The following is a 144,179-nucleotide window of genomic DNA, read 5'->3' on the forward strand; positions in this document are numbered from 1 at the left end:
ACTAGTACCTTCCGTACCTACGTCCCAAAACCCAGCGCGGAAGAAACCGCCAGTCGGAACACCTGCGGTTGACAGTATGCCCCCTTCCAGTCCGCACCACCCCAGGCTTCCCCGGGTGCAGGTGATGGAACCTGGCGAGCAAGCGAGGAGCATGCACCTGAGAAGCAGGTTCCCAAGAGTCCTTCGACTCCGGATAACCATTCCAAGACAAAAGGTATTCCAACCTTCCTCGGTAGAACCTAGAGTCTCTAATGTTGGAGACCTCAAATTCTGCTTGATTTGGTTTCTGTGAGGGAGTGTGTCTGGGCACTGGTCTGTGATGAGAATCAGAATAGAAAGGTTTAAGGAGAGACGAATGAAATACAGGGTGAATGCGATTTAGAGAAGGAGGCAGCCGAAGACGGTAAGCCACAGGATTGATCTTGAGAAGAATGGGAAAAGGACCCAGAAAGCGAGGGGAGAATTTAGAGGGCTTTGTCCATCTGGGTAAAAACCGAGTGGACAACCACACCTTGTCGCTTGGCTTCCAATCTGGACATTCTTTGTGGTGTTTATCTGCTCCGATCTTCGATCGTCTCCTGCTGTTCTCTAAACTCCGCAATGCCGTGGCATGGGCCTCCTTGATCTGATCCAATACCTCTTCGGCCGCTGGGGAGTTGGTGAAACTGGGAACCTCCGGAAGAATGGACTTAGGGTGGATCCCATAAGTACAAAAGAATGGCGAGAGACCAGTGGCAGCGTGTCTGGTATTGTTATACGAGAATTCTGCAGTGGGCAGTAGAGAAACCCAATTGTCCTGATGCTGAATGACGTAACATCTCAGATATAGTTCGAGAGTAGCGTTCAGATGTTCCGTCATCCCGTTGGATTGGGGATGGAATCCCGAAGAGAGTGCTCTCTCAATCCCCAATCGGTTACACAGGGCTGTCCAGAATCTCGAGGTGTACTGACTACCCATATCAGAGATGATCTTGTCAGGTAAACCGTGAAGTCTGAAGATGTCTCGTGCAAACACCTCAGCCATCCTGGTGGCTGTAGGAACGCCAGAAAGAGGAGAGAAATGTGCCATCCTGGAGAACGCATCTACCGTGACCATGATGCAGGTACAGGATTCGGATTCCGGTAGGTCTATAATGAAATCCGTAGAAACCAACCCCCAGGGGCGAGTAGGCATCTCAACTTGGGTGAGTAACCCCAACGGTTTCCCCGTAGGATATTTAGACCGAGCACAAATGGGACAGGTCTTCACAAAGTCCAGGGTATCTCTTCTCACGGTGGGCCAGGAAAAATTCCTCGAGATGAGCTCCAGGGTGTTGATTCCCCGCGGTGACCTGCAAGGCGAGAAGTGTGACACCAATCCAGAAACTTCTTCCGCAGCATGCCTTCCGGAACATACAGTCGTTTCTTGAAGAACAGCCAGCCGTCCTTCTCCTGGTAATGCGAGTCGAAGTGTAACGGTAATTGGGGAAGTTCCTGAACCACAGCTGTCTTCACCTCTTGTAGGAAAGAGCTAACAAGGGCCAATATCCGGTTGCGATGAAACATGGGTTCAGCAGATAACGAAGCCCTTTCCTTGCTGGAGTCCTTACGGGATAGTGCGTCTGCCAGACGGTTTAGTGACCCAGGAATGTAAGAAATCTGGTAATCATATTGCGAGAAAAGATAGGCCCAACGTGCTTGCCTGGAATTAGAACACTCCATTTCCTGGAGGGCTTGCAGGTTTTTGTGGTCAGTCCTGATAAGGAAGGGATGTCGGGCCCCCATGAGCAGATGGCGCCATTAGTCGCAAGCCAATTTCATTGCCAACAGCTCCTTTTCTAGGACAGAATAATTCAATTGACTGGGAGAGAGTGTCTTGGATAAGTAGGCTACCGGATGTTCCACTCCACCGACAGCCTGAAGTAGTACCGCTCCGATGGCAATTGCAGAGGCATCGGTCTCCAGAATGAAGGGCTGAGTTTGGTCTGGGTGTCGGAGAATCGGAGCTGAGCAGAAGAGATGTTTGAGCAACTTGAAACTGTTCTCGGTATCGGTTGACCAGCGGAACGGAGAGGCCTCCTTCTTGAGAAGGCGAGTGATGGGGTACACCACTTCCGAGAAGTTGGGGATGAACCTTCGGTAATAGTTGGATAGTCCCAGGAACCTCTGCACCTCTCGGACAGAAGTGGGGGCGGGCCATTCGAGAATGGCCTGAACCTTCCTTTGATCCATGTCTATCCCTTCTTCTGATAACTTATAGCCCAGATACAGTACAGAAGGTACCGCAAATTTGCACTTCTCGGCTTTAACCAATAGCTCGTTCTTCTGTAGACGTTCAAGAACTTGAGTGACATGAACGATGTGTTCCTGTAAATTTGAGGAGTAGACCAAGATATCATCCAAATAGATTATGACGGAAGTGGAAAGCATGTCGGAAAACATTCTGTCCATAAATCTTTGAAACGCTGCAGGAGCGTTAACTAGTCCAAATGGCATCACCTTATACTCGTACAGGCAGAATGGGGTGCGGAATGCCGTCTTCCATTCGTCACCCTTGGAGATTCTGAGCAGATGGTATGCGTTTCTGAGGTCGAGTTTGGTAAAAATTCTGGCTCCTTGTACGGCCTCGATGATATCGGAGATCAATGGCATGGGGTAACGATCTCGGATAGTCACCTTATTTAGACCTCTGTAGTCTATACAGGGTCTAAGTTCAGTGGAATCTCTTTTCTTGATGAAAAATAAGGGAGCCCCTGCAGGGGATTTCGAAGGCTGAATCAGCCCATTCGTCATATTGGTGTCTAAATAGTTACGTAACACAAGCTTCTCCGTAAGTGTTAGAGAGAACATTCTGCCAAATGGGACTAGTGCATTGGGTATCAGATCTATGGTACAGTCCTCGGGCCGGTGGGGCAGCAGTTTGGAGTGAAGGCTTTCTTGGAATACTTCGGAGTATTTCGAGCAAAAACTGGGTAGTGCAAAAACCCCCACACAGTTGGAGGTGTGAGCCGTAGTTGATTGAAGGCCCTTCTGACTCTTCGGTGGAAGACAGTGTTCGGTGCAGTATGCAGAACAGAAACTCAGCTGGTTATTTGTCCAATCGATTTGGGGATTGTGTCTGCAAAGCCATGTGATTCCCAAAATTATTGGAAAATGTGCAGCACGGATGATGTCGAACCTTATCACTTCCGAGTGCTGAAAAACTGTTAAGGATAGCTCTTCAGTGGTATGGGTGATGAGTCCGGATGATAGTGGAGAGCCGTCAACTCCTTCTATCTTCTGACCTTCCTTCCGGGGTATCCTGCGTAGACCGACCTTACCGGCCCATAAGGTATCAACAAAGTTTCCTGCTGCTCCGCAGTCCAATAATGCGAGAGTTTCCACCTTCTCGCCTTCTATCATGATGATAGCTGAAACTACCATGAGTCTGGAATCTTCCTTGGAGTCAGAAGAAGAAACTGTTAGAGAAACATAGGGACGAGTAGACAGAACTGGAAACCCCCGGACACTAGTCCCTATTGATGCCGAGGGTGATCGTTTCCCTGCCTCTTGTTAGGCAGTTCTGTGCAGTCTTTTAGAAGGTGTCGATCCGAACCACAGTAAGCGCAAAGTCCCTTTTCTCTTCTTCGCCGTCTTTCGGCAGCAGTCAGAGGTGCTCTTGTGAAGCCAATCTGCATCGGTTCCTCTGAAGCGGCAGCGGGAGAACGACTAGGGGGAGAGTATGCCCGAGAATCCGGGAGGAATCCTGAGCCTCGTTGTTTGCGTCTTTCCATCTTCCTTTCCTGTAGGCGATACTCGATATGTAGTGCAGCAGTAAGCAGGTCCGAGAAAGTAGGTGAGCGAGTAGATCTGGCTAACTCATCCTTAATCTCCTCTTTTAGACCCCTCCTGAATATGGCATACTGTGCCGGTTCTGGCCAGCCAGCGCCAGAAGCTACCGTTTTGAAAGCAGAGATATATGACAGGACGTCCAAAGAACCTTGCTTTACATCCAACAACTCCTCAGAAGCAGTAAATGACAACTCTGGGCGTTCGAATGTCTGTCTCAGAGAATTTTGGAACGCTGCGTAATCTTGAAGAATGTTCACTGTTCTTAGAGAGGCAACAGTTTCACCTCACTGATGATGCCCAACAAGGCTGAAACACGTGTATGGGGTTACTGATGGTACTCTTGTTCAGAGGAGAATTGCCTAGCATTTCGGCGCTGGACTGCCCCTGGGCAGGACAAAGGCTGATATGCAGGGAAATTTCTTCTCTGTGAAAAGGACAGTGAGCTAAAGACTTGGTAGAGTCTCTCCCAGGGGTTATTCACCCAAGAACAGGTCATTGGGCTGTGTTCGTGCTGGTAGAGAGATTCCCAGACCCCCCTTTGTTTGCATACATTAACTTTGGGTTTCACCCTAAGTTAACAGGGCAATCCAGACGTGGACCCCTTGCTCACTGTTCTTAGAGAGGCAACAGTTTCACCTCACTGATGATGCCCAACAAGGCTGAAACACGTGTATGGGGTTACTGATGGTACTCTTGTTCAGAGGAGAATTGCCTAGCATTTCGGCGCTGGACTGCCCCTGGGCAGGACAAAGGCTGATATGCAGGGAAATTTCTTCTCTGTGAAAAGGACAGTGAGCTAAAGACTTGGTAGAGTCTCTCCCAGGGGTTATTCACCCAAGAACAGGTCATTGGGCTGTGTTTGTGCTGGTAGAGAGATTCCCAGACCCCCCTTTGTTTGCATACATTAACTTTGGGTTTCACCCTAAGTTAACAGGGCAATCCAGATGTGGACCCCTTGCTCACTGTTCTTAGAGAGGCAACAGTTTCACCTCACTGATGATGCCCAACAAGGCTGAAACACGTGTATGGGGTTACTGATGGTACTTTTGTTCAGAGGAGAATTGCCTAACATTTCGGCGCTGGACTGCCCCTGGGCAGGACAAAGGCTGATATGCAGGGAAATTTCTTCTCTGTGAAAAGGACAGTGAGCTAAAGACTTGGTAGAGTCTCTCCCAGGGGTTATTCACCCAAGAACAGGTCATTGGGCTGTGTTCGTGCTGGTAGAGAGATTCCCAGACCCCCCTTTGTTTTAATCTTGAAGAATGGCATTGTTGCTTGTGACTAGGGGAGTGGCCCAGGTCAGAGCGTTGCCCGTCATGTTCGAGATTAGGAAGCCGACCTTCGCTTGGTCTGTAGAGAAAGTGCGGTGTCGGAAAGTAAAGTAGACAGTACACGCCTCTAGGAATTCCTTCACTTTCTTGGGGGCACAATCAAATCTTCCCGATGATAGTGTTGTAGGCGGTAGTTCTGGAGGAGGGGGTTCCTGGGCGGATACCATTTGTCTAAGGAGGGCGTTCTCAGCTTTGACTCCCTGAAGTTCCTGAGACATAGCTTGAATAGCCTTCCATAGTTCTTGCACTTGCCCTTCGGCTGACATGGTGTCTTTCTTTGGCGTTGCAATCTGTGACAGTTTAAATGCCTGGTCTCCCTTTTCTCCCCCTTCTGTCGAACTCTCCTCACCTGAACAGCCGGAATTGCTGTCGGGGTCTTGCAGACGCCGTCGAAGTAGATAATCCTTCTCTTTTTCCGATGAGCTTGCTTGTCACGGAGGGAGGCCACCGTGACCGCTGAAGAGAACAGCTGTCCGAGGACCTCCCTTCCGGAATCAAGCCGAAATAGGGGAAAAAACCCCAAATGGGGAAAAAACCCTTGGACTCCTCTGGTCTGTAGCACGGAAGGCGTAGTTCAGCAGAAAGTAGACTTTCAGATGGGTAGATGGTAGGTAATCGACTGGATCCGTATGAGTAACTGAAGGCAATACTGCAGTGGAACAGGAGAGTCCAGTCGTGGGAGCCGGGACACCCACCAGCCAAGGCGGCAAGCGGGGCGAGGACCAGAGAAGAGGTAAGCAAAGGAGAAAAAAGGCGCCAGACAATTAGCGGAGAGAGAAAAGAAAGGCGTAGGGAAAGGGGCAGCGCCTATCCGCGGGGACAGGGCCGCAGAGAAGAGAAACAGAAACCGCCGAGGAGCGGCGGCAGTAGAGAAAACTGGAGGGGAGAGAAAGTAAGGATACTCCCTGGAGGGCGCGAGTGACTGAAGCCTGGCAGAGTGAAGCAGGAGTGAAGAAACCCGGAAGAGCGATAGCTTCCAAAGAATAGTTGCAACGCAGGGACCGCTGGGTCAGGAGAGAAGATATACTCCCAGCGGCCCTGCGCTACAAGGAGGAAAAAGTAACAGACACAAAGGAGGGACTAGTACCTTCCGTACCTACGTCCCAAAACCCAGCGCGGAAGAAACTGCCAGTCGGAACGCCTGCGGTTGACAACATGTCACTGTTACGCTCACCTGGCTCCCACAGGGGCATCGATCTGAACTGGACAGCTGCGGTCTCCACCAATGTGACGCGTAATGCCGCGACGACGGACTGGACTGGCCCCCCTAGCTTCGTTTGCTTGGCCCGTAGGAATATTCTTCTGCAAAGGGAGAAAGGGAATTAACCACCCGTGGAGTTGAGCGTTAACCCCCCGTCACTCCCGCTGTTCTCCCCACTGATCACCTTTGATGTCCCCTCTTATTGTCTCACCTGATGGTTTGGAAAGATGAGCTCTCCATCATGCATTGAGCGCAGGGGCACGTAGATAACCAGTTACTTCACTGGCTCGAAGGAATTGGTGAGTTCCAGAACAATATTGACTCTGAGATTCCCGGCAAGACGCCGTAAGTATGTAGTTCGTAAGAGTTCAAATGTCTGACTTTCACTCTTGTCCGATTCCTTGCAGGTTGCAGCTTGACCCTAGCGAAGAGTTCCTCATGGCAATCAGTAATATTCAGGTAAGGATTTGTATTATCCAACACAGTTCGATAAAATAATGTCAACATGTAACCTGTTGCTTTCTCCCTTATACAGGCGCTGAGAGAAAGTATGAAGTCTCGGGGGAATAATGCCTCCGGCGGTAAAATCATGTAAGTCTATTGTGGTGAGGAGGTTTCCCCTTGTTTGTCCCTTTGTTTCACCTTGCTGTCCTTTTGTTTCCCCTTAGGGGCCGGAGTTCGGCGAAGATGCAGTGGAAGCTGCGCCGACCCGTGAAGAGGAATAGTACCCCCGGTGGTAAAATCAGGTAAGTCTTTGGGGGGGTAACTAATATTGCCTCTGTGTATTCCTTTGGCTCACCTTGCTGTTCTTGTCTTCCCCTTAGGTGCCGAAGTGTGGCGGCAACATGCAGAAGGATGCGGTGGAATGTGAAGATGCTGCGAAGGCCGGTGAGGTCAGCGCGGCGCTGCAGCAGGCGAGGCGACGTGCACAAAATAACTTCTTTCTTCCAGCTCGAAGGCGCGATGGATCGGGAATTCAGGTAAGGATCAAAGGTATTGCTCTTGTTCTAACCTTTTCTCCTTCTTTCTCCCTTTTTCTTGGAGCTCCAGACTCGAGGCGGGCGTGGCAGAAGACTGGATGCAGACTTGCAGGCACGGTGGGCGTTACGCTGCTGGATGCAGAATAACGCGAAGCGTGTGCTGCTCTTTCGGCATGGTTTAAATAGCCTCCAAAGTAGTCCCAGGTAAGTATTCCTCCCCAGCCCCACCCAAGTAAAAAATAGTCCCTAGGTAAAGTAGTCCCTTCCAAGCCTCTTTTGGCTTGGAGCTCTTGCAGCATGGTCTGCATCAGGTAAGTTTGTAGCATGGTCTGCATCAGGTAAGTTTTAATCTATGAGCCTGGCGCCTATGGTGCTAGGACTGACTCTCCATATGAGCCTGGTGCCATAGATGCCAGGACTGCACCCAAATAGCCCCTAGCAGGGGTTGTTGGCCTTGCTTGGGATAACTTGATGCCTGCTTCCGGGGTTTCTGGACTTGGTCTGGGTCACCGGGGGTAGGCATCATAACAGCATTCCCCCCCAAGGCCCCTTCTAAAGTTGTTCTTCCTTGTGGTTTTGGTTTGTCTGGGAAATTTTGGTGGAATTTTTTCACCAATCGGGGTGCATGAACGTGGTGACTAGGTTCCCATGAACTTTCTTGTGGTTTGTAACCTTTCCAGTCGATTAAATAAAAAAGTTTTGACTTCATCAGCTTGGAGTCCAGGATGTTCTTAACTTCAAATTCGGGTTCCCCGTCTACAAGGATGCGGTCTGGTGGCTTGGTTAATCTTATCCCTGGTTGCACTGGCTTCAAAAGTGACACATGAAAGATGGGGTGAATTTGCATGTTAGCGCATAAGTCCAACTTGACAGCCACCGGGTTGATAATGGCCTTAATAGTGTAAGGTCCCAAATATCTGGGGTTAAAGATCCGTGTTCCCTTTAGAGGGATACGTTTTGTGGCTAACCATACTTGGTCCCCTTTCTGGTATTGTGGAGTGTCACTTCTATGTCGATCAGCATCTTTCTTGTATTTTTCTTTCGCCTGTTTTAAATGTGCAGTTGCTTCCTTAAAGGCTTGTGTGATCGTAGCGTGCAGATGGTCCACTGAGGGCATTTCTAAGTGTTGGGGTGAGTCAAGGTCTGAGGTTCTAGGATGGTGCCCATATAAGGTATAAAAGGGACTTTGTCCGGTTCCAGAATGTACTGAATTATTGTATGCATATTCGGCGATCCAAAGAATGTCTTTCCAATTACTCTCAGTCTGATGTAACATACAGCGCAGGTATTGTTCGAGAGTCCGGTTGGTCCTCTCCATTTGACCTTCCGTTTGGGGGTGGTGACTGGTCGATAACCTCACATCAATTTGTGCCAATTGACAAAAAAATTTCCAAAAATGTGAAATGAATTGATTGCCTCGGTCAGAGACCAATACGGACGGAAATCCGTGTATGCGAACAATGTTTTCGAGGAACTCCTTGGCCAGGTTTGAAGCTGAAGGTAATCCCTTTAAAGGAATAAAGTGGGCCATCTTGGAAAAAAGATCCACAATAACTAGAATGGTGTTAAATCCATTGCATGGGGGTAGATCACTAATAAAGTCTAACGAAAAGGTGTGTGATGGTGTAGGCGGAATGTCTAAAGGTTGTAAGAGTCCAGCTGTTTTTTTATTTTGACTTTTGTTTTGGGCGCAAATACCACAAGACATCACAAATGATTTAATATCCTTTCGCCAGGTGGGCCACCAGAATTGTCTCTTAATTTTAGCTTCAGTTTTTGCAATACCTGGGTGCCCCTCCATTAGGGTATCATGATATCGGGAAATGACTACCTCTTGTAGTTCCTTGTGTGGCATAAATAGCCGCCCTTGGTAATAAGGCAGGTCATTGGTGACAGAGTAGTCCAGGCCTTTCTTTACCCAGTCCTGCAGGGCTGTAGGATCAAAGAATTGCTGGATCTTTACCTGAATGTCCTCTAGTGTCTGTAGAGTAGTCATGCCAAGAATCCTTTGTTCGGAAATTATAGGTACTGGTTCTGGGTTCACTTCTGCCTCTCCCATCCCTATTCGGGATAAGGCGTCTGCTTTACCATTCTTACAACCTGGTCGATAGGTTATCACGAAATCGAACTTGGCAAAGAACAATGCCCATCGGAGTTGGCGTGACGATTGGGCCTTGGCTGTCTTTAAATACTGTAAGTTCTGGTGATCGGTGATCACAGTAATGGTATGCCTGGCACCGAGAAGATAGTGCCGCCAAGCTTTGAAGGCGGATTTAATGGCTAATAACTCCTTGTCGGTAACCGCATAGTTTAACTCGGGTGCCGAGAACTTTCTGGACCAAAATGCTACTGGGTGAAGCTGGCCAGTTTCAGGGTCCTTTTGAGACAGGACAGCTCCCATGGCTAGACTAGATGCGTCTGTTTCCACTATGTATAGAAGTTCAGGGCGCGGGTACTTTAATACAGGTGCAGACGTGAGTTTCGCTTTCAGTTCTTGGAAGGCATTTTCAGCTTCTTCAATCCGCATATAGTGATTATTTTTTCGCAAGAGTGCTGTGATGGGACGTACAACATGTGAAAAATCCGGAATGAATCTGCGGTAGAAATTGGCAAAGCCGAGCATGCTTTGTACTCCTTTAACTGAACTTGGTGATGGCCACTTAAGGAGTGCGTCCACCTTTCGTGAGTCCATTCGGACTCCTCTTGGGGTCAGGATAAACCCAAGGAATTCAACTTCTGTGGCATGAAAAATGCATTTTTCCAGTTTTGCATATAGTTTGTGCTGGCGCAATTTCTCAAGGACTGCTCGGATGTGCTTCCATTGGTCAGATTCTGAAGAGGAGTATACTAGAATATCATCGATATATACGACAACACAAACGTCAATGAGTTCACGAAGGACATCGTTCATGAAGTATTGGAAGGCTGCTGGTGCATTGCACAACCCGAAAGGCATCACCTGGTATTCGAATAACCCATACATAGTGCGAAAAGCAGTCTTCCATTCATCGCCTTCTTTTACATGTACCAGATGGTATGCCCCCCAGAGATCTAACTTAGTTTATATGCAAGCATCCTTCACTTGGTCTAGTAGTTCAGGGATAAGAGGCAATGGGTATCGGTTCTTAACAGTTATCTGGTTCAATGCGCGGTAGTCTATGCACGTTCTGAGGTCACCTTCCTTTTTGGGCACGAAGAACAAACCTGAAGATGCAGGGGACTTGGATGGGCGAATGAAGCCATTAGCAAGGTACTGGTCTAAGTATTGTCTAGGTGAAGGTTCTCAGGTTCCGTAAAGGCGTAGATCCTGCTACAAGTGGTTGTGCACCGGGTATGAGATCGATTTGACAATCGTACCATCTGTGAGGTGGTAAGGTGTTTGCCTGTTCTTTTTGGAAGACATCCTGGAATTCTTGGTATTCTGGAGGTAGTTGCATGACTGCTGTGGTTACTGTGGCCAGGCCTGCGTTCAGATTTTTCTTTGGGTAACAGGTTTGTGCAAAATCCGGGAAGGTTATTCTCTTCTCTCGCCAATCAATACAAGGATTATGTGTTTCCAACCAAGGTATCCCCAGTATTATTTGGAACTGTGGGGCTTTGATTAGATCAAACACAATAGTCTCACGATGCCCATCCTGAACCAATAGTGTCATCTCTGCGGTGGAATGAGTTACAGGCCCAGAGGCAATTTCAGTTCCATCGACTGTGGTGATGACATCTGAGGTGGTTTTTCGGCAGAGTGGTAGATTCATCCTGGAAGCCAATTCGTATTCCACATAGTTTCCTATGGCCCCGCTATCAATGTATGCCCTTACTGCGTGCATACGCGATGGCTGCCTTGGATCTACGAGGACCATTGGTGTGATGAAATGCGAGGTCTGCGTATCCTTCTTCAAGCTCGGCAAGCGGACCTCTCGCTTCTCGGGCATGGTCGTTTCCCGAGTCTGACTCCATATGGCTTTTATCAGCAGCTCCTACCACCTTCTTGGGTGGTTTTACAGGGCAATCCCATAGAAAATGCCCAGAAGTTCCACAATATAGACACAATTGCATTTGCCATCTCCTTTCTCTTTCCTTCTGGGTTAAGGGTCCTTTAACCCCTCCGATTTGCATAGGTTCTGAAGCATCTGCTCCTTTGGGGGTAGCGTGGGTTTTGACCAACACCTGATTCTCAAACTTGGCTCGATCAGCCTTTCTGTTCTGAAGTCTGTGATCTAACTTGACCACTAAGTCTATATATTCAGCGCAGTCTTGAGGTGGGTTCTCGACTTGAGCCAAGACATCCTTGAGTTCTCCTCGAAGCCCTAGATGAAATAACGTGATTCGTTTTACCTCAGGCCATCCAGTTTCCACTATCAACCTATTAAAGGTCGCGATGTAGGATAGAAGGTCCTGGTTACCCTGTCGTATGGACAAAAGTTAGTTATCCAGGGCCTGTCCTTGGGAGTGACGGGCAAATAGTCTTTCCATGCTCATTTGAAAGCCCTGAAAATCCCGTAGAATTGGGTCATCCTGAGTAACTAGTGGAATTGACCAATCAGCTGCACTGCCGCTGAGATATGACAATACAAAGGCTACCTTTGCTTGATCGTTTGGGAAGGCTCCAGGTCTGCATAAAAAGTGCAAGCGGCATTTGTTCATAAACACTGCAAACCTTTTGGGATCTCCGGTAAAGCGTTCGGGCGGAGCTAATGGAATATTTCCTGGTAGGTTTATTTGCACAGGGTTATTCGATGACACAGGAGCTGGATTTCCCCCAGGACCTGGTAGGGGTGCTTGTCCAGCCTGGGTTTGCAGTAGTTGCCTAGCAAGGTCATCAGTTTGCTCCTTTGACAAAATCAGTTCTCTCCTAAGAGCATTGGTTTCTTGGCGGGCGGAATGCACTTCAGCCCTCAGTTCCCCTAGTAATTGGGCCAATTGGTCAGTTTCTGAGGTATCCATAACGCCCGTGTGGGAATTTGTGGGTAGGCTTCGCGTTCTGTTGCACTCACCTGGCTCCCACAGGGGCGTCGATCTGAACTGGACAGCTGCGGTCTCCACCAATGTGACGCGTAGTGCCGCGATGACGGACTGGACTGGCCCACCTAGCTTCGTTTGCTTGGCCCGTAGGAATATTCTTCTGCAAATGGAGAAATGAAATTAACCACCCGTGGAGTTGAGCGTTAACCCCCCCCACACTCCCGCTGTTCTTCCCACTGATCTGATCACCTTTGATGTCCCCTCTTATAGTCTCACCTGATGGTTTGGAAAGATGAGCTCTCCATCCTGCGTTGAGCACAGGGGCGCGTAGATAACCAGTTACTTCACTGGCTCGAAGGAATTGGTGAGTTCCAGAACAATATTGACTCTGAGATTCCCGGCAAGACACCGTAAGTATGTAGTTCGTAAGAGTTCAAATGTCTGACTTTCACTCTTGTCCGTTTCCTTGCAGGTTGCAGCTTCACCCTAGCGAAGAGTTCCTCGTGGCAACCGGTAATATTCAGGTAAGGATTTGTATTATCCAACACAGTTCGATAAAATAATGTCAGTATGTAACCTGTTGCTTTCTCCCTTATTCAGGCGCTGAGAGAAAGTATGAAGTCTTGGGGAATAATGCCTCCGGCGGTAAAATCAGGTAAGTCTATTGTGGTGAGGAGGTTTCCCTTTGTTTGTCCCTTTGTTTCACCTTGCTGTCCTTTGGTTTCCCCTTAGGGGCCGGGGTTCTGTGAAGATGCAGTGGAAGCTGCGCCGACCTGTGAAGAGGAATAATACCCCCGGTGGTAAAATCAGGTAAGTCTATGAGGGGGTAACTAATATTGCCTCTGTGTATTCCCTTGGCTCACCTTGCTGTTCTTGTCTTCCCCTTAGGTGCCGGAGTGCGGCAGGAACATGCAGAAGGATGCAGTGGAATGTGAAGATGCTCCAAAGGCCGGTGAGTTCAGCGCGGTGCTGCAGCAGGCGAGGTGACGCGCATAAAATAACTTCTTTCTTCCAGCTTGAAGGCGCGATGGATCGGGAATTCAGGTAAGGATCAAAGGTATTGCTCTTGTTCTAACCTTTTCTCCTTCTTTCTCCCTTTTTCTAGGAGCTCCAGACTCGAGGCGGGCGTGGCAGAAGACTGGATGCAGACTTGCAGGCACGGTGGGCGTTACGCTGCTGGATGCAGAATAACGCGAAGCGTGTGCTGCTCTTCGGGCGTTGTTTAAATAGCACCAAAGTAGTCCCAAGTAAGTATTCCTCCCCAGCCCCACCCGAGTAAAAAATAGTTCCTAGGTAAAGTAGTCCCTTCCAAGCCTCTTTTGGCTTGGAGCTCTTGCAGCCTGGTCTGCATCAGGTACGTTTGCAGCATGGTCTGCATCAGGTAAGTTTTAATCTATGAGCCTGGTGCCTATGGCACCAGGACTGACTCTCCATATGAGCCTGGCGCCATAGACGCCAGGACTGCACCCAAATAGCCCCTAGCGGGGGTTGTTGGGCTTGCTTGGGATAACTTGATGCCTGCTTCCAGGGTTGCTGGACTTGGTCTGGGTCCCCGGGGGTAGGCATCATGACAGTCAATGAGGGTAGAAGATCCCTTAACTGGCTGCCAGTCCATCACCAGATATCACACACAATTGTCCCCCTTACTCATAATTGTCTTGCTGGCAAAGAACCTGTCAATTTATGGAAACGGCTACACAGGGCTCCTGCCAGGAGAATACTTCATTCCAATAGCAATAATAAACTTCTTCCTCCTAAGATCAACCTGGAAAGCTTTGATTACACAGGCTTTGATGCATGAGTGCCAGTTTTGTGGAATTCCTTTCCACCTAATGTACTTGCTGTTTCATCCCTCTCTTGCTTTAAGAAGGCCATACAAACCCACTTCTTCAACTCCAATGATTCATTTTAATCCTCCCCTATATCTTCCTAATTTGGTATCCTAGCCCCACCCACTGGATTGTTTTGTTTTCTGTGTGCGCGCTGAGGCGCATGGGTGTGTTGCGTGTTAAAAGTAATAAAACAATAATAATAATGAGATCAAAGGAACCGCATCTGAAGCCAAACCACGCGCTGGATCCTCAAATCATTGCATCAGATATTCCTGCATTTGCTTGAGGAGTTAGTCATCCAAGAACTTTGTAGTCATTTAGCGTCCACTCAAGCCCCCCAAAGCCAAATACGAGTTGCTTCTTTTATGTGCTCTAGCAAAACCCAAGAGCTGATGGCCCTACAGACCGTCGTTCTTTGCCTGGCAAGCCATTGTAGAAAGGGGAAAGATCATATACATCTCTGGCTTGGTCCCACTCCTAAAGGGGCAGTCCAGCCCGAACTGCTAGGTCACATCCCTGCTGCATGAGACCACAAGTATCCAAAGACATGTTCCAGCCTTGTTGGGCCTCATCAGTGAGGAGTAGCTTGGTTCTCTAGGCCATGCAGGGTCGGGACCCACATCTGAGCCTTCCGGTCCCTATCGGGGTGAATATAGCAAATCAAAAGAGATGATAGCTGGAAGGTTTAGAATTAATCTTAACCTCTGACATTGCTCTGGGAAACCCTCCAGACCATTGTTTTCACCTGTCAAACCATTACAAAAGGGGAACACTATATGCAAATCAGGCTTGGTCCCACCCCAAAAGGGGCAGTCCAGCCCGAACTGCTAGGTCATATCCCTTCTTCACAAGACCACAAGCATCCCCAGACATGTGTCAGCATCATTGGGTGTCATCAGTGAGGACTAGCTTGGGTCTGCTGGCCCAGCAGTGCTTGGGACCCATGTCTGGACATACTGGTCCCACTCATGGTGACCAGCAAAACTAACGAGGTGATGGCTGGAAGGTTTAGATTAATCTTAACCTCTGGCACTGTTCTGGGCAACCCTCCAGACCATTGTTTTTCACCTGCAAGCCATCACAATATTTAAAACACCTCACTCTAGTGTCTGAAAAGCACCACAGTTTAGTATATACCACAGATGTCACCCTACTGTCTAAGTTCTTACTGGTACTTGAAGCGAAGATGTAATGGCAGAACTGCTTCTCCTCCCACTACTCTTGTTGTCCAAATACACCCTACTTCACTCCTTCTATTCCCTATGTGTCTCTTCTCAGTCCCTCTCATGTATCTAAATCATTCAAATACTCGACTTCAACCTCTGATGTTACTACAGTTTCCCTAATGCTACTACACCCTTTCCCACTCTAATACTTCCTCCACCACACTACTACTCCCTCCTCCCCTCTACCACGGGTGTAGGACATGGGGGGGAATCCCCCCACAATGGGTGGATACATGGCATTTATCCCCCCCAGTTTGTTTCCCCCAGTTTGAGTGTCCTGGAGTCTGCTCTGCAGTAGCATGTGTCATGTGCACTGATGCGTGCAAACTTCAGACTGTGAAGTGACTCTGAAGTTTGCATGTAGCAGGCGCGGGGCCGGCCGGGTGGATTACATCCAAATCCGATTCCATTCACAACAACAGTGAGGGAAGGGGGGTGAGGAGAACGACGCAGGACCACGAGCAAGAGTTGTTGACAATAACTCTTGCTTGTGCGTCCCCCTCCTCTCCACCCACGGGGAATACGGCACGTGCCAGCCCAGCCCGGACTGGGAGTGCGCAGTGCACTGCTGCACAGTCTGCCAGTCTCCTCCTCCTCACCTTCCAGAAGCGTGCTGCTAGGCTTCTGAGAGTGTGTGAGCCTGTGGTGAGGCAATTAGACTGCTCCGGACCATACCTCCTGCTGTGACGCCGACGCCCGTCACGCGTCACGACTCACTCGACGTGTCTCGAAGAGTGAACAATTATCACCCCCTGATAACTACCAGCTGCACCTCCACGGTCCTCAGGGGTTTCCTTGCTTTCTGTCCCTGCTCACTAAATCTGGTTGTGTTGCAACCACTTGTTTACCTGATCTCTGGTTTAGACGCTAGTGATCCTGCGCCCTTTACCTTCCTCTCACCTCCCTTCTCTCTTCCTGCTGTCTTCTTCCTTCATGTCATCGCGTTTTGGTAAATAATTCTGGAAGGTTTCTAACAACTCAACAGCCACATTATGCATTTAGTTTCTGTGCTTTTTGGAAACTCGAATCCTGATGTATTTCTAACATTTCCTGTTGTTAGAAACACACAAGGCAGGATCAAAATGTATTGAAACAGAAGGAAAAAACAGGTACAAAACACACCAAAATGCTCAAAATGCATTCAAAAGTCAAAATCCAGCCTGTAAACTAGAAGGAAGGATTACCACCTCTTGATAGGCCAAGAGACGAAAAAATTAGTTCCAAAAGACGCATACGTGCTCAGAATGTATTGAAAAATCCATTATTCAACATACAGCCTGTAAACTACTAGTGCGGAACAAAACGTATTGATGCAACATACAGCCTGTAGACTACTAGTGAGGAACAAAACGTATTGATGCAACATACAGCCTGTAAACTACTAGTGAGGAACAAAACGTATTGATGCAACATACAGCCTGTAAACTACTAGTGCGGAACAAAACGTATTGATGCAACATACAGCCTGTAGACTACTAGTGAGGAACAAAACGTATTGATGCAACATACAGCCTGTAAACTACTAGTGCGGAACAAAACATATTGAAACGTTCCAAAGACCAACAAAAATAGCTTCAATATACACCCTTCCCTAGTGTTTTGGTAAATGCGAATTCTGGTGGATTACCATTTTGTATTGGGTTTCCATGCTTTGTTTCTTCGAATCCTGATATATTTAACAACTCTTCTCCCACACAAGGCAGGATCAACATGTACTGCTGTTCACAGGCTTTTTCGCTGATTAAATCTTCAATGCATTTTAAGCTTTTCTGAGTGTTTTGGACCTTGTATTTACCATCTGTTGATCCATTCAACACGTGTGCATTCTCCCTTATAGTTTTCAGGCTGGATTTTGAATGATGACATTTTCAATGCATTTTGAGTGTCACATGTATGTGTTTTTCAGAGCTAGTTTGTCCCTCTCTCCTCCTATGTGTCTAAAGGCTAGTTTTTCACTGATGACTCTTTGAATGCATTTTGAGCACTAGGTCTTACTCTGGAGCTGTTCTTTCCCCCCACTGAATCTTTCAATACATTTTGATCCTGCCTTGCGTTTAGAGGCTGGGTCTTGAATGATGACATTTTCAAAGCATTTTGAGCATTTATGTTTGTTTAGGAGCTAGGTTTTCCTCGTTGAACCTCTCAACACAAACTGTTTTTTACTTCTGTTGAAACTGAATACATTTTGATCAGTGGTGGGGGCTCGAAGGTGACCATGGGGGGCATGCAATGCCCAAAGGCCAGCAGGTGAAGGACCTGGACCAAAATCCCTGCCACCCCAATTGCTGGGATCTAGGAGGAAAGCAAAGCTGTGGCGACCGCATTGAGAATTGGTGCATGCCAAGTTGAGGGACCAGGCATGCGCCATGACCAAAAGGGGAAAGGAGACACATTTGGAATTGGTGGTCAGAAAGGGTATGTGCTGCAGTATTCGACAAGCATGCATAGCCGGTAAGATAGCTCAGCGGGTTGACCACTCGCTGCTGCGATCTGAGCCTGATCTGCAGGTCGCAGGTTCGAATCCTGGCAAGGCCAACTCAGCCTTTCATCTTTCCGAGGTCAATAAATGAGTCAATATGTGCTCTGTAAAGTTCTTTGGATTAAGGCGCTATATAAATAGCATATCATTATCATTATAACAACCTGGAGATCATTTTGTGAGAGTGGTCAGTATGGAGGTGAAGCTGGCAATGTTGATCCACAGCATGGACTTTTTGTAGCTGGTAATCACTGTGCAGACCCAGGTGCAATGCATCGCCAATTAAATGAGGCCTGGCATGGGTGCAAGAAGTAGAAAGATCTTTGTTGTAGAGAGCAATAAGATGCAGCTACTTTACAGTTCATGTTATAAATTCGACTTCGCACATGGAAAATGGTGGGGAGCTTAATACAGCTGTTTCAGTTGTCCCAGAGGTAAATGTTAAGTTGTGACAGCTGCTCCAATGTTATTTAGCCAGGAAATGACATTAGGCCTCCACGCTTTTGCTTCTTCTTACAGTGGTTATAAGTAGCATGTTTGAATGAGTGTTGATGCCCTTGTTGCATGGGCATGGCTGGCAAACTGGTGCTGGGTCATGGTACAGCACAATATTCTCCACTTTTTGGAAATGATAACTATTAACGGTGTACAATGTGCACTCTCCACAAGCCATTGCCGAGTGATATTTGACACTTGGGCAGTAAGAAATTGTGTGTTTTATCATGTGTATATATAGAATTGCGCTGGTGAGTCACTTTTTCATGACTGGCTAGTACCTTGCAACTTGAATTGTTGCTCCCTAGTTATTAAGCAGTTGTGGGCACTCCCCCCTCCTCCACACAGTGTCATATAGCATGTATGTCTCTATTCTTTTTTTGGGGTGTACAGTGCTGCTGTTTCCCCCGGCGGTGAAATGATTGTTAGCTCTTACACCATTTGGTTCGACAGGGTTACTGGCTCTGGGAGATTGAGGCTTGCAGGTGTGCTTGGTAGATGAGGTATTTGAAGAAGTTCCTGGTGTAAGGCGGTCTATAAATAAATCAATCAATCAATCACCAGGAGGGGCACCATTTTTAGGTGGGTGCTACAGGTGCATAAGATTAACTGGTGGCGACCATGACATCAATAGGTACACCTGCGCCAGTTCTGTGCATTGTATTTATTCTTTCATTGCATTCTGGGAGTTGTCGTTTTGCCTTACTTTGACTTGGAAAGACTAGAGTAAAAGCCAAATCCAGGACAGGATAGTGTGCTTGGTGACATGGGATTGTTTGTTGTGACTAGGCCACGTCACTAAGCAAGCCCAGTGTTAACCTTACTTGCCAGACATGATGGCAACTTGCCACCATTCATGCAGCGTGTACCACACGAGTGTGCGCACACAAACATGTAATGTGCAAATATGATACGTGTGTCATGCCCTCCACCAGTCTATCCAGCGAGCACGGTTGACGATAATTGGGCGAATACAACATGTTTGACAATAATTAAACAGGAAGACTAGAATGTTGTGTGTCCTTGTTAGCAAATGAGGTTGAGGCACCCACACACATACATATATGTAACCATGGTGACAATTTTGTGTGTTTGTACATTTTTAGTTAGCGCAATAACTATTTGTACTCTGACTGAACTGCTTTTCTTCTCTTTAATATTCTTGTTTTCTTTTTCATGTCTCTTGTTTTATACAGTGATGATATATGTGATTGAATACGCACTGCTATTTTAATTTTGTGAAAAGTTGAGTTCTTTGACTAAAAAACAATGCATAAATAAAAAAGAAAAGTCCCAAGGTGTCTCCTGCCTCCCCCCCCAGATTTCATGGGTCTCCTACCCAAGGTGTCCCCTGCCCCCCAGATTTCATGGGTCTCCTGCCCTCTACTACTCCCTCTTCCTCACTATTAGGCTTTCCACCACACTATTACTCCTTCCTCCTCACTATTACTCCCTCCTCCTCACTACTACTCCCTCCTGAACTATAATACTCCCTCCTCCACCCCACTAGTCCCTCTTCCACACTACTCCCTCCTCCTCATACGTACTCCCTCCTCCTCGCTACTACTCCCTGCTCAACTCTACAACTCACTCTTCCACACTACTCCCTCCTCCTCACACGTACTCCCTCCTCCTCGCTACTACTCCCTGCTCAACTCTACAACTCCCTCATCCACCCCACTAGTCCCTCCTCCACACTATGACTACCCCCTCCACACTATTATTCCGTCCTCCTCACTACTATTTCCTCCACCACACTACTACTGCCACCTACACCCCTGCTTCAATCCAAACAGCCTCCTTTCACTCACACAGCACGTCAAATTCATGCCCTACACTACCTCTCCAAAACACACCCGCCACTCTTTCCTGCACACTCGAAATGCAGTACCAATTGCATTCACTAACCAATGCCTCACCGGTCCCAGAAATCACCTCCATATTCCAATCCATCATCTGTCCTCCTGCTGGTCAATTGGTCTGCCTCATCCGCCACCTCTGACCTAACCGGAACAACCCACAACTTCTTGTTTGCTGCAGCCTCTTTTAATCCGCTCCCTATCCGCTGATTGCCTCTGTGACACTGGACAATCAAGTCCTGCCTTCCACTCCCAGGAGGGACCAGCGTTTCAGAACGTTTCACAATGCAGGTTAAGCCCAACCCTTTTCCCCCGGGTAGGACCACCGGAAGAATGGCGGCCCTGCGTTAAAGTGTTCCTGTTCATGTTAGAGTACTGAGGTACAATTCCCCTGAAGGTATGTATGGTCTGTTGCAGCGGATAATGCTCTTCTTCCAGTCCATGGTGGTCTAGTGGGCCCACTCTGCTCTCCTACTCTGGGTCCTGCGGCAGGCATGCGGTGCACAGCTTTGGGGAGTGCCGCGTAAGAGCTTCGTCTTCCACCTCCATTCCTGTGCCCCCTGCGGCACTGATTGCATAGAACTTGTACATGTTTGCTGATGTACAAACCTGGAGTCTCTGGCGGTTTTCCTTCTACACTGGAGCCATCAGGAGTCCCTGTGTGCGGTGCTGTCGCCTGTCTGCCTCAGAGACAACTCTGGCAGCATTCTGTGCGATATGAATGTAGTGATGCAAATGACCAGCCAGGGGACAGGACAGGGGGCCTTCCCAACTCCCTCTGTCCCCCTCTGGGATAGGACTAGCTCTGGACTGCTCCATTATAGGCCTCCCTTACCCGACTGATAGGGGTTCCCATCCCCTCTTGACAGGGCTTGCCACAAAAGGTAACTTAGTTGGACAATAATTTCACTGAATTACTGTGAAATTTCTAGCAAACGCATAATGAGGTCCAAAGTGTCCATTAAAATAATATAACTGTGTAACCACAATAAAATAACAATGCACACAGTACAAAGGTCAAGGGTCAGCACGTTGAGGAGGTTTTCAATGGGCCTCATTATAAGTTTGGTGGTAGCCTTGCTGGTAAAACCGGCAGGTTGCCGCAAAACTTCAGTAAAATTCCAGCATCCTCGAAAGGGCAATTACTGGGTCATTACGGCCCTGCCACACCCAGTAATTGCCCATTCGCGGGCGCCAGAATGGAATGCTCCCCATTCCCATTTGAGGGAATGGGAAAGTCAGATTCACCGGCACCCTTCAGAATAGTGCCGGTACATCCGACATGTTGTGCTCGCGGGTGTCGCTCTGCCCACCACTTCAGACCTGGCGGGCGGGAAGGCACCCACTAGCAGAACTCGTATTCTGCTGCTCCGGCCACGACGGTACCGGCAAACTTACCGGTACTGTAGTTTGCGGACCGGCAGACTTGTAATGAGGCCCATTAATGTCTTTTCAACGACATATGACCAGGGCCCAAGCAATGCAGCGTCAGCAGAGCACATGTGCACCCACGTGTTCTTAACAAAGATGCCCACTGGGCAAACATGCTGCCAGGTGGAGGTGTGGCACCAGAAGACACTCTCCTGGCAAACTGATGTACTGCAGCGCCCATGACTGAAAGGATGCTGCAGGGCTGCTCCCTTGCAAACAAAATATCCATGAATTGTATCCAGAAATTAAAATTACTTTTAGCCCAAAAAATCAACAATGTTTGCCAATGCCAATTACTACTACCGTAATACTATGATGATAGGGGGTTGATGACAGGGTTTGCACTTGTGATGAAAAACTCGTTATTAAGGGAAGGTTTAACATGGATTGAGTCCAAAATCAAAAAAGCAAAGTTGTGTGCTTAAAAAAGCAAACCCTCATGGCTGCTTCGCGGGCTTCACAAACGCTCATTAGCTCCTGCCAGGGCGCCTAGCAGGGATTAATGCCCATATTGTGCTTTCATCACCGGTCTTGTTTATGTTCACTGTCAGGCAGCAGTTTTTGCATTTTAATCATGATTCCGAGAGCTCCCTTTATAGGAAGCAAACAAGCAGCTCTTCCCACAGCCACTTATTTCATCTTGAGTTTGAAAATGCTTTGAAGGGACATGGGAAGGGAGGGTGCCTTCACTGCTGCGGAGGGGGGGGGGGGCTGGGGAGTTTCACATGCTTGATAATACTGAGCTGGGGCTGAAAACTGCCAAAATGCTGAGTTTGCCAAACGTTGAAATTCCTTTTAGGTTCTGTGATCAAACAGAGTTTTACTTCATAAACCGCTCTGCTTGGGTGTGATTTTTAAGTGTGGCGCGGGGTTCCTTAGTCTAACCTGCTCCTTCTTCGGCAGAACTGGGTGGACTCCCCTTAACGAGCACCCTAAAGTACTTTCATTCTTTGGGGCATGCAAGGTGTAACATCACTTGTGTAAGTTCCTTCAGTGGCATCAAGCTTATAACACACATAGTTGTTATAATTTCGAAGCACCCGAATTTCAGATGGTTTGAAAATGTCGAATCAAGATCGAACTATTGAAAAGTTTGAATCAAAGGTTCAAATCCACTGGCTATGTAAGGAGGCATGTAGTTGACATTCAGGCTGTGTTGGGCAGCTTTCAGGGAGGCGGGAGACGTATTGTGGCGGCTGGTTTTGGACAGTGGGTAAAGTAATAATACAGTTGGAGTAGTTGAGTTGTAGGAAAGGAAGGAGTGTTGATGGTGTGAGGGTTTGCAGAACCAGATGTGAAACAGTGTATTAGCATTTTGTGTTGAGTGGCATCGCACATTCAGTGATGTCACGGGCCACTGCACAAGTGTCAACAGTGTAGGGGGTGGGGGGAATCAGTGAGAGTGCGATCATCTTGGGGGCCCACTCCGTGGCAGAGGATGAAGTGACAGACTTTCCGCCAGCAAGACATATGGAGTCTGTGAGTGAATGGATGATACCCGTGCCCTATAGTGACACTGTCGTGCAGGGAGAAACATGGATTCCCCCAGCACACCTTGTGCTATTGTTGACCTGCTTTTGTCACACTTGTGGTGGGATCGAGTTACAGACATTCAGGGTGTTAGGAGTCCCCAAGCAGTGTTTGTCCCTTAATGTGAGTGGACATGATAGAAGGCGACATCATGTCTTGAGGACTTATCTAGATGAAGGAGGTGATGTGCTGCGTGTGCTCCCTCTACACCAGCTGCAGCACTTGCTGTGTGCACTGGTGATGCCAGAATATCTCGAGGCCAATGGAGGAGATCATCCACGCAACATTCCATCCCAACCCTTCCATTAATTCTGAAGAGCACGCAGTACAGGTCAGGCGCATGCACAGGTATTGCACCCCCATGAGTGTGCACCCAGACTTTCAGAGGCGGTTGCACTTTCAATTCCCTCCACTAGTGCGGAGGGCAAGAGCAGGCCTCCTTTGATAAAGAGAAGAAAAGAACAGCACAGGAATCCGTTGCACTTCTGGTCTCTGTCGCCTCAACTCCCATCCACTGCGGAGGACTCAGACAAAAAGGTGGATGTCTTGGATGACGTGGATAAAGATAATGAAAATCCAAAGAAAGATGGTGGCCTGTCAGAGCCTGCAGAGGAGCGTGCATTGCTGCAGGGAGGCAGTGGCACTAGTGCGGAAGGCGATGGTGGTGATCAACGCCGACCTGTGTGCAGTCTGTCCCAAAAACAGGTGCCATGTTGCAGATCAAGGAGTGCCAGCTATGATATGATATGATATTTTATTTTTATCGCGCCCATACGCAAGTGTTTTTCAGAGCGCGACCCGGCAAAGGGAGGGGGAAAAGGGGAGAACAAAACAACAATCTTACTAGGCCCAGTGACATTGAAGAAAGCGCAAGTGCAGGGGGGAGGGAAAGGGGAAAAGTGCATGGGAGGGGAGAGTGGAGATTGCGGAGCACAGGAGAAACACCAATAAATGAAATACATAATAATAAATAAATAATAAAGGCCACACACAGTGGTAGTGGTAGTGCAGCCAGCAAGTGGCAAGTGCTGGGTAAAGGCTATCATCAGGTGGCACCAACACTCCCGCCATCAGCGCCATCAGCACCCTTTCAGAAGAGCCCAGCCTATGTTCTGTTAGCCCATAATGGACAATCCAACATGTAGCAGTCCCTCACATGTCATAGATCTGTGTGCCGAGGAAAGGCAGAGACCCACTTGGATAGCACCACTTTGTGAACCCATTTAACGCGGCACCATGCACAGGAATGAGATGCACTGAAAAGACACGAAAAGTATCCTTGCCCATCCAAATGACAAGCAGCATGCCAGCACCAGTCCACACTATTTCCCTCAAAAATAAAACCGCTGTTTCTACACCTGGGACACCAAGCCTGTCACCAGTGGCCCAGCCATGTGTCCCAGTGGCAGCCTATTGCGTCAGGCCAGTGTTGTGGAACCTTTTCCGTTTGCCCACAAATATCACAGGCCTCGTGACCAACAGCATCTGCTCAATGAGAATCTTACCATACTCCTCTGTTTTTGCGAATCCTGGATTCCAGCAGCTTTTAGCAATGGCCGATCACCACTGGGAAATTTCCAGCCGCCATTTTCCTTCCAAAAGCTGATACTTGAAATGCGCAATGATGTTATGTCCACAGTCGGATGGTACTCCGGCAGTCGGAGTATCCAAAAATCAACCTTACTATGAACACGTGGACCAGAGATCAGGGCAGTAACTACATGGCCATCACTGCACACTGGGCAGCCTTTCCATTCTCTTGCTGTCACAGAGGACCTGGCATGATGCAAGGGGGCAGCACTTGCTTGTTGTACAGCGGGCAGCACATTGTTTTCAAGGATTTCAGGGCAGAAGTCATAGGTGACATGGCATTTGGGAGGAGGTAGAGGAGAGTGAGGCAAATCAGCTATGGCCTCACAACATGCACACGCTTTGTCACATCAGACAATGGATTTAATGTCATTGCTGCCTTAAGAATTGGAAAACCCATGGACATCTGCTGCTTTGCACATGTACTCCACCTGCTTGTCACGTGCTTTATCAACTGTCAGCCTGTGAAGGAAATGGTTGCAGTTGCACAGAGGACCAACGCCCATATCATCACCAAATATTGTCATTCATACAACTCGATGTGAACCGCCATTGTTCCTACAGGTTGATTCTGATTCACGTCGGTTCACCCATCCCTAGTTAGAACTGGGGCACATAAATCTGCCATAGCTAATGATCGCCTCATCTGTTTCACCAATGACTCTTGGCTGAACCCCTGCAAGGACTCTTACTGCTAAAATATACAAACTCAAAAGAGAAATGGGAATTCTAACTGGGAACTAATGCTGTGCACTGAAGGGGGGTGTTGGGTAAAGGAGACTGGGAAACACAAGGCATGCTGGTGAAGTAGCGGGCCTATGCTAATGGCTAGTCACTGTTGGCTGAGTGCACAGCCTGACGCAAGATATGGAGACAGGCGTACCAGTCTGAGAGGACTGGAATCACCCCCACTGTACCAGGTCTCTCAGTTTCCCCATTAATGGCGATAGTTTCCTCAAGACTCAGATGTCTAAGAAGGTACTTACCGACTGGCACCAGGTGGTTCATTTGAGCGACATCAAGTTCTTCACCCTGACTCACATTTTAGGAAAGTCAAGACCCACGTCCTACGCTCACCTGGCCAGCATCCTCACTGACCCCGAAAATCCATACAGCATTCCAAGACCACTCCAAAAAAAAAGAGCAAACACGTGACCACATCTCACCCATCCCCAAAGATTTGCACTGGTTTCTGTCCCAGGCATATCTCCTTGAAATGGCCCGAGTCGCATAAGAAGTAGTGATGGCCAAGGTACTGTGCCGCTTGTCTTATAACTTGCCATCCGCATAAGCCAGAATACCACAAGTCTTAACATCGCGCCATGGTAGAAAACATCAAATGCAAGAAATGAAGTAAGAACAACGGAAAACATAGCCTTGTCCTGCAGCTCCCTAATGGCCTGAAACCATATCCTGACCCGCATCAGGACAGGTCCCTCCCACATGCACTTCAGGAAGGACGTGACATTGTCACTCTTCAAGGACGGTAATATGGGACCCTGGCAAAACCCATTTTTTCTTCTCCCCAATGCAGTATTGTGCACTTGTACAGTTCTTTAGTACAGTGTTCTGTTGTTCTTCAGCTAGGTTTGAGCCATAGTAAACCATACATGTATACATGCATACATATATGTGGGACATGCAGCAAGGCTCTGACTAAAAACATCAGGGCGCCTGAAGGGTTACTGTGGATGCGGGGCAGACTGTGAGTAAGGAAGAGTGCAGTGTGTAGAGTGATCAGTGTACACACTGCACGTGATGCACAGATGTAAAGGCAACCTCTGCAGGCATGTTCTGACCTGGGGAACAGGGCAGTGCCAAAGCTGCAGAGTCCGAAACGATAGAAGCCCACACCGCTCACGTCCATGTGGGTGGAGCCTTCGCATGCTGTATACACATGTGTGAAATGTGTTTACTCGTGGTTTGCCATTTTGATTGATGTTGTGCAGGGGTGTGGCAGACAAATGCCCCCCCCACCACTACGTGCGACAAATGTGACAGCATATTGTCCTGTATCAGAATTTGATGCGTGCAGTGATGTTTTGGATTACTATAGAATCGGCATATGTTTGCACCTGTAAAAAACAGGTGGATTCCATAGGAAACCATGCAACTGACCGCCGGTAAGGCATTGATATTGTGAGTGAAATGTGTTCAGTGTTTCCATAATATGCATAGAAATACAGTATCACCCAAAAACACTTCAAACAATTATTATTGCATGGGCTGTTCTGCTTAAACATATGTCTACATGTGTCTACATATGTCTACATGTACTCAGACATTTCCGTGCAATATCTGAGCTCGACCAAAATTCGCCCAGAATGTTAGTGTGCTCTTGACAGGATTCCTCCCCCAAGCCCAGATACAAATTTAAAAACACAACAGCAAAGGTGTGGACAGTGCAGGTTGCAGCCCTATGGAGAGCAACGTTAAATCCGAGTGATGCTTTCGGAAAACAGTAGACACGTGATCATCAGTGGGGAACAACTATTTCTTAAAAAAGGTTCAGGTTACTACACATAAACATAAGTTAAAATCTATAAATGGTGTGAAGACAACATTAAAGTTAGACATATTATTAAACACTAAACATAACAAATAACAATCCTGAAAGCTTAACTCCCACTTGTGTTTTTGATTATTGATGATGTGTTAATAATATGTTCTGTTATTCTTGTATATTGATGTGCGTGTGCTTGATTGGAATGCAGGAGTGCAATGCTATTTGTTGTTTACGGCGAGTAACTTTATGTTAATTGATATATTGCATTTTAACATTGGCTTTCTCAATACTTGAGAGATTTGACATTTGTTTAGCATTAACTTTTACTTTCATTTTTTAAAATGTTTCTCCATGTTTTGAAATTGTGCCTCTTCATAGTTGGTGCACGACATCTAAGCAAAAACCTTTGGCATCAGAATGAGGATGTCAGAGAGGTGATGGCATTTGAGGGTGGGCGCATAGAATGCAGCTGTTATTTAGTTATGTGCCCATCAATTCTATGCCCAAATTCTTGTTAATTCCAAATCAATGTCTCTCCATTCCTGACATTGCTACCACAATCATCCCCCTGGGTCTTCTTAATTTTCTTTCCGTTCCCATTGTTTGGCAGGCATTCATTCTGCCTCTCTGTAGTAGGACAGGAGAGTGGGTGAGGTCTCCCCCCAAAGGGTCCCAAGCACTGCAATGTTTCATGTGGCTACATGTGATGCCAGCTAGAAAGTGCTTGCAAGTCTGAGCTGCATTCCATGCTGAAATAGCAGCCAACATTCCAACATAGACAAAAGAAAAACAGCCGTCGCTTTTCTCAAAGGAAATGTGCTGTTTCTTAAGTGTCCGCATGCAATGGTAAAACAGTGCTGCTGTTACATTCTAAATATATTGTTTGAGGTTCTACACAAACATTTCATACATTGATTACCTTTGTGCAGTCACCACATATATTGACTAATGTCTGAAGGAGATCACAATCATGTTGCATTTAACAGAAAAAAACAAAACAAAAAAACCTTGAGAACTGCAGAAATCAAACGTGGGGCATCCTCTGAAGAATCATTAGAACAGGACTTCAAAAGATAATACAGATTTTCCTACAGAACAAAGCGATGATGCTATTGAGCCCAGGCACACCACTTTTCTTGCTGAGGCATCAGATAAGTTCTTATTCTTTTTTGGGATCCTTTATGCCAGTCTGGAAAACCTGGGACTAGCATTTTGTACTTTTCTGGTACAGAGGCAGGGTGTAGAACAGGTCTGGTAACAGCCAGGGGATCAGATTTCCTTACTAAAATACACAAACATACGAAATGCAAACAATTGTGATACCATAATTAAGAATGTTAGTAAGGAAGTCAGAAGCGGCCTCATTCTGTACGAGCATTGTTACGAGCACTGTTGGGTTGGTGCATAGTACGGTGGAGGTGCGGCTTGACTTTGTGACTGCGGGAGAGGATCCTTTCCTCAAATCCGTGAGAGACGCGAGAGGCTCGAGAGTCTGAGAGTCCGAGAGCTCGTCTGTGGGCCGACGGGGAGCAGTGCTTGCAGACGAGCAAGCTGTGAGAGGAGGCTACCCAGCAAGAGGGTATATCTTATTCAATGTGACAGATTTTTTTTCGACTTCTGCCTGAGCACAATTGCGGATAGTAAATTCTCATGATTGTTGATTTAGGCTTAATATTTCTGTTTGTGTTGAGTATTACTTACCACCTCACGCTCATAGTGATTATGCCTCCTAAAGCATGAAGTGCAGGAACGAATTATAACTTGAGAAAGGGAAATTCGAATAAAGTGAATATGCTAACAAATAAAAGGACAGAGGGGGACATTTTGAAATCACCTCCCAATGAGAGAGGTACTATTCCAGCATTATTCAATAAAACTGCAGTTGCTGCTCCGAATAAGCATAGTGAAGAGACTACTCCCTCTGTGCATAATGGGAGTCAGCCTTTGAACTCGACAAATTGTGATGACTTTGATAACGATTCATTATCAGACCTCTGCTTATCCATATAGAGATCAATGGCGCCGGCTCCAAGGAACACTACTGATGATGATGATTCAATGGGGTTACGCCAGAAAGCAGTAGCTATTACAATTGAGGCACAGGTTCTACAGCCGGCAAATAGTTACTCAGTTGTTCCTTGCACCAGTCGTTTATCTGAGTCCCCTAATCTCCAGATTGACATTGAGGATACGGAAAACCCGTCAGAAGATCCCATAAATCTCGATCTAACGCCACTGCAATTGCCGATTTACAGGCATCAATATCTTCTTTACAGTTCACACTAAAAAATTTAGAACTTACCTCACTAAGAAACAACGCGGCAAAGAGAGCAGCAATGAAAGATGTACCGGTGGCGGTGGCATCTCCTCTACCTAATACAGCCAAAAAAATCGAGAAAGGCTAAAAAGAGAGCCCTCAAGGCTAGAAAACGGCAGAAAAAGGGCACTGGGACACTAACTAGTTGGATCCTAACTGAAAAAGTTAACGAAATATCCATCGTTAGTAATAACAGCCAAGGTACTGCCTCCTCTGGAAACTCCCCCACTAAAGATAACCAATTTTCTACCCCTCATAAAATACCTCAAGATGCAGTCAAGAGAGTTTTGACTCTGACATAGAAAGGATAGAGGAGTCAAGAGAGGAAAGTAAAGTGGAGAACAAGATCTGTTTAGTGAAGAATCTTAACCAGAAAACAAGTGGCAAGTGGCTACCTCGAGGGCCTATGCTTGCCAAACTGCATTTAATACCACAACTGAGAGTAATTATCACTGAGGATTTTTCTTTTGATGAACCCTTACATTCCTCTAACCCTAATGTGACAGCTTTGCACTGCAAGGTTTTGGCTTCTGCGCAACTGATACAGAAACACAGGAACAGCCTAGCCAATGTGGGGCTGGGGTGGATGTTAATCCTGATGACATTGATCTGCTGATAAAGACGAAGTCCAAGCCCTTTAAGAATAATACAATCGGAAAGCCTATATTAACCACTGGGAATAATGTACAAATGAGTGATATCCAGAACACTCTCAAGTGGTTAGCTGATGCCTTACTCTTGGTGGTGAATAAACCTTGAACTTTTACATTGCTGAACTGGAACACCAGGGGTTTCAAACATTTTATGGTAACGAATGGCTCACTTCCGCTTATTGTAGAACACTCTTTTTTTTGGTTGCAGGAAACCTGGCTACTCACTCCTATTATAATAGATGGATATACGTTATATCACACTCCAGCAAAAAAAGGACAATTTGGAAGACCGTATGGAGGACTAATGATTGGGCTGGAAAAATCAATTGCATCAAGAGAAATACCCACTAAGTATGAGGACAATATTAATGCTGTGGAGGTGGTTATTTCTAGGAAAGATAAATGGGTGAAAATATTGTTGGTCAATCTATACAATCCCCAAGGTGCAGCTGGCAGAGAACGAATGCAAGACGCTCTGCAGGAGTTGCCGTGTGTATGGAGGAGTGAATCGGAAAGTAATTATGTTATACTTGCTGGTGATTTTAATTGTCAAATTAAAGGAGGAGAGGGAACTATGATTAATGAATTGCTATTTCCGTTCTCTCACATGCAACATAATTGTGATGAGGAGGGAGAGAGGTGGCTGTGTTTTCTGAAGAGATGGGATCTTGAAGTCATTAATGGGCGCACTCTTAGTGACCGTCCGGGGAAATTCACCTGGAGGGCGGGTGTGGTGCGCCGAACCCTTGACTATGTTTGCACTAGTGCTGATGTGGCATCCTTAGTAAAAGATATGAAAGTTTTGCAAAACGATTGGAGCGATCATGATGTTCTGAGTTTACATCTGGAAAGAACTATGAGCCCTTCCCTAGTGATACTGACTGGTAATACTCTAGTTAATCATGCAGCCACATGATTAGTGTGGTCAGAAAAGAATATTTTAAGAGCTTGCCAAGACAGTGAAGACTGGGAGACATGGCAGCAGAATGTATTTAATTCCATGACCTTAGAGGACAGGGAGGGGTAGATTTATGCCTTCACGGGCCAAAAAACGACAATGTCCTATTAGGGATGCAGGCTCTATTCCAATCTATGATCGAGTAATCAGAGATGCCAAACACGAACTTAGAAGTGGAATACGTAAAATAAAGACTACCACTAGTTCCATGATTGTGGCTCATAGTAAAATCAGAGAATTAAAGAATCAATATAGGTCATGGTCCAAACAATGGAAAAGAACAAAAAAACTGAAAGGCTGGCAAAAGACAGTGCAAGTTATTTGTTCAAGAAATACCCGTAATATCTTGGCTTTGCTCGGTGAGGTGAGGGGGAGCAGGTTATCTCCCCAAATCAATCCCTTAAATGCTGAAGAATGGGTGAGATTCCTTGAAAAGCGCAATGGGATTATGATGGAGACTACTGAATGGCCATTCATTGATAAGCAGATCCCCCGCCTTTTACAGTAAGCGTGGTTGAACTCCTGGACAAAATCTCGAATCTTAAGGCTTCACGGGCACCGGGACCTAACGATCTTGCAAATATAGTCATGAAAAACAATCCTATCTTCTGGGCAAACTTATTAAAAATCTTAATTGAAAAGGTTCTCATAGAAGGCAGAATTCCTGAAACTTGGCAAACTGCAATATTAGTTCCTGTATTCAAGAAGGAGAACCGATCTGATCCTAACAGCTATAGACTAGTGTCTATGTTGGACTGCTCGGGGAAAATGTTCTCCTCTTTGTTATTACAGAAACTTCAAACTTGAGCTGAAGGAATAGGGGTTTTAGACCACTTCCAAAGCAGTTTTAGGGCCGGATTGTCTACTGCTCATAATCTTTTTATTATGAATAGTTTAAAGGACATAGCCTTACAACCAAATAATCCCCCACTGTACGCCTTATATGTTGATTTTAAGGCAGCCTTCGATGTTGTCAACAGGGAGAAGCTGTGGAGTAAGCTGAGAGGAATGGCTTGTTTGTGGGGTTGCTTTATTACTTACAGCCTCTTCACTTCAATACCTCAGTCCAACTAAGACTGGACGGCAGCGGAACTACTACCAGACCCATAAAACAACTTTGTGGGGTGAAACAGGGATGTGTTACTGCACCTACCCTATACAATCTATTTCTATCTGACATCCCTGAGTTTATTAGAGCTGCTCATAACTGTCCCCCAAAAGTGGGTACCAATCATTGCCTGGTAATGGCGTACACGGATGATTTGGTCATTTTTGAACATACATACAGCGGCCTTTTACGATCAGCGCAGAGCGGCTCTGAGAATATGCAGAACTGAATGAATTAGCAATTAATCAGAACAAGACAGAAGTAATTCTTTATTCACATGGGAAAATCAGCCGCCCACGTATGTATGTTGAAGTCTATGAAATCCATTATACCCTCTGATATAGGTATCTGGGAGTAGAATTTGATTCGAAAAGTAATTATGATTCCTGTTCCCAAAATCGCAAAACAAAAGCTGCCCAATTAACTACCATGATCTACCAGATCACTTGAAACCAGAGCGGGTATTCCATTTGGGCAGCACGCCAATTATATATTCAATGCCTGGTCCCCATGGTAATATATGGATTAGAGGCTTTGGTCAGTACGAACTTAGATTGGCTACAGGTAATAGAGGGAACGTTTTGGCGTAAGCTATTGGGACTACCGCAAGGGATACCAATGGCAGTGCTGAGACTTGAACTCGGGTTGTTCTCACTGAAATCTATGGTTCTTAAAAAAGAGCGGAATTCTTCGTAAAAATCCATGTGAATTCTACCAATCCGTTACTGATATCACTGAGAGAAGATTTCAGTGGGAATAAACAGGTTAAGTTTACGGATGAAATGAATACACTGTTTAGGACCGTAGGGTGGAAGCCTCAGTGGGGCAAAGATTTTGAATATCTGAAATTTCAATTGGGGGAGCGATTGAAGTTATGGGACTGGCACAACAACTTCAAACACTTAGAAAGTCTGAGAAGCTATGCATTGATCACCCATATCCTATATACGTATAAAAAACCTTAAGGTTATTTAGATTTGTGTCCATCAGATAATCTCAGACGTTTCTATTACTATTTCGTATTAATCATCTTCCGGTGTTAATGGTGACTGGCTGTGAACGAGCAATTCCTAAAGCTGAACGTTTCTGTCGGATTTGCAAAAAGAGAACTTTATTTGAAACTGCCAGACATGTTCTTATGTTATGCCCAAAATTGGGCTCATTATATCAAACATTATGGGAGTTACGTTCATGACCTGAATCACATTAAGGAAGATACATTTTGGTGAATGTGCTTAAACACCTTGAATGCCAGTCTCCTTTTAGCATTATATAGAGTTTGGTGTAATGTTGATAAACGACTGAGTTATAACTAACTATGAATACTACAAGGTCTGAATAGTTGCCCAGAACAGAAACTATTTACACCCTTGGGGGGTGAAAGACACCTCTAAGAGGTGAAAATATGAATATATGTATCACATTTTTATGATTTTAATAATTGAGCAATTGGTGGTTATGTACATATTTATTTGTTTATCTGTTTGCCTAAGTAGTTTCTGTCTCCTCTGATACTGCCCCTTTATTATTAGTATTTTAGAGAGCATGATTATTTATATGTAACATGCAAAATGTTTTTTTAAGTGATTATTTGGAGATGATGAATTTGGATTTTAAGGAATGACTTATTGTGTTTATTTATTGAATTATACATGTAAAGTTTTTGTTTATAAAACTATATCACATTAAATTAAATTAAATTAAATAATTAACAATACTTTGTGTTGACTCTCCTTTATTTGACTGTTATTCAAAAGGTGAACATTTTTACATCTTGCCAAACATTGGCAAAAATGCAAAGTGTGCATTTTTTAAGACACAGAAGACCAGATGCTATTTATCAATACTTCCTTTCCAGACTCTGGGAATCTGCGAAAGCCACTATGTAAATATGCTTAAGGCTTAAAGGGTTTTTATTACCAAGGGAATTAATGAATTGTATCTTCGGAGAAACAGGCATAATACGTGTGTGTATGTGTGTTTCTTTATTTATATAGCGCACCGAACCCTGAGGTATCTAGGCGCGTTACATGGTTACAAGAGTTATATACAGAACAGTGATAAAAACAGACAAAAATATTTACAAAGTAATTACAAATAGAACAAATGTTGCATACAGAAATATACAAGGGTTTAGGAAAAGAACAGAATTAAACATCAAGTGACAAGAGCCAGGATTTTGTGTTCTTACTAAAACTAAAGTAGGAAGGTTCTGCTCTAAGGTTGGCAGGTAATGAATTGCACAATGTACATCTAGGTGCATTCAGACAGTGTGAGCGTATAGTTCTCAAAGGGCCTCCTGATGTTTTCTTTGGTAATTTTGTCGATTCAATATTTGGGTGCAGATCTGGCTACACATTTATCCGTGGGGGTAAGGGATTTGAGGTAGATTCTATCGTTGACTGCAAGCCAGTTTGTACTATGTCTGATAGCTGAAATGTGCTGAGATCTGGGAATGTTAAACACTGATCTTAGTGCATTATTCTGTAGGGTCTGAAGATTAGCACTGTTGCAAATTAACATGCAGGAAGCATATTTAAAAATCTAACTCCATAAGAATCAAATATGGGGCAGGGAGTAATGGACTCTGCTGAATGGAAAATAAGGAATGTCCTTGGTTTTTAAAGAAACAACATCACATCCTGGTTTGTATGGTGTTTTGACATTGCTGCTCTTTTGAGACTAATACGTGAGCTGCTCGGTCATTCCATCTCTCTGTTATGTCCTTATTGCATGAATCTGTGACATTTCAGAAGTGTTGTAACTTATGTTTTTCGAAATATTGAAAAATGCCAGAGATTGAAAAATAAAGCTTTGATTTTGCTGTCTTGCCTGAAATATTAAGCAGGCCTTTTCTGAATAATTGCCCACCTCTTGTGTGGAGGGTGTGTGTTCATTCTGTATAGGTGTTACACATGGACTTGCATAGTTTACTGTTTATAGGAAGATATAATGCTGATGGGGCTGTGTGTCATGGGCGGCCCCCCATTTCCCCATGCAGGGTAGAAGGAGAAACTGGTGAGTTACTATGTAATGTCAGAATTCCCCTCAGATGTCTAAGCCAGGGTTGGCTTGACAAGGTCTAGTAGAATGCAGTGCCTTGAAGCAAGTAAGCAAGTGATATGCTATATGATAAAAGGGCAGTCTATACTGCAATATGGCATATTCAGAAATAGCAACGTAGTGCTTCAAACAGCAGGAGCTACTCAAAACACGTCACAGTCCTAGAGACCTATATTAGCATCAGTTTGCAAAGCAGCCACATGGTGACAAATGTGTTTTTATGTGTTACCTTACATTCATTAATTCATGTAATCATTTATTATAGCAAAGCTCTTAGCAGTTTTAAAAAGCTTTTACATTCATACATGCATACATGCACACATGGTTACACAGGTCGTTTTGTGCAAACACCATGTCAGTGCGGTTCCATGTAATAATGTCGCCACAAAAATCTCGCCATGCAAAAACATCGCCGAAAAATGGCCGTTTTTTGTGGCGACATTATTGCATGGAACATGCGGGGGACACCCCCGCAACCCCCAAACATTTTATTTTTTTTATTTTTTTTGCCCCTGTCCCCATATATATGGTCACCCAAATAATATCGCCACAACATTTTCCTGGCGATATTATTTACGGCGACCATATATATATGGGGATATTATTACCTGATATCGTCAGTGCATGATCCCCATTTGCACACCTACTGTACCAGTGAGGCATGAAATCAAATCCACTGTTATTCTCCATATTAAGGGGATCAATGGCTGTCTGCCATACATCCAGGGCACAGACTAGTATGACGTTGAGTCCTTGACTCAGATCCTGCATTGATATTTCGGCAAGACGCTTCAGAGTGACTTGCTAAGAACTGATCAAACTCAAGACACTCCAGAGTGACTTGCTAAGAACAGATCAGACTCAAGACGCTTCAGAGTCACTTGCTAAGAACTGTTCAAGCTCAAGACCCTTCAGAGTGACTTGCTAAGAACAGATCAGACTCAAGACGCTTCAGAGCGACTTGCTAAGAACAGATCAGACTCAAGACGCATCAGAGTGACTTGCTAAGAACAGATCAGACTCAAGACGCGTCAGAGTGACTTGCTAAGAACAGATCAGACTCAAGACGCTTCAGAGTCACTTGCTAAGAACTGTTCAAACTCAAGACGCTTCAGAGTGACTTGCTAAGAACAGATCAGACTCAAGACGCATCAGAGTGACTTGCTAAGAACTGTTCAAACTCAAGACGTTTCAGAGTGACTTGCTAAGAACTGATCAAACTCAAGACGCTCCAGAGTGACTTGCTAAGAACAGATCAGACTCAAGACGCTTCAGAGCGACTTGCTAAGAACTGTTCAAACTCAAGACGCTTCAGAGTGACTTGCTAAGAACAGATCAGACTCAAGACGCGTCAGAGTGACTTGCTAAGAACAGATCAGACTCAAGACGCTTCAGAGTCACTTGCTAAGAACTGTTCAAACTCAAGACACTTCAGAGTGACTTGATAAGAACAGATCAGACTCAAGACGCTTCAGAGCGACTTGCTAAGAACTGATCAAACTCAAGACGCTTCAGAGTGACTTTTCCTAAGGGCTGATTAATTGGCATCCTGCTACAGGAGAAGTGTTTTGGGAAGTATTTACCTACTTCACACATATTGGGGAAGGTGCTAACGTCCCTTCCATCTAATACACGTTAGAAGATGAAGTTCTGCTCACCGGATGACAGCAGGTTTGATGGTAAGTGACTTTCCAATTTAGACCCTATTAATATGCCATGACACCCCCGTTCAGCTGGCTGGCTTGCGGTGACAGTGTTATGCTGAGATCCTGTCAGAGGGTGCTCCACATCTGGTCTATTCTTTTTTGATTGGTGCAGTGAATTGTGCTCCGAATTATATATTGAGATGATATATATTGAAATGCAGTGCTTGCCTTATTGATGGACGCTTTGGTCTAGTTTGATAACCAGATAGTAGGTCTGAATGTCTTTATATAGGGTAGTTCTAAGTGAATTGGGCAGTGAATCTTCACTTTGATATTCCTTAAGCAGAACAAATAAGATGGGATTTGTGTTGTTGTCTAAAAGAAATGTGATTTAAACCCCATTTGAGTTTGGAAAGGGCTTTTTCTGTAATTTAGGCCCATGATTTCAAATTGATGTAGATTGATTTGATTAGAGAGAAGAGACTTCTTATTTACCGATGCTTGTGGTTTGGAGGGTGAATAATAAGCAGTGCCTTTTTCAAGACAATAAATCTCTGGTTGTCATCAGATAATATTACATTAATAAATGTTCACACGTCATGTGATGCATTAGAGTACAGTGAGTATTTCACATGAATTAATTTTCCATATGTCATCATATATAGTTGTCCAATATCATGTACTGACCATATGTGTATCCATTAGAAAGTGTGAGGGAAATAACAAAGGAAGACACAAAGGAGCAACAATTACAATGGGTTCTGCACACATGGTTTTTGTAGAATGGTTGTTGTAGCAGAAAAACAAATAAATTGACTGCTTAACCAAAGAGACTATTTCAATCCTCATGAAGTAAAAATGAACTGCTCTATAGTAATCCCTACGTCTTTGATTGTCTGTTCAATTGCATCTAACAAGGCGCATTTCATATTTTATTATTGTCTCACTCAAATAGCACCTGTTAAAATGTACTTAGCGGTTGTAAAATAAATCATGGATGTTGTACCCATATAGTTTGCGATTATTCATAATATCGTAATCATGTTTTCAAATGATTCCATAGCTGTTGAATTAGAACAAAGTTGTATATATGTCGAAGTGGGGCCATTAAAAAGGATCATCATCTAGTAGTTATTTCATTTGGCTTAAAGAAATAACCACATAATGATGCATTCAATACTGATCTTTCCAGATGCTTCAGTGTTACTCCCGATCTCTCAAGATAGTGACATTCTGCGAATGTTCGCATCCACCGCCATCTTGAAAGCATATAAACATCTATAGCGCTATGACGTCAGGCATTGTTAAGTCGTGCCATCACATTTACAAAAAACAATCCAGTTACATGGAGTGTTTGTGAGCACTCCTTCCTACATGTAAAGTTCTGGGTTTCCATTGTGATTTCATTTTTACTTGTAATCCTTAATAATGGATAGAGGTGATCTTCCAAGAGTGCCTGATTATTTGAATTATTTAACCACATTTTGAAATGATCATTCTTGCTTATCATAAAATATTGTTGATTTCTAATTGGATTTTTGTTGCAAAGGATCACATGAAAAGGTCTCAAACATTCAATGGTATGCACAAGCCTCTTGGCTATGATCAATTTGACTAATGGATTTACCTGTTGGCTTTTACATACATGCATTATGTGTGTCTATAGTGATATGCACTTATCGATTTCACTCATAAATACGGTTGCATTTGGAGGCAACTCCAAATGATCCATTGGACGGATTCACTACACGTATATTAAATCTACACATATTAACCATAACTGCACAATATCAAGAAATAAAAACATGTCTTGATCCCACATGAATCCCTCTCTTGTGGTTCATGTTCTTATACATTCAATGCTGTGCATATATATGTTGACAAGTTGTCAACACGGTTCACTGCCATGCCATGGGTTATACCAGCCTGTTGCAATATGCACATAACTATTATGTGTGTGCATATTCATGTGCGTGTATGTATATTAGTTTTATATCACATTCAATGTCATGAGACACCAGAGATGTTGTAGAATAGTTCACTTAATTTGCATTAAACACTTTTTTAGTAATAAAACCGAGTGTGATGACATGGATGCAATAATCATTAACATATTCAAGGAAGAAAACATGTTTCATGATCACAATTGAGTCCCTCTGTTGTGGTTCTTGTCTTGCAGATCATTTTAGCTTTTTCATGGCACAGAAGGATTTTGCGATCTCTCAACAGCGAATTAATTTGGATGTGCTTGATGCCAAAGAATTTCAGATCCAATGTTTTGTCTATCGAGTGTTCTTTAAACCAATGTTCAGCCACTGGTGCCTTCCGGCCTGCAATTCAGGTACGCTTTGTACATGTGAATCTTACATGCACCCCAAATAAAATAAATAGTACATTTCTTCCTGATTGATTTGAATTGATTAGTTTATTAAAAAAAAAAAAAAAAAACCATGCACATATTTGTTCACATTACAGTCGTTATTTACCAAAAAATTGTGCTTCAATTCTATGTGAGAACAGAGAAAGAATTGGACGGTCTTTTAAGACATCAAATTCGTTGGAACTTTGTGTTATTATAATGAGAATATAATGAGGATTTGTATGTTAATAAATGCTTCTTTTTTATACCAGGTTGGTCATTCGTGACTGATATGTTGGTACAAGGTCATGCTAACTAACGAGAACGTGTGATGTGATGCCTTCTGCCTCCCCAGGTGGAGACTTTCTGTTTTGGCCTCTTTCTATCCTTATACATATATTTATTAGGAGCAACAAGGAACTAACATGGACGAGCAGCAGAACCAGTAAGGGCGGTCTCAGGTGTAAGGGTCGCACACTGACAGAGCTGTGTAGGAGAGCTGGGAAGGGAAATACACTTTGACCCCCACCGCCCTCGCCCCCCGAACTCAGTCATCAAACAGTGTAGCAAGAGCAGACTTTGGCACTGTATATAAGACACAGGGATCTAAAGCAGTGGCTGGTAGCTTCTCTGTCGCATAGCAGAGTGCTAAACCTTACTCTTTGCTAAGTTAGGGGCTCAGGGGACTCCCCGCTTTAAGATCAGAGCTCCGGCTGGCCGGGGTGATCCACAGGGACAGATGGCATGTGATTTTGCCTGCCGTACTTTACCAAGAGTTTTAGAGGTGGCACCTCTCTTTTTTTGTAGTCCCATTCACAAATATCTATTGTTACAAAACTGCTGCTGTCTTTCTGGGAATGCTCCGTCGGAGTGTTGCTGCAAATTAACACAGGGCTGGAGAAAGCAGTGTGCATGCTGGCCCGCTGTCTGCCTTGCCTGCAGTGTGAGTCTGCTATACTCTTGTAGCACAAGCCTCCCAGTAGGTGACAACTGCCTTTAATGTCCTGCTATCTTCTGCGCCCCTTACTCTGTCTTGTGTCTTTGGATTGTAGGTTCAGGATCTGGTTGTGTTTTTTTTGGTGTCCTAAGGAATTAAATTGTCCGTTGACTTCATGAATGATGCAAGCAGCAGAAACGTCTTTTTACAGAACAATATTCACTAAAATATTTTACTGCACATTTTAAAATTCGTTTTTCATGAAAAATGTATATGGTATTTGTGTGAGGCAATATTGGCTGGAGAGTAGGGCAGTACGGGAAGGTGTGGGGGTTTCCCCTTCATTCTGTGGGAAAAATACAGCAGAAAATGAGCTGTAAAAAAAACTATGATGAAAATACTTTGATAAAAGCACGTGTAAGCATTCCACATGTCTTCCAGACTGGTACCTAACAGCGCTGGTAGTGTTGGCCTAGGTGGGCCGCTTCTAGGGCACCTGCACTCCATGATTGCCCAATTACTGAGCTGACTGGCACCGTCGCCTGCAGCGGAGAAGCAGCAGAGGAGGCGCGGGTAAGGTGTCTGGGCACAGAGTGATAATGGCACAAAATGACAAAACAATATGTTTTCACATGTTTTAATGTGGCATGAATTGCGCAAAGAATGAAGCCCTAGTGTCACCAATTCTCATTGTGTGGTAACTAAGCGCTCCTCCAAAGTTACATCGTTTGTTCTTCGGCGGGTTTTCACTTTGTGGGACTACATTTTTCTCCCACTCCCGCTGCATCCAGTCCCAGACCCTCCCTCCCTACACCCACCTGCCCGCCAGTTCTGTTACTGTTGTGCCCTTAGAGATACCACTTGACAGGAAATCCACTACTTTTAATGGTCAGGACGGCTTTGGCCTGGTAGCCAGCAAGGCCAAAGGCCAAGGGCAGCTCCCCAGGACAGCTCCCATCCCTGTTTGCCCTGTTCGCCCGTCAGAGCCCATGCCAATCCTTAAAACGGTCTCATGCAACATTGAGGACACCGCTTTGTGTTGCATCCTTGCCATACCCTGCCTCCTTTATGTAGTGTGCATTTAGCTGAATAGTTTGATGATACTGTGTACTACATCTACATTAACCTATTAAGTATAGCACTGTGTCCTATCTAGTGAGACTGAAAGCTATGAATATACCCTGAGCATTGTGCGTATTCCCTGTACTGTATGTAGCTGACGTTTCCAAGCAAAACCTTTATTACATTTACGTGAACACTCAGAGAGTAGTTGGTATTGCATCCAGCTGAATATTTGAGTAGTCGGTATTGCATCCAGCTGAATATTTGAGAGTAGTCGGTATTGCATCCAGCTGAATATTTGAGTAGTCAGTATTGCATCCAGCTGAATATTTGAGAGTAGTCAGTATTGCATCCAGCTGATATTTGAGAGTAGTCAGTATTGCATCCAGCTGGTATTTGAGAGTAGTCTGTAATGCATCCAGCTGATATTTGAGAGTAGTCTGTATTGCACACAGATGAATATTTGAGAGTAGCTGTATTGCATCCAGATGAATATTTGAGAGTAGTCAGTATTTCATCCAGCTGAATATTTGAGAGTAGTCAGTATTTCATCCAGCTGAACATGTGAGAGTAGTCTGTAGTCGGTATTGCTTCCTGCAGGCTTCTGGGAGCGAGTTCCATATTTCAGCCTTCAGGATCCTGGGATGAGTGGCCCCTTCAATCTGGTTTGGCCACTTGTGGCTGTGCCACCACACGCTCCATTTGCCTCCATTCCCATCAGCCCTGTCCTTCATCCTGCCCCAATCCTGTCCCACACTCCCGTGACTGGTGTTTCTAGCCAGGAAGCAGTCCTCTTAACTGGGATTACCAGGGCAGCCTTGGTCGGAGCAATAGAACGCATTTTTGAATTTTTGAGAGTAGCCAATGCATTGCAACTAGATGAATTTTTGAGGATAACCAAAGTACTGAACTTAGTTTGAACTCTTAGGACAACCAACATATTGCTCTTAGGTGAATATGAGGATTGCCAATGTGCCACATTTATTCAATTTTAGAGTAGACAATGTATTGCATCTTGACAAAGTTTTTGAGGGTAAGTGATGTATTGCATATAGACAAACCTCTGAGGGTATCCAATGTTTTGCATCTAGACAGCGATTTTGAGGGTAACCAATCTATTGCCCATAGATGGATTTTGAAGGCAGTCAATGTATTGCATCTGCTTTCCGGCACTACTCTAAGGAACATTGCACAACACATCTGCCGTAAGAATGCAGCTATCTCCCATGATAAAAATGCAGTCTAGCTGCCACATAATGTCTCCCGCTCTCGCATGCTCCTCGAATCACCTCCAGAAACCATCCACATGCAAGCACGACATGGGTATCTAGCAGGGGCTTGAACAACCCTACCTACTTTTGTATTGGCTAAAATGCACACACAAATTCAAAACTTCTCTGCCGGCTTTCCCACCTACATTTCTACTCAAGCTCTTCGCTCCTCCACCTGCAACTACCTCAGGGTCACTCGCTTCTCCAAGCAACAAGTTGGTGGTAGATCTATTTCTTCAGCTATGGCCTCCCTCTGGAACAGCCTCCCTGCCTCTCTGAAACTTGAGGAGAACCATCTTCGGTTCCGGGAGAACCTCAAAACCATCCTCTTTGCCTCTCCCCTACTGATGCCTAGTCTGATACTGCACTGGTCACCTGGCTACCCTCTGATTTTGGGCCCAGGTCCCTGCCCCCCTAGTTGCACACCTGCACTGCCCTCCGGCAACCCTTGCACCCGCCTGCACTTTTGGACAGCTGCTGTCTGCACGTACCTTTGCACCTGCCACTTGCTGGCCGCACTTGTTATTATTGTTTTGATCCCAGGTACAGCACTGCCCCCTCCCCTTTCCCTGGCACCTCTCCTCTCCCCCTCCCATGCACTTGCGCAATCTCAATGTCATTTGGCCTAGTAAGATTGTTGTCTCTGTCCTCCCTCTGTTCCCCCTTCCTTGCCTCATTGCACCTTGAAACACTTGTGTATAGGCGCGTTACAAATGCCATATCATATCATATCATACCTTGAGTTCTGTCTGAGCGTGTTCAACCTGCAGCGTGTTGGGACCATGCCAATGGTGAAAGGTGCCATACAAATGACAATTGCATTATATTACATATGGATCATATATTGTTCAATTTTCCATTGAGGGCAGCTGCAGGACCCCCCTCTGACAAACAAAAATAGCAACTTTGTGACTAGTAGAGTTCAATGTACCATGTGACTATCATGTGGGGCCTCCTTAGACCTTTTATTTATTCTTTGCATTCTGGGGATTGTAGTTTTGATTATTGTAAGCAACTTCAATTCAACACTACAGCTAAGTCAATGCCTAGTCTGGGATGCTGAGGGAAACCCTTATTGATATACTTTTATGTCAAGTTCATTTACTGTGGATGACAACCCTTATATAACACCCCTCTCTTAGAATCCCCCTGACCCCGCTGAGCCAAGAAGTAGGTTTGTTTTGCAAATTTAAAAGGTTCATTTGAAAATTAAACAATATATATCTATCACACTTTGATAGTAAATTAATATTTGATAGCACACTTGTGAGGAGGATAGTGATCAACAATGGATAATGTTACAGTGGTACACTCTTTTTGATGGCTTAGAAGTGATATAGAGAGGATAAAGTAGCTGAGAATGCTTTTACGGCTTCAAGGGCAATGCAATGATGAATGAAAATGCAGTACAGAAAATAAACTTGATATGACTTCAACAAAAGACAATGTAATCACTTTTCTTTGACAATTCACCCCCCCCCCCCTCTATGCAAGGTAAAGAGATGGGAGGAAAGCATGCAGTTCTCAGGAATGCAATCAAATATAATTCAGTTCCCCCCTAGCAAGCTTAGAGGAAAACAGGTAGGAGTTTTAAACACAGGCAAGATACTTTGATGTGGTTTGCAAAGAAGTGAAAAATATGCAAATAATGCTTTTAATTCATTATAGGAGGTTCAGGGTGAGTGAGAGATACTTTAAATTAATTCAGGATCACTTTAGCAATGCTCTATGAATGATTGTCAGGTTGCACACGAATTTCAGCAACGAAAGCAAGGACAAATATTTTTACACGTGGCTGAAATTAAGCAAAATGTCAAATCGTGGCAAATTTAGTTGCGTGCGTTGAGCGCAATTATGGAGGCAATATAAGGAGTAGGAAGTTGTTGGAAAGCTTAGAATCTAAGCTTTACGATGACAGATAAAACTCGCTCCTAACACAAACGGTTCCAGAGATACGGCCGATTTAGTAAAGGTAGTTTTTCGGATTTGAAATTTTAAAGCTCAGAATGACAGATGACAGTTTTCAGTTTTAAAGATGACAGAATTACACGATTCTAGGAGGCAGTTCTAATAGGCTAAAATAGTTTGGATTAGATTATTTTAAACTAAGAGATTGGTTTTGGCACAGTGCTAGCTGGGTACTCACACTAGATTTTGGACAGGAATGCGACTTTGTCACCGATCGGATCAGGATTGGCTGGACTTCTGCTAGCAGTTCTTCACAGCGATCTGGTCTCTGCTTCCCTCTGGTTCCGGATACAGCACTGCTTTCTGGATACTGCTACAGGTTCTTGCAAAAGTTCTTGGCAAAGAATTCAAACAGCTCGCCCGGCTGTTGAATAGTTTGGTTGGTTTTGAGGCCTGCTGAAGAGGATTCAGCTTGTGGATTCAGGCCTCTCTGCTACAAATTCTCGAGTTAATTTCTGGTCTCTGGAGATTGATGAATTTGAAGTCTGGATCTCTGGATGTGAAGTCTGAAGTCTCCTGGCAAAGCGTCCCGCAAGAAAGTGGAAAGTGAATTTCTCTACCTGGGTTTCAATGTTTCTTTTATGTGTTTTGAAAATGGGTGTTTGCCTGGGTCTAGCTAAGCCTGCCCCTCTCACTTATCATTGGCCAAGCTTTCCTCTCTCCCTTGATTGGGGGAAAGAAATGGAGTGTCAGAGTGATGCTCTAGGTTTTATGGTCAGAGGAACCTCCCCTTGTCAAATTGCACACAAATCTATTTCTGACCCAAATACATATTTATCTATGTACCATTTTTCTAATATTATAGGTCCAGTTAACATATTTTCTGTAGCACCAAACCATCCGATCCCTGTCTTTGTCCACTTATGACAGAATTCTCCCCTTTTCATCCAGATAACGACCTCTAAACCTTTCCAGATTTTACACAAATGTGCACCAGGGATATGGGTTTCAGATGATAAAGTGTCAGATTTTTAACATGCATGCATTTGGAGTAAAAACCTTTTTTTCCGCTACTATCCCAAGAACATACCACAGGGTCCTAACACCTCTTAAAATTTTCACAGGAAAATCACAAAAATTATGATGTTATTTATATAATTTTGACAAGTCTGCACTGTGAATTATCCATCTTTTTAAAATCATGCTTTGGCCCCAAAGGGGTGTGGTTTTCCAAAGCACATGGTGGAATTTCTGGTTTATCCACTTCCCCCAAGCTCAGCTGGCTCTCACAGGCACTGCCCCTCCCAGTTTCTCCCAAGAGGAAGCCATTTTACGACCCCCCCAATATAACATTTGCCTGAGTCCAGGACAGGGCTTTGTTCAACTTCCTGCAGTCCCCAGGTGTTCCTCCCCTTTTCCAATCAGAGAGGTGTCATCTCCTTTTGGCAGGGGCAGCAGGATGCAGCTAGGCCTGGGAAGAGTGGCTGAGCCGGTTTCTCCTGTCGGGGGTAGTTGTCAGGCAGAATTCAGCTAAATGTCACTTTAGTTCCCAGTTTTCTACATTCAAATCCAACGTACATTTTTTGCACATGCAGCTAGAATGCTGATTCTAAGTTCAAAACTATGACATTTAAACAATTGCAACCTATGTGACACTCACAAGTAGGTCACTCATTTATTCTAAACATTTCGATTTTAGTGGCTTTAAACCCAAATTCACTTAAGCTGCTGACATCCCCAGCTATTTTTTATATATACATTCAATAATGACTTCCTTCAAGTCATTTCAGAATATAGTTTTACATTGTATCCACCTCCTAGCAAGTCTTTCCCTGGCCTGGTTTGGGTTCATTTGTTCAGTTTTACACAAAAGTCTGGTGGTTTTAAAACGCCGGCTTTCTGATAGTGGTGAGCACCAGTATTGCATCAATTTTTGACATTAAGAAAATGAATTCCCCACAGTTCTGGGTTGCTTTTGGCAATCAGCATTGCCATTCCCAATGGTTTCAGGCTATTGTGTGTGTAGCCCAATGGTGGTTTTAGACAGTGCCCTCCTGTGCTCACAACATAGGCAAAAATGGGTGGCAGCCTATTCTTCATGTTTTTCCTGTGCACTCTCTGGGAAGTTCTGGCTATGATGATGTTTTCAATGCCAGTAATGCACAGTTTTATGGTAGGGCTTGGATGCATGGGTAAAAACATCCCACATTATTGAATTCTAAATGCAGGACTACTAGCTTAACATTTCAATGACAGAAAAGGAGTGGGTGGGCCACACACTAGTTTAACATTAGAAATGTTGAAAACACTGCACAAGGAATGAATACTGCACTCTGGTAACAACTTGTGAGGACTGCATAAGCACGTGTGTGTGTGTAGCTTAAAATACGCCACATGTTTGGAAGACTAATTGTGAGACAATTTGCATGGATACATAGAGCTCTCAACATTTGTGTACAAGAGCAATACAAATAAAATATCAACATCAATAAAAAAGTTTCCTGGTTCCATGAAGAAAGGGCCAATGGGTTCTTTATCCTTGGGATTCTGGGATATATAGTCCTACATTTCAACCAGACAATGCACAACTACAAATACCAACATTCCAAGAAAACAAGGATTTGATGGCTCTCTCAGGCATTGCACTTGGAAACTCTGAGAGCTCTGAATGTGCATGACTTCCCTACTAGCTGTCACTGGCCCTGCAACCAACTACAACTTGCTGGAAGCAATCACTGTGCTTTTGGCATCTGCATGTAACATAGAGACAGGGAAATCTGCTTCACAGAAAAGGAATTGAGCATAAGGTGTCCCTTTGGGTGAACTTGAGAAATGTGAAATAACAGCCAACATACATCATGGTCGTGAAGGCAACGAATGGAAGTAAGAATAAGCTTCCAAGGGAGGATGCAGGCCCACTTCAAGGCCGCAAACCCGACCTACGCTAGGACTCATGGCCTGGAGTGGAAGCTCAGCAGAGCTGCTTGAGATTACCTGGGTGTATCCATCCTTGGCTCATATGTGGATCTTAATTTCTGCAGATAATAAACACAGTGCCTTTTTAGTTGCCCGTCAGTCCGCTGCACCCTTCCCCCGTGCCACCTTCTTTTTCCTACTTACCCAACTAAACTTGAATGTTCCCCCTGACCATCAAACTTATATATTCAGTAGACACTTTGAAAATGTTACTCAACTCCACGTGCTAGCAACACCCCCAGCCTTCGACCCACACAAACTGCCACCAAAGACACAAAAGCATGCTTTCTGACCAAAACCTTCGCTCCTGCCACAAATTTGGTGAAAATCCGTACAGCCGTTACGGCTGTAGCCGTGCGCAAAGTTTTTCCCCATTCACTCCATGGAAAACAAAATGTGGGACCTCCACTATAACTTTGCCCCCCGCCCCCACGAAACCTCCCCCAACTTGGCGAAAAAATTCAGAGCCATCCATATACTTTTTTTCAAAGTTTGGTGAGGATACTTCCAGGAGGAGCAAAGTTATAAGTCGCCAGAAAAGTGCTCTTCCTATGAGTTGAGCTACTTAACCATAACTACACGGCCGCTAGCGTGGGCCGTGTAATACACAACTCCTCTTTCAAACAGAAATAAACACTTATTTGGATAGTATTTTGCAGGTTTTGTTATTGCCGTTTTGATTTTTCAATTGAATAGTGGTAAACAAGAGTATAAGGTGAAGCGATTAGTGAGATGTATATTTATGTTTCGAAGTCATCCATCTCGAAAATGTGTGCAGTCATGTATTATTTTGTGTGCACTCAAATTATGTTTTATTGCTTTAAAATACAAGATGCGGTTCTGACTTCCAATCTGTCGAACAAAGGAAAAGTAAAAAATGCCTACCTATTAATTCATATTGTGCAATGATTTCTTAAAAAATACCATTCCCCAACAGAAAACATTGCAGAGGAAGCCGGTCACCTGCGTTTTTCATTTATAAAATGCAAGCACACAAATACATCATGTAAACGCTCGAGTGATTAATGAACATTGGGCAGTTTGTCCTAAGGAATGCATGCAGAGATCTTTTTATGGGAGGGCAACAGGGCACTTGTCCTGGGCCCCCACCTTGGAAGGGGCCCCACATGGCTGCCTGAAGCAAGATTCCATTGTTCACCAGACTTAAACAGCACACGTTGGATTATTGTATGGCATGCTGCTGAGGCTCTAAACCTATTGCCTGTCATGTCTGACAAGTACATTCTCCCTTGATCAATTCAGCATGTAATGCTTTCTGTGTTCACTGTGGTATACATAGTTGATGTGTTCCCTTAAGGCACAGCCCTGTAGCATATTGTCCTTACTGTGGGAATTATGTTCATCATGTGCAATAGGCAAAGTTGAAATGCATATTGATAAATTGAGTCTCACAATGGTCCAGCAGTTAGCTCAGTGCGTTAAGCACTCATTGCAGAGAAATGTGTTCATATGCACGATTAGAATAGCACATTCCAGCAAGGCTGGCAGAGCCTTTCCTATGTCTAAAGTGCATAAACCTGCCTGCATATGTACTTGGTTTTGCAGCATAACAGCTGCTATGGTCAGCAATGTACCTGCACCAGATAGGGGTTGCTATAAAAACGAACATGTACTCCTTATGCTGAAGGTCTAGACATTGGTTTGTTCAGATGTGGCGTTGTAAAACCTAGACAATCACCTCCAACAATGAGCATGAACTGTGCAACCAAGGCATTCATGCCGGCATCTTGCCTTTGCCAGCAGACGATACAGTGATCCTGGTCAAATCATCTAATTTCTCTTGCATTACTGTGCTGTCTTCTGTGAGGTGTGCCTTCTCACAGCTGGTGGCATAGTTTAGCCCAGTACGTGATATGTCTTCTTATGTAGGCTATTTGAGTAGAACGGGTGGTAGACAGAAGAGAGTGGATCAGATGTTGCAGGCCTCAGGCAAGCATATTTTAAGGTCTGCTTGTTTGACACCAAAAACTTTTTTTTTTTTTTGTAAAAGTCAAAGGTTTTTATGCACGTTTCTGAATGACAATTTCATAAGCCAGTGTTTTGGAATTATTTAAAGCTTTAAAATACAAAACACAAACCCAGATAAAATCTGTTAAATCACATTGATTGCTATGCTGGTAGTTGTATACTGCCCTTGAGGATGGAGAGAATGAGGCTAGAATCATCCCCGTTTTGCGTAACACCCTTCTATAATATTTTGTTTTTAATAATAATGGTCATGTTTTGTAATGTGATTTGTATACTTTCCAAGTCAGTTTTATAAAATGAGATTATTTTAGTTTATGGTAAGAACTGGAAAAGAAAGTGTTCAAATGCAGAATTTGCAGATTTGGCAAACATCCCAGCTTCCCCCCTTAACCAATGTGTGATCCTGTGTATCTCATTTAATCTTGAATTGCCTAACCTCTCATATTTGCCAGTCCACCCTACAATTGTCAGCACTCCAAACTGATTTCCTTCTCAGAGTACAATCTTTAAAAAAGCCTCACTCATGGTTTCACTGGCTATAGTGTTGCTTCCATTATAATAGTGAGCATTGATACATTGCACACCAAAGTCAATTGTTTCTTTGATCTCTAATGGCAACACTATTTAGAAACAATATCCCACTGTTAATCTCTGTCTGTCTGTCTGGATAAAGACACCTTCCTGGTAGCTTCTAATCTGCATCCACTATCCATGCCACGGTATGTGGAGCTTTCTCCTTCCTTCCAATGGGTTTACTCTATCCATGCTTGAGCACATTTGCATCCTATGAGGCAGCTAATGTGAGTTCTCTGCCTATTCTGGGTTACATGCACCTTTTACATATGGTCCTGCATTAAAACTACAGGCTGTATACCTTTCTGGATGCTATTGAGAAAAAGTATCCTGTATCTACACTAGAACAGAAGTAACCTCTTCGTAGACTGCTAATGTTGGCCTTCAAGCGCTACTTGTTTATCATTCTGATTAGAGCAAGAATGAAGAGGGTAAGGGGACTGAAAGGGAGTAAACATGCTTATTTTGAAAGATGCAAGGCAGCATATCAATTTATACATTGTGATTGGGACGGGGGTGGGGGGCAACCAGATATTCTTGATCACTGAATTCCTTTGGTTGGGTGGAGGGGGTCCCCCAAGGATGTCTGTTCCCAGGGCCCCAAAAGTGCTTAAGGTGGCCCTGAATGCATGCACCTCATTTGTGAATGTATAATTAAAAACGGGGCCCTCATTATTCTGCGGGCAGACCTGGCCTTTGAGAATCCCCCGATTGGCCACACCACTAGCGAGAAAAGGGGGGCCATGAAATGTCACTTCGCCAAAGGGGGCAAGCACTTGCATAAGCAATGAAAAGCACAAGGAAAATGGATGCCTAGGCCATGTTGTTGGTAATCACCTTCAGCAGTCAATGTACAGATTACTTACTTGTAATCTTCATTACATCTTCTCCACCTCATCACAGTACTTTATCTGTGAATTCATTCACCTGCACACGGGAGTTCCTTCCCAACATTCCAGCTTTTTATAATTACTTTTTCACATTTGGGTTATAAGAATACCCACTAAGCATCACCATTCTTGCTTGCTTCCAGGACATAGATGGTCAGAAGTACATATGGGAGTGTCAAGCGTAAGTATTGTGTCAGTGGTACGTGTGGGGAAAATCAAGTAATCGAACCTGACCAACATGTCCCTCTCACAACTCCCAGTACAAAGCTCCCAAAAATGACTCCAACCTGAAAATATCTACCAAGTGAACCCCCTACAGCAGGCCCAAAACCATGACTGTAATACTGCTTTTCCAACACCTCCTAGTCTGCTGCGTGGTGAGCCCACATCGAGAAAGTGGGTGGGGCTAAGCCCCATTTTAAAGCTTTTTCCTGCATGTACACGTACTGGCAGGACAGCAAGAAAAGCAGATTGGTTAGGACTCAATGACCAACCAGCCTAAAAGGAGGGATATTTAAACAAGGGACAAGACATACAACATGCAAACATATTGGTTGAAGTTAAAGATGGTGGTGAGCAGTGACCAGGAGAGCAGACAGAGGATAGAGGGCATGGTGGATTGTGGAGAAGAGTTTTTGATCAGGTTAGGCATTGGGTTAAGAGTCTCGGGAGGATAGCTCAGGGGCAACATGCTCACCTTGGAAGCAAGACGACACGGAGCACATTTGATCCCCCAGGTCCGCGCTTAGAAACCTCTGGCAATTAGGTGTGTTATAAATAACCTACCATATAATTTCATACGTGGTTCTAAATTCTGAGTATGTGTGAGATATCTTTGTAGAGAGGGGAATGTAAGATGTCAGTGTTAGAAGACTGCTACAGAGTGAAATGAGGCTGAGTAGTGGTGTATGAGGATGAATAGTGTCGAAGAAGTAGCAGCAATGTGGGTAAAGGAGTAGTAATGCAGGGAGTAGTAGTGTAGGAGGAGGAGGATGATTTAATAGTTGTGTGAGAGGAGGAGGAGTGAGGGAGGAGGATTAGTAGTAATGCGAGAGAAGGAGTAGTAATAGTAGATATGTTGGAGGAGTGGTAGTAGTATAGGAGGAGTAGGAGTAAAATGATTAACAGTAAAGAGTGGAGGCAGTGGACAGGAAGAGTGAAACATTGGAGGGACAGAAGATTGGTGTGAAGGAGTCAAGGGAGAGGATGTAGGTAGAGTAGAATGGTATGGTGACAGTGGTTGCAAAGGCTGGAGGGGGTATCTGTACTTCAGCCCTCTATATGGTAAGGTAAAGGCATAGAACACTCAATTGCATCCATGGCTCTCAATTTGGTAGCAACAATGGACGAGCAGCCAGGCTTAAGCTTTCAGGGGGTGATGCAAGCAGGTTCTTAAGTAAAGTGTTTCCCCAAAGACCCCACAAAAGATAACACAGCATCATTATATAAAATAAGGGTGGTACCAAAGTATATACATATAAATAAAAACACTTTGTACTTGGAAATGTTTATTCAAATAATGACAGATATATACCGTTTATGTGGTAACACACATTACTTAAATCGATTAAGAGATGCACTAACTGCAGACAGCATGTGAATTCTTAAGTGAGGTGTAACAGCATAGAACAGGGAAGAAAGACAGGTTAGTTATGAACAATGGCAGAATGCTTTCTTTAAACTAGATATACAATTCTGTGTGAAGATCCCCCCACCTGTGCAAACTGGAATAACGTGTCTTTTACAGCCAATTAAGTCCAATAAGGTTCAATAACGTTCTTCTTTCTTTAAATGGTTCTACCTGCCCAAAGTACCTGAGAGGCCACAGGAGAACAGAATCCAAGACTAATCTGGGACCCCTTGATGACTCCTCAGGCAAGAAGATGCTCTTCCTCATCACAGTACCTTTGGTGCCTTGGCAGGCGAAGTGGCAAAGTTTCTCGATTTCACTCGATGATTCCCTCTGAGGATAGACCCCTCTTGGAAGAAGGAGCCACTGGGATGCTGAGTCCAAGATTAAAAATGGAACCAAAGTCTTTCTAAAGTGCAGCGGTTTTGATATTTGCAGTGCTCTCCTTTGGTCAATGATTTCTCTGACTGTAGAAGTCCTGTGAAGGTGAAACTTGCAGTGAGCTCCTTAAAGGCTTGGCAGATGAGATTAAGACCCCTGAAATCCTTTGATGACTTCTGGCAGCGACGGGTCCATAGGTCACTTTTGGTGTTGTGTTTCAGATTTAGGTGGTTGTCTAACTTTCGGTTCTTCTGTGCTGCAGCCACACAAAGACATCTAATCAGCCCCTGGTAACCTGTAATCGACCACTGGAGTGGACCACAGACCAAGTCTGGACCCTCTGTACCTCTTTGTTAACTTCTGGTGGTGGGAAACACACAGATGGACCTTCCTCTACACTCAGTGGCTGTGGACTCTGTCCAGTGGAAAAAAGTGATTAGTGATGATGGCAAGGATGTCCCTTGAAATGTTCTTAGGCAATGTGGAGCTTTTGCAGATCCAGGTGTTCAGCAGCAGTGTGCCAGTGTACCCCCTCTTCTGGGCAGTAGACAACAATGGCTTTCAGCGGTCACAAAATGCACCTTCAGACCCTTTGTGACACCAGTGCACCTCTTATATTCAAGATGTCCATGCAATCCTCTCCTCTGCAGAACTCACAAAGGTCCCTTCTCCGGACAGCAGGCACACAGAACTGGCTTCCGGGGTACTTGAAGAGTAGCAGTTTCCACAATGGTCCCTTGTAGCTCGGGGAGAGGTCTCCTTAACAGGTCCTTTCTGGATAATTCCTTGGAAGAACACGGCAACATTTGGATTACATGAAGAACATGCAGCAGATTACTTTTCCTTCAGCTGGGCTTCAAGGAACAGCGTCTTCTTGCTTCAGCTTCAACTTCATCTTCTGAACAAATTGGTGAGTGAGAGGACCCCTGTTATACGCATTAGTTCCCATTAACGCAGGCTTTGCCAGTCTCAGTCAGTCTACCACGTAAAAGGGCTTTCATGCAAGCAGGAAGCCGATCAGGATCACAGGAATTCAGGCCATTCACTCCACCCAGACAACCATAACAAAGAATGTGGATTGGGGTTACCCAGCCTTTCAGCACACTGCACTGCATTGATGTCAGTTTCAATTAGGGCTTGTGTCACACACATAAACCAGACACCCTCTACTGAGAATGTGATTTCACTTTAGACTCTATTCATACAAATCCCACCCCTCGGGTTTACCCACAACACACAGCCTCTGGGAAGACTCCAGTCAGTCTGACAGAAGGCAGCCCCAGAGCCATATAGGGTATATCCACCCAACAGCCAGTTAGGGGGAAGGAACAGGGGCAGGGTTCCCCAGGAGTTTGGGGAAACAGGATACAATGCAATAGAAACCAAGAGGCCACAGGGGCCATCTTTCCTTCTCATGAATCCATTGATTCCTATGGCAGGGCTTAGGTGTCCCAAAATGGAGGATACTCAGAGACACTACCAAGTCTGGATGTAGCTGCCACCAGCCCATACCCTGCTCTATGTGCAACAGACAGGTGCCCAAAAACACAAATACGGGGTACAAGGTGCACCCCAACCATGGGTGCCATAAGGGTATCCCATGGGTGTTGTTCACCAAAAAAATAAACACTAAGATCTGCACTGCCATAGGTCCAAGCTGGACCTCAGTGGCAGAACACACAGTGGAAAAAACACACAGAGATGTGGTAGGACAAGGACTAGGAGGCCTTCCCCTCTACAAGGCATTTCCAGCATCACGGTGGTCATGCATGAAACCAGAGAAATGCTATGGTGCAATTGCATGCCACCATCCCATTCCCAATTAGAACAGCAAATGTTGCTGAGGGTAGGGGAAGTTAGGAAGTCCTGAGGGAATCAAAGAGCCTACATTTAGAGAATCAATGTAAGTCTAGGCCAGATGTTAGACAGTGGGGGTCAACAATCAATAGCACTAACCAGGTTTACAGATGCCTGGGCTAAGGTGGAGACTTGTGGTAAAACGAGGGAGGAGGGATGGTCTTTAACCCCATAAAGATCTCAACAAAGACCCTTGAACTGTCCTGTGGGACTCAGAGCATATTCTCTGCCAGTGACAACGCCTTCCATCATTGCCCTATAGCCCAAACCTATATTCTAGACAAACCTCAACACAGGCATGTTCCTACAGATATTCTGGGTGCATATTTGCGTATCTGATGCACATTATGAAACACTAGTTAAATGTCTGTCAAGAAATTACTACAACCGGTGACTTTCACACAAGAACGTCTGTCGTCTGCCCAAGTCTGGAAAGTATTAGCCTCAGTGAGTTACAGGAAGAATGTACAAACAGCTACCAACATTTACTGTAACTAAGGGTGGAAGACAAGGTTGTGCCCTTGCCCTGACATTGCTAATATTTCAATATAAATGGCTAAGAGAAGGCATTTAAACAGACCACAAACTTTGTTCCAAATATCAACAGAATACCTGAGACACTGTTATCACTTGGAGATGGCACACTGATAATTCCTAAAACTGATCTGTCTCTGCAGCCTTTCTCATTGGGGATTGAAGATTTCTGTGTGGACCATGGCTTAGCCATCAATTGTGATAAATCAAAGGTCATGATCAAATGTCAATGGACAGACATTGAAAGTAGGTTTCAAATGAAATGCTGAACTTTGGAAATGCAGTAATTTGGGTGTAGCCTCTTCATGTAATGTATCTTGGCTCCCACATATAGCTAGAGCCAAGACAAGGATTCCCCAGGGTACCAGTCACCTCCTGATGTTGGGGGGTTGGGAGCCAGAAAGAGCTGCAATGAAAGTATTTCGTGCCATAGCCACCACATTTTGGGAATGAGGGTTATCAGCTCTCTTAGTACTAATGAAGGAAAAGTGTACATACATCTATTAGGGGTGGGGAAATATGCATGAGCTTGTGGGTCAGCCCTTTTCCCGGTTTGGAAATGAACAATGTGGAGCAGCACAGCAATATCGGTCGGGTAGTTTTTGATGGTGTGTGGTATTGCACGCAACTGAGGATGCATTGTGAGAAACCTGAAAGTGTCTCCCTTGCTAAACCCTGGTGATCTGTCATGCAGATGGCCAGGACACAGCCATCACTATTGGATGCAGTTCCTGAGGGTGGACCAGGGAGGGAGGATCAGCTGGATGAGGGTCCTCGAGGAGTGAAAGTGGAGCACTGACATGTGAGACCCTGTATCATCCTTCTTTCAACACCTTTTCCCCATCCTACAATGTAGGACATTCAAAAACACTGCCCCCGGCCCCTCTTTTTCTGAAATGAACACTTTCGCACGAAACACCAGAGAACAAACTAATACCAGAACCGTTTATCTCACATGTCCCAATACAAGGGTCAGGCAATGTCAGGCAATTAATCACAATCACACACACCTGACGGCTCTTTCCCTTCCCAACAGGGATAAAAAGTGGAGCAAGAGAACACAGGACGAGTATGGCAGACAGTACGACAAGATGGCTAATCAGGCGTGGTAGTTCCAGAAAAGGAGAAAGGTGGCAGGATTCAAGAGGGTGGCAAGGAGAGATTTGACCTTACCCTTTTTTCGTCCCAGACCCGCAAAACCTTCAAGGAAGAAAGCCTACAACCGCAAACAATAGCACAAGTGTCTTGCAGCAGATATCAACAGTACACAGGGCAAGTCTACGCTGATATGCAGGAGCGAGGGAAGCTCCCGTGACTGTGGTACCGTCCTTGATGCCAATGAAAAAGAAAAGCCAAGTGGTTCAACACAACCGGTGAGTCGAAGAGGAAATGATAAGAACTTGGTTGTATTGAGTGGGAATCACAAAGTGGCAAGTTTAACCAAGTTCTGTGAACTGTGAAAGAACTGTAAAAGTGTCAAGGGGAGACCAGATATAGAGGGATATTGGTACCACGTGGGTGCAAACTCAAGAGACTATGGTCAATCCCCATCTAAGTGAATCTACATATTCCAGAAGGCCATAGGAGGGCCATCAAAATAGGTCAAAGTGGTCAGACAGAGGGTCAAGCAAAATCCCAATACAATTGAAAGACTTTGATCTTCAAACGGTGTGAAAGAAAGGGCGGTAAATCTTCCAAGCAATTGTGAATGTGAAGTTAGCAAGAGTGAACCCAACCGAGGGATGCTGATGAGTGTCCATTATGAACTGTTTGAAAAGACATTGGGAAGCTAAGGGAAGTGAAATCCTGCTAAATCAAGAGGGGTCCGAGCCCGACCGAGGGAGACCCAGGGGTGAAGCTCTCACTCAAATAGAGGCAGCAAAGAAGGGTTTGAGCTCGACTGAGAGAATTCCAGGGGTGAATCTTTCATCCAAATTTTATTGAGAAATGAATAATATAAAAATTAAGGAAAATTATACGTGAAGGCTCAGCGCCCAGGAGAGGGGGCCAAGGGGTGAGCGCATCAGCCAAGAAATACATAGAAAATAACTTTATGTTGGTTTGTTGTTTTGTTATGGCAAAAAGCTATCAGGCCCTCGATAAGGACTGTTTAGGGGTCAGCGCCCAAGGGTAAAAAATCCTCACCCTAGGTGAAACCATGAAACAAACTCATTTGTTGAAGAGACTTTTGTTTTTGTTGTTTGAATACGTCAGACCCTCGAAGGCAAGAGACTTTCATGAGAAACGAGACTTGGCCATTGAGGCTCCTGATAAACTGGAACAGAACTGTTGACTCATGCTGGGGAAGCTTGAGTGTTTTCTGTGCTCCAAGATCCCACCCACGTGCTCCAAACGTGGATAAGGAAGATCCAAGCTACCGCATCCTAATGCACTATATATGAGACCAATCCCACACACTTCTGTATGAGTTGTAAGGTGTGGCAATATGTTTCTTAGTATAGGCCTTTTAATTTTAACACAACATTACTAGAACTGCCTTATTTTCATTTGATGGTCGATGCTTGCTCCCATCTTAGATTTAGGTTTAGATTAGGCATTTTTCCAACCTGCATATAGCACTCATTGTTCAATAAACACCCTTGAACTGTGATCACTTGTGTATGTCTTATTGTTGCCACCATGAGTTCCTCACGGAATCTACAAAGCTTACAGGGGGTAGCAGGTCACCAACCCCACGATTGTATTCACAATGGGGCTTGCACAGCAACTCCCATCCTTTAAAGGGGCATGTGTTTGCCATGCATCACATTGCATAAGCAGTAATGTATTGTGAAGAGGAGTTTGGGGTGCAGGCAGCAGTCTGGTGGTTTCACTGATGGCAGATACAGCACCATGCACACTACAAGCAGTATTGAAGGGTTTGCTTCCAGTTTACTACTGGTTCCTCCTTGCACAGGACACACAGTTGGTACTTTATGTTTGACAGGCTTCACTTTACCTCTGGCCAGAACCACTGGTAACATTTTCATGTGAGCTGTAAAGAAGGTGGGCCACTAACTAATTTGTATTAATTTATTTTGTTATGTATTCATAGAAATCACTGGAAAGCAATGCATTTTTGGTACAAACATGCTTACATAATGTGCCATTGATAACAGAGAACATGGGTCTGTGATAATGGGAAGAGAGAACGAGACTTGAAGAGCAGATGTTGCAGTGAAAGATCGAAGCATAAACCAGGCATGAGGACAGGACAGAATAACAATGGATCAGGACCGGAGAGGAAGTGCTATATTAAGGATGGATGGGAGACAGAAAAGTGCTGTAGGGTTATCCATGAGAGTTGGGCGAGAGGGAAGCAGTGTGATGGAGTAGATTTGCGTGTTAGGAAACAGGTTGTTCAGAAAGGAGGAGGGCTTGAGGTTGGATTTGAACAGTGGTAGAGTTGGAGTAGTATGGAGAGGGAGAGGAAGAATATTCCAGAATAGGGGAGCACGGAGAGGGAAAGAGCGGAAATGAGAGGGAGCTTAAGGGGTTTGATTGGTGGCACAGACCTGAGCTGAAGATTATTTTAATGAGTGAGGAGGAGGGTAGGGAGAAATATGAGTAGATAGGTAAGGTGGGGCAGATCCATGGATAGTTTGGAAGATGATGAGAAGTGTATAGATTGTTCTTTCATAGATTGCCAGCCAATATGGCAATGGGCTGAGAAGGTAGCGCTAAAGTTGTTGAAAAGTGTGCGGATCGTGAAGTTGAGGAATTTGTCCAGAGGTGAAAAAACATAGTTAGAAAGGCCATGGAGGCAGATTTTTCTGATATCGACAAGGTTGAGTGGGAGATTCGGAGATGGAGACCGAGACGCTGTGATATCAGTTTACCATGACACCAAGGTTACGAGAAGAAGCAGAGTAAGGAGGGTAGTCAGGAGAGAAGAGAAGGAGGTAGAAAACTTCAGTCCTAACGGAGTTGAGCATACATGAGGGAGACGGCATCCAGAATTTGAGGCAGAGAAACAGTTTGAAATTGTTGTCAACAGGTCATTAGATAAGGAGGGAAAAGAGAAGAAGATCTCAGGGTCACCTGTGAATAATTTTTAGGAAAATCTGTAAGAGTAGATCAGGGCACCAAGTAGAGAAGGATAGGGAGTGAAGAGAAGTGGACCAAGGACAGGTCCTTGAGCAACTCCAAAAGTAAGTGCGGTTAGTGTGGAAGCAGGGGTGTTCCAGAACACCCGAAAGTGTCTGGGGTCATGATATGAAGCCAACCAAGTGTGGACCTTACCTCTGATCACAAAGAGAGATAATATAGAAGACAGCCAGCATGATTGACAGTATTGATGGCAGCAGAAGCTGCGAAGAGCAAGAAAGGTTGAATGGTTCGCCTGACGAGGCTCCCTGTAATGTATTTTGCAACTTACAAGATGTGACAATGAGTGTAATACACAATGGAAATAGAAATCGGCATCCATTGTACTCACCGCACTCTGCATTCATGAAGCCTCCCACTTTTCTTAGCACTTGCTTTGAATATGCAACACTCTTCAGAACATATGTTCCATGTTTTTTTATTTTTTTATTTATTTTTTTTCTGGCTTGTTTACTGCCAATAAAAAAGACATGTCAAAAGAAAATGAAGCACTAAAAGAACATGGGAACAGAGGTCAAAGCATCATTTATTTAATCCTTTAAAGAGTTATTTTAAGTTTGAAATATGTTTTATTAAGTAAACAACTATTGGCTTGAAAAACAGCAGAACCAGTCTAAATAAATGTCCTATTCTCTGCACTCCTGATTAGTTGGACTGGCTTGAAGTAAAAAACACACACTTTGTGTGAACTATGACAAAAAACTTTAATTGTTGGTCTGTGGAAAATCAGATCTAAAACGTTACCTGGAATGCAGAGCGCCTAAAAGCCGTGCATGGCAAATAATGTTGGTTGTCATGCCCGTGGGCGGCTAAGGGGTTAAATCTCTCTGCTTCACAGGGAACCGATCTATCTATTACTCCCCAGGACTAAGCCATCCTCTGCTTAATGTTCTGGGAAATTAATGCACAGGAGCCGGGAAGCGATGACTGCTTAACCCATATTTTCATTAAACAAGAAGACATGTATATTTTTTGTAAAGAAAAAAACAAAAAAATGCCCATATCTGTGCTGGAACCTTCGGATTAATGTTTACTGAATGGACTGCGGATCCCGGCGTAACGCCACACGAGTGCTGTGATAAGTGACACATCCGCGCACTCAATCACAGTGAAATATCAGCGCAGGTCCTCGTCAAGCAAAGGTGGGCAGCGCAGACAGCTCCAGAGCCTGGGCTCACCTGACAGGGATGCTGTGCCAGTGGGTGATGGAATCACACCCGCGCGTGATTAATCTGTGGAACTAGTATCCAGGCTCTCTGCAGAGCACTGCAGCCCACCGCCCCCCCATGCTGTCCATGCTACAGTGTGGTGGAGGCGGCATCGGTGCGCCTCCGCCCTTCTGCACGACCCTTGGCCCTGGTCCAAGACCCATGCTTTCGTCATACCTTCATGGTGTCCGCAAAAGTCTTTTTAGTTTTATTTTTTATTTACCTACCCAAATGAACTCTTTCATTCACAGACCCTGTCTCTCCCTTCACCCGAGACCCTGATCCCCAACATAGGTGTTCCCATAAAATGTCGTACAATTCTAAGGAAGCGTCCCCAAGAGTCCCTCTAGTTCATTGCTTCAAAGGAGCTCATGTTGCTCAAATCATAAATTGGCGACGGGGAGCCCCTGCGTGTAGTCATATACATTGGTAACACCCTGCTACACAATGTTGGTCATTTGCACACTGCAGTGCAAATGTGCAGGAAAAAAATTGTCGTGCCCACATGTATGCCGCCTTTTGCCTTGCATTTTTGCACACTGGCATGCTCGAATGGAAACATTGTTTAGTTGTAATTGTGAACGCTGCTTACAATGTGCGCCAGTGATTCCCAGGAATTCAGCAAATGCTAATAATAGACTATAAAGCCTCACAATTAGGAGCTTTCAAATCAAGGACAACAGTAATTATTTTTCAAGTATATATTCTTTTTCATTTATTCAAGGTTTTTCAGATTAAGAGGAAGGAGATACACTTTGATGCATGAGAAAATATCAAAGCGAAAACTATCATTCATGTAATCAGAAAAAAACTTGAAATCGTACAAATGTAGGCAGGAACAGAGCAAAGAATTGATGTCTCAAAATAGGCACATAAGCACAGACTACCCTAATATGCAATTATTCGCCTTGCCCAATTTGTGCCCGTCTAGTGAGGGCTACATGCATGTTTGACTTCAAGTAAATCCAGGAAACAAAAACAAAGTGCAGAAAGACAACACTTTCATGCATGCACTAAATCAAAGCCACGCCCACCTGGTGCCTTCCTGCTTGCTGCTCTTTTCCCTACTTAAGGAGTCCTCCAGCCTCTTTTCCTTTGCAGCTGGGGAGCAGGTGTAAGTGTGTTACTACTGACTCTGCAATTGCATTCGCTCTCCCCTCTTGCTTCTCCATTCTTTTAGACTGCTTACTCCTCCCCGCCCCTCTCCCTTTTCCTATCTGCTCCCCTCCTCCCCTTATTTTCTTCTATGCACTTACTCTATCAGAATTGTCCCTGGACCTATTATGATAGCAACCTTATCTGTCGCTCCCCCATCACCTTAATGTCCCACCCCCCTTCCCTCCAGCAGTATCTGAAACGTTGTCAGGTCTAGAAAGATAGTCGATTATTTTGTTCCTCCCCTCCCTTTCTGCACCCCTCTCCCTCACCTTTTGTATTTCTCCGGCTCTACCAGAAATGTCATCAGACCTACTACCAGGGGTCAAGTCCTAAAAATTCAAGTGGGGACTCATCAACAAACGCAATGGGATGTGACATTGCCAGAAATTAGCATAGCAAGGTGAAATATGCACATTTCATTAAACTGGCTTTGCATTACCACCGAAATTGAACAGGACTAATGGCATTTGCCTTTCATAAAATCAACACACACACAAAACCAAGAGAGGATATTTTCTTCAATAGTGTTTTTGAAAACGTTACAAGGTGTGCATGTTTTAAACTCCAAGAACCAATACAAATGTTTTCACTGGGACCTGCAGTACCAAAATGGGATATTTCACCTTTAGTTGTTTGTTATTTTTCATCTGGTTTAATAGTGCAGTGGTGAAGTTTTCGGGCTACTAACCTGATGACTGCAGTTTGATCCCCGAGGTCGGCTTTTATTAATAAGAGTACATCCAATGTTTCTCTTTTAGCTGGGGGGGGACTGAGTCCACCCTCTAAATAAAGTGGGTGGACTCCGTCCCCCCACGTGTACCCTCGACTTGAGCCCTGCCTAGTACGGTAGTCGCCTCTCTGTTTCCATTTCCTTCCCACTCTCCCTCTCCATTCCTTATCTATGTCTTAGCTCTTGCACTATTTGGAATGTCGTCAGGCCGAGTATGAAAGTTCATTTCACATCCTTACTGTTCATGGCCTGTAAGAATTTCGTTGTATTGTCCCTTGTCCCCCCCTCCCCTGCCTTTAAGCACTTTGAAACACATTGTGTATAGGCGCTATATAAATAAACTATCATATCATATCAAATGCCGGGAGATCGATCAGCCCCAAGTGACCAAAAGGCAAAGTGCTACCACTCTCACTCTCAATCTGCCCACATCGGGCCACAGTTTATATAGACAAATACCACAGAATTGCGATATTCCCACATCTGAGTAAATGCAGATCCCTATTCTCCTACTGGCTCTTGCCATTTACAAACCTAAAGCTCGCCGTACATTCCCCTTCACTATTGGTTAGTACATTACACGTGACCTCCCAGATCCATCCCCTGAAGGTTACCTAATTGGGGAATTAGCAATAGTGTAATCAGCACCTTGTGCAACAATAATCGACACGCTTATATCCCATGACACTAAACCTTTTGGCGCACACTAGACCATTCACAGACCTTGCAGTGTCCTTACAGAGAAACATATCTTTGCAACAACTACATTGCTATATGTTGCTGTCCCCATTACTCAGCTCGTACAAGGACAGAACCGGTTAGTTTGCAGGATGTTCATCTTGCTTGTGAAAGAGAGATCTGCATGTAAAAACATATAACAGAGGATTTCCATGTGGGAAATTATTTCTTGTATGATTTGTGCAACGGGCCACACCACCACTTACCCGGTGGCCCTAAGACCTTGCTAGAGGGCAGTAGATTCAAAGCCTGATTCAGTGTTTCAGCAGTGCCTCAACTTTATGCCTTGTTCACACCAGAAACACCTTTTGCAACATTTGTATTTTCGTCTGGTTAATGCTAAAGACATAGGGCCTCATCACGAGCATCAGTACCGTAATGGCAGAAATCCTCACGTGTTTGGTATTCTTTCAGTTTCTAGATTACTTTACGTTTAGTGTATTGCATTGGCACATTCCCCCCTCCTGATTATTCATTAATTACACCCCTGCTCTCTTTTATCTTGTCATAAGGAGTTTTTGGTACCCACACTTCACTGACATTGCACAACTCTCCACAGTATTCTTCTGGGGTGCATGGTAAAATAAATTACACTCCCCATCCTCTCTTCAATCCACATAGGTTTCAATGTAATTCTCTGGGTCATTCAGACATTGAAAGTGTGTTCCTGGTGGACCAATTGGAAGTGCTATTCTAACAATGGGAGGCCAATCCTTGCCAGTCAATTGTTCCGTTTGAGTGTGAATGTCTTTCAAAAGGGGAGTGTCTTTGACAGGTTTCAGTGTAAGTGACATCATGGGAATTATCTTAAACATTATTCTCTTGGAGCCTCCCACAATCAATTGGCAGGTACAGAAAAGAACAAGCAGCAAAACAATAACAGGAATCAGCCGTTTGAAAATAGCACTCATCCACGAGGGTACGCACTAAAAATTGACTTAGTCATTTTGCTTCACCCCATCCTCTTCATTTATTTTAGTGTGGAAATTGTGTATTGCATGTATTGCCTGGGTAAATGTTCATTATAAGCGTTGTTTTACGGTATATAAATACAAGATGTACCCAGATTCACACATATGCCACCTTCCATCGCAGTTGGTAAGTCCAAGATATATCGATTCTGAAACTTAGTCAACCTAATCACTCTTAGTTCTTCCTTTATGGCTTTTAGGCCATGTTCTGTTTCATTGGCCATCTGTATCATCTTCCAATGTGTAATCTGAAGCCATTTGACATTGCCCACTGTTTGTACCCCAGGAGCAAAAATGGATGAAAAGTAGGTTTCAGCTTTGTTAAACGACCTGCACTCCTTGTGTAGGTCATTGAGTTTGTCACTGGACTCCTTTGACAGGTCGTTGATACGATGGTGTCATTGCAGGCCCAAAGAGCACCTGACCCGCTGATGCATTAAGTACACAGGCTTCGTTATTGCATGTTTGCATATTGCTGTGAGGATACCGTCTGGGACTACCAACATGGGACCTTTGATCTTGCGTGAAGTTGTTGTCAACTCCCCGCACATTTTTTCCACGGGCTACCTCGATCCCTTGAGGTAACTTTCCTTGGTTTTCTGATCATGTTCAAATTAACTGTGTTATTTCATTTACACATTATTTATTTTGGCATCTTTTCTTTTCCCTACTGTGTGGCTTCATTCACCTTTTCCATTTACCTTGCAACTCATCGAAAATTGGTATGTTATTTTTATATTGTTTTCACGCATGGTTATATTTTGTAACACAATCACGATTTTGTTTATGTTTTTCAAAATTTGATGCTTTTGTATAAATGTTCCACAGTTTGTGTAAATTAGACCTGCCCTGATGAAGGAGCTGTATGCTCCGAAATGCATTGGCACTTTATGTTTATAACAATTATGGGATGAGTTAGCCGCGGCCTCACTAAGATTTTATTAGTGACCAACTTGGAATTTTCTTTTTGATAAACGCATATTACTTTTGGATCCGACTAAGAGATTTATTTGGATGAGTTACATTCTGTAAATACAGTGAACATTTACTAGTTGATTCTAATTTTGCAAATTGCACTGCCCTTGGTAGGGCTTATACAGAGAGCGGCTGTGTGGCCAGGTTTGTTACCTGGTCTTCTGCATATTTTTGTGTTCCACGAGTCAGGGTGTCTCCAGACTCATCGTAGCCAGCTCCTGTGAATTTTTTGAAAGATGATTTATAACCTCAACCTTTTTTGATCTGTTTGAAAGTGAATTTAAACAAGTGGTGCCCACTTACTTACCTTCCTGCTTTTAAACTTGCCACAGAACATGTGCCTCTCCAGGATGACAGTAATTGTGTGTTGGCCATCTTTCCACACATCCAGAACAATTCCATGAACGCTGATTTACCACTTTAGATGTCTGGGAGATCAACAGCCATCTTACACTGCTTGTTAGTGCCCACCTACACACTACAGTTATTCTGAAACACAAAGAGAATCATGTACATTTCATGATATTTGTCGAGGATTTAAATTGCTCTATCCAGGTCCAGCGTTTAAGACATTTTTCCCAGATAGCTGAACAGGGTTAACCTATTTGTAATTCTGCTCTGCACCCAATCAGCCATTCAACCCATTCATTTTTGCAGAAAATAGCAGCTTTTATCTCTAATCAGGGGGTTATTTTCTGAAGTGAATCTGCCCCTCTCCTACTTCATCAGAATATAGGAATGTGGGTGGTACGATGAAAACAGCCCCCTTCTTTTGCTCTCCTCCTTGATAGCTAATTATAACACTGATAAAATGATCATGTTCTGCTTTCTTCTTCATTTATATATCATTCATAAGATGTTGTGTTTATTTATACCCACTCTACTTGAATCTGGTGTCTCTGAATCATCCCTTGCACACTTTATAAGACCACGTACAATAAACACTGTACCACCTCTAGCAGTATTTCTTGGGCTATAAATAATCTTTGTGTGGCTGTTGCATGGGGGATCAATTAACAGACAAGGATTGCTCAATTTCTCTCTTGCCCCTGCCATTAAGTGGCAATATTACATATTATCATCTGCAATCTGATGCTCATTCTGGATCTACAAGAAATAACACTGTATTAAAAAATATCCCTCATAATTCTAGTCATAGGAATACCAACAACACTGATACATTTACAATGTTAATACCATTATTGGACTTACCCCTAGAAAGAAACCACATGAATCTGACCATGAAGAAAGATAAAGACATAATAAAAAGGACAAGAACAATGATAGGCACATACTGCATAATACTGACAGTAGTCCTTGGAGGCTGTTGAGAATCATTCATGTCTGACCACCCAAATTGAGGTATTGCTTTAAAAACAGTTAAAGGAATGTCACTCATCTTATTATTCCCCCCTCTTCTTGCTCCTGCTGTTGGAAAGGGAGAGTGCAGCTCTTCTCTTTCCTGATGTTGCAGGTGTGAATCCATGTGGTTTTGCTGGCAACCTTGACAGCCGTGGGCATGGCATAGATGATGTCATATGCTCCCAGAACATTCAGGTCCTTCGACTTGCGAATGCAGTTCCATATCCAAACACGATCACCTGTGAAGAGCTGTACTGGCTGTTGCTGTGACGATTCTTGCTTTTGCTGTGATGAGTCTGTCATTGGTGAAGCATGCTGTGTTCGGTGGGGCCCAAATATAAATCTGACATATTTTGTTAGTTCCCTAAGGTACCCCCCAGACTCCTCACCTAACATTTCAGCAGAATTGTGTGCATCGGAGGCTGTGCATGTGGGTGTGAATGGGGTATGCAGCCTCCTGCCAGTTACTATCTCATTAGGTGTGAGGTGATGATCAGAACATGGCTGAGGTGAGTGGCAGACAGTGTAGCCAGCTATTGTGCAGAGTATTGCATAACTTGGCAACCTTTTGTTTTAATAAACCATTTGAGTGCTCCACTTATCTGTTGACCTCAGGTGATACTTTGAGCACAATCTGTGCTTTATGCCCAATAAAGATGAAATCTCTTTAAACATTTCATTGAAACATTGTGCTTCCTTGTCTAATCTCAGGATATCACATATTCCCCACCAGGAAACTATGTCAGGAACTATAAATATTGCTGACTATTTTGCATCAGATTAACACAGGGACCTGCTTCAAGCCAATGGGAAAATGGGTACATAACAACAATTAGACAACAAATGTTACTGCACCTGTTAACTATATCCAAACAATCAATATGTTAATGCTGACAAGGCCCAGAGGGGCAAGGCAATGGGCCATTCAGGTCCTCAGTGTGTGACCATTGTGTACATTTCACACATCACACAAAACCATCTCTTTGTTCATAACTCTTTCTCCGGCTGTAGATCTTGTGCTTGTAGGCCAATAAGCTGAGCCGAGGGAAGAGCATTTACGGAGCTGTAGTTTCTACAAGTTGTACTGAGAATTCAGAGTTATTTATGTCATATGGGTCTTTAAAATATGCCCTTTCCTTTGCTGGTAAATCTGCAAAGATGTGCATGTCCTTGAGATCCAATAAATATGCTGCTTCTTTTGCTGCTAAATCTGCTGCATGATTGTTTCATTGAATTGGGCATGTGCTGTGTGTATGGGCTGCACATTTTGCTACTGCTACTACTGTGTGCTGTGGTAGTGTCTCTATTAACCTGGAGAGTAGTGATGCATGCTGTACTGGCATGCAATTTGCTTTTGTGAGCCTGCGACTATGTCATCTTCATAGACCTGAATGTACTGTGGAGGTGACATAGGCTGAATTTGACTAAATGGTAATAGGGCTCCCCTGGGATTGTTCTAACACTGTGATGAGGGCCATGAGATCTGCTTCTTGTGAAGAGTAGTGCAAGGGTAATGGCATTTTACTACAACATGGTATTCTCCTGAGTCAAGTGCTACTATTGCTGCTCCTGTGTGCCTGATCCCAGTGTTCTGATCAATCATCAACAAACCTTTATTGAAGAACACTGCTCCTTCTTCGAGCTCATCCTCTCTAATACATGCGCGTTCATCAGTGGTGTCCTCATATGTAGTGCAGCTATGTACTTGGTAAGTTGGCTGGACTGGTTCTGCAATAAATGTTTCTGGATTGACAATGTGACAACTGGCAAAGTGAATGGAAGAGTTGGCCAAAATTACCTTACATCCTGATGCTCGTTGCGTGGTGAGGGTGGATTTTGATTTTTCTAATATTGCAAAAACTGCATGTTCCACATATAATGTTACTGTATAACGAGGGCAGTGGTTGCTAGAGCTTGTTCACATGGAAAATGGCCATGCATGACTGGGTATAAGAGTGCACGATAATAAGCCAAAGGCTTATGTACCATTGATGTTCATTGAGTGTGGACAACTGTCGTATCTTGGCCATTTGAATGTGAAAACAGTAATAGTTATTTTTTTGTAATCTAATGTTGCTAGAACTGGTGCATCACTGCACACATTTCTAAGTTCCTGAAATGGTTTGATCTTCTCATTTGTCCAAGCAATGTGTCCCTTAACTTTCTGTGCTTCCTTTAACCCTTGCAATAAGTGTCTGGTGTAAGTACATTAGTCAAATATCCATGCTCGACAGTGGTTGCCTAATCCTAAGAACTGTTACATCTTTTTTACTATGGTTGGCTGTGGTGCGTGCTGTACTGCTGCTGCTGATCGTTATGGCATTGCTCTTGTCTCTGCTGATGATATGATCTGTCCTAGGTACCCAACCGCTTACTGGTAGAACTGCTGTTTCTCTTTGTATCCCTTGTAGCCCTTTTCTGCTAATATAGTTGGTAGTTTCAATGAGTCTTTTCTACACTTCTTTTCTCTTGGGCTGCAGCCCAGAAGGTCACCCACATACTTCAGAACTGTGCTCTCTACTTGTAAGTTTCCTAAGTCTTTTCACAATACTCTTTTAAAATACTGGGGGATTCAAAATATCCTTGAGGCAAACAAGTGTGTTGGAATCTCTGATCGCATAAGTAAATGTTGTAAGGGGCTGTGACTCAGGGTCTAATGCGATGGAGAAAAATGTGTTCTTGAGATCTACTACATTGAAAAATGTTGCTTCTCTCTGGAAGTTACAAAGGATGGTGGCAGGGTTAGATAACACTGGAAATTCTGCCTCTGTCATGTTATTCAATGGGCAGAGGTCTTGAACCAACCTCCAAGAGCACTGTTTTATTGTTTTTTGACAGGGTATATAGCCGTGTTGCATGGTGATTTTGATGGTTGTAGTATGCCCTGTTGCTACAATGCTACAATAGTGTCATGGATCCCTTCCTGCACTTCATTTTACATTGGATTTTGCTTTACTCGAGGAAGCACTGCACCTGGTTTCAGTTTGATGAAAACTACCCCTATTCCCTTTAACAACCCCACGTTGTGGGGCAACTGCTCCATAATTCACTGAACACCTTTTCTAAATCTTACTGCATGTGACAGTGGTGTCTTAGCCAGCAGTGTGGGGTATTTCTATGTGCTCTATAAATATTTTGCAAGTCGTGTACTTTTCAAATATAATTTCTCCTCCGTCTTCGGTGTCCTGGAACAGCCGTTCGTCAGACACTTTTCTTAATCGCTGTACAGGGTCAATGCATAAAACTATGCATAAAGCTTTGTTTGTTCTCCCATTAAAACTCTGTCCCACCAATCTTGATCTAAATTAACACAATTCCGTTTCTGGGTTTTTTGCAGATACTTAGTTCGGAGGTGTCTCAGTATAGGGCACTTCATCACCCAGTGTGACAGAGATTCATCCGATTCAGCATCTCCACAGACGTGACATCTTGAGTTATTGAAGGACAGTGACATTGATAAGAGGTCCTGGTGAAACAAGTACACCAGTCAGTTGACATTTGGGGGAATATACCTGCAGAGAATTATACCAGGGGATCTACAGGACCCAAGAGAAGAATTCATGACAGGCGAGTATGCCAGACAATCCTCCAGAGCATAGAAAGCCACAAGACACGGAGCATTTTTTTTTTTTTTATTCAATACAACCTTCATAATTGTGGAAGATATCTGGTAGGAGAGTATACCTGGGGATATCAATATCCCACTAAAATATTCCTGGCAGGATAGTGTACCATGAGGTCCACACAAGTTGTAAAATAGAATTTCAGGAAGCACATGAAGGATATCTTTGTTGATAGAGTCACCAGCCATCTGTAATTGTAAAGTTCAATCAGTGTAAGATACCTGGCTGGGGAGTATACCAGGAAATCTGAAGAGCTCAGAAGAAAAGTTCTAATGAAAAACACATCAGGGAATCCATAAAAGTACAAGAGAAGTTAAATAGGATGTTATATGACATTTCTCATCTTAATAAGAATTCTTGTAAACAAAGAAAAGTAAAGAGGAGCTGCATGTTATGAGACCCTTTTTTTAATCTAGTACAGAGAAACCAAGGACAAGGTGAATATTATATAGTACATTGGTTGCACAGAACCTTTCTGAACTAGTCTAACAAACCAAGGAAATCGTTGTTTGAAAGAGACACTTTTGCCATCCAACATGAACTTTAAGCAACTGTTTATTTATTTTAACATGTATAAAGCACGCCAAACCCGTACGCATCAGGGCACGGGTTAGAAGAGTACAATGACTCAAGGCATTACAAAACGCATTTTTCTAGTAAAGAGGGTGAGGAGAGTCTTAGAAGTGGGGTCCAGCAGATGGAACAACCTGGGTGAACAGCAAAGTCTTAAGGTGTTTCTGAAAAACCCAATACCATAGTTCAGATCTAGATGTGTGGGGAAGAGCCTTCCAGTTCTTTGTGACAATGACTGTGAAGTTCAGAGCCCCAGATCATTTGAGTTTGAATCTTGGGGTAACCAGTCCGTTGATGTAAGTCAACCACGTGGGGCTTGTTGAGCTGCTTTTAGTTTTGGGAGAAATACCTGGGTGCAGTGTTGGCTAGGCAGATATGCATGATAGCTAGCATTTTGAAAATTATCAGTTGTCGAATTGCACATAGAGTTGTTTGAAAGAGACACATTTTCCATCCGACCAGAACATTAAGAAACTGATGTTTGAAAGAGACACTTTGCCATTCTGCCTGAATATCCAGGGGAACCGAATCACCCTCTGGGTCCAAAGATTTGTCTTTGGAAAATACGTTTCTGTTGGATTTATGTATTTGCATTTGATTGTGAACACTTTTTGGCAACCATACACCAGAGACATTTCCTTGCACCCTTATTTCATTTCTAGCGTGAGGGCCAGATTAGAATGTTTTGGACACAAGGACGGTTTATAAGTTTAATGACTTGACACAGACTGATCTTTAGTTTAATTTCCTAGGCAGGACAACTTCCTTTAGGATAGAGATATAGAGGTGTTCATCCAACACATTTCTGTTTAATAAACATGTCTGATAATGAGAAAATTACAACTTTGTGTCCGCCTCTCATTCCTGACCCCTCATATTGTATTGCTGAAGTGCTTTACATGTAAGCTCCAATGGAGTATTTATGATAACACAAGGTTCCAACCTCACTCAAAACAATACAGATACTGAACCAGCTGCATCTTATTTCCAAAGCTCACAGCACATAAATAAACCAATTATTCATTTAATTGTCACAAAACACCAATATCTTGGAACACCTGCACTTTTGCACTTGGTGAACACTTCCAACCCACAAGCACTTCTTAAATGCACCATGTGCCAACAACAGCTCATCATGAATCCCTCTATTTGCACAACTGCTAATAATACCTGTAATAAAAACACATTTCATTACACAATGATGTAGATACGTCCTCTGCCTCCTTACCCCGAGACAAGTGTACTCAATCCTCCTCATGTTCCCTTCACTTCTAGATCTGAGGGATAAACTGCCCTTTCCTCATAAGACTATTGCTTTAAATGCAGCACTGTTTTTCCCCTCTTTAAAAGGAACTGATGATGTCTTTCCCCGGATCAGGGGATATTCACCTCAACATGACATTAATACACATGCATTATTGTACAACGTTGTCTTCCCTCACCTGGAGGAGATTTCCCCTGCTATTACATCTCCTAGACAATAGCAATTCACAAGTATTAATGAAAAATGTCAAGACCACTGTGTTTCACACAAAGTGTCCACTCACTTTTTATGTGTCCTCAGAGTCCCCACGTTGCTGTGCCCCTTTTAACTCCCTACACAGCCATGCACAGTACCCTCAATCCAGAGATCAGACAGACATTTAGAAAACATGCGTGTGCTCAACAACTCCAATTGTGTGCACACAAACTGATCCTAAACGGCAGGTGCATGCGGAAAAGAGCATGAGGCAGGGGGCTCCGGCTCCTTGGGTGACACTGGAGATCACTTCGGCAGGCCACCCGATGTTTACTCCAAATCAATCTAGGAAACTAAAATTAAGTCCACAGATTGCAGAAAGATAGTTTTTAAATGCATGCCATTAACGGGCGGAAGATTGATCAGTCCCAAGTGACCAAACGGCAAAGGACTCTCACTCTCGACCTGCCCACATTGGACCGCAGTTTTATAGACAAATAACACAACATTGAAACATTACTATATTTGAGTGAATGCAAATCTCTATTCTCCTAATGGTTCTCGCCATTTATAAACCTAAAGCTCGCCATACATTCCCCTTCACTATTGGCTAGTACGTTAATCGTGACCTCCCAGATCCATCCCCTGCAGATTACCTAATTGGGCAATTAGCAATAGAGAAACCAGCACCTTATGGCAACAATAATCAACACACTGTTATCCTTTCCCATGACGCTACACCTTTTGACACCCTAGACCATTCACAGACCTTTCAGCTTCCTCACAGAAAAACACATGTTTGCAACTAAAGCATTGCTATATGTTGCTGTCCCTATTACTCAGCTCATACAAGGACAGAACCGGTAAATTTGCAGGATGTTCATCTTGCTCGCGAAAAAGAGATCTTCATGTAAAATCATATAACAGAGGCTTTCCTTGTGAGAAATTATTTCTTGTATTATTCCTGCTACTGGCACCTCTGCCACGTACCCGGCGGTCCTAAGACCTTGCTAGAGGGCACAATGCCTGATTCAATATTTCAGAAGTGCCTCAATCTGATGCCTGCTTCACACCAGAACACATAATTTGCAACTTTCGTATTTCTGTCTGATTAATGCTAAATAGTTAATTTGTTATCACTCCATGTGCTCAACTTCCCCAGAAAAAGCTTCATGAGAAAGAAAATGAAAGGAACCTAATTCTTGAAACAATAACTAATTTGATAACTTTTTCTCACTGCCTACAGTCAGTCATGTACTCAACAACTTTGGACACTTTCTTGGATGCAGCAGACCTGAGGCCTAATTCAAAATGGCAGAGACATTAAAGCACCATGGCATCAGTACCATCATATTAATCACTCCTCACGTTTATGGTATTCTCTTAGTTTGTATTTTCCTTTATGTGTAGGACGTTGCATTTACGTATTTATACTTGTCCCCTGAGGGAAAAAAAGAAATAAAGACACCAACACCAAGGTCCTGAATGTATTTATTTCTGTGTTTCTGTAGTGTGTGTGCATTTATTTTCATGGACCTACCTTGACTTTACCATCCAGTCCACCGTGGGGCTGAGTGGAATGATATGATATGATATGGTATTTTATTTATATTGCGCTCATACACAAGTGTTTCAGAGCGCGTCTAAATAAAGGGAGGTGAAACAAGGTTGAACAAAAACAACAATCTTACTAGACCCAGTGACATTAAGAATATGCAAGTGCAATGAAAAGGGAAAAGGGGGAACATGCGTGGAAGGGGGAGAAGTGGAAAGTGTGGAACAGAAGAGAGAACAGAATAAATAATAACTGCAATAAATAAATAAATAAATAAATAAATAAATAAATAAAGGCAGTGAAAACTGGTAGTGCAGCCAGCAAGTGGCAAGTGCATGATTAGTCAGATAGGGTATATCTGATAAGTGTAGACGTATGGGCACCGATTCAGATCCCAGTGCAAGGGTTGGCCGGGAGGCAGTGCAGGAGGGAGGCAGGCTGAGCAGATACCTGGGCCCAAAGGACAGAGGGTGGCCAGGTGCACGGTGCAGAGAGAGAAAAACAGATCAGCAGGGGAGAAGAAGGGCAAAGGCAGAAGCAAAGAGTAAGGTCTTGAAGTGCTTCCGGAACCAGAGATGGTTCTCCTCAGGTTTCAAGGTGGCGGGTGGCTGTTCCAAAGGGAGGCCCCAGCTGAGGAGAGAGATCTACCCCCAGCTCATTCCATTGAAAATCGACTGGCCCTGAGGGAGTTAGAGGAAGAGGAACGAAGGGCTTAAGAGGTGAGGTATTTACAGAGAGATAGTTAAAGGTATTGTGGACAATGCAGAGGGTTTTAAATGTAATCCTTGCAGCCACTGGGAGCCAGTGCAGAGATTTCATTCCTGGAGAGATACGATCCCAGGGCTTGAGGCCAAGGACACGTCTCACAGCCCTGTTCTGTATTAGTTGTAACGGGTGGAGAGTGGAGGCATAGAAGGAAGACCAAGAGGAAGGAAGGAAGACCAAGAGAACAATGTACAGAGCTCCTTTGGCCAGCGGTGGGCTAAGCATAGGAGAGCCTTTTCTGGAAAGGAGCACTGGAGAAAAAAGAAGACAAAACACTTGGTGAGCAGGAGAAGGAAAAGACGGGTGGGACTCACAGCTACCTGGGTGTCCATGGTCTCGTGCAGCTCCCCGGGGCTAAGAACACATTTATAGCCGAGCTGCGCATGCAAGGTGCAGCCTAGCATCTAGCATGGGCCCGGACTGCATATCAGGAGCAGCACAAGCGCCCATGAGTCTATGTGTGCTGACAACCCACCAGGGTGCCAGACTGGATGGGACGAACCTCATAATCCCCCTGGGCCATGTGTGCATGGCGGGCCGGGGAAGATTAACAAGGCCTCCTAGATCTCGCCCTCTGGGTGGGACAGTCTAAACAATGTGACACCGCTGAACCCTGTGATCGCCTAGGAACAGACAGGGCGGGCCAAGAAGGTTAGCCATCTATGTCTGAGTCTGCCAGAGTGGCCTGGGAGGGGAAGAGAGCTGAAGGAAGACTGGTCTCATCAGTGTGGGGCGGTGAAGGAAAGCCCAGGGCTGCCATGTTCCAGCGGCATGGTTGAAGATTGGTGCTCCGAAAGAACAGCAGCGGTGCAACATGGTGGACTGGACTGCCACGGAAGATCTTGTAGCTGTGGACTAAGCAGCAGTGGATATTGCAGGCACCCCCAATGCATAGGGTCACCTAAGAGCTATAATGTACTGCGGGTGGCCCCGCATTTTGGACAGGACCAACCGGGAGAGATAAAGGAAAAGGTCCCGCGTGATGTGGTGGGATTGTATATATTTCAGAAAAAAAAAATCTTTTCTGGCTGAATTCAACCTTAAGGGTAGCGAAACATGTGGCAGCACTGCCTTTTGTTACTAGGCCGAGAGAGCGGATGCCTTTTTTTAGTACAAGACATCCCGCTTGATGAATGAGCCTGGGGTACCCCAAGCCGAGAACCCTCTGCTTGAACAAATGACATTACCCAGTTGGGATCTATCCAATGGTGTATTCCATGCTTATCATGGGGGCGCTTCATATGGTGTATCCCAGCCTTGAGCATTCATGGGTGAGACGCTTGAGAACCAGCCTGCAGAGCGGTCCACTAATAAGCCGGCATGGAGTGTCCACTCGCGGCGGGGGAGCAGCTTTCTGGACACAAGGGGTAGCAACGGCATGTTCCACTGAAGAGGCGCATAGACGCCAAAGGAAATGCATGACTTGTGGATCATTTTCGAATGGCCGAAGGGACTTTTGTAGTCTTGGAGTAGACCACATGCATACGATTCCCGCAGACCCAGTGCCACGTGTGTGATAACTATGGGAAATCATTGGTACAGTAAAGGAACCCTGGAAGCTCCTTGGGTAACAGAACTAGCCAACGTGTTGGCACCCGATGTCTCTGAACCCTTAGCTTTGGAATCAGCGAGGCTGCATTCAATGGTCTCGAGGTGGCTCTGGGAGAGTCCATTGGGTTCATCTTTACAATGGAGGCGTGTTGCCACAGTCCGGTGCACCAGGCCCGTCCGACCTTCCTAGGTTTGATTCAATCTGTCCTTCTTTTCTGGTCCGGTTGTTGACTTTCCACCTGGAACTGGCCACCTTGATGGTCAGCGAGTACTTGCACTGTTGTTAATGCTGCTTCATGTGAAGGACTTCCTATATTAATGCAACTTTGATGGGTGGCTGGTGTGTGCTTGGTCTGTTCATCGAGCAGTGCTGGAGCCCCTGGGAGTATGCAGGCTTCTGCAGGTCCAGGCCTGGATTATCAATCAGAAGACCCTAGGGACCCTCCGTAGGGCGGCCGAAGGTAGAGTCTGCGTTCTTCTAGTTGGGTCTCGGGCACTTGCTAAGTAGGTGACAGTTCAAAGGGTGGAGCTCCATTCCCTGGGGCTTCAATAGCTTCATGCCCAGGTTTATTTACAGGAAACAAGGATAGATTCCATCTGAAGACATCAGTGATGCATATTCTGGACCATTGGGATCTAGATCTGAACTGTATTGCCCCAAATATCAGTATATTTGATTAACAGCCTCTCAGCATTGGCAGATCATCTCCAAGGAAATGGGCTTCAAGGCTACGCCTCCAATGGTTGCAGCAACAAAGTCTCGCAGTTTGGGTGCAGAAGTGAGCAAGGAGTCTTTGCAATGACGTAGGCAGCAACGTCGTCCAGTTACAGAGAGACGTCAGCCTAATTTAATGCAAACATGTTGGGGCATTGGTGCCTGGAATCATGGTGGCTTATTTTGTGCCCCAGAGATCATCATATTATAGGTGTGCATCAGCCAGGCGCAGCGTTCAGACACAGAGACACGCTTTGTACACCCACATAGGTTCATGTGGAGATGCAGCACCACAGAACCAGCAGACGTAAGCTGAAGAGCGTGCTGGGCGCGTGCTTTGAGTACGGCTGTAAGGACTGTCGGGACAGCCACCTGCGGATCACTGAGCTACTCCTCAGGGTAGGACAGACCTCGCCGGCCCAGGGACTGTGGCCTAATGCACTTGCACACAGGCTCCACTGAGATCAGTATGCGTCATCCTGTCGTGTGCATGTTCAGTGTGGATATCCTGAAGATCAATCAGATGGTTCCTAAAGCTTTTCAATGGGCCAGTGCACTCTGTCGACATTATAGGCTTGAATCACAGAGACCCCATCTCCGATTATTACCCTACACTCCTAGTAGGACGTCCTAGTAGGGCGCGCCTCCATCTTAAATGAAGGGAGAACTTCTGAGTTGGGACCACCAATCGCTCACAACTTGCATCAAGTCATTGCTGAAGTCCAACCTTCCCTAAACTTTCTTTGCTCTGAATAAGCCTACCCTGTGTTCCTAATCCCACCAAGAGGCGGCTGTGGGGTCTGCACTAACCGCCCAGACCATCTTTGCCCCATTTACCCAAAATATCTTCTCTTTGTTTCAAAAACTGCAGACCTCTCAAATTCACATTAAACACAGATGCCTACTGCATAGGATCACCTGCTTAAGTAAACAAATCATAAACATTATTAATGGTCCATTAAAGTCCTTTTTTATTTGCATTTGTGTAAGTGTTTAATAGCATAGATACATGTATTTGCCTCAATAAAGATGAGAATAAGCATAGGTTCACAGACACGCACTTTATCTTATTTGCATCACACAGCTGAAGGGTGCACTGCATTGCAATCCCAGGTTCAATAGGTCATTAGAAGTAATGGGATTGCACTGGAGAACCTTCTGATCTTGGCCAACACCGTTCTGAGGAAGTGTGTTTACTAGCAGTGGCTTTCTTGCCAAATGACATCAGGAAATGATATATGTATTGATGGGACCAGCACATTCATCTGGACTTAAGAGCAACCCAGTTGGAAGCACGCGTTTATCAGTGCATGACAAAACATGCTGTCCCAGACTCTACAGCACTTAAATCCTTTTGGAGATGCAGCAGCACGTCTATTCGCTTCTGCACTGCTCGGCAAGACTTCAGGAGGTCACGGGAGGTCCAAGCCCCCATCACTGGCAGAAGCAGTCCTCAGCAAGGCCATTGGGCGGAGATGAAAGACTCCCTTTGCATGGAAAAGGGTCATCACTTTAGCAAGTGATGGCCCTTTTACTCGGCTTGCCCTGCTCAGGGGTTTCCTGACAAGTTTGCGGCCTTGAGGGTTTTTTTTTTTTTGCGGGTCAAACCAACGTGTCGCCGGTCACTTGACAGCTCTGTACATGTCCTGTAAGACTATTTTATTTAGCATTTTTATGCAGTGCCACTGCATGGGTTTAATGCATTGCTATAATGTGGTACAGCAAGGCATGTGTTGCCACTGTGACATGGATATTTATATGAAGACAGGCTATTCAGTCAAAAACGATTTCTACATCTGAAATGCAAACAATCTTTTTTTACATGTAAAATGCACATATTTTTCTTTTCTCATCTGAAATGCCTCTGTTGCAGGAGACACATTTGAGGATTAATGAACTAACCTTATTAACAATACTAATGATTCTAACTCATTAATAATATAATGTGTTCTCCAGTGCAAAATGACATGGAAAATGACAGGCTCTGAAAGTCATTTTAAATGCGCATCCAGATTTTTTTTTTCTTTGCTTCTTTCTGCGCTCTGTCCACAGTATTTGCAGAAAGCAAAGACTCGAATAAGCAGGAAATCAGTTTGGTTACAGTTGCAACTGTATAAGCCAAGCCATTGTTAATGAGAAGGAGGGTAGGACATGATAGAATTTCATTGGTTGAACTCGTTTGGCAGGCTGTAACAGAGGTTTGCTAATGAATCTCGGGGAAAAAGGAGAGCAGAAGACTTTTTACACAGCTGGGAGAAAGACCTGGCTGGTGGCTGGGTATTTTCCTGATTGAAAAAGCAGATCCCAGAGCACTGCTCCAGAGACAGGGAATTCCAGCCAATAAGCCCCGGTTTGAGTGACGGCAGATGCTCGTCCTTGCTGGGGTGATTTAAGAAGAATTCATTGAACCACTTCCAGAAGGCGACCAGCTGACGAACTTCACATGCTGGACAGGCCTGGTAATTATATTACAGAGTGTGGGGGCAGTGTGTATGTGTGCAAAACTATTCAGTCAGCGTGGAAGAGGGAACTCCAGTGTTTTATCAACAGGTTTAATGTTGCGAATTGAAAATGTTTTTGCCGCTCTCTTTTCATTTTGTTACAGATAAGGTTGTTACTGTGCAATTTCCATTTATTTCTGTAAAAAGAGTACGATCGTGTTGAAATGCAATTTTTTATAATACACAAAAAATATCTGAAAGCAGACGGATAGTGTGTTTTATTTTTCTCTTTTATTTGTGCATCTACCATTACAGTACTGATAATATGGGGAGAGGTTTAGACTCTGCAATTGTCATTTTTAAGCTAGCTAAAAATAAGACTTAGCGGTAGCTGTGTGCAGGATTCCATTCAGTATATAAGTGTATGTTTTCTGAACGGAACATAATTATAATATAATGAAATAGACTACTGCTGGAGGTACATGTGTCAGCAGAAAGAGAGGCCCTGGACATAGTTCACCGATGTAGATAAATTGGTGATAAATACTGCATGCTAGCTCGCTGTCGTAGAAAGACAGCGAGGACAGCCCATGGTGGCACTCCAATTGAAAATGTGGTGTTCCTGAAATGTAGGCCTGAGGCCTCTCTAGTGGTCACACGAACAAACTAAGCAAAAATAAGGGGTTCTGGATATTGGGGCCACATATAAAACAAAGGAATTATGCTCACCAGAAATACCACCAATAACGCATACCAACATAATGTATACCACTAAATGTATCAGTGTGCTGAAATAATGTATGTATACTGTAGTACTATATACCAAATATAATCTGAATGCAAAGAGTGATTATCACTGAATTATTTTCATTTTGGCGGTAAGAATACCCAACATATTTATGGTGCGTTGCAGGCCGGGAAAGTGATCATAGAGCACCTACTGGGTGTGGCAAGTATGTCTCACACTGCCATCTGTACATTAAAGGGAACCCATTTCATAATAACAGTGTGTCACCAAAAACGAATTTCAGAATGTCACAAAGGGAAACCACATTCTCAGACTTAGTGCAATATTTAGAGGCAAAGTTGTTTGCACATGGGACGTGGTCATCGAACAGTACCTCAGAATGGCATGACCGCATTCAGGGTAAGGTGCAGAAAGAAAAACTAGACAATATTTTTGCAGAAGGCAGCATAATTCAGGTCTGCCTTACAAGGTTATTGAATGCAGCCGATAAAAGTGCAGAGAAAGACTGTTTAATACGGCTATGCCCAAAATATGGTTTATTTTGAATAAGTCCCTGCGAATGCAAGAAAATGATACCCAGCTAATTAACAGGTTAAAGACTGACTAAGATGGGGCAAGTAAAAAAGAGGAGATGTTAAGAACAGAATTAGAAGGATGTCAGAAAGACATGCAATTAAAATGCAGAGATTTTGATATTCAGTTGTCCAAAAGCAAGAAACAGTTTGAAGACAGTGAGCAAAAATTGGTACACTTAAAAGCCTTAGTGGATCACATTAGACAGGATAAAGATGAGATTGTTTCAGAAATGCAGATTTTACAAAAAGAACATTTTGAAAAAGAAAGTGATCTCCAAGGTGCAGAGCAAGAAATGGTTAAAATGATTCAAGAAAGAGACAAGAGAAACAAAGAATTCAATGAATGCCAAATGCAAATGTGCGACATGCAGGAGGTAATAAATAAAATGAGTGATGAAAACAATTATCTGCAAAATGAAGCATGCAGGCTCCTTAAAAAGTGCAAAGACTTAGAACAACAAATGTGCATTGCCAGGTCCCAGGAGAGGCAGCAGGGTACCACATTCAATGGAGTGGAGGTGAATTCTAGTTCTGCCCAAAGAGCTAGTGCTCCAGTGACTGGGCCGGTGACTGAACTTGGTTGCAGCGCCCTTGGGGGATTTGATACTCCCATTGGGGGCAGCCACCAATCCCATACACCTGGAACCAGGATTGAGTCACCATGTAGTGCAATTCCATGCATTGCAACAAGTAGCCCCATAAACATAACGAAATCTATTAAAGCTCTGATCAAACCATTTAAAAAAAGAGGGGAATGCTGCATTGAGGATCACTTAGAAGCGGTTCATGACATTTTTAAAGCACTCCAGATAACTAAGGAAGAGTACAGACAATATTTTCATTTAACTTTAGATGCTCCGATGGCCAGCATCATAAGGGGATTAAATGAACAGCAGAATATGACATGGGTGAAGTTTGAAAAAGAAATAAGGCATCATTTTTCTCCTTTCCAGTCATTACAGGAGGCAAAGAAAGTTGCTTACACACTTACTGCTGGTCCTAATACATCCCCTCGCCAGTTTTTACAAGACTTAAAAAGAGCATTTTCTCGCTTTGATGTATCTTTTGACCCCAATTCTAATGAATTTAAAACCGCCTACGTCTATGGGCTACAGAAAGACATCATATCCCAATTGGTTCGTGAATTTGAACGTGACAAGTCCCTTGAGTGGATTGTGCATCAAAGCACAAAACTATATGAGGTACTCTATTGTCAGGGTAGAGAAAGTGATAAAATGAAAGATACTAGACTGAAATCTAAAGAACCCTCAGCAACAGTGATGGAAATCAGGTCAGCCAAAGTGTCCCTTGAGTCTGTTCAAAGTCCAGGTAAAAATAATTCGGCACCTGAACAAAGGGTTAATCAACAAAGGTCATCACATTCTGCACCAATGTTTCAATCACATGATCCTAGTAATAGGGAGAGCTACATCAGTCCTAGGTATTTAGGAGATAGGCCCCGGGCAGGCTATCGGACTGATATGTCAGGTATGAACTATAATCAGAGACAAAATCAAGATCAAAGAAATGATGGTCCCTACCAGACATTGGGGACACAGAGCAAATTTGATCCCAACACCGTGATATATGGTAATCAGGATAGACCCCGATATGTGGATCGATTTGCTAATAATGGGAATCAACAGAGGGGTCAGTACCCACAACATGAGAGACAGGACATGAGACAGAACATGAATTACACTCCACGTCAGTACAATGATTCCCCACCAGGGGACTACAACCAAAGGATGTGTGCACCCCGCTCCCCTCCACAAATGAATCAAGAGTTCAGAAACTATCCCAATAGAAATCACTCACATGAGAGGTATCAAAATTGATCCAATCAGGGAGAAAGCAACCAATATCGATCTTGGCCACAGAGGGAGGATTCTAGAGAGATGGAAAGGTTCCAGTACCTTGGGACCCAAGTGAAAATGTTAGTTGAACAAATAGGGAAGCTTTGTACAGCACAAAAACAGTCATCAAAGGAGGGGGCTGATGGTCATAGCAATGACCGGAGGGCTTCTTTTGAAAAGTGACTAAGTACTCATGATGCCTACAGCGCCAAAAAGACAGATTGCTCTGATGTAATATTGCATAATGACTCTGAGATGTCTAATAATTTAAAACTGAAAATGCCAGTAAATTAACATGTAACAGAAAGTGCAAATACTTCTAAAAGCGAGGTACGGTTTAACCTAGAGCTAAATCCAACATTAGAGATTTGTACAAATGAAATAAGAAAACCTGAAACTCCAAGAGAACAAAGAGACAGATTTAAGAAAAATGACTCATGCATGGGGAATACCAGTAAACAGGGAGTAAGTGGGGATGCGATAGCTCCTTCCCTGGGCAGTCAAAACAACAACCAAACACAGGCAGAAAAAGGAAATACTCCAAAGGAGGGTACATGCCAATCACCTGAAGAATTCTTTGAGCCACATATTTTTGAAGAGGCTGAAAGGGCTGGTACCACACTAAATGATCACAAATGCACAGAATTAAACAATGACAGATTGCTGAATGATGTTGTTACACATGTTCAGTTGGAAGGTTGTAATGTGGTCCCTGATGATACCCAGATGGATGGGCGAACAGTGGCCACACTCCAAAAAACCTCTGAACATGGAGAAATGAATAAAGTCTCTTGCGCAGAAATGGGTAAAAAGGAGGGAACAATGTCTTTCCATTTACCAATGTGCTTAGCCAAAAGTGAAAAAGGCCTGAGAAAGGCGAGTCCTGAAATCAGTAAGAATTCGCACTTCTTATGTGTATTAGAGGAAGTTGAGGACAGGTATTATGCTCCCATCACTGTAGAAGAAAAATGCCAAACATTTGCAATGATTGACACTGGCGCACGGGCCACAATTTTGTACAAGGAGCTGGTAAAGAGTATCAATGAAGGGAGATCCCCACAGAATCAGATCACAGTGGAGGAAAATCAAGGTGCAGTGCATAACTTTAATGGGGAGGAGGTGCCCATCATAGGTGTAACTGAGGCTGACATAAAAATAGGAAAGCACAGAATGAAATAAGAGGTATTGATCACATCTATTTGTGAAATTCCATTTCTGATGGGGACAGATTGCCTTAAAAGATTGTCTCCTCTCATAGATGGGGTGAATGGAGTGCTGTGGTCCTTAACCAAAAAACCATTGAGACCTAAGAAACTAAAATCACAAAACAGCAACATAAATGAATGTCACACCATTGCCAAAACAAATGATGCTGTGGAAATATATCTCCAGAATAGTTGCATACCTAGTGTGTTATATTAATGTGTCAAAATGCAGAGCGACAATGAAAAACTACCTGTACAAATATACTTGGACCCAAGGAAAAATTGGCAGACCGCCATAGATGAGCACACATTACGTTTTCATTTAAAAGAAAACATATGCAAACAAAATATTACTCCTAAAGCAGATTCAGAAAAACACATTACCACTCTTGCTGAAATACACATGGAAAATGAGCAACCATGGGTTCATGTTGGTATAAATGACTGTTTTAAAACAATAAAAGCCACCTTAGCGCTTGAACAGGAGAGGAGCTTCATTAATGAGAAATTGTTGCAAAAAATGATGGAGAGGGAGGAAATCCCGAAATTTAGGATTAAAAACCAATATGTTTCTGGGTTGGACAGTCCAGACTTTGAAAACCGAATTGCAGGCAGGTGCATGCTTAAAATTAGCATTGGGCAGAAAACAATTTACCATAATGTATGGATAGTGAGTGGAGCAAAAAATGAATTTTACATGGGCAATAACATCATGCACAGAATGTTTATGGTGTTAGATTTCCTTAATCAAAAAATATGGTCACGCCTAGGTGGGCCGGCACCTGAATTTGAATACAAAATAAGGGCGTATCATTGTGCACAACTGGTTCCTTATGCAATCGAATTACAAATGAGGAAAGATACTATTATTCCTGCATTTACAAAACAGTTTGCAATAACACTGAAATGCAAAAATGGACAGCAGATGAAAGACTCTGATGCATTTGTGTGCCTGAATGAATCCATAAAATAGCAAGGCCTGGATTATGAATACATTCCATTGGTAGATATTGGTGAAGGGCCTGTAAGAATTATGGTAAATAATAAGGGTTGTCAAGATATTCACTTAGAGGAAAACTCCCCATTAGGAATGGCCATACAAAAATCACATTATACTGCAGATCTAAATAACATGGTGATTGGAAATATCCCTGAAAAGTATGTAGATGCCAAGGGTGAGTTGCCAGAATACCTGGACTCTCAGCCCAAAGTAATATTTAGAATTCATTATGTGTACCCTTATGATTCAAGTGAGACAGTGTGCTGTTATCAAGAGAGTTGTATAACATTTGATTTAAGTGAAAATGAAATGGAAAATCAGCCCATTGAAACGGAAGCTGACATGACAAAACATTTAAAAGTGGCAGCTTTACAAAGAGACACAGCCACACAGTTAGAGGAAAGCGCCGAGATTCCCTTACCAGAACATTTTCCCGGAATTTTCGAAAATGGTAGAAGAGCAGATCTCCTTAGCGGAAGCGTGTGACAACGATGAGGATAGAAACGAATTGAGGGAGATATTTATGGAATTTAAAGATGTATTTGCAAAAGATGCCTATGATTGCGGGTTAACTAAGTTACATGTGGCCACACTTCCGGAAGGGTGTAGCAGAAGTCCAGTATTTGTATGCCAGTATAGACTACCGCTGGCATGTTTAGAATCATTGGCAGAGATTATTAAAAATTTAGAATCGCGAGGAATCATCAGGCCTATCCAAAGCACATCCAACACGCCCATTTTAGGTGTGTTAAAGCCAAATGGCCAATGGCGGCTTTGTGCAGATTTGAGGGAGTTAAATAAAAGAGTACCAGTGTCCAGATGGCCACTGCCATTCATTGATCAGGGCCTAGCTCAGGTACATGGTTCAAAAGTGTTTACCACGTTAGATCTCACCTCTGGATATTGGTGCGTGCCATTGGCAGAGGAGATACAGAATTTATTTTCCTTTACATTTGACAGGACTCAATACGCATGGGTTAGAGCTCCGTTCGGGTACGTTAATAGTGGGAGTGAATTTGGAATATTTTTGAGGAAGGCCATGCCAGATGCAGCGGAAAGAGGAACCATAGTGTATGTGGATGATGTCCTGATAAAAAATGAAAGCTTAAAAAAACATTTTGATGAAATAAGGCATGTGCTTGGCCAATTGCAGAAAGCAGGCGCCAAAGTGTCTTTACAAAAAGCACAATGGTGCAAGAAAAAAGTGAATTTTCTAGGCCATGAAATAACTGAACATGGACTAAATCCACAAAAGAAGAAATTAGAGGCCATACAAAAACTAAAAGACCCTAAAAATATGAATGGGGTGAAAAGTTTATTAGGGATGACAGGCTATAACAGAAAGTTCATTGAAAATTATGCTGAGATCACTCAACCATTGACTAAACTGCTAAAACTAAATACGCCCTGGAAATGGGAGAAAGAGCAGTCTGAGGCAGTAGCCAAATTGAAGGAATGTCTTGTAAAGGCACCATGTTTAGCATATCCCATAAAGGACAGGGATTTCTGTATAGAAATAGGTTTCTCTGAACATTGTATGTCAGCAGTGTTATCACAGAAACATGATGTGAATCACAAAACCATTGCCTATGCAAGTAAAGCATTTTCCCAAGTTGAAATGAAATTCAATAAATGTGAAAAGGCCCTATTAACCACTGTGTGGGTGCTACAACATTTCCACCCTATTGTTCAGGGAGAAAAGGTGATTATTGAAACAAATCATCAACCTTTGCAATTCTTAGAGAGTAAAAGAATTAGGTCAGGTAATCTAGCTCAGTCCAGAATCACTTCATGGACGCTAGCATTACAAGGTTTTCCTGTAGAAGGGAGATATGCCCAAAATAAAAAGAGCCCAATTGCTCAAAGTTTAGCAGATTTACACGACTGTGCAGCTGAACAAGCATCAAACGAAATGGAAATAGAACCTAATTTACAGGAGTTTGAACAATCACCACACAAAGCTTTTGATGAAAAAACATGCAAGGACTTGCCGACTGTATATGTTGATGGTTGTGCTTTTCACATTGAAAATGACAGTGATAAACAATTAGTGTTAGGAATAGGAAATGTCTGGTTGAAATGTGAAGGCGTCCCCAGCATAGGGATGAGAATTGGAGCTAGGAGCAGTCAAGTAGCGTAATTGGCAGCCATTTTTAAAGCCACTGCTACTGCAATTGATAATAAATTCAGTGAAATTGTCCTGGTGACTGATTCTGACTATACACGAAACAGCTTTGTGGAATATTTACCTGGCTGGAAAGCGAGAGGCATGATTACATACAACAAAAAGCCACTTAAACATGGAAAAATGATACAAGCCATAGACAAATTGGTGTCAGAAAATAATTTGACAATATACTGGAGAAAAATGTGTGGGCATTTAAAAACTCCAGGAGAGTATAAAGAGGGGAATGATAAGGCAGATCACCTGGCTAAAATTGGGGCTGTGATGGGAGAATTGCTACCTATTGAACATTTACTGGGTGAAATACAGATTGATGCAGTAACACGTTCTTAAGCACCAAAGGAGACAGAACAATCAGTGGTACAATGGAGTTACAACACCCCAGACCAAGATTTGATTGAGGCACAAAAGAATGATGAAATTTTGGGAATCTATTATAACCATTTGATAGATCCTGGACAAAACCCTTTAACAGAAGATGATTGTGTGGGAAAAGAGGGATTGAGGGTGCTACTAAAGAATAAAAAACTAATTAGACTACAGTATGGACACATGGTTAGAGAGTCCATAACAGGACAGATACAATGGGTGGTACTCCTTTCATTTAGAGGGCTAATGCTACACCATGCACATGATGCCATAACTGCAGGCCACAGAGGTTCACAAAAGACACTGGAAATACTAAAAGATTATGCTTACTGGCCACATATGTCCCAAGATGTGGAATTATATACTAGAGGATGTCTAGTGTGCGCACAATTTAAACCTGCTTCACCAATGCATAGAGCCCCATTCATGAAAAGAGGCCTAACTCTCCCATGGTCAAATTTGCAAATAGACTATATAGGGCCTTTAAAAAGGTCGGGCAGAGGAAACCGTTATATTTTGAGTGTGGTATGTTTGATGTCGAAGTGGATTGAATGTATTCCTGCACCAGATTGTAGTGCGCAAACAGCAGCCACATTGCTGGTGAATCATGTGTTCTCAAGGTTTGGGTTGCCACAAAGAATTGAGTCAGACAGAGGAAGTCATTTCACAAGTGCTCTAATGAGCAAGGTATGGCAAATACTGGGTGTGAAAAGGAAGCTACATATCGCATATCGGGCGGCTTCTTCAGGTGGAGTTGAACGTGGTAATAGGTCTGTTGTGGACATTTTAAAGAAATTTGTAGCTGAAGCAGGTTCCAGCTGGGATTTACGTTTACCGTTGGTTTTGATGGCAATCAGATCAACTCCTGCCAAAGCAACAGGCATTAGCCCACATGAGGTCTTAACAGGTAGGAAAATGGTGTTGCCGCAACACCTGCTATACAGAACACATGAGCAAACACTTGTAAGCGCGTCTACAGTTCATGAATACTTTGATGAGCTGAGGAAGTATTTACAACATGCATTTGCTTCTGGACAGGGCTGCTGACAGTGCTAAAACATATTATGATAAAAAGTCAACAGTAAAGGAATATTGTGTAGGGGATCAGGTGTATAAATGCAATTTTGGAAAAAGTAAACAGAAAAATTCCAAATTCCTAGCAGCCTGGCAGGGGCAATTTCGAATGATAGATAAAGACTCTCCTGTAGTTTACAAAATTTTAAAGACTGAAGGTGAAACAGCGACAGAACAGTTTGTGCATGTAAACCAAATCAAACCATGTCATCCAAGACATGAGATAAAAAATCTGGAGCGTGTAGAAACAGATAAAGTCCCTTGAACACAAGAAGGTAAAATAAATGAGTACAGTCAGGAGGCAGCGACAGAGAAGTTAAATAAAGATGGCTGATTATAATGGCGTATAAACACTGTGATATATGTAAATATATATATAATATAAAAAAATAGAAGCTGAAGTTTATGGAGTTGGTGTGCAGAATGAAAATGCATTAAATATTGAATATTGTTGTATGTATGCTTGTTCTCTATAACCTGTGCTTAATTTCAGAAGTCGAAAGAAAAAGGGCGAAATGTTTTACAAAGCATGTTTTATTTTTGTCAAAAGGGTGAAGTTATTATTGTGCTATATACTTAATCTGTTTCTTTTCTATTTGATTTAGAATATTAACATGTTTGTACCGGAAGTCACGGGAGACGATGGAGTCCTGGAGTCCCCTGGATGAAGATCGAATGATGCCTGCCTCTGGGTGGAGGTGAAGACAAAATAACCGGAATGCCAAAGAAAAGATGACTTCTATGGAAAAAGGATCCAAGAGTGCCAAGATGGAAGAGCACCCGAATGAACTAAATGGTGTGACATCGCTGGCCGGGACATATCAGAGGCAGACAAGTGTCCTGGAGTGTGGAGTTGCACGTTTTTATTGTTTTAATTAATTATTTTAATCTGTTATGTTAATTCTTTGTTTTAGTTAGTTGTTTTATTTTATTGTTTTGTGATTGGACTCAAGTGTAAAAATAAGACACTGAACTATGGACACTTCCATTGGAAAGAAAAATGTAGAGAATGTTATAAGAACTGATGGACTCAGATGAATCTTAACATTTTGTTGATTGAACAGTGGTGTTTTCAATTTTCATTTTTACATGTGAATATTGATTTTGTTGGATTGATACAGTTTAAAAGAAGAAAAAGAGCAAGTGTTTTTTTTTCCCAATTGGCTTGGATTATAGCCGAATTTTCAAAAAAAAAAGGAGGGAATATGTAAGACTATTTTATTTAGAATTTTTATGCAGCGCCACTGCATGGGTTTAATGCATTGCTATAATGTGGTACAGCAAGGCATGTGTTGCCAGTGTGACATGGACATGTAAATGAAAACAGGCTGTCAGTCAAAAACGATTTCTGCATCTAAAATGCAAATAATTTTTTTTGTTCATAGTTAAAAGCATATTTTTTTTTTCACCTGAAATTCCTCTGTTGCAGGAGACACATTTGAGGATTAATGAACTAACCTCATTAACAATACTAATGATTCTAACTCATTAATAATATGATGTGTTCTCCAGTGCAAAATGAGAAGGAAAATGACAGGCTCTGAAAGTCATTTTAAACGTGCATCCAGATTAGTTTCTCTTTGCTTCTATCTGTGCTCTGTCCACAGTATTTGCAGAAAGCAAAGACTCGAATAAGCAGGAAATCAGTTTGGTTACAGTTGCAACTGTATAAGCCAAGCCATTGTTAATGAGAAGGAGGGTAGGACATGATAGAATTTCATTGGTTGAACTCGTTTGGCAGGCTGTAACAGAGGTTTGCTAATGAATCTCGTGGAAAAAGGAGAGCAGAAGACTTTTTACACAGCTGGGAGAAAGACCTGGCTGGTGGCTGGGTATTTTCCTGATTGAAAAATCAGATCCCAGTGCACTGCTCCAGAGACTGGGAATTCCAGTCAATAAGCCCAGGTTTGAGTGACGGCAGATGCTCGTCCTTGCTGGGGTGATTTAAGAAGAATTCATTGAACCACTTCCAGAAGGCGACCAGCCGGCGAACTTCACATGCTGGACAGGCCTGGTAATTATATTACAGAGTGTGGGGGCAGTGTGTATGTGTGCGAAACTATTCAGTCAGCGTGGAAGAGGGAACTCCAGTGTTTTATCAACAGGTTTAATGTTGCGAATTGAAAATGTTCTTGCCGCTCTCTTTTCATTTTGTTACAGATAAGGTTGTTACTGTGCAATTTCCATTTATTTTTGTAAAAAGAGTAAGATTGTGTTGAAATGCAATTTTTTATAATACACAAAAAATTTCTGAAAGCAGACGGATAGTGTGTTTTATTTTTCTCTTTTATTTGTGCATCTACCATTACAGTACTGATAATATGGGGAGAGGTTTAGACTCTGCAATTGTCATTTTTAAGCTAGCTAAAAATAAAACTCAGCGGTAGCTGTGTGCATGATTCCATTCAGCGTATAACTGTATGTTTTCTGAACAGAACATAATAATAACATAATGAAATAGCCTGCTGCTGGAGGTACATGTGTCAGCAGAAAGAGAGGCCCTGGACATAATTCACCGATGTAGATAAATTGGTGATAAATACTGCATGTTAGCTCGCTGTCGTAGATAAGACAGCGAGGACAGCCCATGGTGGCACTCCAAATGAAAATGTGGTGTTCCTGAAATGTAAGCCTGAGGCCTCTCTAGTGATCACACGAACAAACTAAGCAAAAATAAGGGGTTCTGGATATTGGGGCCACATATAAAACAAAGAAATTATGCTCACCAGAAATACCACCAATAACGCATGCCAACATAATGTATACCACTAAATGTATCTGTGTGCTGAAATAATGTATGTATACTGTAGTACTATATACCAAATCTAATCTGAATGCAAAGAGTGATTATTACTGAATTATTTTCATTTTGGCGGTAAGAAAATACTGCTAGGGCCCAAATCTATACAAAATACCCAACAGTCCCCAACCCCAGCACGGCGGGACTTCATAGTGTGGAGTAACACCATCTCCCTGCCTCTTACAATAGGACCAATGTACTACACAGAAGAGTGGGATTGACAGAATATGGGTTTGGCGGAATGAAACTGTTATTGCGACCCGACGTGCTGCCCTTTTTGTATGAGCTGTGCTATGTAATACGGCACTCACCCGTTTATTACAGTAGCATAAGCTCGTCTGAGGACCGATCCATGTGCCTCCCACCGCCCTCCCCCCCCTTTGGTAATCCTGGAAGATGCGTGAACACCCTCAGAGAAGTGATGAGTCTTTAGCATTCGCTGAGCAGTCTCTGGAGTAACATAAATGCCCGTAGAACTGCCCATGAAGCACTGCAGAGCTGATGAGACATCTGACCACTGCCTGGTAATCACTTGCTGAGCTGTGCTTAACATGTCACACATTGCTTAATAGACATGTTCGTAGCATGTAGAAAACAGTAATGTTTGTTTTATAAAACAGCTTAAAGCATTTGCTAAATATTTGCTGAGCAGTTCATCTCAAATATGCTGTGACCTTTTCGGATATGCATAATAATAACATTAACTGATATAAATTGTGTTCTATATATGCCCAGGTAGAGCTTAGTGAATTGCGTCTTCTAAAGAGTGAAATGCGTAATTGAGGTATTTCTGTACACATTGTCTGTGCTTCGTTAGTGCTTAATCAGCGTCTGTCCTTTTGCATTAAAAGACTTGGGCCTCATTGCAAGTTTGATGGATTCTCTGTGGTAAGATACCACTAAACGGATTGACCGTTACCACCAGTTGGTCCGTCAGAATTACCGCTGGATCACAAGCAGTGGTATGGCAGTGTTAGTCCCCCTTTATGAAGTCCATTGGACGGCATTAGGATTTCAGCGCAATTACTGCTGGCGGTAATTCCATTGAATGTGCCTGTTTTTGGCAGTAAAGTGGCGGAATTGCCTCCACCTTACCTCCTAACTCATAGTGCAGCGTTGTGGTAATGCTGCAATGCTCTTACCACTGCATTACCTCCATTTTCTGCCACACTGCCAAACTCCTAATGAAGGCCTTTTCCCGAAACAGTCTCTGTGATGTCACTTGACCCGAGATATCTTATAATATGATATGATAGGTTATTTATAATACACGTATTACCCAGAGGTTTCTACACCCGGACCCCGGGATCGAACCTGTGTAGCTCCGTGTCGTCCCGCTTCCAAGGTGACCACGTGGCCCTGGGCTTTCCTCCCGAGACAATTCGTAATTCTTTTGTTTTACCGGGATTTCAGTCAATATTTTCATTAAATCTAATATCGTGATATCTGCTCTATATTGCGAGCCCTTTAAACGCTGAAAAGCACGTCCGATGGAAATGTCCTAAAAATTAAAAGACCCCCATTACAGGCCAGGTTATGGTGGGGTCCATGGTGTGGCTGCGTGCGGGCATCGAGCGGGCACAGAAGAGTGTCATCACCAGGGGGGCTACTCAGATAGTCCTAACGTGCCTGTCACTTGCTGCCCTGGGCCACAGCCCGCGTGCACTCGGCGGGTTCGGCGTGGTGATCCCCTCCCCGGATTAAGGCCCTCAGCTACACACCATCCCCCCAGCAGGTGGCATCGGGAATCGAGTCGTTTCCCAGGTGTTGCTCGATGAGGACCGGGGGTATTGATCTTCCCTGGGCGGGGGGGGGGGGGGGCTGGCAGGCCGCCCTGGTGCTGACATCGAGGAGGCCCGGAAATCCGAGCCCTTGGAAGCGAACCAGTGATGCGTGTGCACGCGCGCGCGTGTCTGTGTGATGCCTGCATCTTAATTAGAGTCAAATGCTCTCGTGGGTTTGGGACACCAGAGTCATATTTGACCAATATTCCAATTCTTCTAATGTCTGCCTGCAGCGGAGATATCATTAAACCATGTAATGGAGTGTGAAGTGAATTACATCGGGTGCTGCTGTCGGTGGATGTAGGTGGCAGCCCCGATTGGATGGCGCCCCCACCCGACCCACCATCCTACTGTCAGGGTGTGTCAATGGATGCACACGTTGGACATGAAACAGTGATCGTTCTAATTAACAAGCCCATATTATTATGACCATTGCTCTGTATGTATGCTCATGGAAGACAGGTGCCAAGGTTTCCTTTTAAAGTTTCTCCAATTAATTAGAAAGTAGTTGTGCCTTGTGACTGCACGTGTTTTGGCTCAAGTGCCTTTTTCAAATCTGGGCATTAGTAATTCTATACATTTATGTAAGAGTAAAGCATCATTGAACTTACAGTTGGGACAGAAATAAGGGGCTGGGGAAGGGTAGGAATTTGAGGGTTTCGAAGAAAGGAAAAGAAATACAAAATGTAATAGTAAATACAAGCGTAGTATAAAGGTACAACGTTCAAGAGTCATCAGTGCTTGTTAACCAGTAAGTGCGAGAATAGCGCTAACCAAAAAATCAAAAAATCATACATATCGGTTTGTGCAAGGAAAGGCAGACAGAATACACGTTTTCCTTAGTAACTCGTTCCAAATAAATTATAGTTGTTATGTGAATTATTTCTCAATGAGATAACGTCCTAATGCAGATGTTGAATTATATTCTCATAGAATAGTGCCTTGCCATCTATGCTGTGTCCTGGTGCACGGTCTGTCTTGTATTAATGGGCTAAATCCCTCTGTAACAGAACGTACCATTGTCTCATTATTAGTCCCCTCGGTTTGATCACAGCATTTTCTACATTATTGCGGTATTGTTTTATAAAAACTGTGACCCATGCAATTGCCGCTGCCCATTATATTGAGGTCCACCATGTATTCATAGATTTTATTACCCGTTATATGCGCAATCCGTTTGTCAATACTCTCTGTATCGCTTTCGGGGCGTGATACATTGATTCGTATCAGCCCTTAGCATAGGCGGTAAACCGATCGCTTCCCTTCACATCTGTTTCCACATCGTCCCTGTGCGTCGGCTCTCGCGTTCCACCCGAGCAGCCCACACCATCACAATAATGTTTGAAAACGTTTCCATGGAGACCCATGGGGGCGCGTCGTCTTCGGTTTCCATTATTTCAGTGTACGCCCTATTTTGGGATCCTCTTCCTAGTCCTCTATGGTATTACGTGACATAAGCCCAACTTCCTAGGTGTACCATGCTTCATTATTTACTCAAATGGTCGGATGCCTCATCAAACCTACTGAATTTTGCATGTTTAATCAATCAGCTATCGTTTCCGTACCACATTTAGTACCTTTCATTTCTATCTGTAAATATCAAATATCGCTGATTGCTTGCCATATTAAGGTGGGGTGCGCTAGGTTGGCTGGTAATTTTGGATTGCAATTAAGGTTAAGCTCTGTATCGGAGTGATTTGATTAGTTAAACCTGAGAAATATCAATTAGACATATCTATAAAACCACTATTATAAGTTAAGTCTTTGTGAAGTATGGCCACAAATGAACCATGGACCTGCTTACCACGCATATCTCGGCCCTTATAATATACTCAAATTCTTATGGTTAGTTTTGCCAACTCAGCGCACCCCGCCTTAATATGTCAAGCGACCAGTGATATTCAATATTTACAGATAGAAATGAAAGGTACTATATGTGGTACGGAAGCAATAGCTAATTGATTAAACATGCAAATAGGTTTGATGAGGCATCCGACCATTCTAGTTAAGTATTAAGCATGGTACAACTAGGAGGTTGGGCTTATGTCACGTAATACTGTAGAGGACTAAGAACAGGATCCCAAAATATGGCGGACACTGAAATAATGGAAACCGAAGACGAAGCACGCCCATGGAGCTCCATGGAAACGTTTTCAAACATTATTGTGATGCCGTCTAAGAGCAGAAGTTCCTAAAACAAAATAGGTACTGTATCCATCAGGACAACTGCATCAGTTACCCTTGATTAAAATAATATCATAGTCTGTCACAATTGTTATCCAATCATGGTCCATCAATTTATTTCTTTATCCCTGCTTGTTACATTCCATCAAAGTATGTCAATTTCACCCAAATTCCTTAATTAAACAGAGTTGTCATGCCTTCCCTGTATTTAGGCCAGCTAACTCTACATTGGCTGCAATAGCTTGTCTTCTGGAGAGGGCGCCAGAGGTTATCATTGGAAAATGATCAGGTCGCCTAACACATCTTGCACTGCATCTGTCTGTAGAGCACCGAGTGCTCTTAATGAAATCTTCAGCAACCACCTGAGTTGAGTTCTTGAATCTTTTGATGGAAAAGTTCTAAATTTGATTACCTCCAAACCATTAGCCAAATATTGATCACTTAAACTAATTCATAAGTAGTCATAATTAGAACTCCTGGGGACAGAACCTTATTCGACTTGCCCAATATATGATGGTATCACTGAATAACAAATTCTTGTATGTCTAGTGTATTGTCTGACCTTGACGTGTAGAGAAGCTGATCCCTCATGTGTTCCATGTGTCAATGTTCCCACACATATTCAAGAAGTCTTACCAAATACAGATGTACCCCTAAGGATCCTTTAAACAATTAATTAATCCATCAAAACAGGGAAAAAAACAGAATCTTTGGCTTCAGAATATTGTATAGGAGCATTTGATTTTTTAGTATGTTGTATCAATTTCCCTTTTAAAGATGTACAAACACGATAAGCTTTAATTTCAATTTCCTTAGGGTAATACTTTGAACACTTTTTCCAATGCCACAAGGTCTCTTAATTGAAGCATTTCCAGTTTCAGATTGGAAACCACATCCTTAAAATTGGTAAGATCCTTAATACTCAAATAAACCGTGTAACATAATCAGTATTTACGTATGCTCTATATTTTACATCAGACATGTTCCCACATTTAAGCAATTGTTGCTTGTGTTAGGGGTCAATAATGGGGAATCGGGCATCTTGGGATCATCTTTTCTATAAGAATTTTGGGTGGAACATCGGAACATCTAGTATCATCATCTGAACCAGCGGGGGACAGTTATGGTCATTATTAGCACCAGAAAAAGATCCATCAGCCAAGGGTGAAAATCTATCAGATAAATGCATAGGCCCTCATTATAACTTTGCCAGTCCGGAAAAAAAATCAGGGCATAAGCCTTCAGTTAGCGGTGAAGATTGTTTATGTAAATGGTTTGGAAATAGAGAAACTCTAGCCATACTTTTAACTATAGCAAACACATCTCTGAAAAATATACAGAATACAAAGAATAGACAACCCCACCACAAAATTAAAAAAGACCCCGTGTTACAACATATTGATATTAATACAATACACCGTTTAAGAATGAATAAAGCAAAATGTCAGATCCATTTCCAATTTAAAACAATACTAATTAAAAGTTAACTAAATTGGCAGCTCTAACCTGTATGAAAGACTGTAGTTAGTGTATTAGGGTGCACCAGTTTCCAGAGAATGGTCTCCTTATCAGTGAATTCCACAAAGCACGAAACTCATAAATAATTGCTATTCTTATGATTGAAACAAGCATCCAAGCCAACAGACCCCAGATCGAGCTGGTTCAGTAGTCAATTACCAATCAATTGGTTTTGAAAGTATCCATGTTAACTCAATTCAATCATCATAATGCACACTAGATAATGATGGATTACAGCACTGCAGGCCAAACCTCAGTAGCGCCATACATGTAAAAATGTGGACAGATTGCTCCAATAATCTGTGCTCTCTGGGCGCCAGTCCACCAGCCTATAGGCCACAAGACCTAACTATATGGACATGTTGATATTCGGTAAACCCCCAGTCAACTGGCTACTTACACACTCCTTTGACAACAAGTAGAGAGTCCCAGGGTTTGCAGTGCCCCAGAGCTGTCAAAAACGGATGGCCTTCACGTAGACTACCGGGACTGCCGCACTGGCGGGGGTGTTGCGTAGACTACCGGGACTGCCGCACTGGCGGGGGTGTTGCGTAGACTACCGGGACTGCCGCACTGGCAGTGGTGTTGCGTACACTACCGGAACTGCCGTACTGGCGGTGGTGTTGCATAGACTACCAGGACTGCCGCACTGGCGGTGGTGTTGCGTAGACTACTGGGACTGCCGCACTGGCGGTGGTGTTGCATAGACTACCGGGACTGCCGCACTGGCGGTGGTGTTGCGTAGACTATGGTGTTGCGTAGACTACCGGGACTGCCGCACTGGCGGGGGTGTTGCGTAGACTACCGGGACTGCCGCACTGGTGGTGGTGTTGCGTAGACTAACGGATCTGCCGCACTGGCGGTGGTGTTGCGTAGACTATGGTGTTCCGTAGACTACCGGGACTGCGCACTGGTGGTGGTGTTGCCGTGCCGGTGCTAATGCATTTGTCTCTCTGTTTTTCAAGGGATGTCTCCAATCTCCCTCTCATCTTTAAGTTCCTAGGGGCCCAAAGGGTCATGCCGATGCTATCTGTACTCTGGTATCGTAGCTTCTGCGCCCTCTACTTTTTACCTTTTGGCTTTTCCGGGTGTAGGATGGGGCTCAGCGTGGGAATGAAAAGATACAACACCCCTCCCCCTCTCAATCAGACAACCAGTGGGAAAAGCCAGCACTGCAGACTGTGGGTGAATCTGGAATTACAGCTCTGGATTCGTCTGAGGAGAAGCCCCAGAAGCTGGTCCCGTTCGCCTGGTTGAACCTGCCCATGACTGCCAGTGTGAAGGGCAGCATATAGTGAGAAGAACACACAGACCCTTAGCCCACAATTTCCCATACAGAGCCAGGAAAGTGTTGCGGTAACTCTGAGAGTGGGAAGAGCAATGAATCCTATACAAAGCCCAATAGAAGGAGAGAGCATTGAGTGGAAAGAGCACCCTAAACGTCATAGTGAACCAAGGCACTCTAACCACAGACTCTGCAACAGGACATTCAGCCACCTGCAGTCTGGTTTACAGTGGGGAGTAATTACTGTGGACAAGAGTTTTAGATTAGGCCTGATATTGATAAATATGCTCCCATCAATCGAGTTAAGATCTACACTGTCTTGGTCGATTCATGAACAGTCTTCGATTGTGTTCCTCACAGTCTCCTTTGGCAAGCACTCACCAAGCACTCACCAAGAAGGGCGCCCCTAGCAACTTGCTTTCTATTATCAGAGTCCTCCATACCGGTAATAAGGCAACAGTTAAGTGAGGTCTGGGAGGAGAATTAACACATACATTTGGGATAGAGAGAGGGGTCCGGCATAGTTGTGTGTTGTCCCCCCTACCTTTCTGTATATATGTCAACATCCTGATCGAGGAGCCGCTGACAAACTGCCGTGATCAGCTATAATGGGGCCTTCATACATTCCCTGAATTGTTTTTTGCTGACGATGCAGTGATGCTGTCAACTAGCCCAGTGGCTCTGAGCCATCATTTGGCTATTTTCGAAAGCAAGTGCAAGGAACTGGGTAGGATGATTAACGTGGAGAAAACTAAAAGCTTGGTGTGTGGGCACTAGTCATCCAAACAAATTTACCTAAAAATCAAAGTTAATGTATAATCGTGGAACAAGTTAGTTCCTATGATTTTCTGGACATCAGGTTTGACGAGAGCTGCTTGTGGTCAGGTCATTGTCCGAAAGCCACAGTGACTCTGGAAAAGTACAGTGGAGGCATTAGGAAGTGCTTCAGTATATATGGCAGAGGATCTGTGTCACCCATGCTCCCTTTGTATAGGGCACAGGCCTTACAGCAGTCACTTATGGAGCTGAGCTGTGGACCATACCAATGCTCCCGCCTCAGTGTGGCAGAGATCATATGTGATGCCACCCTCTGGAGCATCTTTGACCAGCCTATGGTGCGAATGTTATCTCTATCCTATTGCCAGCATTGTTGAGCTGGAACCATTTTTATATTGGGTGCGGGTTTGATCGAACCCCAACATGGTGAAATATCCGGCAGCCACGAAACATCTTTTAAGCCTGAATGGTCCAAGCTCACTTCCTTGTTCAGTCATGTGTGCTCAGAGCTTTTTAGAATACACTTGACCTATGTTTGGAACTCCTGAATCTTTCAACTTGTTTTCTAAGAATTATCTTAAGAGTGCAAGCTCGGAAACAATTGTGTGCCGATCATGAGGGCAAGAAGAATTCAGCTCATGAGGCTACATTTAGTCTCCACCTGTCTGCCTCCGACCGAACACCCGACTCACAGAACGTACCATTGTCTCATTATTAGTCCCCTCGGTTTGATCACAGCATTTTCTGCATTATTGCGGTATTGTTTTATAAAAACAGTAGCTCGCTATGTACATGCATTTGCACTTTATGGTTACAATCGGCAGGGGTTCCATGTATTTCACTGTAATATGAGTTTTAACCTGGTGTTTTCATAATGTGTAAATCCCTCTAGCTCACGATGTGTAATAAGTGAGCAGAATGAGTGTGGTTTAATGTATCTTGCCTCCCCTCGACCCCCGCCCCCTTGCACAATGTTGGAACAGAGCAAGCACAAGGAGGCAGTGCCTGTTCATTTAAAGATGGAACATTATTCTCTGTGGGCATCTACCCCTACCGCTCCATGTGTATCTACCCCTACCGCTCCATGTGTATCTACCCCTACCGCTCCTTGTGTATCTACCCCTACCTCTCCTTGTGTATCTACCCCTACCGCTCCATGTGTATCTACCCCTACCGCTCCTTGTGTATCTACCCCTATCTCTCCTTGTGTATCTACCCCTACCGCTCCTTGTGTATCTACCCCTACCGCTCCTTGTGTATCTACCTCTCCTTGTGTATCTACCCCTATCTCTCCTTGTGTATCTACCCCTACCGCTCCTTGTTTATCTACCCCTATCTCTCCTTGTGTATCTACCCCTACTGCTCCTTGTGTATCTACCTCTACCGCTCCTTGTTTATCTACCCCTACCTCTCCTTGTGTATCTACCCCTATCTATCCTTGTGTATCTACCCCTACCGCTCCTTGTGTATCTACCTCTACCGCTCCTTGTGTATCTACCCCTACCGCTCCTTGTTTATCTACCCCCACTGCTCCTTGTGTATCTACCTCTACCGCTCCTTGTGTATCTACCCCTACCGCTCCTTGTGTATCTACCTCTACCTCTCCTTGTGTATCTACCGCTACCGCTCCTTGTTTATCTACCCCCACTGCTCCTTGTGTATCTACCTCTACCGCTCCTTGTGTATCTACCCCACCTCTCCTTGTGTATCTACCCCTACCGCTCCTTGTGTATCTACCTCTACCGCTCCTTGTGTATCTACCCCTACCGCTCCTTGTTTATCTACCCCCACTGCTCCTCGTTTATCTACCCCTACCACTCCTTGTGTATCTACCCCTACCTCTCCTTGTGTATCTACCCCTACCTCTCCTTGTGTATCTACCCCTATCTCTCCTTGTGTATCTACCTCTACCGCTCCTTGTGTATCTACCCCTACCGCTCCTTGTGTATCTACCCCTACCGCTCCTTGTGTATCTACCCCTACCTCTCCTTGTGTATCTACCCCTACCTCTCCTTGTGTATCTACCCCTACCGTTCCTTGTGTATCTACCTCTACTGCTCCTTGTGTATCTACCTCTACCTCTCCTTGTGTATTTACCCCTACCGCTCCTTGTGTATCTACCTCTACTGCTCCTTGTGTATCTACCCCTACCGCTCCTTGTGTATCTACCCCTACCTCTCCTTGTGTATCTACCTCTACCTCTCCTTGTGTATCTACCCCTACCGCTCCTTGTGTATCTACCTCTACCGCTCCTTGTGTATCTACCCCTACCGCTCCTTGTTTATCTACCCCCATTGCTCCTCGTTTATCTACCCCTACCGCTCCTTTTGTATCTACCCCTACCTCTCCTTGTGTATCTACCCCTACCTCTCCTTGCGTATCTACCCCTACCGCTCCTTGTGTATCTACCCCTACCGCTCCTTGTGTATCTACCCCTACCTCTCCTTGTGTATCTACCCCTACCGCTCCATGTGTATCTACCCCTACCGCTCCTTGTGTATCTACCCCTACCGCTCCTTGTGTATCTACCCCTACCGCTCCTTGTGTATCTACCCCTACCTCTCCTTGTGTATCTACCCCTACCGCTCCATGTGTATCTACCCCTACCGCTCCTTGTGTATCTACCCCTACCTCTCCTTGTGTATCTACCCCTACCGCTCCTTGTGTATCTACCTCTACCGCTCCTTGTTTATCTACCCCTACCGCTCCTTGTGTATCTACCCCTACCTCTCCTTGTGTATCTACCCCTACCGCTCCTTGTGTATCTACCCCTATCTCTCCTTGTGTATCTACCCCTACCGCTCCTTGTGTATCTACCTCTACCGCTCCTTGTTTATCTACCCCTACCTCTCCTTGTGTATCTACCCCTATCTATCCTTGTGTATCTACCCCTACCGCTCCTTGTGTATCTACCTCTACCGCTCCTTGTGTATCTACCCCTACCGCTCCTTGTTTATCTACCCCCACTGCTCCTTGTGTATCTACCTCTACCGCTCCTTGTGTATCTACCCCTACCGCTCCTTGTGTATCTACCTCTACCGCTCCTTGTGTATCTACCGCTACCGCTCCTTGTTTATCTACCCCCACTGCTCCTTGTGTATCTACCTCTACCGCTCCTTGTGTATCTACCCCACCTCTCCTTGTGTATCTACCCCTACCGCTCCTTGTGTATCTACCTCTACCGCTCCTTGTGTATCTACCCCTACCGCTCCTTGTTTATCTACCCCCACTGCTCCTCGTTTATCTACCCCTACCACTCCTTGTATATCTACCCCTACCTCTCCTTGTGTATCTACCCCTACCTCTCCTTGTGTATCTACCCCTATCTCTCCTTGTGTATCTACCTCTACCGCTCCTTGTGTATCTACCCCTACCGCTCCTTGTGTATCTACCCCTACCGCTCCTTGTGTATCTACCCCTACCTCTCCTTGTGTATCTACCCCTACCTCTCCTTGTGTATCTACCCCTACCGTTCCTTGTGTATCTACCTCTACTTCTCCTTGTGTATCTACCTCTACCTCTCCTTGTGTATCTACCCCTACCGCTCCTTGTGTATCTACCTCTACTGCTCCTTGTGTATCTACCCCTACCGCTCCTTGTGTATCTACCCCTACCTCTCCTTGTGTATCTACCCCTACCTCTCCTTGTGTATCTACCCCTACCGCTCCTTGTGTATCTACCTCTACCGCTCCTTGTGTATCTACCCCTACTTCTCCTTGTGTATCTACCCCTACCGCTCCTTGTGTATCTACCTCTACCTCTCCTTGTGTATCTACCCCTACCGCTCCTTGTGTATCTACCTCTACCGCTCCTTGTGTATCTACCCCTACCGCTCCTTGTTTATCTACCCCCACTGCTCCTCGTTTATCTACCCCTACCGCTCCTTGTGTATCTACCCCTACCTCTCCTTGTGTATCTACCCCTACCACTCCTTGTGTATCTACCTCTACCGCTCCTTGTGTATCTACCTCTACCTCTCCTTGTGTATCTACCCCTACCGCTCCTTGTGTATCTACCCCTACCTCTCCTTGTGTATCTACCCCTACCTCTCCTTGTGTATCTACCCCTACCGCTCCTTCTGTATCTACTCCTCCCTCTCCTTGTGTATCTACCCCTACCTCTCCTTGTGTATCTACCCCTACCTCTCCTTGTGTATCTACCCCTGCCACTCCTTGTGTATCTACCTCTACCTCTCCTTGTGTATCTACCCCTACCGCTCCTTGTGTATCTACCCCTACCTCTCCTTGTGTATCTACCCCTACCTCTCCTTGTGTATCTACCCCTACCGCTCCTTGTGTATCTACCCCTACCGCTCCTTGTGTATCTACCTCTACTGCTCCTTGTGTATCTAACCCTACCGCTCCTTGTGTATCTACCCCTACCGCTCCTTGTGTATCTACCTCTACCTCTCCTTGTGTATCTACCCCTACCGCTCCTTGTGTATCTACCTCTACCGCTCCTTGTTTATCTACCCCTACCGCTCCTTGTTTATCTACCCCCACTGCTCCTCGTTTATCTACCCCTACCACTCCTTGTGTATCTACCCCTACCTCTCCTTGTGTATCTACCCCTACCACTCCTTGTGTATCTACCTCTACCGCTCCTTGTGTATCTACCCCTACCGCTCCTTGTGTATCTACCCCTACCGCTCCTTGTGTATCTACCCCTACCTCTCCTTGTGTATCTACCCCTACCTCTCCTTGTGTATCTACCCCTACCTCTCCTTGTGTATCTTCCCCTACCTCTCCTTGTGTATCTACCCCTACCTCTCCTTGTGTATCTACCTCTACCGCTCCTTGTGTATCTACCCCTACCGCTCCTTGTGTATCTACCCCTACCGCTCCTTGTGTATCTACCCCTACCTCTCCTTGTGTATCTACCCCTACCTCTCCTTGTGTATCTACCCCTACCGCTCCTTGTGTATCTACCCGTACTGCTCCTTGTGTATCTACCTCTACCTCTCCTTGTGTATCTACCCCTACCGCTCCTTGTGTATCTACCTCTACCTCTCCTTGTGTATCTACCCCTACCGCTCCTTGTGTATCTACCCCTACCTCTCCTTGTGTATCTACCTCTACCGTTCCTTGTGTATCTACCGCTACCGCTCCTTGTGTATCTACCCCTACCGCTCCTTGTGTATCTACCCCTACCGCTCCTTGTGTATCTACCCCTACCTCTCCTTGTGTATCTACCCCTACCGTTCCTTGTGTATCTACCTCTACTGCTCCTTGTTTATATACCTCTACCTCTCCTTGTGTATCTACCCCTACTGCTCCTTGTGTATCTACCTCTACTGCTCCTTGTGTATCTACCCCTACCGCTCCTTGTGTATCTACCCCTACCTCTCCTTGTGTATCTACCCCTACCTCTCCTTGTGTATCTACCCCTACCGCTCCTTGTGTATCTACCTCTACCTCTCCTTGTGTATCTACCTCTACCTCTCCTTGTGTATCTACCCCTACCGCTCCTTGTGTATCTACCTCTACTGCTCCTTGTGTATCTACCCCTACCGCTCCTTGTGTATCTACCCCTACCTCTCCTTGTGTATCTACCCCTACCTCTCCTTGTGTATCTACCCCTACCGCTCCTTGTGTATCTACCTCTACCGCTCCTTGTGTATCTACCCCTACTTCTCCTTGTGTATCTACCCCTACCGCTCCTTGTGTATCTACCTCTACCTCTCCTTGTGTATCTACCCCTACCGCTCCTTGTGTATCTACCTCTACCGCTCCTTGTGTATCTACCCCTACCGCTCCTTGTTTATCTACCCCCACTGCTCCTCGTTTATCTACCCCTACCGCTCCTTGTGTATCTACCCCTACCTCTCCTTGTGTATCTACCCCTACCTCTCCTTGTGTATCTACCTCTACCGCTCCTTGTGTATCTACCTCTACCTCTCCTTGTGTATCTACCCCTACCGCTCCTTGTGTATCTACCCCTACCTCTCCTTGTGTATCTACCCCTACCTCTCCTTGTGTATCTACCCCTACCGCTCCTTCTGTATCTACTCCTCCCTCTCCTTGTGTATCTACCCCTACCTCTCCTTGTGTATCTACCCCTACCTCTCCTTGTGTATCTACCCCTGCCGCTCCTTGTGTATCTACCTCTACCTCTCCTTGTGTATCTACCCCTACCGCTCCTTGTGTATCTACCCCTACCTCTCCTTGTGTATCTACCCCTACCTCTCCTTGTGTATCTACCCCTACCGCTCCTTGTGTATCTACCCCTACCGCTCCTTGTGTATCTACCTCTACTGCTCCTTGTGTATCTACCCCTACCGCTCCTTGTGTATCTACCCCTACCGCTCCTTGTGTATCTACCTCTACCTCTCCTTGTGTATCTACCCCTACCGCTCCTTGTGTATCTACCTCTACCGCTCCTTGTTTATCTACCCCTACCGCTCCTTGTTTATCTACCCCCACTGCTCCTCGTTTATCTACCCCTACCACTCCTTGTGTATCTACCCCTACCTCTCCTTGTGTATCTACCCCTACCTCTCCTTGTGTATCTACCTCTACCGCTCCTTGTGTATCTACCCCTACCGCTCCTTGTGCATCTACCCCTACCGCTCCTTGTGTATCTACCCCTACCTCTCCTTGTGTATCTACCCCTACCTCTCCTTGTGTATCTACCCCTACCGCTCCTTGTGTATCTACCCCTACCTCTCCTTGTGTATCTACCCCTACCTCTCCTTGTGTATCTACCTCTACCGCTCCTTGTGTATCTACCCCTACCGCTCCTTGTGTATCTACCCCTACCGCTCCTTGTGTATCTACCCCTACCTCTCCTTGTGTATCTACCCCTACCTCTCCTTGTGTATCTACCCCTACCGCTCCTTGTGTATCTACCCGTACTGCTCCTTGTGTATCTACCCCTACCTCTCCTTGTGTATCTACCCCTACCGCTCCTTGTGTATCTACCTCTACCTCTCCTTGTGTATCTACCCCTACCGCTCCTTGTGTATCTACCCCTACCTCTCCTTGTGTATCTACCTCTACCGCTCCTTGTGTATCTACCGCTACCGCTCCTTGTGTATCTACCCCTACCGCTCCTTGTGTATCTACCCCTACCGCTCCTTGTGTATCTACCCCTACCTCTCCTTGTGTATCTACCCCTACCTCTCCTTGTGTATCTACCCCTACCGCTCCTTGTGTATCTACCCGTACTGCTCCTTGTGTATCTACCTCTACCTCTCCTTGTGTATCTACCCCTACCGCTCCTTGTGTATCTACCTCTACCTCTCCTTGTGTATCTACCCCTACCGCTCCTTGTGTATCTACCCCTACCGCTCCTTGTGTATCTACCCCTACCTCTCCTTGTGTATCTACCTCTACCTCTCCTTGTGTATCTAACCCTACCTCTCCTTGTGTATCTACCCCTACCTCTCCTTGTGTATCTACCCCTACCGCTCCTTGTGTATCTACCCCTACCTCTCCTTGTGTATCTACCCCTACCGCTCCTTGTGTATTTACCCGTACTGCTCCTTGTGTATCTACCTCTACCTCTCCTTGTGTATCTACCCCTACCGCTCCTTGTGTATCTACCCCTACCGCTCCTTGTGTATCTACCTCTACCTCTCCTTGTGTATCTACCCCTACCGCTCCTTGTGTATCTACCCCTACCGCTCCTTGTGTATCTACCCCTACCTCTCCTTGTGTATCTACCCCTACCTCTCCTTGTGTATCTACCCCTACCTCTCCTTGTGTATCTACCTCTACTGCTCCTTGTGTACCTACCCCTACCGCTCTTTGTGTATCTACCCCTACCGCTCCTTGTCCCGGGAGGATAGCTCAGCGGCAGCGTGCGCGTCTTGGAAGCAAGACGACACGAAGCAACAACAGGTTCGATCCCCGGGTCCGCGCTTAAAAACCTCTGGGTGTTTAAGCGCGTTATAAATACGTAACTAAGACAAAAAAAACAACACAATTACACAACTAAGAAAAACAAACAATTCCTGTAACAGCGCCTCGATGCCTGTGGGCTGTGTGAGCGCTTTATAAATGTTAAATAAATTAAATAAATTATAAATTGTGTATCTACCTCTACCTCTCCTTGTGTATCTACCCCTACCGCTCCTTGTTTATCTACCCCCACTGCTCCTCGTTTATCTACCCCTACCACTCCTTGTGTATCTACCCCTACCTCTCCTTGTGTATCTACCCCTACCTCTCCTTGTGTATCTACCTCTACCGCTCCTTGTGTATCTACCCCTACCGCTCCTTGTGTATCTACCCCTACCGCTCCTTGTGTATCTACCCCTACCTCTCCTTGTGTATCTACCCCTACCTCTCCTTGTGTATCTACCTCTACTGCTCCTTGTGTACCTACCCCTACCACTCTTTGTGTATCTACCCCTACCGCTCCTTGTGTATCTACCTCTACCTCTCCTTGTGTATCTACCCCTACCGCTCCTTATGTATCTACCCCTACCGCTCCTTGTTTATCTACCCCCACTGCTCCTCGTTTATCTACCCCTACCACTCCTTGTGTATCTACCCCTACCTCTCCTTGTGTATCTACCCCTACCTCTCCTTGTGTATCTACCTCTACCGCTCCTTGTGTATCTACCCCTACCGCTCCTTGTGTATCTACCCCTACCGCTCCTTGTGTATCTACCCCTACCTCTCCTTGTGTATCTACCCCTACCGCTCCTTGTGTATCTACCCGTACTGCTCCTTGTGTATCTACCTCTACCTCTCCTTGTGTATCTACCCCTACCGCTCCTTGTGTATCTACCTCTACCTCTCCTTGTGTATCTACCCCTACCGCTCCTTGTGTATCTACCCCTACCGCTCCTTGTGTATCTACCCCTACCTCTCCTTGTGTATCTACCCCTACCGCTCCTTGTGTATCTACCCCTACCTCTCCTTGTGTATCTACCCCTACCGCTCCTTGTGTATCTATCCCTACCGCTCCTTGTGTATCTACCCCTACCGCTCCTTGTGTATCTACCCCTATCTCTCCTTGTGTATCTACCCCTACCGCTCCTTGTGTATCTACCCCTACCTCTCCTTGTGTATCTACCCCTACCGCTCCTTGTGTATCTACCACTACTGCTCCTTGTGTATCTACCCCTACCTCTCCTTGTGTATCTACCCCTACTGCTCCTTGTGTATCTACCCCTACCGCTCCTTGTGTATCTACCTCTACCTCTCCTTGTGTATCTACCCCTACCGCTCCTTGTGTATCTACCTCTACCGCTCCTTGTGTATCTACCCCTACCGCTCCTTGTGTATCTACCCCTACCTCTCCTTGTGTATCTACCCCTACCGCTCCTTGTGTATCTACCCCGACCTCTCCTTGTGTATCTACCTCTACCACTCCTTGTGTATCTACCTCTACCGCTCCTTGTGTATCTACCCTACCGCTCCTTCTGTATCTACTCCTCCCTCTCCTTGTGTATCTACCCCTACCTCTCCTTGTGTATCTACCCCTACCTCTCCTTGTGTATCTACCCCTACCGCTCCTTGTGTATCTACCTCTACCGCTCCTTGTGTATCTACCCCCACTGCTCCTTGTGTATCTACCCCTACCTCTCCTTGTGTATCTACGCCTACCTCTCCTTCTGTATCTACCCCTACCTCTCCTTGTGTATCTACCCCTACCTCTCCTTGTGTATCTACCCCCACTGCTCCTTGTGTATCTACCCCTACCTCTCCTTGTGTATCTACCCCCACTGCTCCTTGTGTATCTACCCCTACCTCTCCTTGTGTATCTACTCCTACCGCTCCTTGTGTATCTACCCCTACCGCTCCTTGTGTATCTACCTCTACTGCTCCTTGTGTATCTACCCCCACTGCACTTTGTGTATCTACCCCTACCTCTCCTTGTGTATCTACCCCTACCGCTCCTTGTGTATCTACCTCTACCCCTCCTTGTGTATCTACCCCACCACTCCTTGTGTAACTACCCCTACCTCTCCTTGTGTATCTACCTCTACCGCTCCTTGTGTATCTACCCTACCGCTCCTTGTGTATCTACCCCTACCGCTCCTTGTGTATCTACCCCCACTGCTCCTTGTGTATCTACCCCTACCTCTCCTTGTGTATCTACCCCCACTGCTCCTTGTGTATCTACCCCTACCGTTCCTTGTGTATCTACCCTACCGCTCCTTGTGTAGCTACCCCTACAGCTCCCTGTGTATCTACCCCTACCTCTCTTTGTGTATCTACCCTACTGCTCCTTGTGTATCTACCCCTACCGCTCCTTGTGTATCTACCTCTACCGCTCCTTGTGTATCTACCCTACCGCTCCTTGTGTATCTACCCTACTGCTCCTTGTGTATCTACCCCTACCTCTCCTTGTGTATCTACCCTACCGCTCCTTGTGTATCTACCCCTTCCTCTCCTTGTGTATCTACCCCTACCTCTCCTTGTGTATCTACCCCTACCGCTCCTTGTGTATCTACCTCTACCGCTCCTTGTGTATCTACCCCTACCGCTCCTTGTTTATCTACCCCCACTGCTCCTCGTTTATCTACCCCTACCACTCCTTGTGTATCTACCCTTACCTGTCCTTGTGTATCTACCCCTACCTCTCCTTGTGTATTTACCCCTACCGCTCCTTGTGTATCTACCCCTACCGCTCCTTGTGTATCTATCCCTACCTCTCCTTGTGTATCTACCCCTACCTCTCCTTGTGTATCTACCCCTACCACTCCTTGTGTATCTACCCCTACCTCTCCTTGTGTATCTACCCCTACCGCTCCTTGTGTATCTACCTCTACTGCTCCTTGTGTATCTACCTCTACCGCTCCTTGTGTATCTACCCCTACCGCTCCTTGTGTATCTACCCCTACCGCTCCTTGTGTATCTACCCCTACCTCTCCTTGTGTATCTACCCCTACCTCTCCTTGTGTATCTACCCCTACCGCTCCTTGTGTATCTACCTCTACCGCTCCTTGTGTATCTACCCCTACCGCTCCTTGTTTATCTACCCCCACTGCTCCTCGTTTATCTACCCCTACCACTCCTTGTGTATCTACCCCTACCTCTCCTTGTGTATCTACCCCTACCGCTCCTTGTGTATCTATCCCTACCTCTCCTTGTGTATCTACCCCTACCTCTCCTTGTGTATCTACCCCTACCGCTCCTTGTGTATCTACCCCTACCTCTCCTTGTGTATCTACCCCTACCGCTCCTTGTGTATCTACCTCTACTGCTCCTTGTGTATCTACCCCTACCGCTCCTTGTGTATCTACCCCTACCGCTCATTGTGTATCTACCCCTACCTCTCCTTGTGTATCTACCCCTACCGCTCCTTGTGTATCTACCTCTACCGCTCCTTGTGTATCTACCCCTACCGCTCCTTGTTTATCTACCCCCACTGCTCCTCGTTTATCTACCCCTACCACTCCTTGTGTATCTACCCCTACCTCTCCTTGTGTATCTACCCCTACCGCTCCTTGTGTATCTACCCCTACCTCTCCTTGTGTATCTACCCCTAGCTCTCCTTGTGTATCTACCCCTACCTCTCCTTGTGTATCTACCCCTACCTCTCCATGTGTATCTACCCCCACTGCTCCTTGTGTATCTACCCCTACCTCTCCTTGTGTATCTACTCCTACCGCTCCTTGTGTATCTACCCCTACCGCTCCTTGTGTATCTACCTCTACTGCTCCTTGTGTATCTACCCCCACTGCACTTTGTGTATCTACCCCTACCTCTCCTTGTGTATCTACCCCTACCGCTCCTTGTGTATCTACCTCTACCCCTCCTTGTGTATCTACCCCACCACTCCTTGTGTAACTACCCCTACCTCTCCTTGTGTATCTACCTCTACCGCTCCTTGTGTATCTACCCTACCGCTCCTTGTGTATCTACCCCTACCGCTCCTTGTGTATCTACCCCCACTGCTCCTTGTGTATCTACCCCTACCTCTCCTTGTGTATCTACCCCCACTGCTCCTTGTGTATCTACCCCTACCGCTCCTTGTGTATCTACCCTACCGCTCCTTGTGTAGCTACCCCTACCGCTCCCTGTGTATCTACCCCTACCTCTCTTTGTGTATCTACCCTACTGCTCCTTGTGTATCTACCCCTACCGCTCCTTGTGTATCTACCCTACCGCTCCTTGTGTAGCTACCCCTACAGCTCCCTGTGTATCTACCCCTACCTCTCTTTGTGTATCTACCCTACTGCTCCTTGTGTATCTACCCCTACCGCTCCTTGTGTATCTACCTCTACCGCTCCTTGTGTATCTACCCTACCGCTCCTTGTGTATCTACCCTACCGCTCCTTGTGTATCTACCCCTACCTCTCCTTGTGTATCTACCCTACCGCTCCTTGTGTATCTACCCCTTCCTCTCCTTGTGTATCTACCCCTACCTCTCCTTGTGTATCTACCCCTACCGCTCCTTGTGTATCTACCTCTACCGCTCCTTGTGTATCTACCCCTACCGCTCCTTGTTTATCTACCCCCACTGCTCCTCGTTTATCTACCCCTACCTCTCCTTGTGTATCTACCCCTACCTCTCCAAGTGTATCTACCCCCACTGCTCCTTGTGTATCTACCCCTACCTCTCCTTGTGTATCTACTCCTACCGCTCCTTGTGTATCTACCCCTACCGCTCCTTGTGTATCTACCTCTACTGCTCCTTGTGTATCTACCCCCACTGCACTTTGTGTATCTACCCCTACCTCTCCTTGTGTATCTACCCCTACCGCTCCTTGTGTATCTACCTCTACCCCTCCTTGTGTATCTACCCCACCACTCCTTGTGTAACTACCCCTACCTCTCCTTGTGTATCTACCTCTACCGCTCCTTGTGTATCTACCCTACCGCTCCTTGTGTATCTACCCCTACCGCTCCTTGTGTATCTACCCCCACTGCTCCTTGTGTATCTACCCCTACCTCTCCTTGTGTATCTACCCCCACTGCTCCTTGTGTATCTACCCCTACCGCTCCTTGTGTATCTACCCTACCGCTCCTTGTGTAGCTACCCCTACCGCTCCCTGTGTATCTACCCCTACCTCTCTTTGTATATCTACCCTACTGCTCCTTGTGTATCTACCCCTACCGCTCCTTGTGTATCTACCCTACTGCTCCTTGTGTAGCTACCCCTACAGCTCCCTGTGTATCTACCCCTACCTCTCTTTGTGTATCTACCCTACTGCTCCTTGTGTATCTACCCCTACCGCTCCTTGTGTATCTACCTCTACCGCTCCTTGTGTATCTACCCTACCGCTCCTTGTGTATCTACCCTACCGCTCCTTGTGTATCTACCCCTACCTCTCCTTGTGTATCTACCCTACCGCTCCTTGTGTATCTACCCCTTCCTCTCCTTGTGTATCTACCCCTACCTCTCCTTGTGTATCTACCCCTACCGCTCCTTGTGTATCTACCTCTACCGCTCCTTGTGTATCTACCCCTACCGCTCCTTGTTTATCTACCCCCACTGCTCCTCGTTTATCTACCCCTACCACTCCTTGTGTATCTACCCCTACCTGTCCTTGTGTATCTACCCCTATATCTCCTTGTGTATTTACCCCTACCGCTCCTTGTGTATCTACCCCTACCGCTCCTTGTGTATCTATCCCTACCTCTCCTTGTGTATCTACCCCTACCTCTCCTTGTGTATCTACCCCTACCACTCCTTGTGTATCTACCCCTACCTCTCCTTGTGTATCTACCCCTACCGCTCCTTGTGTATCTACCTCTACTGCTCCTTGTGTATCTACCTCTACCGCTCCTTGTGTATCTACCCCTACCGCTCCTTGTGTATCTACCCCTACCGCTCCTTGTGTATCTACCCCTACCTCTCCTTGTGTATCTACCCCTACCTCTCCTTGTGTATCTACCCCTACCGCTCCTTGTGTATCTACCTCTACCGCTCCTTGTGTATCTACCCCTACCGCTCCTTGTTTATCTACCCCCACTGCTCCTCGTTTATCTACCCCTACCACTCCTTGTGTATCTACCCCTGCCTCTCCTTGTGTATCTACCCCTACCTCTCCTTGTGTATCTACCCCTACCGCTCCTTGTGTATCTATCCCTACCTCTCCTTGTGTATCTACCCCTACCTCTCCTTGTGTATCTACCCCTACCGCTCCTTGTGTATCTACCCCTACCTCTCCTTGTGTATCTACCCCTACCGCTCCTTGTGTATCTACCTCTACTGCTCCTTGTGTATCTACCCCTACCGCTCCTTGTGTATCTACCCCTACCGCTCCTTGTGTATCTACCCCTACCTCTCCTTGTGTATCTACCCCTACCGCTCCTTGTGTATCTACCTCTACCGCTCCTTGTGTATCTACCCCTACCGCTCCTTGTTTATCTACCCCCACTGCTCCTCGTTTATCTACCCCTACCACTCCTTGTGTATCTACCCCTACCTCTCCTTGTGTATCTACCCCTACCGCTCCTTGTGTATCTACCCCTACCTCTCCTTGTGTATCTACCCCTAGCTCTCCTTGTGTATCTACCCCTACCTCTCCTTGTGTATCTACCCCTACCTTTCCATGTGTATCTACCTCTACTGCTCCTTGTGTATCTACCCCCACTGCACTTTGTGTATCTACCCCTACCTCTCCTTGTGTATCTACCCCTACCGCTCCTTGTGTATCTACCTCTACCCCTCCTTGTGTATCTACCCCACCACTCCTTGTGTAACTACCCCTACCTCTCCTTGTGTATCTACCTCTACCGCTCCTTGTGTATCTACCCTACCGCTCCTTGTGTATCTACCCCTACCGCTCCTTGTGTATCTACCCCCACTGCTCCTTGTGTATCTACCCCTACCTCTCCTTGTGTATCTACCCCCACTGCTCCTTGTGTATCTACCCCTACCGCTCCTTGTGTATCTACCCTACCGCTCCTTGTGTAGCTACCCCTACCGCTCCCTGTGTATCTACCCCTACCTCTCTTTGTGTATCTACCCTACTGCTCCTTGTGTATCTACCCCTACCGCTCCTTGTGTATCTACCTCTACCGCTCCTTGTGTATCTACCCTACCGCTCCTTGTGTATCTACCCTACCGCTCCTTGTGTATCTACCCCTACCTCTCCTTGTGTATCTACCCTACCGCTCCTTGTGTATCTACCCCTTCCTCTCCTTGTGTATCTACCCCTACCTCTCCTTGTGTATCTACCCCTACCGCTCCTTGTGTATCTACCTCTACCGCTCCTTGTGTATCTACCCCTACCGCTCCTTGTTTATCTACCCCCACTGCTCCTCGTTTATCTACCCCTACCACTCCTTGTGTATCTACCCCTACCTGTCCTTGTGTATCTACCCCTACCTCTCCTTGTGTATTTACCCCTACCGCTCCTTGTGTATCTACCCCTACCGCTCCTTGTGTATCTATCCCTACCTCTCCTTGTGTATCTACCCCTACCTCTCCTTGTGTATCTACCCCTACCACTCCTTGTGTATCTACCCCTACCTCTCCTTGTGTATCTACCCCTACCGCTCCTTGTGTATCTACCTCTACTGCTCCTTGTGTATCTACCTCTACCGCTCCTTGTGTATCTACCCCTACCGCTCCTTGTGTATCTACCCCTACCGCTCCTTGTGTATCTACCCCTACCTCTCCTTGTTTATCTACCCCTACCTCTCCTTGTGTATCTACCCCTACCGCTCCTTGTGTATCTACCTCTACCGCTCCTTGTGTATCTACCCCTACCGCTCCTTGTTTATCTACCCCCACTGCTCCTCGTTTATCTACCCCTACCACTCCTTGTGTATCTACCCCTACCTCTCCTTGTGTATCTACCCCTACCTCTCCTTGTGTATCTACCCCTACCGCTCCTTGTGTATCTATCCCTACCTCTCCTTGTGTATCTACCCCTACCTCTCCTTGTGTATCTACCCCTACCGCTCCTTGTGTATCTACCCCTACCTCTCCTTGTGTATCTACCCCTACCGCTCCTTGTGTATCTACCTCTACTGCTCCTTGTGTATCTACCCCTACCGCTCCTTGTGTATCTACCCCTACCGCTCCTTGTGTATCTACCCCTACCTCTCCTTGTGTATCTACCCCTACCGCTCCTTGTGTATCTACCTCTACCGCTCCTTGTGTATCTACCCCTACCGCTCCTTGTTTATCTACCCCCACTGCTCCTCGTTTATCTACCCCTACCACTCCTTGTGTATCTACCCCTACCTCTCCTTGTGTATCTACCCCTACCGCTCCTTGTGTATCTACCCCTACCTCTCCTTGTGTATCTACCCCTAGCTCTCCTTGTGTATCTACCCCTACCTCTCCTTGTGTATCTACCCCTACCGCTCGTTGTGTATATACCCCTACCTCTCCTTGTGTATCTACCCCTACCGCTCCTTGTGTATCTACCTCTACTGCTCCTTGTGTATCTACCCCTACCGCTCCTTGTGTATCTACCCGTTCTGCTCCTTGTGTATCTACCCCTACCGCTCCTTGTGTATCTACCCCCACTGCTCCTTGTGTATCTACCCCTACCTCTCCTTGTGTATCTACCCCTACCGCTCCTTGTGTATCTACCCCTACCTCTCCTTTTGTATCTACCCCTACCTCTCATTGTGTATCTACCCCTACCGCTCCTTGTGTATCTACCCCTACCTCTCCTTGTGTATCTACCCCTACCGCTCCTTGTGTATCTACCTCTACTGCTCCTTGTGTATCTACCCCTACCGCTCCTTGTGTATCTACCCCTACCGCCCCTTGTGTATCTACCCCTACCTCTCCTTGTGTATCTACCCCTACCTCTCCTTGTGTATCTACCCCTACCGCTCCTTGTGTATCTACCTCTACCGCTCCTTGTGTATCGACCCCTACCACTCCTTGTTTATCTACCCCCACTGCTCCTCGTTTATCTACCCCTACCACTCCTTGTGTATCTACCCCTACCTCTCCTTGTGTATCTACCCCTACCTCTCCTTGTGTATCTACCCCTACCGCTCCTTGTGTATCTACCCCACCGCTCCTTGTGTATCTATCCCTACCTCTCCTTGTGTATCTACCCCTACCTCTCCTTCTGTATCTACCCCTACCGCTCCTTGTGTATCTACCCCTACCTCTCCTTGTGTATCTACCCCTACCACTCCTTGTGTATCTACCCCTACCGCTCCTTGTGTATCTACCCCTACCGCTCCTTGTGTATCTACCCCTACCGCTCCTTGTGTATCTACCCCTACCTCTCCTTGTGTATCTACCCCTACCGCTCCTTGTGCATCTACCTCTACCGCTCCTTGTGTATCTAGCCCTACCGCTCCTTGTTTATCTACCCCCACTGCTCCTCGTTTATCTACCCCTACCACTCCTTGTGTATCTACCTCTACCGCTCCTTGTGTATCTACCCCTACCACTCCTTGTGTATCTACCCCTACCGCTCCTTGTGTATCTACCCCTACCGCTCCTTGTGTATCTACCCCTACCTCTCCTTGTGTATCTACCCCTACCGCTCCTTGTGTATCTACCCGTACTGCTCCTTGTGTATCTACCCCTACCGCTCCTTGTGTATCTACCCCCACTGCTCCTTGTGTATCTACCCCTACCGCTCCTTGTGTATCTACCCCTACCTCTCCTTGTGTATCTACCCCTACCGCTCCTTGTGTATCTACCCCTACCGCTCCTTGTGTATCTACCTCTACTGCTCCTTGTGTATCTACCCCTACCGCTCCATGTGTATCTACCCCTACCGCTCCTTGTGTATCTACCCCTACCTCTCCTTGTGTATCTACCCCTACCTCTCCTTGTGTATCTACCCCTACCTCTCCTTGTGTATCTACCCCTACCGCTCCTTGTGTATCTACCCCTACCGCTCCTTGTGTATCTACCCCTACCGCTCCTTGTGTATCTACCTCTACTGCTCCTTGTGTATCTACCCCTACCGCTCCTTGTGTATCTACCCGTACTGCTCCTTGTGTATCTACCCCTACCGCTCCTTGTGTATCTACCCCCACTGCTCCTTGTGTAGCTACCCCTACCTCTCCTTGTGTATCTACCCCTACCGCTCCTTGTGTATCTACCCCTACCTCTCCTTGTGTATCTACCCCTACCTCTCCTTGTGAATCTACCCCTACCGCTCCTTGTGTATCTACCCCTACCTCTCCTTGTGTATCTACCCCTACCGCTCCTTGTGTATCTACCTCTACTGCTCCTTGTGTATCTACCCCTACCGCTCCTTGTGTATCTACCCCTACCGCCCCTTGTCTATCTACCCCTACCTCTCCTTGTGTATCTACCCCTACCTCTCCTTGTGTATCTACCCCTACCGCTCCTTGTGTATCTACCTCTACCGCTCCTTGTGTATCTACCCCTACCGCTCCTTGTTTATCTACCCCCACTGCTCCTCGTTTATCTACCCCTACCACTCCTTGTGTATCTACCCCTACCTCTCCTTGTGTATCTACCCCTACCTCTCCTTGTGTATCTACCCCTACCGCTCCTTGTGTATCTACCCCACCGCTCCTTGTGTATCTATCCCTACCTCTCCTTGTGTATCTACCCCTACCTCTCCTTCTGTATCTACCCCTACCGCTCCTTGTGTATCTACCCCTACCGCTCCTTGTGTATCTACCCCTACCGCTCCTTGTGTATCTACCCCTACCGCTCCTTGTGTATCTACCCCTACCTCTACTTGTGTATCTACCCCTACCTCTCATTGTGTATCTACCCTACTGCTCCTTGTGTATCTACCCCTACCGTTCCTTGTGTATCTACCTCTACCGCTCCTTGTGTATCTACCCTACCGCTCCTTGTGTATCTACCCTACCGCTCCTTGTGTATCTACCCCTACCTCTCCTTGTGTATCTACCCTACCGCTCCTTGTGTATCTACCCCTTCCTCTCCTTGTGTATCTACCCCTACCTCTCCTTGTGTATCTACCCCTACCGCTCCTTGTGTCTCTACCTCTACCGCTCCTTGTGTATCTACCCCTACCGCTCCTTGTTTATCTACCCCCACTGCTCCTCGTTTATCTACCCCTACCACTCCTTGTGTATCTACCCCTACCTGTCCTTGTGTATCTACCCCTACCTCTCCTTGTGTATTTACCCCTACCGCTCCTTGTGTATCTACCCCTACCGCTCCTTGTGTATCTATCCCTACCTCTCCTTGTGTATCTACCCCTACCTCTCCTTGTGTATCTACCCCTACCACTCCTTGTGTATCTACCCCTACCTCTCCTTGTGTATCTACCCCTACCGCTCCTTGTGTATCTACCTCTACTGCTCCTTGTGTATCTACCTCTACCGCTCCTTGTGTATCTACCCCTACCGCTCCTTGTGTATCTACCCCTACCGCTCCTTGTGTATCTACCCCTACCTCTCCTTGTTTATCTACCCCTACCTCTCCTTGTGTATCTACCCCTACCGCTCCTTGTGTATCTACCTCTACCGCTCCTTGTGTATCTACCCCTACCGCTCCTTGTTTATCTACCCCCACTGCTCCTCGTTTATCTACCCCTACCACTCCTTGTGTATCTACCCCTACCTCTCCTTGTGTATCTACCCCTACCTCTCCTTGTGTATCTACCCCTACCGCTCCTTGTGTATCTATCCCTACCTCTCCTTGTGTATCTACCCCTACCTCTCCTTGTGTATCTACCCCTACCGCTCCTTGTGTATCTACCCCTACCTCTCCTTGTGTATCTACCCCTACCGCTCCTTGTGTATCTACCTCTACTGCTCCTTGTGTATCTACCCCTACCGCTCCTTGTGTATCTACCCCTACCGCTCCTTGTGTATCTACCCCTACCTCTCCTTGTGTATCTACCCCTACCGCTCCTTGTGTATCTACCTCTACCGCTCCTTGTGTATCTACCCCTACCGCTCCTTGTTTATCTACCCCCACTGCTCCTCGTTTATCTACCCCTACCACTCCTTGTGTATCTACCCCTACCTCTCCTTGTGTATCTACCCCTACCGCTCCTTGTGTATCTACCCCTACCTCTCCTTGTGTATCTACCTCTAGCTCTCCTTGTGTATCTACCCCTACCTCTCCTTGTGTATCTACCCCTACCGCTCGTTGTGTATATACCCCTACCTCTCCTTGTGTATCTACCCCTACCGCTCCTTGTGTATCTACCTCTACTGCTCCTTGTGTATCTACCACTACCGCTCCTTGTGTATCTACCCGTTCTGCTCCTTGTGTATCTACCCCTACCGCTCCTTGTGTATCTACCCCCACTGCTCCTTGTGTATCTACCCCTACCTCTCCTTGTGTATCTACCCCTACCGCTCCTTGTGTATCTACCCCTACCTCTCCTTGTGTATCTACCCCTACCTCTCCTTGTGTATCTACCCCTACCGCTCCTTGTGTATCTACCCCTACCTCTCCTTGTGTATCTACCCCTACCGCTCCTTGTGTATCTACCTCTACTGCTCCTTGTGTATCTACCCCTACCGCTCCTTGTGTATCTACCCCTACCGCCCCTTGTGTATCTACCCCTACCTCTCCTTGTGTATCTACCCCTACCGCTCCTTGTGTATCTACCTCTACCGCTCCTTGTGTATCGACCCCTACCACTCCTTGTTTATCTACCCCCACTGCTCCTCGTTTATCTACCCCTACCACTCCTTGTGTATCTACCCCTACCTCTCCTTGTGTATCTACCCCTACCTCTCCTTGTGTATCTACCCCTACCGCTCCTTGTGTATCTACCCCACCGCTCCTTGTGTATCTATCCCTACCTCTCCTTGTGTATCTACCCCTACCTCTCCTTCTGTATCTACCCCTACCGCTCCTTGTGTATCTACCCCTACCTCTCCTTGTGTATCTACCCCTACCACTCCTTGTGTATCTACCCCTACCGCTCCTTGTGTATCTACCCCTACCGCTCCTTGTGTATCTACCCCTACCGCTCCTTGTGTATCTACCCCTACCTCTCCTTGTGTATCTACCCCTACCGCTCCTTGTGCATCTACCTCTACCGCTCCTTGTGTATCTACCCCTACCGCTCCTTGTTTATCTACCCCCACTGCTCCTCGTTTATCTACCCCTACCACTCCTTGTGTATCTACCTCTACCGCTCCTTGTGTATCTACCCCTACCACTCCTTGTGTATCTACCCCTACCGCTCCTTGTGTATCTACCCCTACCGCTCCTTGTGTATCTACCCCTACCTCTCCTTGTGTATCTACCCCTACCGCTCCTTGTGTATCTACCCGTACTGCTCCTTGTGTATCTACCCCTAGCGCTCCTTGTGTATCTACCCCCACTGCTCCTTGTGTATCTACCCCTACCGCTCCTTGTGTATCTACCCCTACCTCTCCTTGTGTATCTACCCCTACCGCTCCTTGTGTATCTACCCCTACCGCTCCTTGTGTATCTACCTCTACTGCTCCTTGTGTATCTACCCCTACCGCTCCATGTGTATCTACCCCTACCGCTCCTTGTGTATCTACCCCTACCTCTCCTTGTGTATCTACCCCTACCTCTCCTTGTGTATCTACCCCTACCTCTCCTTGTGTATCTACCCCTACCGCTCCTTGTGTATCTACCCCTACCTCTCCTTGTGTATCTACCCCTACCGCTCCTTGTGTATCTACCTCTACTGCTCCTTGTGTATCTACCCCTACCGCTCCTTGTGTATCTACCCGTACTGCTCCTTGTGTATCTACCCCTACCGCTCCTTGTGTATCTACCCCCACTGCTCCTTGTGTATCTACCCCTACCTCTCCTTGTGTATCTACCCCTACCGCTCCTTGTGTATCTACCCCTACCTCTCCTTGTGTATCTACCCCTACCTCTCCTTGTGAATCTACCCCTACCGCTCCTTGTGTATCTACCCCTACCTCTCCTTGTGTATCTACCCCTACCGCTCCTTGTGTATCTACCTCTACTGCTCCTTGTGTATCTACCCCTACCGCTCCTTGTGTATCTACCCCTACCGCCCCTTGTGTATCTACCCCTACCTCTCCTTGTGTATCTACCCCTACCTCTCCTTGTGTATCTACCCCTACCGCTCCTTGTGTATCTACCTCTACCGCTCCTTGTGTATCTACCCCTACCGCTCCTTGTTTATCTACCCCCACTGCTCCTCGTTTATCTACCCCTACCACTCCTTGTGTATCTACCCCTACCTCTCCTTGTGTATCTACCCCTACCTCTCATTGTGTATCTACCCCTACCGCTCCTTGTGTATCTACCCCACCGCTCCTTGTGTATCTATCCCTACCTCTCCTTGTGTATCTACCCCTACCTCTCCTTCTGTATCTACCCCTACCGCTCCTTGTGTATCTACCCCTACCGCTCCTTGTGTATCTACCCCTACCGCTCCTTGTGTATCTACCCCTACCTCTACTTGTGTATCTACCCCTACCGCTCCTTGTGTATCTACCTCTACCGCTCCTTGTGTATCTACCCCTACCGCTCCTTGTTTATCTACCCCCACTGCTCCTCGTTTATCTACCCCTACCGCTCCTTGTGTATCTACCCCTACCGCTCCTTGTGTATCTACCCCTACCACTCCTTGTGTATCTACCCCTACCGCTCCTTGTGTATCTACCCCTACCGCTCCTTGTGTATCTACCCCTACCTCTCCTTGTGTATCTACCCCTACCGCTCCTTGTGTATCTACCCCTACCGCTCCTTGTGTATCTACCTCTACTGCTCCTTGTGTATCTACCCCTACCGCTCCTTGTGTATCTACCCCTACCGCTCCTTGTGTATCTACCCCTACCTCTCCTTGTGTATCTACCCCTACCTCTCCTTGTGTATCTACCCCTTCCTCTCCTTGTGTATCTACCCCTACCGCTCCTTGTGTATCTACCCCTACCTCTCCTTGTGTATCTACCCCTACCGCTCCTTGTGTATCTACCTCTACTGCTCCTTGTGTATCTACCCCTACCGCTCCTTGTGTATCTACCCGTACTGCTCCTTGTGTATCTACCCCTACCGCTCCTTGTGTATCTACCCCCACTGCTCCTTGTGTATCTACCCCTACCTCTCCTTGTGTATCTACCCCTACCGCTCCTTGTGTATCTACCCCTACCGCTCCTTGTGTATCTACCCCTACCGCTCCTTGTGTATCTACCCCTACCGCTCCTTGTGTATCTACCCCTACCTCTACTTGTGTATCTACCCCTACCGCTCCTTGTGTATCTACCTCTACCGCTCCTTGTGTATCTACCCCTACCGCTCCTTGTTTATCTACCCCCACTGCTCCTCGTTTATCTACCCCTACCGCTCCTTGTGTATCTACCCCTACCGCTCCTTGTGTATCTACCCCTACCACTCCTTGTGTATCTACCCCTACCGCTCCTTGTGTATCTACCCCTACCGCTCCTTGTGTATCTACCCCTACCTCTCCTTGTGTATCTACCCCTACCGCTCCTTGTGTATCTACCCCTACCGCTCCTTGTGTATCTACCTCTACTGCTCCTTGTGTATCTACCCCTACCGCTCCTTGTGTATCTACCCCTACCGCTCCTTGTGTATCTACCCCTACCTCTCCTTGTGTATCTACCCCTACCTCTCCTTGTGTATCTACCCCTTCCTCTCCTTGTGTATCTACCCCTACCGCTCCTTGTGTATCTACCCCTACCTCTCCTTGTGTATCTACCCCTACCGCTCCTTGTGTATCTACCTCTACTGCTCCTTGTGTATCTACCCCTACCGCTCCTTGTGTATCTACCCGTACTGCTCCTTGTGTATCTACCCCTACCGCTCCTTGTGTATCTACCCCCACTGCTCCTTGTGTATCTACCCCTACCTCTCCTTGTGTATCTACCCCTACCGCTCCTTGTGTATCTACCCCTACCGCTCCTTATGTATCTACCTCTACTGCTCCTTGTGTATCTACCCCTACCGCTCCTTGTGTATCTACCCCTACCGCTCATTGTGTATCTACCCCTACCTCTCCTTGTGTATCTACCCCTACCGCTCCTTGTGTATCTACCTCTACCGCTCCTTGTGTATCTACCCCTACCGCTCCTTGTTTATCTACCCCCCCTGCTCCTCGTTTATCTACCCCTACTGCTCCTTGTGTATCTACCCCTACCTCTCCTTGTGTATCTACCCCTACCTCTCCTTGTGTATCTACCTCTACCGCTCCTTGTGTATCTACCCCTACCGCTCCTTGTGTATCTACCCCTACCTCTCCTTGTGTATCTACCCCTACCGCTCCTTGTGTATCTACCCCTACCGCTCCTTGTGTATCTACCTCTACTGCTCCTTGTGTATCTACCCCTACCGCTCCTTGTGTATCTACACCTACCGCTCCTTGTGTATCTACCCCTACCTCTCCTTGTGTATCTACCCCTACCGCTCCTTGTGTATCTACCCCTACCTCTCCTTGTGTATCTACCCCTACCGCTCCTTGTGTATCTACCTCTACTGCTCCTTGTGTATCTACCCCTACCGCTCCTTGTGTATCTACCCGTACTGCTCCTTGTGTATCTACCCCTACCGCTCCTTGTGTATCTACCCCCACTGCTCCTTGTGTATCTACCCCTACCTCTCCTTGTGTATCTACCCCTACCGCTCCTTGTGTATCTACCCCTACCGCTCCTTGTGTATCTACCTCTACTGCTCCTTGTGTATCTGCCCCTACCGCTCCTTGTGTATCTACCCCTACCGCTCCTTGTGTATCTACCCCTACCTCTCCTTGTGTATCTACCCCTACCGCTCCTTGTGTATCTACCTCTACCGCTCCTTGTGTATCTACCCCTACCGCTCCTTGTTTATCTACCCCCCCTGCTCCTCGTTTATCTACCCCTACTGCTCCTTGTGTATCTACCCCTACCTCTCCTTGTGTATCTACCCCTACCTCTCCTTGTGTATCTACCTCTACCGCTCCTTGTGTATCTACCCCTACCTCTCTTTGTGTATCTCCCCCTACCGCTCCTTGTGAATCTATCTCTACTGCTCCTTGTGTATCTACCCCTACCGCTCCTTGTGTATCTACCCGTACTGCTCCTTGTGTATCTACCCCTACCGCTCCTTGTGTATCTACCCCAACTGCTCCTTGTGTATCTACCCCTACCTCTCCTTGTGTATCTACCCCTACCGCTCCTTGTGTATCTACCCCTACCTCTCCTTGTGTATCTACCCCTACCTCTCCTTGTGTATCTACCCCTACCGCTCCTTGTGTATCTACCCCTACCTCTCCTTGTGTATCTACCCCTACCGCTCCTTGTGTATCTACCTCTACTGCTCCTTGTGTATCTACCCCTACCGCTCCTTGTGTATCTACCCCTACCTCTCCTTGTGTATCTACCCCTACCTCTCCTTGTGTATCTACCCCTACCTCTCCTTGTGTATCTACCCCTACCGCTCCTTGTGTATCTACCCCTACCTCTCCTTGTGTATCTACCCCTACCTCTCCTTGTGTATCTACCTCTACCGCTCCTTGTGTATCTACCCCTACCGCTCCTTGTGTATCTACCCCTACCGCTCCTTGTGTATCTATCCCTACCTCTCCTTGTGTATCTACTCCTACCGCTCCTTGCGTATATACCTCTACCGCACCTTGTGTATCTACCCCTACCGCTCCTCGTTTATCTACCCCCACTGCTCCTCGTTTATCTACCCCAACCGCTCCTTGTGTATCTACCCCTACCTCTCCTTGTGTATCTACCCCTACCTCTCCTTGTGTATCTATGTCTACCGCTCCTTGTGTATCTACCCCTACCGCTCTTTGTGTATCTACCCCTACCGCTCCTTGTGTATCTACCCCTACCGCTCCTTGTGTATCTACCCCTACCTCTCCTTGTGTATCTACCCCTACCGCTCCTTGTGTATCTATCCCTACCTCTCCTTGTGTATCTACCCCTACCTCTCCTTGTGTATCTACCCCTACCGCTCCTTGTGTATCTACCCCTACCTCTACTTGTGTATCTACCCCTACCGCTCCTTGTGTATCTACCTCTACTGCTCCTTGTGTATCTACCCCTACCGCTCCTTGTGTATCTACCCGTACTGCTCCTTGTGTATCTACCCCTACCGCTCCTTGTTATCTACCCCCACTGCTCCTTGTGTATCTACCCCTACCTCTCCTTGTGTATCTACCCCTACCGCTGCTTGTGTATCTACCCCTACCTCTCCTTGTGTATCTACCCCTACCTCTCCTTGTGAATCTACCCCTACCGCTCCTTGTGTATCTACCCCTACCTCTCCTTGTGTATCTACCCCTACCGCTCCTTGTGTATCTACCTCTACTGCTCCTTGTGTATCTACCCCTACCGCTCCTTGTGTATCTACCCCTACCGCCCCTTGTGTATCTACCCCTACCTCTCCTTGTGTATCTACCCCTACCTCTCCTTGTGTATCTACCCCTACCGCTCCTTGTGTATCTACCTCTACCGCTCCTTGTGTATCTACCCCTACGCTCCTTGTTTATCTACCCCCACTGCTCCTCGTTTATCTACCCCTACCACTCCTTGTGTATCTACCCCTACCTCTCCTTGTGTATCTACCCCTACCACTCCTTGTGTATCTACCCCTACCGCTCCTTGTGTATCTACCCCTACCGCTCCTTGTGTATCTACCCCTACCTCTCCTTGTGTATCTACCCCTACCGCTCCTTGTGTATCTACCCCTACCGCTCCTTGTGTATCTACCTCTACTGCTCCTTGTGTATCTACCCCTACCGCTCCTTGTGTATCTACACCTACCGCTCCTTGTGTATCTACCCCTACCTCTCCTTGTGTATCTACCCCTACCGCTCCTTGTGTATCTACCCCTACCTCTCCTTGTGTATCTACCCCTACCGCTCCTTGTGTATCTACCTCTACTGCTCCTTGTGTATCTACCCCTACCGCTCCTTGTGTATCTACCCGTACTGCTCCTTGTGTATCTACCCCTACCGCTCCTTGTGTATCTACCCCCACTGCTCCTTGTGTATCTACCCCTACCTCTCCTTGTGTATCTACCCCTACCGCTCCTTGTGTATCTACCCCTACCGCTCCTTGTGTATCTACCTCTACTGCTCCTTGTGTATCTGCCCCTACCGCTCCTTGTGTATCTACCCCTACCGCTCCTTGTGTATCTACCCCTACCTCTCCTTGTGTATCTACCCCTACCGCTCCTTGTGTATCTACCTCTACCGCTCCTTGTGTATCTACCCCTTCCGCTCCTTGTTTATCTACCCCCCCTGCTCCTTGTTTATCTACCCCTACTGCTCCTTGTGTATCTACCCCTACCTCTCCTTGTGTATCTACCCCTACCTCTCCTTGTGTATCTACCTCTACCGCTCCTAGTGTATCTACCCCTACCTCTCTTTGTGTATCTACCCCTACCGCTCCTTGTGAATCTATCTCTACTGCTCCTTGTGTATCTACCCCTACCGCTCCTTGTGTATCTACCCGTACTGCTCCTTGTGTATCTACCCCTACCGCTCCTTGTGTATCTACCCCCACTGCTCCTTGTGTATCTACCCCTACCTCTCCTTGTGTATCTACCCCTACCGCTCCTTGTGTATCTACCCCTACCTCTCCTTGTGTATCTACCCCTACCTCTCCTTGTGTATCTACCCCTACCGCTCCTTGTGTATCTACCCCTACCTCTCCTTGTGTATCTACCCCTACCGCTCCTTGTGTATCTACCCCTACCGCTCCTTGTGTATCTACCCCTACCTCTCCTTGTGTATCTACCCCTACCTCTCCTTGTGTATCTACCTCTACCGCTCCTTGTGTATCTACCCCTACCGCTCCTTGTGTATCTACCCCTACCGCTCCTTGTGTATCTATCCCTACCTCTCCTTGTGTATCTACTCCTACCGCTCCTTGCGTATATACCTCTACCGCACCTTGTGTATCTACCCCTACCGCTCCTCGTTTATCTACCCCCACTGCTCCTCGTTTATCTACCCCAACCGCTCCTTGTGTATCTACCCCTACCTCTCCTTGTGTATCTACCCCTACCTCTCCTTGTGTATCTATGTCTACCGCTCCTTGTGTATCTACCCCTACCGCTCTTTGTGTATCTACCCCTACCGCTCCTTGTGTATCTACCCCTACCGCTCCTTGTGTATCTACCCCTACCTCTCCTTGTGTATCTACCCCTACCGCTCCTTGTGTATCTATCCCTACCTCTCCTTGTGTATCTACCCCTACCTCTCCTTGTGTATCTACCCCTACCGCTCCTTGTGTATCTACCCCTACCTCTCCTTGTGTATCTACCCCTACCGCTCCTTGTGTATCTACCTCTACTGCTCCTTGTGTATCTACCCCTACCGCTCCTTGTGTATCTACCCGTACTGCTCCTTGTGTATCTACCCCTACCGCTCCTTGTTATCTACCCCCACTGCTCCTTGTGTATCTACCCCTACCTCTCCTTGTGTATCTACCCCTACCGCTGCTTGTGTATCTACCCCTACCTCTCCTTGTGTATCTACCCCTACCTCTCCTTGTGAATCTACCCCTACCGCTCCTTGTGTATCTACCCCTACCTCTCCTTGTGTATCTACCCCTACCGCTCCTTGTGTATCTACCTCTACTGCTCCTTGTGTATCTACCCCTACCGCTCCTTGTGTATCTACCCCTACCGCCCCTTGTGTATCTACCCCTACCTCTCCTTGTGTATCTACCCCTACCTCTCCTTGTGTATCTACCCCTACCGCTCCTTGTGTATCTACCTCTACCGCTCCTTGTGTATCTACCCCTACGCTCCTTGTTTATCTACCCCCACTGCTCCTCGTTTATCTACCCCTACCACTCCTTGTGTATCTACCCCTACCTCTCCTTGTGTATCTACCCCTACCACTCCTTGTGTATCTACCCCTACCGCTCCTTGTGTATCTACCCCTACCGCTCCTTGTGTATCTACCCCTACCTCTCCTTGTGTATCTACCCCTACCGCTCCTTGTGTATCTACCCCTACCGCTCCTTGTGTATCTACCTCTACTGCTCCTTGTGTATCTACCCCTACCGCTCCTTGTGTATCTACACCTACCGCTCCTTGTGTATCTACCCCTACCTCTCCTTGTGTATCTACCCCTACCGCTCCTTGTGTATCTACACCTACCTCTCCTTGTGTATCTACCCCTACCGCTCCTTGTGTATCTACCTCTACTGCTCCTTGTGTATCTACCCCTACCGCTCCTTGTGTATCTACCCGTACTGCTCCTTGTGTATCTACCCCTACCGCTCCTTGTGTATCTACCCCCACTGCTCCTTGTGTATCTACCCCTACCTCTCCTTGTGTATCTACCCCTACCGCTCCTTGTGTATCTACCCCTACCGCTCCTTGTGTATTACCTCTACTGCTCCTTGTGTATCTGCCCCTACCACTCCTTGTGTATCTACCCCTACCGCTCCTTGTGTATCTACCCCTACCTCTCCTTGTGTATCTACCCCTACCGCTCCTTGTGTATCTACCTCTACCGCTCCTTGTGTATCTACCCCTTCCGCTCCTTGTTTATCTACCCCCCCTGCTCCTCGTTTATCTACCCCTACTGCTCCTTGTGTATCTACCCCTACCTCTCCTTGTGTATCTACCCCTACCTCTCCTTGTGTATCTACCTCTACCGCTCCTAGTGTATCTACCCCTACCTCTCTTTGTGTATCTACCCCTACCGCTCCTTGTGAATCTATCTCTACTGCTCCTTGTGTATCTACCCCTACCGCTCCTTGTGTATCTACCCGTACTGCTCCTTGTGTATCTACCCCTACCGCTCCTTGTGTATCTACCCCCACTGCTCCTTGTGTATCTACCCCTACCTCTCCTTGTGTATCTACCCCTACCGCTCCTTGTGTATCTACCCCTACCTCTCCTTGTGTATCTACCCCTACCTCTCCTTGTGTATCTACCCCTACCGCTCCTTGTGTATCTACCCCTACCTCTCCTTGTGTATCTACCCCTACCGCTCCTTGTGTATCTACCTCTACTGCTCCTTGTGTATCTACCCCTACCGCTCCTTGTGTATCTACCCCTACCTCTCCTTGTGTATCTACCCCTACCTCTCCTTGTGTATCTACCCCTACCTCTCCTTGTGTATCTACCTCTACCGCTCCTTGTGTATCTACCCCTACCGCTCCTTGTGTATCTACCCCTACCGCTCCTTGTGTATCTATCCCTACCTCTCCTTGTGTATCTACTCCTACCGCTCCTTGCGTATATACCTCTACCGCACCTTGTGTATCTACCCCTACCGCTCCTCGTTTATCTTCCCCCACTGCTCCTCGTTTATCTACCCCAACCGCTCCTTGTGTATCTACCCCTACCTCTCCTTGTGTATCTACCCCTACCTCTCCTTGTGTATCTATGTCTACCGCTCCTTGTGTATCTACCCCTACCGCTCCTTGTGTATCTACCCCTACCGCTCCTTGTGTATCTACCCCTACCGCTCCTTGTGTATCTACCCCTACCTCTCCTTGTGTATCTACCCCTACCGCTCCTTGTGTATCTATCCCTACCTCTCCTTGTGTATCTACCCCTACCTCTCCTTGTGTATCTACCCCTACCGCTCCTTGTGTATCTACCCCTACCTCTCCTTGTGTATCTACCCCTACCGCTCCTTGTGTATCTACCTCTACTGCTCCTTGTGTATCTACCCCTACCGCTCCTTGTGTATCTACCCGTACTGCTCCTTGTGTATCTACCCCTACCGCTCCTTGTTATCTACCCCCACTGCTCCTTGTGTATCTACCCCTACCTCTCCTTGTGTATCTACCCCTACCACTGCTTGTGTATCTACCCCTACCGCTCCTTGTGTATCTACCCCTACCTCTCCTTGTGTATCTACCCCTACCGCTCCTTGTGTATCTACCTCTACTGCTCCTTGTGTATCTACCCCTACCGCTCCTTGTGTATCTACCCCTACCGCTCCTTGTGTATCTACCACTACCTCTCCTTGTGTATCTACCCCTACCGCTCCTTGTGTATCTACCTCTACCGCTCCTTGTGTATCTACCCCTTCTGCTCCTTGTTTATCTACCCCCACTGCTCCTCGTTTATCTACCCGTACCTCTCCTTGTGTATCTACCCCTACCTCTCCTTGTGTATCTACCCCTTCCTCTCCTTGTGTATCTACCTCTACCGCTCCTTGTGTATCTACTCCTACCGCTCCTTGTGTATCTACCCCTACCGCTCCTTGTGTATCTACCCCTACCGCTCCTTGTGTATCTACCCCTACCGCTCCTTGTGTATCTACCCCTACCTCTCCTTGTGTATCTACCCCTACCGCTCCTTGTGTATCTACCCCTACCGCTCCTTGTGTATCTACCTCTACTGCTCCTTGTGTATCTACCCCTACCGCTCCTTGTGTATCTACCCCTACCGCTCCTTGTGTATCTGCCCCTACCTCTCCTTGTGTATCTACCCCTACCTCTCCTTGTGTATCTACCCCTACCGCTCCTTGTGAATCTACCCCTATCTCTCCTTGTGTATCTACCCATACCGCTCCTTGTGTATCTACCTCTACTGCTCCTTGTGTATCTACCCCTACTGCTCCTTGTGTATCTACACGTACTGCTCCTTGTGTATCTACCCCTACCGCTCCTTGTGTATCTACCCCCACTGCTCCTTGTGTATCTACCCCTACCTCTCCTTGTGTATCTACCACTACCACTCCTTGTGTATCTACCCCTACCTCTCCTTGTGTATCTACCCCTACCTCTCCTTGTGTATCTACCCCTACCGCTGCGTGTGTATCTACCCCTACCTCTCCTTGTGTATCTACCCCTACCGCTCCTTGTGTATCTACCTCTACCGCTCCTTGTGTATCTACCCCTACCGCTCCTTGTGTATCTACCCCTACCGCTCCTTGTGTATCTACCCCTACCTCTCCTTGTGTATCTACCCCTACCTCTCCTTGTGTATCTACCCCTACCGCTCCTTGTGTATCTACCTCTACCGCTCCTTGTGTATCTACCCTTACCGCTCCTCGTTTATCTACCCCCACTGCTCCTCGTTTATCTACCCCTACCACTCCTTGTGTATCTATCCCTACCTCTCCTTGTGTATCTACCCCTACCTCTCCTTGTGTATCTACCCCTACCGCTCCTTGTGTATCTACCCCACCGCTCCTTGTGTATCTACCCCTACCTCTCCTTGTGTATCTACCCCTACCTCTCCTTCTGTATCTACCCCTACCGCTCCTTGTGTATCTACCCCTACCTCTCCTTGTGTATCTACCCCTACCGCTCCTTGTGTATCTACCCCTACCGCTCCTTGTGTATCTACCCCTACCTCTCCTTGTGTATCTACCCCTACCGCTCCTTGTGTATCTACCCCTACCGCTCCTTGTGTATCTACCTCTACCGCTCCTTGTGTATCTACCCCTACCGCTCCTTGTGTATCTACCCCTACCGCTCCTTGTGTATCTACCCCTACCTCTCCTTGTGTATCTACCCCTACCTCTCCTTGTGTATCTACCCCTACCTCTCCTTGTGTATCTACCCCTACCACTCCTTGTGTATCTACCCCTACCTCTCCTTGTGTATCTACCCCTACCGCTCCTTGTGTATCTACCCCTACTGCTCCTTGTGTATCTACCCCTACCGCTCCTTGTGTATCTACCCGTACTGCTCCTTGTGTATCTACCCCTACCGCTCCTTGTGTATCTACCCCCACTGCTCCTTGTGTATCTACCCCTACCTCTCCTTGTGTATCTACCCCTACCGCTCCTTGTGTATCTACCCCTACCGCTCCTTGTGTATCTACCCTACCGCTCCTTGTGTAGCTACCCCTACCGCTCCTTGTGTATCTACCCCTACCTCTCCTTGTGTATCTACCCTACTGCTCCTTGTGTATCTACCCCTACCTCTCCTTGTGTATCTACCCCTACCGCTCCTTGTGTATCTACCCCTACTGCTCCTTGTGTATCTACCCCTACCGCTCCTTGTGTATCTACCCGTACTGCTCCTTGTGTATCTACCCCTACCGCTCCTTGTGTATCTACCCCCACTGCTCCTTGTGTATCTACCCCTACCTCTCCTTGTGTATCTACCCCTACCGCTCCTTGTGTATCTACCCTACCGCTCCTTGTGTAGCTACCCCTACCGCTCCTTGTGTATCTACCCCTACCTCTCCTTGTGTATCTACCCTACTGCTCCTTGTGTATCTACCCCTACCGCTACTTGTGTATCTACCTCTCAGCTCCTTGTGTATCTACCCTACCGCTCCTTGTCTATCTACCCTACCGCTCCTTGTGTATCTACCCCTACCTCTCCTTGTGTATCTACCCTACCGCTCCTTGTGTATCTACCCCTTCCTCTCCTTATGTATCTACCCCTACCTCTCCTAATGTATCTACCCCTACCGCTCCTTGTGTATCTAACCCTACCGCTCCTTGTGTATCTACCCCTACCGCTCCTTGTGTATCTACCTCTACTGCTCCTTGTGTATCTACCCCTACCGCTCCTTGTGTATCTACCCCTACCGCTCCTTGTGTATCTACCCCTACCTCTCCTTGTGTATCTACCCCTACCACTCCTTGTGTATCTACCCCTACCTCTCCTTGTGTATCTACCCCTACCGCTCCTTGTGTATCTACCTCTACTGCTCCTTGTGTATCTACCCCTACCGCTCCTTGTGTATCTACCCCTACCGCTCCTTGTGTATCTACCCCTACCTCTCCTTGTGTATCTGCCCCTACCGCTCCTTGTGTATCTACCTCTACCGCTCCTTGTGTATCTACCCCTACCGCTCCTTGTTTATCTACCCCCACTGCTCCTCGTTTATCTACCCCTACCGCTCCTTGTGTATCTACCCCTAACTCTCCTTGTGTATCTACCCCTACCTCTCCTTGTGTATCTACCCCTACCGCTCCTTGTGTATCTATCCCTACCTCTCCTTGTGTATCTACCCCTACCTCTCCTTGTGTATCTACCCCTACCGCTCCTTGTGTATCTACCCCTACCTCTCCTTGTGTATCTACCCCTACCGCTCCTTGTGTATCTACCTCTACTGCTCCTTGTGTATCTACCCCTAGCGCTCCTTGTGTATCTACCCCTACCGCTCCTTGTGTATCTACCCCTACCTCTCCTTGTGTATCTACCCCTACCGCTCCTTGTGTATCTACCTCTACCGCTCCTTGTGTATCTACACCTACCGCTCATTGTGTATCTATCCCTACCGCTCCTTGTGTATCTACCCCTACCGCTCCTTGTGTATCTACCCCTACCTCTCCTTGTGTATCTACCCCTACCTCTCCTTGTGTATCTACCCCTACCGCTCCTTGTGTATCTACCCCTACCTCTCCTTGTGTATCTACCCCTACCTCTCCTTGTGTATCTACCCCTACCGCTCCTTGTGTATCTACCCCTACCTCTCCTTGTGTATCTATCCCTACCGCTCCTTGTGTATCTACCTCTACTGCTCCGTGTGTATCTACCCCTACTGCTCCTTGTGTATCTACCCCTACCGCCCCTTGTGTATCTACCCCTACCTCTCCTTGTGTATCTACCCCTACCTCTCCTTGTGTATCTACCCCTACCGCTCCTTGTGTATCTACCTCTACCGCTCCTTGTGTATCTACCCCTACCGCTCCTTGTTTATCTACCCCCACTGCTCCTCGTTTATCTACCCCTACCGCTCCTTATGTATCTACCCCTACCTCTCCTTGTGTATCTACCCCTACCTCTCCTTGTGTATCTACCCCTACCGCTCCTTGTGTATCTACCCCACTGCTCCTTGTGTATCTATCCCTACCTCTCCTTGTGTATCTACCCCTACCTCTCCTTCTGTATCTACCCCTACCGCTCCTTGTGTATCTACCCCTACCTCTCCTTGTGTATCTACCCCTACCGCTCCTTGTGTATCTACCCCTACCGCTCCTTGTGTATCTACCCCTACCGCTCCTTGTGTATCTACCCCTACCTCTCCTTGTGTATCTACCCCTACCGCTCCTTGTGTATCTACCTCTACCGCTCTTTGTGTATCTACCCCTACCGCTCCTTGTTTATCTACCCCCACTGCTCCTTGTTTATCTACCCCCACTGCTCCTCGTTTATCTACCCCTACCACTCCTTGTGTATCTACCTCTACCGCTCCTTGTGTATCTACCCCTACCGCTCCTTGTGTATCTACCCCTACCGCTCCTTGTGTATCTACCCCTACCTCTCCTTGAGTATCTACCCCTACCGCTCCTTGTGTATCTACCTCTACTGCTCCTTGTGTATCTACCCTTACCGCTCCTTGTGTATCTACCCGTACTGCTCCTTGTGTATCTACCCCTACTGCTCCTTGTGTATCTACCCCCACTGCTCCTTGTGTATCTACCCCTACCTCTCCTTGTGTATCTACCCCTACCGCTCCATGTTTATCTACCCCTACCGCTCCTTGTGTATCTACCTTTACTGCTCCTTGTGTATCTACCCCTAACGCTCCTTGTGTATCTACCCCTACCGCTCCTTGTGTATCTACCCCTACCTCTCCTTGTGTATCTACCCCTACCGCTCCTTGTGTATCTACCTCTACCGCTCCTTGTGTATCTACCCCTACCGCTCCTTGTTTATCTACCCCCACTGCTCCTCGTTTATCTACCCCTACTGCTCCTTGTGTATCTACCCCTACCTCTCCTTGTGTATCTACCCCTACCGCTCCTTGTGTATCTACCCCCACTGCTCCTCGTTTATCTACCCCTACCACTCCTTGTGTATCTACCCCTACCTCTCCTTGTGTATCTACCCCTAGCTCTCCTTGTTTATCTACCCCTACCGCTCCTTGTGTATCTACCCCACTGCTCCTTGTGTATCTATCCCTACCTCTCCTTGTGTATCTACCCCTACCTCTCCTTCTGTATCTACCCCTACCGCTCCTTGTGTATCTACCCCTACCTCTCCTTGTGTATCTACCCCTACCGCTCCTTGTGTATCTACCCCTACCGCTCCTTGTGTATCTACCCCTACCGCTCCTTGTGTATCTACCCCTACCTCTCCTTGTGTATCTACCCCTACCGCTCCTTGTGTATCTACCTCTACCGCTCTTTGTGTATCTACCCCTACCGCTCCTTGTTTATCTACCCCCACTGCTCCTCGTTTATCTACCCCTACCACTCCTTGTGTATCTACCTCTACCGCTCCTTGTGTATCTACCCCTACCGCTCCTTGTGTATCTACCCCTACCTCTCCTTGTGTATCTACCCCTACCGCTCCTTGTGTATCTACCCCTACCGCTCCTTGTGTATCTACCTCTACTGCTCCTTGTGTATCTACCCCTACCTGTCCTTGTGTATCTACCCCTACCGCTCCTTGTGTATCTACCCCTACCTCTCCTTGAGTATCTACCCCTACCGCTCCTTGTGTATCTACCTCTACTGCTCCTTGTGTATCTACCCTTACCGCTCCTTGTGTATCTACCCGTACTGCTCCTTGTGTATCTACCCCTACTGCTCCTTGTGTATCTACCCCCACTGCTCCTTGTGTATCTACCCCTACCTCTCCTTGTGTATCTACCCCTACCGCTCCATGTTTATCTACCCCTACCGCTCCTTGTGTATCTACCTTTACTGCTCCTTGTGTATCTACCCCTAACGCTCCTTGTGTATCTACCCCTACCGCTCCTTGTGTATCTACCCCTACCTCTCCTTGTGTATCTACCCCTACCGCTCCTTGTGTATCTACCTCTACCGCTCCTTGTGTATCTACCCCTACCGCTCCTTGTTTATCTACCCCCACTGCTCCTCGTTTATCTACCCCTACTGCTCCTTGTGTATCTACCCCTACCTCTCCTTGTGTATCTACCCCTACCTCTCCTTGTGTATCTACCTCTACCGCTCCTTGTGTATCTACCCCTACCGCTCCTTGTGTATCTACCCCTACCACTCCTTGTGTATCTACCCCTACCACTCCTTGTGTATCTACCCCTACCGCTCCTTGTGTGTCTACCCCTACCGCTCCTTGTGTGTCTACCCCTACCGCTCCTTGTGTATCTAGCTCTACCGCTCCTTGTGTATCTACCCCTACTGCTCTTTGTGTATCTACCCCTACCTCTCCTTGTGTATCTACCCCTACCTCTCCTTGTGTATCTACCCCTACCGCTCCTTGTGTATCTACCCCTACCTCTCTTTGTGTATCTACCCCTACCGCTCCTTGTGTATCTACCTCTACTGCTCCTTGTGTATCTACCCCTACCGCTCCTTGTGTATCTACCCGGACTGCTCCTTGTGTATCTACCCCTACCGCTCCTTGTGTATCTACCCCCACTGCTCCTTGTGTATCTACCCCTACCTCTCCTTGTGTATCTACCCCTACCGCTCCTTGTGTATCTACCCCTACCTCTCCTTGTATATCTACCCCTACCTCTCCTTGTGTATCTACCCCTACCGCTCCTTGTGTATCTACCCCTACCTCTCCTTGTGTATCTACCCCTACCGCTCCTTGTGTATCTACCTCTACCGCTCCTTGTGTATCTACCCCTACCGCTCCTTGTGTATCTACCCCTACCGCTCCTTGTGTATTTACCCCTACCTCTCCTTGTGTATCTACCCCTACCTCTCCTTGTGTATCTACCCCTACCGCTCCTTGTGTATCTACCTCTACCGCTCCTTGTGTATCTACCCCTACCGCTCCTTGTTTATCTACCCCCACTGCTCCTCGTTTATCTACCCCTACCACTCCTTGTGTATCTACCCCTACCTCTCATTGTGTATCTACCCCTACCTCTCCTTGTGTATCTACCCCTACCGCTCCTTGTGTATCTACCCCTACCGCTCCTTGTGTATCTATCCCTACCTCTCCTTGTGTATCTACCCCTACCGCTCCTTGTGTATCTATCCCTACCTCTCCTTGTGTATCTACCCCTACCTCTCCTTGTGTATCTACCCCTACTGCTCCTTGTGTATCTACCCCACCACTCCTTGTGTATCTATCCCTACCTCTCCTTGTGTATCTACCCCTACCTCTCCTTCTGTATCTACCCCTACCGCTCCTTGTGTATCTACGCCTACCTCTCCTTGTGTATCTACCCCTACCGCTCTTTGTGTATCTACCCCTACCGCTCCTTGTGTATCTACCCCTACCGCTCCTTGTGTATCTACCCCTACCGCTCCTTGTGTATCTACCCCTACATCTCCTTGTGTATCTACCCCTACCACTCCTTGTGTATCTACCTCTACCGCTCCTTGTGTATCTACCCCTACCGCTCCTTGTTTATCTACCCCCACTGCTCCTCGTTTATCTACCCCTACCACTCCTTGTGTATCTACCTCTACCGCTCATTGTGTATCTACCTCTACCGCTCCTTGTGTATCTACCCCTACCGCTCCTTGTGTATCTACCCCTACCGCTCCTTGTGTATCTACCCCTACCGCTCCTTGTGTATCTACCCCTACCTCTCCTTGTGTATCTACCCCTACCGCTCCTTGTGTATCTACCCCTACCGCTCCTTGTGTATCTACCTCTACTGCTCCTTGTGTATCTACCCCTACCGCTCCTTGTGTATCTACCCCTACCGCTCCTTGTGTATCTACCCCTACCTCTCCTTGTGTATCTACCCCTACCTCTCCTTGTGTATCTACCCCTACCTCTCCTTGTGTATCTACCCCTACCGCTCCTTGTGTATCTACCCCTACCTCTCCTTGTGTATCTACCCCTACCGCTCCTTGTGTATCTACCTCTACTGCTCCTTGTGTATCTACCCCTACCGCTCCTTGTGTATATACCCGTACTGCTCCTTGTGTATCTACCCCTACCGCTCCTTGTGTATCTACCCCTACCTCTCCTTGTGTATCTACCCCTACCGCTCCTTGTGTATCTACCCCTACCGCTCCTTGTGTATCTACCCTACCGCTCCTTGTGTAGCTACCCCTACCGCTCCTTGTGTATCTACCCCTACCTCTCCTTGTGTATCTACCCTACTGCTCCTTGTGTATCTACCCCTACCGCTACTTGTGTATCTACCCCTACCGCTACTTGTGTATCTACCTCTACCGCTCCTTGTGTATCTACCCTACCGCTCCTTGTCTATCTACCCTACCGCTCCTTGTGTATCTACCCCTACCTCTCCTTGTGTATCTACCCTACCGCTCCTTGTGTATCTACCCCTTCCTCTCCTTATGTATCTACCCCTACCTCTCCTTGTGTATCTACCCCTACCGCTCCTTGTGTATCTACCTCTACTGCTCCTTGTGTATCTACCCCTACCGCTCCTTGTTTATCTACCCCCACTGCTCCTCGTTTATCTACCCCTACCGCTCCTTGTGTATCTACCCCTACCTCTCCTTTTGTATCTACCCCTACCTCTCCTTGTGTATCTACCCGTACCGCTCCTTGTGTATCTACCCCTACCGCTCCTTGTGTATCTATCCCTACCTCTCCTTGTGTATCTACCCCTACCTCTCCTTGTGTATCTACCCCTACCGCTCCTTGTGTATCTACCCCTACCTCTCCTTGTGTATCTACCCCTACCGCTCCTTGTGTATCTACCTCTACTGCTCCTTGTGTATCTACCCCTACCGCTCCTTGTGTATCTACCCCTACCGCTCCTTGTGTATCTACCCTACCTCTCCTTGTGTATCTACCCCTACCTCTCCTTGTGTATCTACCCCTACCGCTCCTTGTGTATCTACCTCTACCGCTCCTTGTGTATCTACCCCTACCGCTCCTTGTTTATCTACCCCCACTGCTCCTCGTTTATCTACCCCTACCTCTCCTTGTGTATCTACCCCTACCTCTCCTTGTGTATCTACCCCTACCTCTCCTTGTGTATCTACCCCTACCGCTCCTTGTGTATCTACCCCTACCGCTCCTTGTGTATCTACCTCTACTGCTCCTTGTGTATCTACCCCTACCGCTCCTTGTGTATCTACCCGTACTGCTCCTTGTGTATCTACCCCTACCGCTCCTTGTGTATCTACCCCTACCTCTCCTTGTGTATCTACCCCTACCGTTCCTTGTGTATCTACCCCTACCGCTCCTTGTGTATCTACCCTACCGCTCCTTGTGTAGCTACCCCTACCGCTCCTTGTGTATCTACCCCTACCTCTCCTTGTGTATCTACCCTACTGCTCCTTGTGTATCTATCCCTACCGCTACTTGTGTATCTACCTCTACCGCTCCTTGTGTATCTACCCTACCGCTCCTTGTCTATCTACCCTACCGCTCCTTGTGTATCTACCCCTACCTCTCCTTGTGTATCTACCCTACCGCTCCTTGTGTATCTACCCCTTCCTCTCCTTATGTATCTACCCCTACCTCTCCTTGTGTATCTACCCCTACCGCTCCTTGTGTATCTACCTCTACTGCTCCTTGTGTATCTACCCCTACCGCTCCTTGTTTATCTACCCCCACTGCTCCTCGTTTATCTACCCCTACCGCTCCTTGTGTATCTACCCCTACCTCTCCTTGTGTATCTACCCCTACCTCTCCTTGTGTATCTACCCCTACCGCTCCTTGTGTATCTACCCCTACCGCTCCTTGTGTATCTATCCCTACCTCTCCTTGTGTATCTACCCCTACCTCTCCTTGTGTATCTACCCCTACCGCTCCTTGTGTATCTACCCCTACCTCTCCTTGTGTATCTACCCCTACCGCTCCTTGTGTATCTACCTCTACTGCTCCTTGTGTATCTACCCCTACCGCTCCTTGTGTATCTACCCCTACCGCTCCTTGTGTATCTACCCTACCTCTCCTTGTGTATCTACCCCTACCTCTCCTTGTGTATCTACCCCTACCGCTCCTTGTGTATCTACCTCTACCGCTCCTTGTGTATCTACCCCTACCGCTCCTTGTTTATCTACCCCCACTGCTCCTCGTTTATCTACCCCTACCGCTCCTTGTGTATCTACCCCTACCTCTCCTTGTGTATCTACCCCTACCTCTCCTTGTGTATCTACCCCTACCGCTCCTTGTGTATCTACCCCTACCGCTCCTTGTGTATCTACCCCTACCTCTCCTTGTGTATCTACCCCTACCGCTCCTTGTGTATCTACCCCTACCTCTCCCTGTGTATCTACCCCTACCTCTCCTTGTGTATCTACCCCTACCTCTCCTTGTGTATCTACCCCTACCTCTCCTTGTGTATCTACCCCTACCTCTCCTTGTGTATCTACCCCTACCTCTCCTTGTGTATCTACCCCTACCTCTCCTTGTGTATCTACCCCTACTGCTCCTTGTGTATCTACCCCTACCTCTCCTTGTGTATCTACCCCTACCTCTCCTTGTGTATCTACCCCTACCGCTCCTTGTGTATCTACCCCTACCTCTCCTTGTGTATCTACCCCTACCTCTCCTTGTGTATCTACCCCTATCTCTCCTTGTGTATCTACCCCTACCTCTCCTTGTGTATCTACCCCTACCTCTCCTTGTGTATCTACCCCTATCTCTCCTTGTGTATCTACCCCTACCGCTCCTTGTGTATCTACCCCTACCGCTCCTTGTGTATCTACCCCTACCGCTACTTGTGTAACTAGCCCTACCTCTCCTTGTGTATCTACCTCTACCGCTCCTTGTGTATCTACCCCTACCTCTCCTTGTTTATCTACCCCTACCGCTCCTTGTGTATCTACCCCTACCTCTCCTTGTGTATCTACCCCTACCGCTCCTTGTGTATCTACCTCTACCTCTCCTTGTGTATCTACCCCTACCGCTCCTTGTGTATCTACCCCTACCGCTCCTTGTGTATCTATCCCTACCTCCCCTTGTGTATCTACCCTTACCTCTCCTTGTGTATCTACCCCTACCGCTCCTTGTGTATCTACCCCTACCTCTCCTTGTGTATCTACCCCTACCGCTCCTTGTGTATCTACCTCTACTGCTCCTTGTGTATCTACCCCCACTGCTCCTTGTGTATCTACCCCTACCTCTCCTTGTGTATCTACCCCTACCTCTCCTTGTGTATCTACCCTTACCTCTCCTTGTGTATCTACCCCTACCGCTCCTTGTGTATCTACCTCTACCGCTCCTTGTGTATCTACCCCTACCGCTCCTTGTTTATCTACCCCCACTGCTCCTCGTTCATCTACCCCTACCGCTCCTTGTGTATCTACCCCTACCTCTCCTTGTGTATCTACCCCTACCTCTCCTTGTGTATCTACCTCTACCCCTCCTTGTGTATCTACCCCTACCGCTCCTTGTGTATCTACCCCTACCGCTCCTTGTGTATCTACCCCTACCGCTCCTTGTGTATCTACCCCTACCGCTACTTGTGTAACTAGCCCTACCGCTCCTTGTGTATCTACCTCTACCGCTCCTTGTGTATCTACCCCTACCGCTCCTTGTGTATCTACCCCTACCGCTCCTTGTGTCTCTACCCCTACCTCTCCTTGTGTATCTACCCCTACCTCTCCTTGTGTATCTACCCCTACCTCTCCTTGTGTATCTACCCCTACCGCTCCTTGTCTATCTACCCCTACCTCTCCTTGTGTATCTACCTCTACCGCTCCTTGTGTATCTACCCCTACCGCTCCTTGTGTATCTACCCCTACCGCTCCTTGTGTATCTACCCCCACTGCTCCTTGTGTATCTACCCCTACCTCTCCTTGTGTATCTACCCCTACCTCTCCTTGTGTATCTACCCCTACCGCTCCTTGTGTATCTACCCCTAACTCTCCTTGTGTATCTACCCCTACCTCTCCTTGTGTATCTACCCCTACCGCTCCTTGTGTATCTACCCCTACCTCTCCTTGTGTATCTACCCCTACCGCTCCTTGTGTATCTACCTCTACCGCTCCTTGTGTATCTACCCCTACCGCTCCTTGTGTATCTACCCCTACCTCTCCTTGTGTATCTACCCCTACCTCTCCTTGTGTATCTACCCAAACCGCTCCTTGTGTATCTACCTCTACCGCTCCTTGTGTATCTACCCCCACTGCTCCTTGTGTATCTACCCCTACTGCTCCTTGTGTATCTACCCCTACCACTCCTTGTGTATCTACCCCTACCTCTCCTTGTGTATCTACCCCTACCGCTCCTTTTGTATCTACCCCTACCTCTCCTTGTGTATCTACCCCTACCGCTCCTCGTGTATCTACCTCTACTGCTCCTTGTGTATCTACCCCTACCGCTCATTGTGTATCTACCCCTACCGCTCCGTGTGTATCTATCCCTACCTCTCCTTGTGTATCTACTCCTACCGCTCCTTGTGTATCTACCTCTACCGCTCCTTGTGTATCTACCCCTACCGCTCCTCGTTTATCTACCCCCACTGCTCCTCGTTTATAAACCCCTACCACTCCTTGTGTATCTACCCCTACCTCTCCTTGTGTATCTACCCCTACCTCTCCTTGTGTATCTACCTCTACCGCTCCTTGTGTATCTACCCCTACCGCTCCTTGTGTATCTACCCCTACCGCTCCTTGTGTATCTACCCCTACCGCTCCTTGTGTATCTACCCCTACCTCTCCTTGTGTATCTACCCCTACCGCTCCTTGTGTATCTACCCCTACCGCTCCTTGTGTATCTACCTCTACTGCTCCTTGTGTATCTACCCCTACCGCACCTTGTGTATCTACCCCTACCGCTCCTTGTGTATCTACCCCTACCTCTCCTTGTGTATCTACCCCTACCTCTCCTTGTGTATCTACCCCTACCTCTCCTTGTGTATCTACCCCTACCGCTCCTTGTGTATCTACCCCTACCTCTCCTTGTGTATCTACCCCTACCGCTCCTTGTGTATCTACCTCTACTGCTCCTTGTGTATCTACCCTTACCGCTCCTTGTGTATCTACCCGTACTGCTCCTTGTGTATCTACCCCTACCGCTCCTTGTGTATCTACCCCCACTGCTCCTTGTGTATCTACCCCTACCTCTCCTTGTGTATCTACCCCTACCGCTCCTTGTGTATCTACCCCTACCTCTCCTTGTGTATCTACCCCTACCTCTCCTTGTGTATCTACCCCTACCTCTCCTTGTGTATCTACCCCTACCTCTCCTTGTGTATCTACTCCTACCGCTCCTTGTGTATCTACCCCTACCTCTCCCTGTGTATCTACCCCTACCACTCCTTGTGTATCTACCCCTACCTCTCCTTGTGTATCTACCCCTACCTCTCCTTGTGTATCTACCCCTACCTCTCCTTGTGTATCTACCCCTACCTCTCCTTGTGTATCTACCCCTACCGCTCCTTGTGTATCTACCCCTACCTCTCCTTGTGTATCTACCCCTACCTCTCCTTGTGTATCTACCCCTACCTCTCCTTGTGTATCTACCCCTACCTCTCCTTGTGTATCTACCCCTACCGCTCCTTGTGTATCTACCCCTACCTCTCCTTGTGTATCTACCCCTACCTCTCCTTGTGTATCTACCCCTATCTCTCCTTGTGTATCTACCCCTACCTCTCCTTGTGTATCTACCCCTACCTCTCCTTGTGTATCTACCCCTACCTCTCCTTGTGTATCTACCCCTACCGCTCCTTGTGTATCTACCCCTACCGCTCCTTGTGTATCTACCCCTACCTCTCCTTGTGTATCTACCCCTACCTCTCCTTGTGTATCTACCCCTACCGCTCCTTGTGTATCTACCCCTACCGCTCCTTGTGTATCTACCTCTAGCACTCCTTGTGTATCTACCCCCACTGCTCCTTGTGTATCTACCCCTACCACTCCTTGTGTATCTACCCCTACCTCTCCTTGTGTATCTACCTCTACCACTCCTTGTGTATCTACCTCTACTGCTCCTTGTGTATCTACCCCTACCGCTCCTTGTGTATCTACCCGTACTGCTCCTTGTGTATCTACCCCCACTGCTCCTTGTGTATCTACCCCTACCGCTCCTTGTGTATCTTCCCCTACCGCTCCTTGTGTATCTACCCCTACCGCTCCTTGTGTATCTACCTCTACCGCCCCTTGTGTATCTACCCCTACCGCTCCTTGTGTATCTACCCCCACTGCTCCTTGTGTATCTACCCCCACTGCTCCTTGTGTATCTACCTCTACCGCTCCTTGTGTATCTACCCCTACCGCTCCTTGTGTATCTACCTCTACTGCTCCTTGTGTATCTACCCCTACCGCTCCTTGTGTATCTACCCGTACTGCTCCTTGTGTATCTACCCCCACTGCTCCTTGTGTATCTACCCCTACCGCTCCTTGTGTATCTACCTCTAGCACTCCTTGTGTATCTACCCCCACTGCTCCTTGTGTATCTACCCCTACCACTCCTTGTGTATCTACCCCTACCTCTCCTTGTGTATCTACCTCTACCACTCCTTGTGTATCTACCCCTACCTCTCCTTGTGTATCTACCCCTACCTCACCTTGTGTATGTACCTCTACCGCTCCTTGTGTATCTACCCCTACCTCTCCTTGTGTATCTACCTCTAGCACTCCTTGTGTATCTACCCCTACCGCTCCTTGTGTATCTACCTCTACTGCTCCTTGTGTATCTACCCCTACCGCTCCTTGTGTATCTACCCGTACTGCTCCTTGTGTATCTACCCCCACTGCTCCTTGTGTATCTACCCCTACCGCTCCTTGTGTATCTACCTCTAGCACTCCTTGTGTATCTACCCCCACTGCTCCTTGTGTATCTACCCCTACCACTCCTTGTGTATCTACCCCTACCTCTCCTTGTGTATCTACCCCTACCTCTCCTTGTGTATCTACCTCTAGCACCCCTTGTGTATCTACCCCCACTGCTCCTTGTGTATCTACCCCTACCACTCCTTGTGTATCTACCCCTACCTCTCCTTGTGTATCTACCCCTACCTCTGCTTGTGTATCTACCCCTACCTCTCCTTGTGTATGTACCTCTACCGCTCCTTGTATATCTACCCCCACTGCTCCTTGTGTATCTACCCCTACCTCTCCTTGTGT

The sequence above is a fragment of the Ambystoma mexicanum genome, chromosome 10 (assembly GCF_040938575.1).
Source record: "Ambystoma mexicanum isolate Mex_15411 chromosome 10, UKY_AmexF1_1, whole genome shotgun sequence".
Lineage (NCBI taxonomy): Eukaryota > Metazoa > Chordata > Amphibia > Caudata > Ambystomatidae > Ambystoma > Ambystoma mexicanum.